Below are 144,179 nucleotides of genomic sequence, written 5' to 3' on the forward strand. Positions count from 1 at the left end.
ATCTTTCGCCTCTCTTTTAACAGCATTCCTGTTTTGAATTGATTACAGAAGAAAACTAGAAAATATGATAAACATTTGGGGCATAGGAAAGTGTCCATTCCAATTTTTTAAAAAAGTATTGGCAAGGAAAATGTTTGTTCTAGTTCATTTGTAAATTTATGCCATCAGATCCACTACTTTGTCAATTTTGTGCGTTGTATGCATTTTTTAATTAGACCATGTGCAACAAATTGTTAACACATCAATAACCTCTAGAAGATATGTGTTTAATTCTGTAACACGCTGAAAATTAAGGCACTTAAACAGTGTAAATTTCTCTATATAGTTTGAGATGGATAACAACAGCTTTAAAAATAAATACTTTTGGTCAGTTGTGATTTTTGCAATGTTGTGTCATGAATAATACACCAAATATCTTCTTTTGTAATAACATAGATTATTCTCGTCTCTATCGCTGTGTGGAGGCTTTTAAAAGTTCCTCATTGCTTGATGTATATTCTTTCAAACTTTAACAGTAATCATTATGCTCTGACCTGGTGCAGAGATAATTGGTACCGTTGATGTTAATATGACGTATTTATTCTTGAGATAATATCACATTTATACAAGCTCACATTTGGAATTTATTTAAGTTTTTATGCAGTCCTTCCTATTCATACATTATTTTCTACAAGCTTTTTATGGCTTATTCGAAAATATACATCACTCCTTTTTAAGACATGTATTAAAAAAACACACTCAAAGTAAGAACTTGTAAAGTGCAAATGCGTCTTAACTGAAAAATAGAAAACAATGTATGCATTCATAGGTTTATGTTTTTGAGAATTACAATGTTGAACATAAATGTTACATGTATCATATATTTATGAATTTTAAATCTATTGTTTGTTTGTTTTTTTTTTGTTTTTTTTTTCAGATTTAAAGATATTACGTTTACTGAAATTGTTACTTTTGGTCCTGATTTTATTGGCAATTATTGTGGCGATAACGGGTATGTTTAAAACAATATCTCATTGTGCACGTTTTTTTTTTTTTTTTTAAATGATGAATTAACATGCAAAATGTCAAGCCTTATTTTTCTTCGTTTCAAACTATAAACATGTATGTTTTAAAACAAACTGGATTCTTTGACAAGGGTATTTTATTTGTGTAAATGATTTTGTTTTTTATAAAACCGAGTTTAAGTCTTAAAATGAAAAACAAATAGTGTGAATTAAACGTCATTTAGACAGAAACCCATGAAAGCCCAAAAGTCATTAGTAAACAATATACATGTATTGGAACATTAAATGGATATCGAGGATTATATGATGTACCAGTGGCAGCTTTCAGTTGTTATGGATACCTTATAAAAATGTTTATTATAATTTACATTGTTTCCTTTATTTTCAGCACTTATAGTCATTTTATATCATCTCTGTGAAGATAAACAAGGTACATTTTATCAAATAGTTTTGTATATTTATGTCAAATGCTCCTTTTTTTTATGTAAATACGCCCGGGATGTCTTCTAACTGTACATTGTGTGTCCAGTTTATTCTTATACGCCATCCAAACTGACACATTCACGAAGGAAACATTTTTAAAATATTCAATCATACCAGAGATTTTCCAATGATTTACAAACGATATGATAATAAAGATGTATGAATCATTCGAAAAGTAAGAATTTTCTATGTAAAATTCCTATATTTGTAAGTCTAAACATTGTCATGATGAAATATTCTATACGAATTTAAAAGTAGATGCATTTTTTACATCAATATTGATCCACAATTTTAAAAGAATGATTACGCTTGTTAAATCTGTAATCAAAGAACTATTTTCCTGTAGTCTTTAACTGATAGTCAAGTTGACTCAGTGAAAATCCTACCACATCTCCTTATATTTACATTATTCTTGCAACTTAAAGGAGTATTAACTGTCAAATTCAAGTTCACCGATTTGACTCAAATTCTCATATTTGATTTATAATATATTAAACGTATATCCAAATTACAAAAAGTCTAAAATAAACAATTAACAATGCATGGACTTGATAATATTCATCAACATTTCGTGTGTATTTTTGTCTAGGCGTCATATAAACATAAATATAAATATAAATAGATAGCGACCACGTGCAATTGGATTTTTCTAGGTCTATTTGATTTCATATTGTAGGTTAAAAAGTATGTTTATTATCGTTTTTACCTGTATAAGAATGATTTTTTGTGGATCGAATCAGTCAACCAAACGGTTCATCCTTGTTTCACATTCAATGTTGACATTCTTTTCCTTTTAATAGCTGAATACATGCGTAACCCGTCTCCAACTAAGGAGTTAAATTGAAGGTCACATGAATACGGATTCAATGAGGTCGAATTATTCACTTACAAGTATGTAAGCGATGTTTCTTAGCTTATTTTGACAAAATTGAACAATTGGCTGCTAAAAGCGATTTATTATTTTACTATTTCAGTTTCATTAATGATTGAACAAAAAAATATATCATATTTTAACTTTTTTTTATATAAAAGTAAACAAAAATCAAGGCATAAATCAAAAAAAACCCAAACTGAGTCGTTACAGGACAGACAGTATCGTTTTCCTTAGAGAGAAATAATCGAAAGGAAAACAACAGTAAAATAAACTGCAGAGAAAACTAAATATACGATTTACAAAACATGGACTGCTCCGGTAGTGTCAACAGTTTCATTATAAAATAAAGAGATGTGGTATGATTGCCAATGAGACAACTATCAATTAGAGTTCAAATGAGGTTGATGAAAGCAATTATAGGTCACCGTATAGCCTGGCATCCTGGCAAAACCTCATCTTTGCGTCAGGACTGTCGAGCAGTGGGCCAAGATCCCAGGCTTGTCACTGTACGACCTTTACAAATAAGCAATGAGAAAAACTCATTTGCAATTCAGCTTCCTTAGTGACAATAGTCGTTTATTCTTTAAGAAAAGGTTGTTAACAGCATATTTAAGCAATTGCAACATATGGAAGTTTAACCTCAATTTATATAGCATGGTAATATGTTTCTGTTTTATAGAAAAAACCACGAACGACAAGACGGATACAAGTAATTGTGAAATCGTTGTGACAAAAGGTATACAACAGTGTAGTGAATACCTAAAACAATCTAAAATACTTATTATAAAGGGACGAAGAGGAACAGGCAAATCTAAAATTGCTCGTTATGTAGCCTCTCGGAATGAAGACCACAAATTGGTCATAATGACAAGGAATGATAGCAAAGATACTACTTCGCGTATGTATGGATGCCTTCAGAATACAAATGATAATACTATAGTAATTTTTGACGAACTGTTTGATGCATTTGCTAGTGCTGAAGATATAAATCAAGCTTTGATGATTACAGAAAAAATTCTAAAATTATCTAGAGTCAAGTCTATTTTAACTGTCGACGAAAACGATATGATGCTTGCTGATACTTTTCGCAGACGAAACGATGATGTAAAAATGCAAATGGTTGACCTTGATTATGAGTTTCCAATGTCAAAGGACGAAAAGCGTGCGTTAATTGATCGACATCTGAAAAACTATCTTACCAGACAAACTAAACACGAAAATTCATATATGATGGAAAGGGAGATGCAGGTATCAGAAATAGAGGTCGAAAATATCATCAACACAGACACATTTTTTGGTTTTCCGTATATGTGTGCTAGTTTTTTTGGAAATTCTGACAATTTCAAACTTGGCTCTAAGTATTTCCGACAGCCGCATAAGTCGTTACTAGATGAAATTGAACAACTTCGTGTAGGTGGTTCTGGTAAAAAAGACGAATATTATCGGGACCAGTATTGTGTTCTCGTATATATTCTACTGAACAAAGAAGGTGTTATAAATGTTAATGCAGTTAATATGGAACTTTACCAGAAAATAAGAAAACGGTTGTTCAAATTTAATTTTAGTTTTACCGAACTTGGTAAGCATTTCAATTTTCGAGACAAGATTACAAAACGATATTTTTGTCAGTACGGAGAAGGGTTGTATACAATTCGACCAAGCGTATACCAAGCTGTGCTATTATCATATGCAAAGATCGGCGTTGAAGATGTTCTTGAGAATTGTAAACTTAAATATTTGGTTGACATTATAAAACCTCCAAATTTTAAACTGCTACCAAACAAGGTCGCACTTGAGTGCAGTCATGGTATGGTGAAAACGTTTAACAGAGCGCTTGGGTTAAGAATTTCAAAAGCAGTATTGTTAGGTAAAAAAGAATCCGATATGATATGTCATTACTTACTGAAATATCCATATAACCCTTTGTTAGATCTTTGTCTTGACAATCTGAAACAAGAATGTACCGATTTTCTTACGAGTGAACGAGTTGACCTCATGTTAAGGCTGTTTCACTCTATCAATATAAAAAAGACACCTTCTTACATTTTGGCGACAAAGCCAACATCATTCGTTGCTGCATGGTCATTGTTAACATTACAAAAATTTGAAGAAGTGAAATCATTAAAAGATTTCACTGAATCGTGTGTTCCAAAAGATAAACCAGAATACTTACGGGATATGTTACGATCTATTGTTGATGAGTTTGGAAACAATCTGTTAACATACTGTGTTCTTTGGTGGAATGACGAATCCGGTCCTTTGCTATCTTTTCTATCAGAAAGGTTTGTAAGGGATGTGAAGTATTGGAGGTCTAACAGTGAAGGATTGTTCACAGAAAATGAAGATAAGACGTCAGCATTACATTTTGCTGTTTATTTTGGAAGACTAAAGGCTATCCAGACTTTTATGAAGTTAAAACTACTGACTGCTAAAGACGTTCTATTTCTTCAGAAAGCTGAAAACAAAATTTTTTTAAATAAACTTGATGTATTAACTGAATTAGGAAACCAAGGCGAATCCCGTCTTTATTCACAAAACATGAGGTATAGTCTTGATATATGCAGCAGAGTCGATTATGGATCAAGATCAGATTATACAGAAATGAAACAACAATTGAAAGAGATAAAAGCTACAGTGCAATCTGAACTTGGTTCATAAATTCACAAGACGGATTAATATATACCAAGAGTAAATCCGTTTTTGCCAAAAGATAATTCATTTTTGATTTACGAACGTTTTAGTATGATAAAAAAAACTGTATAATGTCCAATGTCAACATAAAGCTTATTTTTTAATAAAACAGCAAATCACTGTCATGTTAAACATACATATCAGTTTCAATAGTTCCATCATGTTCATGTACCGAACGGTCTAATATAAAGTAAATGACATTAAATAGATGGTTGGTTAAGTAATGTATGGGTCTGAAACTCTCCGGACACAATCTGTAGTTATCAGTGTTGTGAATACTATTTTTATATATGATTCGGACATTGGCATTTTGTGATACAAACATACAATAACATCAAACTGTAAAAATCTCTTTTTCCAAATTTCCCATCGCTTGGACCAATATGTTCCCACGTACAGTTTTATCATCTATTACAATATAAACTATGGATATGTGGTATGATTGTCAATATATGTCCCCGTACTGACTCACACAATGAGCAAAATGTCAAACAATTCTGACGAGAACATCAACGGCTTGATAAATGACAAACAATAAACAAAAAAAACAAATATAACAATCAGCAGCCAACGGCAAACACTGAAACAGAGGCTCATGACTAGGGACAGGCACATATTGTTTCATTGTCAAAACATACATAGATGATGTCAATGGACAGCATTTACAGGTTTGATCACATTTCCACATTTCCAGTCAGCATATCTAGCTTATTTACAAATTTTCAATAACAGAAGAAGACTTTTTATGATGATTAGCAGCAAATACATTTGCAATCTGATTTTTAGAGGATCATTGAATTTAATTAAAACACTTCTGTTGATAAGGTTGTGTCGAAGTGTAGTGTTAAGAGTAGAAAAGTCATAAATGTCAACCAAATTGAAATGAAAATTTTTAAATATAAAAATTAGAAGATGTGGTATGATTGCCAATTAGACAACTCTCCAAAAGAGACCAAATGACACAGAAGTTAACAACTATAGGTCACCGTACGGCCTTCAACATTGAGTAAAACCCATATCGCATAGTCAGCTATAAAAGGCCCCGAAATGACAAATGTAAAACAATTCAAACAAGAAAACTAACAGCCAGATTTATGTACAAAGTAATGAACGAAAAACAAATATGATACACAGCATCAAACGACAACCACTGAATTACAGGCTCCTGACTTGGGACAGATGCAAAGACCCTATGAGTGAATCAATATTAATACCAAAATATGCCATCTTCAATGACCTGACAACAGTATAGTAACTATATCCCTTCTGAATAAGTCTGTTTAACGGTTTGGTTAGCTTTTGAGGTGAGTGCCGACATGTTTGTGCTTTGTAAAGAATATTACCATAAAAGATTGGATGTGAAATACCTGAACGTATAAGATGTCTGCATATTGATTTATATTTACAGATCGATACAAAGCAGAAATACATCTAACAAAAAAAACAGAGTGGACGTGGCAGACTACTTATACATACCCATAACAAAAAGACACTTAACTACAAATCTGAGAGAACTCGCAGTTACTGACAGCTAGTTCAAAGCCGAAAACAACTTATAAAAAAACTCGTATGACGTCCATTTTCACTGAACAAGTACACATTTTTATTAAGGGGCCAGCTGAAGCCCGCCCCGGGTGCAGGATTTTCTCGCTGAGTTGAAGACCAATTGGTGGCCTTCGGCTGTTATCTGCTCTTTGGTCGGATTGTTGTCGCTTTGACATATTCCCCATTTCCATTCTCAATTTTATCATTCATCTTAGACTAAAATATCACTCAGTACACACCCAACATCCAATGGATGTCAAAGTCTACTAAACCAAAATAAAGATTGAAAGGACAACGCCTAGTGTCGTTAGCTTTATGAATAATATAGCTGCAAAATGATGGCTGTGAAATAGCATTTGTTTTATTAAATTCATGTTAGTGAAATCCTCATTCTTGTACAACAAGACTCTATATTCATAATGAAATTTAGAGACGGTTTTTACAAAATTACGATATATTGTTTTTGCTTTCATTGGGAGACCCACATTCCAATGGAAAAAAAAAAACACAATATATCGTAATTTTGTAAAAACCGTTATGCTTCGGCCTCGGTCATTGCTTATTGCATATAATTTCACATAAGGTGATAGAAGATGTTGTCTTCCACTTTCAGTAAGACTCCGAATTGAAGGCCTGAGTGTGACTTTGAGATGAAAAAATAGCAAAAACAAATCGATGATCTCTTGCTGTGTGTTGAGGTAAGTGACTTGAATCAATGCACCATATCTCTTGAGTAAAATTTAACAATTGGGTGATGTTAATCGAACACGTCATAGCGTTAAGATCTGTTTAATAGACTTGGAAATCTTAATTGTTTCTTGGTATATTATTTATCTAGCATAGCCAAAGATCAAGAATAACAAGACAAGAAATTATTTATAAAAATGAAAACGTAAAATGAACTACAACCTGATAAATTTTAATTATGAAGTTTGGCATTCAAATGGACAGAGTTATACCATTTTGTTTAAAAACTAATCTCTTTTTATAACCATTGATAACTGTTTTCATTTGTGTCCGAGATAACAACATCGACATTTCTTTGAACAATACATATCAAATTGTATGTTTATCAAACTATTCAGTATTCATATATATATTATTTTTTTTGTCGTTCTAGCATTACAGATCGTTACACTTAAAATTGATCGCAATTTCACACGCATTTATGGCTGTGTTTACAATTAACAAACATAGCCTTTATATTCAAAATTTCACTATAATTGCTAAAATTTGTACGAATGTAGATCATGATGAGATGCTGTTGTCACTTTAACGTGATTAATCTTTATGTTAAAGTGTTGAGGTCCTGCTTATATGATTTCCTATTATTACCATATGGCAAAATTTGGGGTAATTTGCTAATTTGCATAGCGGCCATTTTGCCTTATCATGACGGCAGCCCTTACAATAGGATTATATAAGCCCTTTTAATAAAAATGCCAATATGCAAATATCTATGTCGAATGAACAATTTGTTCGCATATAGGTGAATTGTACATGTTTTTAGGCTTCTGTCCGTGTACAAATGGACATTGTCTACTCTCAAATCTTTCGGCCTTTTTAGTTTAAAAATCGGAAGCGTAACCATTGTGTAATTGCTATTTAAGATCAAATAAAATGACGTAAAATCGTAAAATAGCAAGATTCAAAACAGAAATACACATGCAAGAAGATATTGTTCATGATTTGTTCGCATATAGGGAAACACCTTGTAGGTTGAATTTTAAAGTTAAATAACTTTTAACTTACCTGCTTTCTTAAGTTTTCGGCCAAATTCTTTTAAAAACATGATGATTTCAACCTTCCCATTTCGTAAAAAGTCAAATTTTAAGCATTTTCCCTTAGAATTACACAGCATTTTTGTAAATATCCGCCAAAGGAAGTTTTTAAAGATACATTAGTTTTAGATACATGACGGAAAAGGACTGGATTATCCGCAAATCTATAATAAATTAAATTTTCAATCTTAAGCTAAGGGAAGTAATTTCATCAAAAGGGACAAAGTCACGTGGTGCAAATGATTTAAATAAAGTACCTTTGATTTTGCCATATGCGGCATCACATTATTACAACACAATACAAACACTGAATTGTTGCCTAACTAACACAGAATGAATATAAAGTTTTGGTATTCAAATGAATTGCAATACTACATCAAAAAGAAAATTGCAAAGAACTTGTTTTTATTGTTATTTTCAAACAGAAAAGGGTGTAAGAATCGAAACAGTTATCTGGTTGAGTAATAAAATATCTCCAGTAGTCGACACAATATTTCAAAAGAACAAACAAATGTTAATGCGTCGCATGCCCATTGTGAAAACTGTATTTCTTTTAATTGATATTCAAATTGAGATGCTGGAAATCCGACAGTGTATACATAATTTAAAAGAAATTTCCAACAGAGCCAAAAGTTATAGCCCACATCACTAATCAGCTGTTCATTTTGTTAGTTCCATTGTAATCGTCTGGTTGCTCTCTGCTAGTTTATTAGACCTTGTATAGCATACTATACTATAACGGTTTGCTCATGGTTGAAGGCCGTACTGTGTCCCATAGCTGTTTACATCCTCGTTCTTTGGTGTCTGATGAATAGTTGTCTCGTTGGTATAATCATACCACCTCTCCTTATTTTTATATTCATGATTACTTTTTTTTCCAAATCAGATATAAAAAAAAATATGGCTATGTTAGATTTAACAAAGACATTTGACTCAGTGCAATAAACCAAAGTCTTCATTATTCTTAAACGTATCAGCATATACGCTAAAACAAATCTATTGCTTGCTTTATTTCTTTAAAAATACTATGTGAATAGTCAAACTACAAGAGTATGTCAACGATGTGTATCGTGTTCCACAAGCTTTAACTATATTCCTTAGTCACATCTACACTTTAGGAATAATACTATTTTACTAAAACTAAGGTTGAACTCCTTGCGAACCATTTTTTATCTTGGGTGTTCTTTTTAAGCCTTTTTATGCCCTTTTTGGTATCTATCGTACCAGTCCCGATGAAGCTTTTTATATAAGCATGTACCATGCGCAACGAAATCAATATTGCACGTTTTTTGTTCTATCACCATTCAAGTAAGTCCCGAGGCTACCATCTGCCCATTATGTAGTGCTTCGAAACTTTGACGGTGAAAATAATACATTTGTCTGGTAAATTTCCAGTTTATGAATAAAGCTATGCCAAATAAACTTACGTTGCAACTCTCTCATGGAAAGCTGACCTTAGATTTAGACAGTGTTGGCTCTCTGTTATGGACATTTTGATTTTAATATTCTCTGACGTTTTATATTTTTGTCTTGTCAAAACTCGCCCGCAAGTGCACTGATGATTATTATTACAGAAAACCGTGTCGTGTGGACGGTAATCGGTATCATGCATGTTTTGTTTTATTTCCGCTGGGTCGATACCAATGCTAGTGATCGGCTAGTCCCCCATGTTACTATCCAACAAGTAGCCACTGCTTCGGTACTGACACTTTTTCAATAACAGCAAGAATCGACTGGAGGCAGATTTACGAATTCCTGTATGCATGACGCGAATTTCAAGTACAACTTTCGTCAGGTATACTCAAGACAAAATAAAGGACAGCTAACAATATAAAATGTGTGTCGATCATGAAATCATAAAGGTCCTTAACAGATCAGCTACAACCATGTCTTAAGTCTTTTTTACGTGCTGTAACTTTAATTTTTTGTTTAAATACAATTACACAATTTATGAACTGAAAATGTACAAACTAAATGAATCAATAAAACCATGTTAGTACCAAGACATTTACTTTTTGGTGGACGTTATCTCTGAGATGAATGCCAGCAGCGGTATCGACCAAGTGGTAATCAATAAATCTAGCAGTTCATGCTGATTTCTGTTTGCAAGACACGTCTTTCCGGAATGACTGTAATCAAGAAGGATCGAGACCAAAATTTTACGTTTAACATATAAGTTTTGAGGATCATGTTGTCAAGTGTATATTGGCATTGCTACTTTAGAACACCGCCTAGCCTTTGTATAATTCGCAATGTTCGAAATGACTGGTATGATAACCAGATATGCCTCCCTTTTTATATATGCTCCGGGTTATTAAATGACAAAAGTGGCATTACCAGGAGGAATGACCAATAAAGTGTACACTTAATCTTATACAGCTATGAGCGAACCGATAATACTATACCGTAAGTGCATTTGGGGGCACTATATCGTCAAGTGTCATTTTAACTGTACAAAATAGAGCCTTTAAATATTTTCCATTCGTTAAAAATTTACTTCAAATGCAGCTGCTCGAGGTGATATGGGAAGGACATCCTGTCATACATAACAACGAATACATTTCTTCAATGTAGACTTCTTCGCTCAGAACAAAATAGAATATCTTATTAAATATTTAAATGAACATCTAGGATAAAAAAGGTTAGGGTTTTGGGGTTGAGAAAATTGTAAATATCTTAAACATTGGATTGATTGATTGATTGTTGTTTGCTTAACGTCCAGTGGAAAATATTCCATGCATGTTCAAGATGATTAAGAGATATTGAATACGACACGTCGTTTCAAACAAATCAGTTGGCCTATGAGACTGGCAGGTACTTTAGGCCTCCAATCCCGGCAGAAGCAAGATTTTTGTAGTCAGAATTACTGACGATGATTACGAAGCTTTTTAAACATCTCCTTCAACCATAGTCAAGAAATTTTGATATGTTTACATATATATATGGATTTAAAACTTTTGACCAGCAAAAAAGAATGTTTAGCAGTTTTAACTTTGATAATCAATGTATAATGTTTTATATTGTTAATGTCGCATAAATCAGAATTTTATGGCTGGATGTGTAAACATTACAAATTTTGTAGATGTTTTATGACGATCAGTATGAATTTATTTCAAAATATCTGTTTAATCAATTTATGAGCTTGGGTTATGTGTATTTCAGCTTAGTCTTGCTCAAAATTATGACACTTCCTTTGATTTGAGTTCCTTGGTGCATTCGTGATTATAGTGTTTGTTTTTCTTGTATCAGGGTAAACATTGGATATGGTCAGCTAAAATTCATTATGCTAATTTTTACGAAAATAGCCCAGTTTGCTTAATCAACTTTATTACATTTATTAGAAAACAGTCGCATGAACAGATTCATTTATAAATACAACATCAAATATAAAAAAGTGGTCAGAGTAGTCCTTCAAACTTGTCTATGTTGCCTTCATAAGTGGTCTGAGTTGTTTTTAAAACCCGTCCGGGTTGCCTTCGTATTGGTCCGAGATGTCATATATCCCAGGGTATCAATCTGATAAATATAGAACATTTATTAAATCACTTGTCAATGATTGCTTCCTATAGACAAGTCAAAATATCCAACGTATAATGTGTTTAAAATTCTGATGACATACTAGTATTCGTACAAAATATCGCAAACAATGAATTGAATTTCAGTACCACGAAAGGTTACTATGTATTTTTTATATGATATATATTACATACTTGTGACTATAATAACATGACAATTTTACTTTTATAATTTAAGAAATAACATGTTTTTAATCTTTTTTTACTGTCTCTGTTGCTTACTATGTGTTTAAAAGTATAAAAATAAATTATAGTATAGCATTCAATAACTGTCAATTTTTCACCTTACAAAACTATACTATACTGGTCTAATTTACATTAATAATTTATGCGTAAAACAATTTGAAAAGAACTAGGAAAAAACTTTTGGCACAGGATGTCAGGATGTCAAAATAAAACAAAATCCATTGTTTTTAAGTGTTTCCTGCTTGATAAATATCCTGTTATTCATCATTGATGATAGTTGTTTTCCAAAATTAAACCATTATTATTGGAAATTCATATTCCTCGTATGAACCACTTGACACCAATTATGATGCACCTTTACATGTAGCATTGCATTTTGTCGAAATTCCGTCAAACAATGTTTTGACTTGTTTAACTTACTGTCAATCAAAGCTGTTATTTTATGCATGGTTATATTAGTAATCAATGCAGATGTTCGGAAATAATTGGTTAAAATTAAACTAAGGCTACTGAACACTTAGGCAAATTTGACCGAAAAACTCCAAAGGAAAATGTACTAGTATCAAGAAATAAAGCAAGCTTACTTTGTGACTTAAGTCTCGATTTTGTTAGTTATTTTTTGTGTGTAGTTTCGATCTGATAAGACAAGCTTTTTTTATTTATTTTTATAGTTTGTTCTTATGTTGTGCTGTTACGCACACGTTAAGGGGAGATGTTTAAACCCGCCACATTAGATTTAAGCCTGTCCAAAGTCAATAGCTGACAATTTAGTGGTTGTTGTTGATTGCTGTCTGTAATATTTGTTTTTCGTTTATTGTTTTGTCAGAAATCAGACCGTTGAATTTTTTCGTTTGAATAGTATCACATTTTGTCATGTCGGTGCCTTTTATAGCTGACTATACGGTATGGGTTTTGCTCATTGTTGAAGGTCGTGAGGCGAGGAAAAGATGCTTAAATCCAGATCATGTGGTCTCTTTTGGATACTTGTCCTATTGGGTAATCAAACCACGTCTTCTTATCTTATCCTAAATGTCGAAGTCGCCAACGGAATGTAGTATCGTTATGTCCCGATTAAGATAAACAAATAGTCAAAAATTATGTTTTAACTCTAATTTTATTTTATATTTATGTTGTCAGTATAAGAAGGCATGGATTATTAACATACTTGAAGTTTTTTTACATTTCCCCTATTCTCATTGTGTTATTAGTATAGAATAACACACTTTGATAGAAATAAAATATGGAGATATTGAGAAAAAGCCAGTGGGTCATCAACCTAACACAATAAGTTAACCAACATATATTATTTATTGACTGTTTGCGATTTTGAAAATATAGAATCTAGCAGAAACAAAACTCCGCTCGTTGGACTTCCGGGACTTCTATTTCATGTAAGTCAACACTGTAACATATGACCGTTTGGGATGTTTAGTCCTATTTTAAATCATCCTAAAAGATATAGAAAAGGCCGGTTGATTATTTAACATGAAACAAAAAGCTTAAGATAAAGTTTTAAACAAAAAAATTGTACTCAACATTATGATGTACATTGTACTATTCTTCGGATATCAACAGTACAATGTTTTAGTTGAATATATGTATACCTTTTCTGTCTTATGAAACGCTTACAAAACCATTTCCAAAAGTTTGAAATTGTTCATCATAAATGTTAGTGTAAACAATATATTATTGTGGAAATCTTAACATCTATACTACTAAAATAACGAGGTCCAATTTGTTAGCCTGCATGACGTAAAAACGACAAATCAAAGAATTCAACTTTATATATAACTATTATAGGACAATGGAGTTGAATAAAAATTACACCATTCCAGGCCCTTTTGTTTTCCACATAATTAATATTACGGTAACAAATAATAAACAAGTTCCGGGTCGAGTCCGATACCGATACTAATAATATATGAATGTATGTATGTATGTATGTTCTGTATCTTCCTCCTTTATTGGGAGTACCACCATGGGTTATGGTGTTAAGGAGGACATTTAACACACTGTATCGGTACAGATTTAATGTGTGCATTTGCCTACCCAGTTTCCAAGTCTGCCCGTGACGGGTCTTACTACCTGTCATATGTAGTTTCCGGTTGTAGTAAGAAAACCAGGACGGGTTCAAACAGAAAGATTTCGAAAGCGAAGAAACTGTGCAACTTATAATCAGCATGACTTTATCATAAAACAAAACGAATATTAAAAATCCAGGCTAAAAATAAGCGTAGGTACTTTAATTCAGTAACGGACCCGCGGGTGTGTTCTAGTATATATTGATATACTTACTTATATATGTTAGCGGCAATAAGTGAAAATAGGCATTAAGCTTAAATCCTGGGCAAAAAGCTAACGCCTAGGCATTTGGTTATTCCCTGAAATTTGCAGGCATTAAGCTTATTTTCCGAAATCTGATGATGATTATTCAACCTATTGCCACACATCATTTCAGGCAATAAGTTAACTTTGTGATTTTTGTTTATCTTCCAAATACATGTACATTCGGTGAAATATTCTGATGAATAATTATTTTTTTGAATTATATGCTAAAAATTAATATAAACTGATATAAAAGATCTTAAAATTTTAGTATTTTTTCGTATTCTAAAACAGAACTTATTCGTATTTCTTTGTGGTTTTGCTCTTCAATGATCGAGCCGGTTTGGGCTGGTCAATAATTATAGATAACCGAAGATATGAAATTTTGCCAGTCATATAATCTTTCCTTAGATACCCATCTTGTCTTTTCACTTCTTAATCTGGATTTTTAGCATTAAAGCAAGAACAAATTTCTCGAATCTTTGCGGAATATAAATTTTAATCAGGGAAAACAAAGATCATATACCCAAAGCAAAAGTACAATGGTCATTTGGCAAATATCAAACTTTCAAAATCAGAAAATAAGGCAGCTATAGACTATTAAAATTTAAAATGGTATGACATTTTTTACCATTGGAGGTTTGAAAGACTGGTAACTAAAGTATAAGAGAATGATGAGGGAAATTTCAAAGTTAATGTTTTTCTAGAGGACCTGTATGGTATATTGGGAAAAAAACAAATAAAGAAATATGTCAAAGCGGCCTATTGTTATTTTAGACCGCAGAATTAAACAACATAATATAAATGGCTTTGCAAACATTTTCCATGATTCCATTGTACTATTTCTTCCAGTTTGTGAAAATTGTAACATGACAAAATGTGCATAGGGAAGGGAGTAGCAGTAAAACCCGTTTTATCCAAAGAGTTTTACAGAAGAGGACAAGTTGATTTAATCGTTTTCCAATCAAAGTAACTATGGCATGGTATTGGTTGCAAAAATTTGATATTTTTCATTTAAGTGCAATATTTTTTATTTAATTGGTATATTTCTTCATTTAAATGCAATATTTTTTTATTTAAATGGTATATTTTTTCATTTAAATGCAATATTTATTTTTTTTCAAATGGTATAATTTGTCATTCAAATGCAATATTTGTTATTCAATTGGTATATTTGTCGTTTTAACTTTAATTTGCAATGTTTAGTAGTTTTTATTATTTATATGCAATAATTGCATTATGGGAAATTGTTTGACGTCACAAGGTCAAATTTGCAACAACGTTTGTGATTGGTCGATTCTGGATTTTATATGTTATCTTGATAAGTAAATTTTGTACGTTTTTTTTTAATTCATCGTATTACTACAAGATATAAAATTCATGACTCAATATTTGGAGAATGAAAATACAAAGTTTGTTATTCTAATCAAAACAAACTTATAATAGAAGAAAAAAAAGACAAAGAAAGACAGACAAAAAATGACATGGCAAACAAAAGAGACGAAAAGAAAAACAACGGACCACAAAAAACATCACAGACCACTACATATCTGAGCAACACGAACCTAAACTAAAACTGGCGAAACATGTGCTCTGGAAGGATAAGCAGTTCAAAACGGACGTTGTACGTACGGTTTTGGGATTTTCCCAAGTCAAATAGTGACACCAGTGGTGTAACTTCAGTTTAAATCCGTTGTAGAGTCATAACCCGTTATAATGAAGCACAAACTTGCAGATTGGTAAATCTTCCTCGCTATATCTATACATAAGACATAACCAAAATAAAACATCGGAACATGTTAAGTCTCCTACTCTATATGTTAACAATTTGAAATAAAACCATTTTCTTATGACAAAGACATTGAATACCACAAAAGATAATACAGAAAACTAAAGCAAAACTAAAACGTCTCCCCTCAAATAAAATCTACGCGTGAACTAAGGTTCTCTGGAAGGTTAGGAATATCCTGTTCCACTAGTGGAACGCTCAATGTTGCTCATGTTATGCAAAATTCAGTAACCAACAGAGAGAAATATTCATCACCACCTCGGCAAGCAGCTAAGAATGAAGCATTATGGTGTTCTATATTGCTAGTTTTTTTTTCTTTAAAGAAAAGGAATATATACATAGTGATTCCTATGTCCAAATTTAAATTCAGAATTAAGTCCCCTTCTCTTTCATTTGTTTTTCTTTCTCTTTTTTTGTAAAGCAACTAATGATTTTTATATTGACCTAGTGCCATCCTAAAACTTTTTAAATGAATCCTAAACAAAATTTCGGGTTCTTTTATGCTTTAACACAAATTTTCATGCTCATGCTTTTATTTGCAAATTTCTAAAGAACTGCGATTGCTTCTGATGGATGAAAAGGGCTCTTCTTCCCATGAATATTTCTCTCTGTTGGTTACTGAATTTTGCATAACATGAGCAACATTGCGGGTTCCACTAGTGGAACAGGATATTCCTAACCTTCCAGAGAACCTTAGTTCACGCCTAGATTTTATTTGAGGGGAGACGTTTTTGTTTTGCTTTAGTTTTCTGTATTATCTTTTGTGGTATTCAATGTCTTTGTCATAAGAAAATGGTTTTATTTCAAATTGTTAACATATAGAGTAGGAGACTTAACATGTTCCGATGTTTTATTTTGGTTATGTCTTATGTATAGATATAGCGAGGAAGATTTACCAATCTGACAGTTTATGCTTCATTATAACGGGTTATGACTCTACAATGGATTTAAACTGAAGTTACACCACTGGTGTCACTAATTGACTTGGGCAAATCCCAAAACCGTACGTACAACGTCCGTTTTGAACTGCTTATCCTTCCAGAGCACATGTTTCCACAGTTTTAGTTTAGGTTCGTGTTGCTCAGTTATGTAGTGGTCTGTGATGTTTTTTGTGGTCCGTTGTTTTTCTTTTCGTCTCTTTTGTTTGCCATGCCATTTTTTGTCCGTCTTTTTTTTGTCTTTTTTTCTTCTATTATAAGTTTGTTTTGATTAGAATAACAAACTTTGTTTTTTCATTCTCCAAATATTGAGTCATGAATTTTATATGTTGTAGTAATACGATGAACTGTAAAAAAAAACGTACAAGAGTTACTTATCAAGATAACATATAAAATCCAGAATCGACCAATCACAAACGTTGTTGCAAATTTGACCTTGTGACGTCAAACAATTTCCCATAATGCAATTATTGCATATAAATAAAAAACTACTAAACATTGCAAATTAAAGTTAAAATGACAAATATACCAATTGAATAAAAAATATTGCATTAAAATGACAAGTTATACCAATTGAGTAAAAAATATTGCATTTGAATGACAAATTATACCATTTGAATAAAAAAATATTGCATTTAAATGAAAAAATATAAAATTTAAATAAAAAATATTGCATTTAAATGAAGAAATATACCAATTAAATAAAAAAATATTGCATTTAAACGAAGAAATATACCAATTAAATAAAAAATATTGCATTTAAATGAAAAATATCAAATTTTTGCAACCAATACCATGCCATAGGAAACTATATTTTCTTATGGTGTACAAATTATATTGCTAGAGCTCTTACGTCAAAAGGTGCATCAAAGGTGGCTTCTAGTTTAGTTTATGTTTTCACAATACTTGGTGTGCCACATTAACAGCCAATTGACAAAGGTCGTAAATTTACAGCTAAGGTTATATCTGAATTTATGCTACTTTGGCCAGAACTAGTTATTGTTCACGTGAAGACAATACATCTCCAATCACAGGGTAGTATTGAATGGTCAAACGGAAATATTCATGACATGCTTACTGCATGGATGGGGAACAACGAATTAACAGTGGTCAATTTGAATCAAATTCGTCCATATATACAAAAGAATTCTGCTCTACACAAAGGTATTGGACGATTACCAGGTATAAATGCCAGAAAAAAAATTAAAACTGTGAAATAGTCTGTGCCATAGCTCTGCACCAATTGGTAACAAACAAATTCCAATACAATTTTCTATCAATATAAAAATATTGAGGTGTACTATGATTGCCATCTATTCAACAAGTTTACATATATTTTAAGAGGTTTATTCAATGAGTTTTAACATCAATATTTTACTTATGATTTAATTTCATGTAATTCAAACTGCAATTCTTTATTATGTATAAAATTTACTTTAACTTTGAATAAATTTCTTTTTATTTACTCCCATTTTCATTTAAGCCATTAACATTAATGCCTGGACAGTGTGTTGAATTTTCAGGATTTAAGTTTAAATCCTAGGATTTAAGAGTAATGCCAATGATTTGTATAGTAAGAAGGATTGGAATCTCGTGGTTTATCGTTTTCTCTTAAGCGGCGAGACTTCGCTACTCGCCACTACTACTTGTCACTTACGATATCGGAACAATTACTCGGTAATTTTTTGTACACATGTATCGAGTTATTTTCTTATTTTTGTTACGTTATAGACATTGTTGTGATGGTAAAGGACTTTAATCATTCTTAAATGTAATTATTATTGATTACCACTCAAGTTTCTTTTGATGACAAAGCGTAATTAAAGTGTTTTCTTTTGATGAAAAAGCGTAATTCAATGTGTAAGAACAATGTGTTTATATGTTAACTTCTGTAAATTTTTAATTTCAGTAAATTGCCAAAACAATGAAAAAAATATCTCATTCGTGTAAATGATGACATTATTGCTATATACAAATTTGCTTCTTCCGAAACTATCAATTTCGGGAAATAGGTGCAAAACCATTTTTGTGGCAAGCTCAACTAATCTTACCACAACAAGTGATTGTGAGCTGCTATTTCGGCAATTACATAGTTTGAGAACTGACCACACATTTCAAGAAGAATTACTACATTGTGTATTATATACATGTCAGTGGCGGATCCATAATCAGTGGCGGATCCATAAATTTCATAAAGGAGGGGGGGGGGGGGGAGGGACAATGACTGCCTAAGAAGGGGCCCCTGGAAAACCCTCTAACGTCAGAGTACCCAAATTGCACCTATTCAGCAAAAATAGCAGCAGAAATCTTACAAGTTTTCTTTGAGACTAAACAATTTGTATTTTTATGATTTGACATTATACACGTCTTTCAACATAGGTAGATATTTTTGAATATACACAAAACGTTCACAGTATATATCAACAGATGTCGAGATGATGTATTCACTGCAAAAAGTAAAATTTACGGAACGTCGCCATGCGACGTCCACAGAAAGTCATCTTTTAAAAATGAGCAAATAAAATATGTTACAAGCATCCATTCCTTAAAAAATGAATAGTAAACATGGACTTATGTCAAATTGTTCTAAATATTTGAAAAAAATAAAACAAAACATCTGCTATTCGATTTTTAAGGATGTGAATTTAAGCATGGATGCAATTTGGGTACTCCTCATTATAGAATCATGGATCGTTCAGAGGTCAGTTCAATCCAATTTTTCTATGACTCAAGATGGATTCAAAATTGAATTGGTGTAACTATATAGTAAATAAGGATACATCTACAAAATAAACACAGAATGGAAACTTTTGTCTCGTTCATAAATAAACGAAGGTGAAAAAAATGTCAAAATAGGTGCAATTTGGATACCCTCACGTTAAACCCGTCTCTGCATGTAGCCGGTTTCATTATATGGGCATTGAAGAAACGTTACTCAGTGTGTTATAAATTATCTACTGCCAGCAAATTTTTAGAATTGTACTAATAACATTACATTGGTAAATGCATATGGGGAATGGTTTAACAAACAGGACAGAAGGGGTCTTCGAAAACCAACTGATACATTTTTCTTTCTTGTCATCGAACTTGAAACTATTGTGCATAAATTAATCGGGCAACCTTATAGTGTCAGCTCTCTGTCATAACAGCCTCTCAAATAGTCAATCATGAATTATTTATGGTTACGTATTATACAGACATTAACTTGAAAAGAGCGACTTGTGATACCGTGTCATATATCACAGAAGATTTTGTTCATCTTTTTCTGACTGTACGTTGGTACGCTTTCATATGATGTAAGTTACAGCAGCAAAGCTTCATCTGGTTTAAGTCAAGTCAAGTATTAAAAGAAAAGTCTTGACTTTTATGTGTGTAACTTTCATGTATGCTAGGTTTATCAATAATGTCTTGGTAAACATAACATAAATGTTTATTGTCTAACTGTTTAACAGTATATACTTTTTGTACATTTTTGGCTTGTATATACATATACATATGGACTTTATAGCACACATTACATGTAAAACACTATGACTTTTGTCTATCATGATATGAAATAAAGATAGACTGTATAATTGCTTACATCCACTTCAAATGAACTTTGGTGGACAGTTGTCTCATTAGCAATCATACCACATCTCCTTACTCTTATATGTCTTAACTTTAAATTTGGTCTAAAAACTGATTTTCGCACATGTTTTATGTACGGGCTGTTGGTTTCATGCGAGAAATTTTATCGACTTGCTTATGATGCTGTATGGGTTTTGATAATTATGTATGATGACATACATGTAGACTACTAGTTGCTTAAATCTTCATTTGATATTGGGTGGATAGTTGTCTCATTTGCGATCATACCTCATGTCTCCTTATTTTGCTACATGTACTCATAGAGTTGAAATTCGAGCTATCTTATGTGGGTTCGTAATTAAATTTTCTATCGCGGAACAAGGACTTTTGCTCGGGCTTCCGAAAAGAGGGCTCCGGGGTATGCGTACAAAAGATAAACAATGTTACAGTATACAAAACGCAACATAGAAGTTGAAATAAAGCTAGATGTGGTGTGATTGACAATGAGACAACTATCCACCAGAGTTTAAATGCAGTGGATGTAAGAAATCATATATAGGCAACCGTACAGCCTTCAACACACCGTATAGTCAGCCACAAAAGGCCACCATGCACCATGTGAAAAAATTCAAACGAAAAAACAAACGGTCTTATTTATAGATAAACAATCTACAAAAAAAAATGACACAAAAATTGAACTTCATGCTCCTGACTTGGGGCGGGTACATAAAGAAAGTGCACGTGGCGGAGTTTAACATGTATGTGAGCGCTAAATCCTAACCTTACATCGGACTGTTACAGTTGTGTAACAGCACAACATGAGAAAAAAATGTAAACTAGACAAAGTGATGCCCCCGCACTCAACTTAAACCATTGTGGTGACGTCAGCCTATTCATTAATCGTGGATTCTTTTTCTAGAATCAACGCTTCCTAAATCTGCCGCTGAAATTGACTCACCAAATTATATTCAATTGTTTCCTTTGTGTGCCTAATTTCATTAATTTGAATTGGCTAATTAACTGATTTCTGTTCACTAATGGAATTAATTTAAAAACTTACCTTTAATTTTTGTAATTTTTATATGCCTTCACTGGGAGTCGAACCCTTCCTTGAAATCTGTTATGTGTGACTGACATCAACACATCGACGAAACCTCTCGGCTACCAATGGGTTACACTATTGATGTCTATTTTATATATTTAAATGAACATCTGATATACATCGGTTCATCGGACACACAGGGCTTGTTCCTTTATATAGACACAATAGGCAGTCGTATAGTATGAGTTGGTAGCCGCGAGGTTGGTTAAAATCAATGAGTTAAAGATAGGGATTTGTCGGTTAGGTTCGAATCCCTGTATTCTCTCTGTTGTTCCAATTCTTATTTTATTCTGGTTTTTTTTTTCTAATTTTGCATGTTATAGTGGATATTTTTGTAATAATAGCGAGTTTTACCTTTTTTTTTTAATTATTATTGGCTATTTCACATGTTTGAAACAAAAATGATTACATTATATTTGTCAATTTTTGTTTTATAAATATAGTATGATTTCATCTGTTTTACTACATAATTTTACAAAGGTTTGTTCGCAAATTCCTATGCGAGAAAATCGTGATGTGCCTAGAGTGCTAGAAAAATTTCGATAACATACTTATTATATATACTTTATATATGCTTTTTGGTCGGGTTGTTGTCTCTTTGACACGTTCCCCATTTCCATTTTCAATTTTATTAGAAATAATTTCGAATATGTCTTATTTTGTATAAACAGAAAATATTCATATGCCTGGTAATATAAAGATTTTTAAAGGTAGAAGTGTTATATGTGTATTTTGTTAACCAATTAATTGTGATCTGAGATTTATCATTGCATCGTTGGACACGATGACATGGTTATTTAAACTCACTTACAATACCTTCTAATTAAGAAAAGGCTTTAATTTTGAAAAGAAATTAACACAATAGTTTAAGTTATAGATACAATGGATAAGCGTAGATTCATGAAAAACAAACCATTCGCCCTCCGGGCTCATGGTTTCTTTTTCAAGAATCCACGCTTATCCATTGTATCTATATAACTCATTTAACCGCTTATACCCCAAAAATGACAAAAAAAGTTCAATTATCTCCCAAAAAGAGCAAAAGATAATGAAAATAAAAACCCTGACCACATGCACACCTTCAATATATGTACAAACAGACAGTAAAGATAAAACTTCCTAGGATTCAAACTGTAGGAGGAGTTATGCGGAATAACTATATACCCATAATGGGACGGACGGACGGACGGACGGACAGGGGTAAAACAATATGCCCCCCAACTTTCAGTTGCGGTGGCATACAAAACAGTTTCATTTGGCTGATTCAATAGATCGGTATGACTGGGTAATATAAATCCATCGGAGTGATCTCGGATGCTCCAGAAAGGCACCCGTCGTGTTATTCGAGAAAGTACAAACCCAGTGATTTGGTTTTATTTGGTAGTTTACATTCAAGGAAAAGATGACGGTATTATGGTTACGACCACTGGAACATGTCCGTCGTCACATGTGAAACAGATATTCCAAAAAGTTTATTTTTCAATTAGTGCGAGGAAGATCAGGGAATTCAATTGATTACAAATAAAAGATTGATATTCGTATAAGTTCAAATGATCATTTACGCTAAAAAAAAAATTCGGAGAATTCTTATTTTATAGTATTGATGCTTTGTCGCTTAGTCCGAGGCCCTTCTCCCCTCGTTTCCCTGTAACTTTAGTGGGAGTTGATTTGAAGTGTTTCATTTGTTAACAATAAAGTTCAAGTCTTTTGATTTGTGTCGAGCCTGCGACATCAATGTAGCGGCAGTGAGACACAACAAACCTATATTTCGTCGTCGATAGTGGCGTCAGCGTCTCCATCTTCATTTTTTTATTTCTATTAAGTTTAACCTTTCATTATACATGTTACTAAACATGTATGCCATCATAATTTTGTACTTTTAGAATATCATACTGTATTTGTTTACCACGACTATTGTATCTGTATTTATATTGTATGTTTCTCTGTAAACTTGTATTTAGTTTTTAGAGAATAAAGTATCTATGTATCTATCTATAGATCGTTAGGTTTCTAGTTTTTTACATTTTTCATTTCGGGACCTTTTATAGCTTACTATAGGGGATTGGCCTTGCTCATTGTTGAAAACCATACAGTTTTGTTTTAGTTAAATAAAACCGAATTAAACTGTTTTGACATGATAAATTTGTAAACCTCAATGAAGTGTTTTGAAACTTGTATAGGAGTTATTCCTTAATTTCAAGAAAAAGCATCGACAGAAAAACATTTTTTTTTTACCGATAAATGTACAGCCGATCAACATGACGCTTTTACACTTACAGCAGCAATATCAGGCGAGACACATGGTTCCGTGGAATATTTTACAAATTTATTACAAAAATACTGCTTCCGTTGGAGAACTTAGGATAAAAACAACAGGACCAAGTGGTTTGGGGATATCCCAGTTATGTCCGAAATGCTGTAATACTTTTTTTCTTATAATTGTCTGCCGTTCCCCTTTTTCATACCAAATAACTCTGAACAACCACTCGAACTTTAATTTGAACTTTAACTCAATGGATAGCGATACCCATCCAAAGCACATTCAACAAACGATATATTGAAATCTGTTTAAAAATAGAACATATTTTTTTCCGAATTGGTCACGTGGTTTTACCTCATCAAGTAATGGGATAACCACATCAAAGAATGACAGGACCACATCAAATAATGAAACAAACACACCATGTTGTGTAAAATCGTCAAATTTTGAAACATCATAACGTAATCTTAAAACCATATAAAGAATAGGCAAATCATCATTACAAAATAACAAAACCACATCATGTAATGAAACAACTACATAACGTTAAGTCACATTCACATCAAGTAATGTTAAAACCACATTGACTAATGACACAACCACATTAAATAATGGTGAAACCACATCGAGTAATGTCAAAACCATATTGAGTAATGACAAAACTATATCAAGTCAATACGAAACCATATCGTGTAGTATCGAAATATCATTAAGTAATGACTATTCCATATTGAGTTATATCAAAACATCATTACGTAATGTCAAAACCATATTAAGTAAAGACAATATTTCATCAAGTAATAATAAAACAACATAAAGTAATATCAGAGTTCCACATAAGACAGCTGTGGCGTTCCATAGTCAACTGCTGTTGGCACACAACTGCTTAGACTGTTTTTGGGCTTTCTTTGTGATTGGACTTTTCTTCTTAGCATTCACCAGTTTAGGCATTTTGGAGAATACTGGAAAAAATTGTGTAATAAAGTTACATATGGCAATAATAAGATAATATCATCATGATCATATATGGCTTTAAAAATTCCAATATCAAATCTGTATCAACAATAGAGACAGCAATATAACCTCAAAAGCTCTGCTCAAACAATTATATTTAAAAGATTTATGTAAGTTTTCTATGGGTTTATGATTACATATGTAAGCTTATGCTAATTCAGGAATTTTAGCAATGTTTCTATTATTGTTAAAATTTTCTACAGGATAAGATGTCGCAAACATAAAAATACACATTTTAATTTAATGGTGCATGCATATGCTTATCAAAAAATTACAAAACTATGTATACATACATATATACATATCATTATAGGCAATGCAGGACATAAATGAATTATCATGTCAGACATGTCAGAACATGCGTGTCTAATCAAACGACACTTAAAAAAAAGCACAGAAAAATTGATATTTTCATATCTTCACGAGTAATGAAATCAAACAAAACAAAAAACAAACTAAGGTATATAGTTACTAGCAGTTGGGCTGAGAGGAGAGAAGAGAGAGCTCATGTAATGCATTAGTCCAAATAATTATGACGTCTTGCAAGGCTATTTTAATTTTTTGCTTTGACGCCTTCTGTTGTTGTTGTGCTGGTAAATTCCTCCGTTGACTTCGGAGCACCCTGTCGTAAACAGGTATAAGGTTACCAATTGAAAAGATTGGTGGTGGTGTTCGGAAAAAAAAAGAAAAAAAAAAAAAAAAAAAAAAAAAAAACTAAATATATCACTAAAAGTTCCTTTGTCTAAACTATTGTCTCACACGATATAAAGTTCACAGATTGTTATTATAATTTATTAAGGTTCACTGCCTTAAGATTGTGCAATTCATAAATTAAATTTCTGCTGATTTCTTCAATGTCTCTGATAATGTCACTTTGTATTTCTATATAACCCATTCTGGTTAACATTGAGCAGTCCAGAATACAGTGCATGAGAAGCTCTTCGTCGTTAAATATTTCTTCTGCTGTGTCAGTGCTGATTTTCCTAGCCAAAAGCTGCTTTAGTAGAGCTAAATGCTTTGAACGTGATGACTCTAGTACTCTGCATTTAAGGATGAAATGGCATCTGTCCTCAGTGTGTGTTTTACAAAGAAGGCAGGTTTCAGACACTGCATGTTGATTGAATCTTTTGCGATCAGCTTGGAGAGTATAGGTACCTGTGAGAAGGCGAGCTTTGATTGTGGCTTTTGAGATGTCCCTGATGTTGTTCTGAGTTGTTTTCCAGATATTGTGTGGATGTTTGGTAGCCAGTTCTTGTAGGTTCAGATATTTTAATGATTTTTTCTGTTCAATCTCATCTCTCCAGGACTCTTCCCAGTATTTGTTGATAGCTGAATCGATTTGCTTCTTCCATAGGGTTTTACTTGGTGGATTGTTCATAATTTCGAATGCTGTTGGAAGGCTATATTTCTGTAGGATGATCCTTATATGTGTAAACCAGCTGTTACTTGTTTCATCCTTCATTGCTAACTGACGTCTGGCAATCTCATGTTCTATAAACTCTGGGTGTGAAGCAATGTTGAAAAAGGTGGTCAAGGAGTTTCGCTCTATATGGACTGTAATTGGAGTTGTCCCTAGTAAAGCATACACTGCAACGTTAGCGCATCTGTCAGGGAGCCCTTGGATCTGTTTCAGTAGTTTCCGCTCGTAGATTTCCAAAGCGTTGAGTTCTTTCTGCTGTAATTTTACTACTTCAAGTCCATATGTTATTCTGGGCCTGCTAAATGTTGTAAATATTTTATTCGTTACTACAGGATTGATACCATTTTTCCCGTGTAAGCCAGCTCCTAGTAAGGAATACATTGTACGTCGTCCTTTCTCTATTCTGCTTTCGATATCATTTTTCTTGTTGGCATTTCTCACTATCCCAATATGAGTTGTTTCCTGGACTTCTGCTATTGTTTCGTTTCCAATTTTCCATTCCTGTGGCTCCCTTCCTCTTTTGGTGTTAAAGAGCACTGCATCGCTTTTGGAGGAGTTTATTGTGACTTTGTCTATTTTGGTTGAGTCGTTCACTATATTCAGTTCACACTGTAGATCTATAGGGTTGAAAGCAATCAGAGCAATGTCATCAGCTACTGTAGGTGCCCCAATAAATGTTGTTCCAATTTTTGCCCCAGCATCATGTAGTTGTAAGGTTTGAAGAAGTTGATTGTTGTATCTTTTATACAGGGATGGTGAAAGTTTTGCTCCCTGTCTAATGCCTTGTCTGGACTGGAATATTTTGCTCAGGTTGCCTTTCCATTTGACCTTGGTATTAGCTTCTGTTTGTAGCAGCTTAATGAGTAACCATCTTGTATCCTTAATTCCAGAGTGGAATACTTTTCTGAGGAGTATTTGGTGGTCGAGTTTATCGAATGCCTTTTCTGCGTCAAGGGTTACCACTCCAGCAGAGATGTTTTGGTCACAGGCTTCATTAATACCTTCTGTTACTACCAGCCCAGCATTAACAGGTGAAGTCTCTTCTGTAAACCCCCGCTGTAATCTACTTTGTGTGGCTTTGAGTTCATCATTTGTGTCATCTTGGAGAACAGTTTCAAGTATCTTACTCAGTACTGGAGTAACTGCAATACCTCTGTAGTTACCAGGCAGTTTAGAGTCTTTGTACTTCTTTAATACTGGAGTTAACAAGCCTGTCTGTAGATTTTCTGGGATATAGCAGTATGTGATGATGTTCAAGATGATAGATGTTATATATGTGATCGCGGTTTCACCCCCATACTTTAGATGTTCTGCAGCTAAGCAAAGGTGGTCTGGAGCTTTTCCGTTGGACAGTTTCTGTACGGCTTTTCTGATCACATTATCATTTACTTTTAGGATAAGTTGTTTGGATTGTTGGCCTTTGATAAGTTCCTCAATGAGTAGGCAATCAATATTTATCAAATGTTGTACATCTTTGTCATATTCATCGTTGTCCATGGGTGTTGCCAAAGTTTCAAAGTGTTTTTTCAAGCCATTTAGAATTGTGTCATCATCATCCAGTATTTCGTCATCTACAATGATTACGTCTGTTTCTCCATGTCTTGTTGTTCTTTGTTCTTTGATGAGTTTGTAAAAAGGTTTTTGATTGAATTCTTGAGATTCCATAATGTTATTGTATTTGGTTTCTCTTATTCTGGATTGTGCTTGTCGCTGGAGTTGTCTAAATTTCTTTTTCTTACTTTTCATATCTTGATATAGTTGGTTGTTGGGGTTTCTTTGTGAACCAGTTGTTTTCCACTTGTGGTATGCAATTTTTGCCGCCTTTGAAGCTTCCTCTATTTCGTAGTTCCATGCCCCACCACCTTTTGTTCTTGTGACATTCTGTTTTTGAGCATTGTATTTTGGAATGGATGCAGTTCCTGCTTCATGTAGAACATTTGTCAGGTGCATTACATCTAGTGCAAAGTCAAATTTACAATGTACAGGTGCCTTGTTCGTTTCAAACAGCTCTTCAATTGTTTGGTTGTATACTTGCTTGTCACATTTATCCCTTTTTGGCTTTTTGAATGTTATTTGGTTGGGTATGGTTTTGGGTGTTTTTGCCAACTTCTCTACTTTGATTTTACCCATGATTAGGCTGTGGTCAGATGTGTTAAGAGGTTGTAGTCCCATATTTTGTATATCTCCAATTGACTCTGCTGTTTGATTTCTTGGTGTAATGAAGTAATCAATTGTTGCAGGAAGGCCTCAAAGCAAAAAATAAAAATAAGGCGTCAAAGCAAAAAATAAAAATAGCCTTGAAAGACGTCATAACTATTTGGACTAGTAATGCATGTGATATGAACATGTGTAGTCCATATAATTATGACGTCTTGAAAGGCTATTATACTTTTTTGCTTTGACGCCTAGCTGTAAGGCGTCAAATAAAAAAAGTATAATAGCCTTTCAAGACGTCATAATTATTTGGACTAGTGATATGTGGTATAAACAGATAGAGAAGATGGAAGTTACTCAGTACATAAAGGGAGTCAATGATTTATATATTGAAGGAAGGCAAAAACAGCAGTACCTATATATCATTAAAGAATGATGAGCTGTGTTGAGGTAGTGATGTCAGTAAAAATTAAATTCACTTGTACTTTCACAAATTAACTTATTCTCTATTGAGTAAGGAATAGGTTCAGGCTCACCTGATAAACATTGGGCTGAACGTTTGAACAGAGAACGTATTTACCAACCATGCACTGTCTCTTTCCACGTCGGCAAAGGCAAATCTAGGTTTTTTTTTCTATGGCACATGCCTTGGTAAAATTGATGTAAAACTATTTCAAAACACATGGTTTAACGATTTTTTTAACAGGAAGGAAGTATCAGGTTATTATGACAACTGGATCCCCTCCCAATTTATGCCTGGTAAGTTACGATTCATCTGAGGACCACATTGATTTTTAAAGCCAGAAAAGTATCACAATTCCCTTATTTATCGTTTTGAGCTTTCTTCAAGTAATTTGATTACCAATGTTTTACGTTTTGTAAACATGTGTGAACATTATCCTCGGCCAATTATAGAATTTTAATGATTTTTCCTAAGCCACCCCCATTTTTGTTACGACGCGCCCCTGTTTGTGGTAAACAACTCAAGGAAACGGAAAAATAACGAAAACTAATGCATGTAACATTACGAATTTTACTCACGATCTGAAGCAATCCTATATCTATCAGAAAATATAACTTTTATCACTCATCTCCGTTTTTTGAGGGAGGAGTATGAAATAGAAAATTATTTTTGGACCGCCCATTAGGCGGGATAGGTTGAGGTCATTTGGGTTAAAATGTAAATTCATTCTATGAACCGTGTATTCGTACTGCAATCGAAAAAGTTGATAAATTGCACCAGAACCATTTTAAACTTCTTATTTCATGCATAACATTTGATAAATATGGACTGTAATACTTACATAACGGTTATCTAGATGTTTAGGCGATGCAAAATCCGCCATTAATTAAGGCACGCTGAGCTTCTTCGAAATGCATCATGGGTAATCACACTAAAATCTCGCGCTGCATAAGACATTATAATACAATCTATGCAAAAGTCCACGAGATTTCAATCCTGCTTACTATACAAATCCTTGGTAATGCCTAACATTATTTAGGCAATAGACTTACTGCCTAGGCGTTAGCTTATTGCCTAGGATTTAAGCTAAATGCCTGATTTCACTTATTGCCGCTAACATATATATATATTTACATACAGTTTGATGAAGAGTTGGAATTATGTGAATTATCACTTTTACAAATTCCTCATTATATATGATATAATATTAATAAATGATCCATGGCCTTTTATTAAACCAAGAAACACTTGTTGATGAAATACATACTACAATTTATTTATACATATGTAACTAAATGCATGTATATGCAAGGTTTTGTGTAATTCACACAAATTTAAGAATATAATCTTGAATAATAAGAAAGTTACGAGTATTTTCAATGTCTGATATCAAAGGATTACGAATATTGGGCTGACATGACAAGTTAGTCACTATGCACTCTGGTGTGAACAATGCAATAAAAAGTATTCAGATTTTTCAATCTAGCTACATTTACAGGAATGATCAGTATCTTTATTTTCTAAACAGATGTTCATTTAGACCAAGTGCTCTTAGATTCGATTCTTGTATGCAAAATTTGTCCCAGTCTACTTCCACTGTAAAAATATCCGGGACTACATGAGTTTTCTTCAAAAAAATTTCTTTAATATATATAGAAAGATGAATTTCTTATATGACTCGGGAATCTCGTTCCAAAGACGAGCAGTAGCAGGTAGAAAACTGTTATGATAACTATTCGTTCGTGCGTGCAGGTATATGTCGTAAGTGTGCCATATTGATGGGATATGCCTTTGGCAAGAACTAAATTTGAAAGTAAGGCTAGATAATTATTTTTAACCCATTGATGGAATAATACAAGCTTGTGATTGTGTCGCCTTTCATTGAGAGATTCTCTACTGGTATTATTCAAAATAATTTGTAGGTTTGTTACCTTATTAGCCCCGACCACGATATGTACTGCCTCACCCTAATGTTAAATATATGTAATTTTAAAATCATCCTTTGAATTCAAAAGATCAATTATTATCAGCTGAAGATTATTAAGTAATGTAGTCTTTGAAAATATTACTAACCCAAACTTGTCCATACATATTGTTTTCGGTTTCTGGTTCTTGCAACTCAAGCTTGTCATCAATAGTGCTCAAACGTGCACTTTCACTTCGATCTAAATTTGTCAAACTTTTACTGTAATCTGCGTGAGAATATTCATTGTCAAAACAAATATCCAAATTTGGAACTGAGGAAGAAAAATCAAGATGATGATAAACATTGCTGTATGCAAGGCTATCTCGTCTAGGATTTCTTGCTTTCATGTTGTTTATGATGTTCATCTGGCGAACTGGTTGTATTTCCCTTACCATCTGAGATTCACGAATTACACAATACATATCATCATCTTCCTCAACATTTATATTTTCCTGTGATGCATGTATTCCAGTAGATACCCTGTTAACTTCTGTGCGATTAATTGGCATATTAACTGTAAATAAATCAGGAGAAAATAGATTTCCTTTCAATAAACGATAATGAAAGAATTTGTGTTGGTGTGTAATCCATCTCATTCAATCATGTTTGTGTATATATATATAGGCTAAAATTATTGACACTGACGAAGGCTATTTGTTAAGCCAAAATATTTGTCAACACGATTTTATAACACCAGCTTCGTATATTACCATCTAATATTAGTACCGTTGTGCAAATCTTAAAACTTATTATATATATAATAAGTAGGTCTAAAAGGGTACAACATCACCCCAAAAAAACTAAAATCATGAACAAATGTTAAATATTTCGGATAACTAATATCCTTCATCAGTAAGATGTCAAATGATTCTTATCTTGACATGTGGTAGTCGAACTGAAATAATAATCTTGATCGTTATACAAATTATCACGAATCAATACGCTGGTAAATTTTTTCAATATTGATGTTTGGGAATTATACAAATTATCACGAATCAATACGCTGGTAAATTTTTTCAATATTGATGTTTGGGAGGAGGAATAAATTCCTTAAAACTGTAAGAGTCCTGTACTGAAGCCTGAGTTACAGGAAACAATTGATGGTAGGGACTCATTCTATGTTTTTTCATTAATGCCCTCTGGGGAAACTGTCCGTAACTTTCTTATCCAAAAATTTTCCCGAGTAAGTCTGTCGGCCCTTGACCAACTCTCGTTGTGGTCTATGATAGTGATGGTAAGGTTTTTGAGATGAGCTTGAGCGTGCCCAGGTGATCTCAAATGACGACTTACAGGGAGGTCGGGCTATATGTGTGTGTGTGTGTGTGTTTGTGTTATTCTATTAATATTATAATCATTATTATTATATCTCCAGCATCTATTCCAGTAGATACCCTGTTAACGTCTGTGCGATTAATATGCATATTAACTGTAAATAAATCAGGAGAAAATAGATTTCCTTTCAATAAACAATAATGAAAGAATTTGTGTTAGTTTTTGTAATCATCTCATTCAATCATGTGTGTGTAAATATATATATATAAACAAGTCTAAATTGAAAGCAACGTTCGAACCTATGATTGCGTTGGATAAAAACCGCAATTTTTATACGTGTGCATGCAAAACTAATAATTTAATACCAAACAGAAAACAACAAACTTGCGGAAAAGATGGTATACCGCAAACATGAGGTGCAAAAATTAGTACACCATATCCGGATTTCGACAATTAATGTCTCTTTAGTGATGTTAGGAATCGAAACGGTATTTTGAAGGCCATATAATTTACCTCAATTTAGGATAGACTCTTACATTTTGAAGAGTCGAAATAGGATGAACGGATCATATAAACAAAACCGCAATTTTTATACGTGTGCATGCAAAACAAATTTCTTGGTAGAGGGGTCTAAATACAGCACAAACAACATTTTCCAAAATACCAAAAGAGTGAAAAAGTATATTTTAACAAAACGCATTTGACTAACAGGTCGAACAACGGATGTTCTTAAACCCTGCTGACTGCCATTGGCGATTGCCAAATAAACGGATCACCAGATGTAACAAAATGGATCTTAACTATTAATTTAATACCAAACAGAAAACAAAAAACTTGCGGAAAAGATGGTGTACCACAAACAAAAGGTGCAAAAATTAGTACACCATATCCGGATTTCGACAATTAATGTCTCTTCAGTGATGTTAGGAATCGAAACCGTATTTGGAAGGCCATATAATTTACCTCAATTTAGGATAGACTCTTGAATTTTGAAGAGTCAAAATAGGATGAACGGATCATATAAACCCGAAGGCAAATATAATACAAGCCCAAACGAAAAAATATAAACAAGTCTAAATTGAAAACAACGTTGAACTTCAAACCTATGATTGCGTTGGATAAAAACCACAATTTCTATACGTGTGCATGCAAAACAAATTTCGTGGTAGAAGGGTCTAAATACAGCACAAACAACATTTTCCAAAAGACCAAAAGAGTGAAAAAGTATATTCTAACAAAACGCATTTGACTAGCAGGTCGAACAACGGATGTTCTTAAACCCTGCTGACTGCCATTGGCAATTGCCAAATAAACGGATCACCAGATGTAACAAAATGGATCTTAACTATTAATTTAACACCAAACAGAAAACAATAAACTTGCGGAAAAGATGGTATACCGCAAACAAAAGTTAGTACACCATATCCGGATTTCGACAATTAATGTCTCTTCAGTGATGTTAGGAATCGAAACCGTATTTGGAAGGCCATATAATTTACCTCAATTTAGGATAGACTCTTGAATTTTGAAGAGTCGAAATAGGATGAACGGATCATATAAACCCGAAGGCAAATATATAATACATATGTATGTGTTTGTGTTATTCTATTCATATTATAATCATTATTATTATTACTTTTGCAGATTTTCTTCCAAATACAACAGGTAGGGCAAAGAAAACGATTTCGACATATCATTTTCAATTGAAAAGTGTTGGCAATTACTGTTCAAAGCTGTTGTTACATTTTCTGCATCGATACCAGCTGTTGCATTTGCTTAAATTAAAGAATGCCGCCAGTGGACATATAGTAGCGGTCTAAACTCGAAAGCTGGACTTTATCGGTTCGATCCCTGACAGGCCAAACTAGAGATTCATTATCGTTCAGAACAGAATTCAAAGACGACTAAAATAATATATTGATTATTCAACTCACGGGCTATAAATTCCCCGTCTTTTAAGGAACATTCGTCCAGCCATGAATCTCACAGCTATGTAGGGGAAAATAGAAGAACTGATGTTTGACGTAGTTTTCATATATAACATCCAAATTCGGGACAAGAACATCTAGACCTTTTCAGCTTCGTACTTTATTTGTTTCTTTTAACTTTTTAAGTCGATTCGAGCGTCGATGATGAGTCTTTTATTGATGAAACACGCATTTTGCGTACAACATTTTAATCCTGGTATCTATGATGAGTTTATTATGCTAATGTGACACAAATATAAACCTAAATGTTATCTTAAACCGACGTGCCGATTAGTTCAAAAGATGACAGTTCGGACGAAATTATGGTCATTTAGGACAGTTTTCCTTATTTGATTCCTACTCTTAATTACTAACTACTTAATTATCGCAGCACGTACCAGTTCTTTTTTTTTTGGCCGCAAAGGGAATCGAACCCACGACCCCGCCATCTTGCTACCACAAGATAATCAATGCAGTTAAAAGAAATGGGTCCTTATTATGATGTTAGAGATATAACATTTGTATCTATTCTTCGATTCTTTTAATGACCATTATTGTTTGCAGAATTTTTTTTCCAATTTTATTTCAAATTAAATTATGATATTGATATTACTTGGCTAATATAACATATGGAAGTACTTGAAAAATATACAAAATAAGAATTAGTTGGATTCTCAACATAGACAATTAGAGGATGTGGAAGATGTCTTCTTGAAACAACGAAACAGTACTTTAGTCTATAAAACATTGCCAGTAAGAAAGTTTTGAATTTCAGTTAAGAGGTATGACAAATTCCTCCATTACATGTCACAGTTTTTCATACAGGATGGATCAAAATTGGAAAGGTGTGGAAACCTAGTGAAATTTGAATGATAAAAAGTCTAATAAAGATATGTAAAAGAATCTTCAACAATTTTGCATATATCCATTTTATAGAAATTTGACTGCTATACAATGGTAATGAAGACAATTCTGATACTGTTGTAAATTTTATATGTATTTTATTTTGCTTACGTAATAGCATATCCAAAATTATAATGAACGAATCTGTATCTGAAAGACAGTACTGTACATAATTTGATCTGATTGGTTTTGGATTTGTAATCAAAATTGCATTCTTTAACCATCTTTACGCAATTCCTGTTTGGTAACATTTTCAGAAATACAACATAATGTGTGAGAACCTAGAAGTATACACATGGAACCATATGTTATACTATGAGTTTTACCGTATCTTGAACGAACTAATAAAAATGGTCTTCGCGTGAATTAAAAATAAAGAACTGGTCCCAACATCTCTTTTTATGTGTTTCTTATAGATATATACTTTTCAATTTGAAATACTCCTAAGAATCTTTTTTTTTTATATCAAGTATCACAGAGAAAAAACAAAGGACAAAAACTAGGATCAAAATCCAAAAATGAATATCATAAAATTATTATTATTTTTTTAATAAAATGATGATATCTGAGATATCAGCAATAAAGAAAGAAATCCAAACTTGTATGTAAACTTAAATTTCATTGTGAACAAAAAAGTTAAAAAGTTAACAAATTATTAAGTTCAATTTCGTGATGTTGCAATTATAAATTATTATGCAGATATGATGAACCTTTAAGATTAATTGACTGTTGTTTGATTAACGTCCATTGGTGATTATTTCATGCATGTTTAGGACGAGAACAAATTAACAATTATTAAATACAATAGGTATGTTCGGCAAGGTAGGTGCTGACCGGGATTAAGGGCGGGACATATTGACTCCTAAAAGATTAGGGTATTTTGGATAGGGTTAGAAATGTTTGCCTTGCAACAGGCCACCTACGGACCCCCCAGAGAGTTGAACAATGGTTCTTTAACGTACAGAGAGCGTAGCATTTTCTCTACACGAGACATCTGATCATATAGCCGAATTTTGAGTACTTTACAAATTTGCATAGCGGCAATATTTACTTAATATGGACCACATGTATTTCAATTGCATTATATATGCTAGAAAAATAAAAATTTAAATATACCAATCTTTACGTCTCATCAACAATCTTTCCTCATATCATAGTCGAATTTACATGTGACACTTATTTGCCTTCTGCTCATGTACGATTGAGCATTGTCGATTTGGAAAATTTGGCATTTTTTGTTTTATAATTTAAAGCGTAACCGTAGTATAATTGCTATATAAAGTAACCAAAATTCGTGAAAAAAGGCATAAAAAATTATACAAAATACAGTTACAAGATGAGACTGTGATTTACTTGCATATAATTACATTACATGTATGTTTCATTAGAATTTGTGATTGCGATTGGCTGAAAATAATCGCGAGACACTCCAATGTCATATTTTATTAAAGGAATGGCTGTAATATTTTTTCAGTCTATGAAGAAATAACATAAAAAATGTGATGCATACTGAATCACCACAGTCATTCCTTATAATTTAATTCTAAATTCCATTTTTAAGGAGTAAATCATGAAAAAACGTTGATGACGTCACGGTCACATGACAAAACTGTGTCTATGAGCTGATAGACAAAAAAACTTTCAGCTAATCAGAAGACGTGTTACACCCAAAATTAAATTATTTCCGTATAAAATACAACAGCTATGATTGCACGTGTTATTCGTGTCTGTGAAAAGAATGCATAGAAAAAATAAACGAAAAGCTTGATATAACTGTTAATTTCACGATTGTAGCATTTAAATGTAATTATAAGAATTGAATGATTCTTTGTATACTTTTAAATTTGCTTCGGGCAAGGCTTTTACACCCCATCTTAAATAAGTAAACACCTTGGAGGTTGAATTTTCAATGTATAAACCTTTTATCTCATTTGTTATCTAGACTTTTAGGCCAAAGTCCTTTAAAATCATGATGATTTTATGTTTCCATTTGCATAAACATTATAATTTTAAGGATTTACCACAGAATTACACAGAATTTTGTAAAATCCGTCAAAGGATGTGTTGATGCAGGTAAATCAAAATAAGCGCATCGGACGCATACAATTTATAGTCTAAGAGTGTTATTTTCATTTTTATACCACTGGGTCCTAGTCCCCGAGGGTATCATCAGCTCCGTGGTCTGTGCTCCGGTACTGACATGATTCATAACATACCCATTCTTAAATTGTTCATTTATAAATTTGTAAATTATTACGAAACTAAGATTCCAAACCCTCAGGCAAAGTTGACCTTAGATGGATTTGACTACTATTTGTAGGTACACCAGACTCAAGCTGACAGCCACTTTCAGCAGTCAATCAAAATAGCAGCCACTTTTTCCCAGCAGTAAAATTTTTGTGATATGTCTAAAAACCAAAAAACTGTATAAGACTCAAACGTTCCAAAAATCTCGAAATCTTAGTTAAATATAATAGCATCTCCTTAGACAGCGGAATTCGACATCTTTACGTCTTGTCGTGATTCTCAAAAGATGACAATCCGTTTTATATCCCAATGATGCCAGTAGCCACTTTTTTCGGAGTACACAATTTGTTAAAATAAAAAAAATTACAATTCAAAATCGTTTTTTAATTCCGTATGATTAGAAAGTACAGAAACAATGTAGGAATAGAAAATTAAAAAAAAATAAGTACAACTACCATTGTTAAAAATTGACTCAAGTAAGTTGTGATAAATTGTGTTATATAAATATATTTCCATTATACTGAATAAGAAAGATGCAATGTACGACAGAAAAACTAGATATATGCTTTCCATACACTCGGCATCCTCAAACATGCAGTATTTCAGTTCAAACCATTTTTAATGTCTATTTCTCTATACATGACATAAAAGCATTTCGAAATACATGTTATGTAAATCTGTATTTAAATGTGAACAAGTATTTTCTATGAAAATCCTACGTGGACTAGATTGTACGGCATGCGACATTACCAATTTATCAATTTAGAATTGAAATTTTCCTTGTCATACATGTCATATGTGCCAGTGGAGTACAGACGGGCCCGGATCAGAGGAAAATATGTAAGTAGAGAATAGCTTCGGTCAACACCTTTAAAATGTGGAAGGTCTGGTTCAGAACTTTGCCATAAGGACTTGCCGAGGAGTACCGAATGTGTGGTTGATAGGGAAAATACGTTAAGGGGCAACTCGGCAAGTCCTTACGGCAAAGTTCTGCGAAACTAATGACGACATGATGGCTTATTTTTTACGCCACAGGAGTTTTCCTGTGCTATTTTTCTTATCGAAGGGTAAATATTCTTTACTATTTCAACTTATTCTTCGTTATTTTATGTGCTTTTGTTCTTTTCCTATCAATGTGACATTACAACAAAAGTAGTTTATACAAGCTTCCCCATTATTTTTTTTATTTTTCAAGAGAAAAAAGATTGTTGTTCAAAAAGCCGATCAAATGTGCCAAAAAATTATCCTCTTGATAAGGTAATTTACCTGTAGATTTTCATTTACTAAATGAAAATCTACAAAACTTTGTATTTACTATGATCAATTTTGTGAAAACAGATGACGAGGTAACGAAATACCTTAAATGAGATTGAGAAAGGGATGGAGTAAGGAAATGAAACCATGATTTACTGTAATATTTGGCGTCAAACACAAAAAAAACCTGCATATATTTAGATTATTTAGATAGAGTTTGATGTTGGATTATTGTATGATGACTGTTGAGGTTGTGAAAGTGTAGCTGCAGTTACCGTACTTCCTATCAACTTGTAGATTTTACGCCAGTACAACCCTCTCTTATCTGCGCTGGTGGTGAATTGCTCCATATTACCCCTGATTCGATCCCTGGTTAATGCAGTGGCCATTTGAAAGAACAATTTTCCTTTAATGTTGCATGTTTTTCAGACTACTTTGTGCTTTTTAGACGGGAGAATAATAAAGCACAGGGTATTGAGAACAACAAACAACTCAAGTACAGTCTTTTATTAGTTCAACATATTTTGTAGTTTGACACATGTTTTATATTAGGTTCTGTTCCTTAATCACAATCACAAAGTTTTCACACAACGTTCGTGTCATTTCCATCACTGGTTCTTATTAGTATTTGAAATGTCGTCTACGTCATTTCATTAAACAGTGCTACTTCTATTAGAGTGGTAAACGAAGACACCATTTTTATATTTTTTTTTAAATTCTACTTTGTAAAAACCACATTGATTGCAATAACCTATTATATAAGTAGACGTTATCAAATGCTAATATTTCGTTTGTCATTGCAGTGGGATATCCAGTAAACGAAAAGAAAAGAAAATTCACTCTTCTTATGATAGAGTCGAGAAAGACAACGATACTGATCAAAAGTTTTTTCTAAATAATAATTGTACATTTTAAAGAAATCATTTGCTAAACTGTGTTATTAGAATAATACATGCAAATACACGATGTTTCATGTTCAGTATTTATCGAGATAAATGCATTAGAAGCTTGTGAAACTGAAATTTAAAAAATGCCAATCTTTGCTGCATATTGATAGAAAAAATTGGAAAAAATCATGTTCATACAAAATCTAAAGATCTTTCGGGTCGCCATTTTTTGGAGTGTTCCACAAAGTCCTTATTATGTTACAATTTCCCAAAATATACTTATTTTTCACATTCCAATTTTCGAGCCGCCGGTCTGCTCCTGCCTTGGGTACACAAAAGGCCAACCTAATGCTTGGAAAATGTAATAGTACCGTTTTCCCTATACTGTGACATAAAGATATAAAGAATTCTTATGACACCATTCATGCAATACTGAGTTATTGTGAAAACCTTGGCTATAATAAATACTTGTATGTTCCCATTACTTAAAGAAACATGGATCATTTAATGTCCCCACCCCTACATGCTGGTTTACCTCTTTCTCTACTTCTTTCAGAAAAGGCTTCATAAACAACCTGTATCCAATCATATCTTATCTTATTTAAAAAATATATTAAACAGTTCCATTTAAACAGATAAAAATAACACTTCCACTCAATTTGTATTCATTTCATCCAAAATTTACAACATTAGCACAAACTCAAGAATTTTCATACCAATCTCCATTCCATGCTTTAGTGTATGCCATATTGTGATTCAAAATTTCAGAGCTTGTGATGAAATCCATTATTCTGTCTTGAGATGACGAAAACAAAGATATTATACACTTTAAACATTAGATATGCAAAATACCCAGCTGTAAAGTTGCCTTTGTTGCCTGTATTAATCTATGAAAAAGCTGAATTATGTCCCTTGGGAGTATTAATTTCCAACAAAAGTCCTTTCAAACAGTAGAAAATGAAAAATTAAATATGCCTGATATAATAAAAGATAGAAACTACAAAATGAAGCACTATTGAAATATTTGCTCTATGAATTGCCAAGAATATGACCAATTCTTTACACAGGAGAGTATAAATTCTATCTAAATTTAGCCTCAAGTGGGCCTCTTTTTTTCTTAAATGGACATTTTTAACACTGAAAATGCTTCTAGTATGACCAAATATTGCCTTACTCCATAAACAGTACAAACTTAACCAGACAATTTCCCATTTTAATAGATTATGTCTACAGAAATACCCAAGTGATACATTTAGGGAAATACACAGCAAAAAAGGCAAATATTTCAGTTAAAAATATTTGTCGTGACTTGAATTCTGGTGTTTCCAATTGAATTAATCATTGCGAAAGGTGAAAACAAATACAAAAGAACTATAGTTTGGTGCATTTTATACAATATAGTTAATATTGAAATTCTAGAATTAAGTTTTATATCAGTACCCATCAATTTGACTTTTTATGATGACTCAGCACTTTTCTCAACACAGTATTATCTCAGTGAACAAATTTTATTCTTTGTGATAAAAATCAAATGTACTAATCAAAAGCTTCAAAATAGTATACTTTAAATGAAGTCTGATTGATTTTGATTTCCCTTGCTATCTTCAGTATACTATGACATAAAGATATAAAGAATTCTTATGACACCATTCATGCAATACTGAGTTATTGTGAAAACCTTGGCTATAATAAATACTTGTATGTTCCCATTACTTAAAGAAACATGGATCATTTAATGTCCCCACCCCTACATGCTGGTTTACCTCTTTCTCTACTTCTTTCAGAAAAGGCTTCATAAACAACCTGTATCCAATCATATCTTATCTTATTTAATAATATATATTAAACAGTTCCATTTAAACAGATAAAAATAACAGTTCCACTCAATTTGTATTCATTTCATCCAAAATTTACAACATTAGCACAAACTCAAGATTTTTCATACCAATCTCCATTCCATGCTTTAGTGTATGCCATATTGTGATTCAAAATTTCAGAGCTTGTTATGAAATCCATTATTCTGTCTTGAGATGATGAAAACAAAGATATTATACACTTTAAACATTAGATTTGCATTTTATACAATATAGTTAATATTGAAATTCTAGAATAAAGTTTTATACCAGTACCCATCAATTTGACTTATTATGATGACTCAGCACTTTTCTCAACACAGTATCATCTCAGTGAACAAATTTTATTCTTTGTGATAAAAATCAAATGTACTTATCAAAAGCTTCAAATAGTATACTTTAAATGAAGTCTGATTGATTTTGATTTCCCTTGCTATCTTCAGTATACTGTGACATAAAGATATAAAGAATTCTTATGACACCATTCATGCGATACTGAGTTATTGTGAAAACCTTGACTATAATAAATACTTGTATGTACCATTACTTAAAGAAACATGGATCATTTAATGTCCCCACCCCTACATGCTGGTTTACCTCTTTCTCTACTTCTTTCAGAAAAAGCTTCATAAACAACCTGTATCCAATCATATCTTATCTTATTTAAAAAATATATTAAACAGTTCCATTTAAACAGATAAAAATAACAGTTCCACTCAATTTGTATTCATTTAATCCAAAATTTACAACACCAGCACAAACTCAAGATTTTTCATACCAATCTCCATTCCATGCTTTAGTGTATGCCATATTGTGATTCAAAATTTCAGAGCTTGTTATGAAATCCATTATTCTGTCTTGAGATGATGAAAACAAAGATATTATACACTTTAAACATTAGATATGCAAAATACTCAGCTGTAAAGTTGCCTTTGTTGCCTGTATTAATCTATGAAAAAGCTGAATTATGTCCCTTGGGAGTATTAATTTCCAACAAAAGTCCTTTCAAACAGTAGAAAATGAAAAATTAAATATGCCTGATATAATAAAAGATAGAAACTACAAAATGAAGCACTATTGAAATATTTGCTCTATGAATTGCCAAGAATATGACCAATTCTTTACACAGGAGAGTATAAATTCTATCTAAATTTAGCCTCAAGTGGGCCTCTTTTTTTCTTAAATGGACATTTTTAACACTGAAAATGCTTCTAGTATGAGCAAATATTGCCTTACTCCATAAACAGTACAAACTTAACCAGACAATTTCCCATTTTAATAGATTATGTCTACAGAAATACCCAAGTGATACATTTAGGGAAATACACAGCAAAAAAGGCAAATATTTCAGTTAAAAATATTTGTCGTGACTTGAATTCTGGTGTTTCCAATTGAATTAATCATTGCGAAAGGTGAAAACAAATACAAAAGAACTATAGTTTGGTGCATTTTATACAATATAGTTAATATTGAAATTCTAGAATAAAGTTTTATATCAGTACCCATCAATTTGACTTATTATGATGACTCAGCACTTTTCTCAACACATTATTATCTCAGTGAACAAATTTTATTCTTTTTGATTAAAATCAAATGTACTAATCAAAATCTTCAAAATAGTATACTTTAAATGAAGTCTGATTGATTTTGATTTCCCTTGCTATCTACAGTATACTGTGACATAAAGATATAAAGAATTCTTATGACACCATTCATGCAATACTGAGTTATTGTGAAAACCTTGGCTATAATAAATACTTGTATGTTCCCATTACTTAAAGAAACATGGATCATTTAATGTCCCCACCCCTACATGCTGGTTTACCTCTTTCTCTACTTCTTTCAGAAAAAGCTTCATAAACAACCTGTATCCAATCATATCTTATCTTATTTAAAAAATATATTAAACAGTTCCATTTAAACAGATAAAAATAACAGTTCCACTCAATTTGTATTCATTTCATCCAAAATTTACAACACAAGCACAAACTCAAGATTTTTCATACCAATCTCCATTCCATGCTTTAGTGTATGCCATATTGTGATTCAAAATTTCAGAGCTTGTTATGAAATCCATTATTCTGTCTTTAGATGATGAAAACAAAGATATTATACACTTTAAACATTAGATATGCAAAATACTCAGCTGTAAAGTTGCCTTTGTTGCCTGTATCAATCTATGAAAAAGCTGAATTATGTCCCTTGGGAGTATTAATTTCAAACAAAAGTCCTTTCAAACAGTAGAAAATGAAAAATTAAATATGCCTGATATAATAAAAGATAGAAACTACAAAATGAAGCACTATTGAAATATTTGCTCTATGAATTGCCAATAATATGACAAATTCTTTACACAGGAGAGTATAAATTCTATCTAAATTTAGCCTCAAGTGGGCCTCTTTTTTTCTTAAATGGACATTTTTAACACTGAAAATGCTTCTAGTATGACCAAATATTGCCTTACTCCATAAACAGTACAAACTTAACCAGACAATTTCCCATTTTAATAGATTATGTCTACAGAAATACCCAAGGGATACATTTAGGGAAATACACAGCAAAAAAGGCAAATATTTCAGTTAAAAATATTTGTCGTGACTTGAATTCTGGTGTTTCCAATTGAATTAATCATTGCGAAAGGTGAAAACAAATACAAAAGAACTATAGTTTGGTGCATTTTATACAATATAGTTAATATTGAAATTCTAGAATAAAATTTTATATCAGTACCCATCAATTTGACTTATTATGATGACTCAGCACTTTTCTCAACACAGTATTATCTCAGTGAACAAATTTTATTCTTTGTGATTAAAATCAAATGTACTAATCAAAAGCTTCAAAATAGTATACTTTAAATGAAGTCTGATTGATTTTGATTTCCCTTGCTATTTTCAGTATACTGTGACATAAAGATATAAAGAATTCTTATGACACCATTCATGCAATACTGAGTTATTGTGAAAACCTTGGCTATAATAAATACTTGTATGTTTCCATTACTTAAAGAAACATGGATCATTTAATGTCCCCACCCCTACATGCTGGTTTACCTCTTTCTCTACTTCTTTCAGAAAAAGCTTCATAAACAACCTGTATCCAATCATATCTTATCTTATTTAAAAAATATATTAAACAGTTCCATTTAAACAGATAAAAATAACAGTTCCACTCAATTTGTATTCATTTCATCCAAAATTTACAACATAAGCACAAACTCAAGATTTTTCATACCAATCTCCATTCCATGCTTTAGTGTATGCCATATTGTGATTCAAAATTTCAGAGCTTGTTATGAAATCCATTATTCTGTCTTGAGATGATGAAAACAAAGATATTATACACTTTAAACATTAGATATGCAAAATACTCAGCTGTAAAGTTGCCTTTGTTGCCTGTATTAATCTATGAAAAAGCTGAATTATGTCCCTTGGGAGTAATAATTTCCAACAAAAGTCCTTTCAAACAGTAGAAAATGAAAAATTAAATATGCCTGATATAATAAAAGATAGAAACTACAAAATGAAGCACTATTCAAATATTTGCTCTATGAATTGCCAAGAATATGACCAATTCTTTACACAGGAGAGTATAAATTCTATCTAAATTTAGCCTCAAGTGGGCCTCTTTTTTTTCTTAAATGGACATTTTTAACACTGAAAATGCTTCTAGTATGACCAAATATTGCCTCACTCCATAAACAGTACAAACTTAACCAGACAATTTCCCATTTTAATACATTATGTCTACAGAAATACCCAAGTGATACATTTAGGGAAATACACAGCAAAAAAGGCAAATATTTCAGTTAAAAATATTTGTCGTGACTTGAATTCTGGTGTTTCCAATTGAATTAATCATTGCGAAAGGTGAAAACAAATACAAAAGAACTATAGTTTGGTGCATTTTATACAATATAGTTAATATTGAAATTCTAGAATAAAGTTTTATATCAGAACCCATCAATTTGACTTATTATGATGACTCAGCACTTTTCTCAACACAGTATTATCTCAGTGAACAAATTTTATTCTTTGTGATAAAAATCAAATGTACTAATCAAAAGCTTCAAAATAGTATACTTTAAATGAAGTCTGATTGATTTTGATTTCCCTTGCTATCTTCAGTATACTGTGACATAAAGATATAAAGAATTCTTATGACACCATTCATGCAATACTGAGTTATTGTGAAAACCTTGGCTATAATAAATACTTGTATGTTCCCATTACTTAAAGAAACATGGATCATTTAATGTCCCCACCCCTACATGCTGGTTTACCTCTTTCTCTACTTCTTTCAGAAAAGGCTTCATAAACAACCTGTATCCAATCATATCTTATCTTATTTAAAAAATATATTAAACAGTTCCATTTAAACAGATAAAAATAACAGTTCCACTCAATTTGTTTTCATTTCATCCAAAATTTACAACATAAGCACAAACTCAAGATTTTTCATACCAATCTCCATTCCATGCTTTAGTGTATGCCATATTGTGATTCAAAATTTCAGAGCTTGTTATGAAATCCATTATTCTGTCTTGAGATGATGAAAACAAAGATATTATACACTTTAAACATTAGATATGCAAAATACTCAGCTGTAAAGTTGCCTTTGTTGCCTGTATTAATCTATGAAAAAGCTGAATTATGTCCCTTGGGAGTATTAATTTCCAACAAAAGTCCTTTCAAACAGTAGAAAATGAAAAATTAAATATGCCTGATATAATAAAAGATAGAAACTACAAAATGAAGCACTATTGAAATATTTGCTGTATGAATTGCCAAGAATATGACCAATTCAATACACAAGAGAGTATAAATTCTATCTAAATTTAGCCTCAAGTGGGCCTCTTTTTTTCTTAAATGGACATTTTTAACACTGAAAATGCTTCTAGTATGACCAAATATTGCCTCACTCCATAAACAGTACAAACTTAACCAGACAATTTCCTATTTTAATAGATTATGTCTACAGAAATACCCAAGTGATACATTTAGGGAAATACACAGCAAAAAAGGCAAATATTTCAGTTAAAAATATTTGTCGTGACTTGAATTCTGGTGTTTCCAATTGAATTAATCATTGCGAAAGGTGAAAACAAATACAAAAGAACTATAGTTTGGTGCATTTTATACAATATAGTTAATATTGAAATTCTAGAATAAAGTTTTATATCAGTACCCATCAATTTGACTTATTATGATGACTCAGCACTTTTCTCAACACAGTATTATCTCAGTGAACAAATTTTATTCTTTGTGATAAAAATCAAATTTACTAATCAAAAGCTTCAAAATAGTATACTTTAAATGAAGTCTGATTGATTTTGATTTCCCTTGCTATCTTCAGTATACTGTGACATAAAGATATAAAGAATTCTTATGACACCATTCATGCAATACTGAGTTATTGTGAAAACCTTGGCTATAATAAATACTTGTATGTTCCCATTACTTAAAGAAACATGGATTATTTAATGTCCCCACCCCTACATGCTGGTTTACCTCTTTCTCTATTTCTTTCAGAAAAGGCTTCATAAACAACCTGTATCCAATCATATCTTATCTTATTTAAAAAATATATTAAACAGTTCCATTTAAACAGATAAAAATAACAGTTCCACTCAATTTGTATTCATTTCATCCAAAATTTACAACATAAGCACAAACTCAAGATTTTTCATACCAATCTCCATTCCATGCTTTAGTGTATGCCATATTGTGATTCAAAATTTCAGAGCTTGTTATGAAATCCTTTATTCTGTCTTGAGATGATGAAAACAAAGATATTATACACTTTAAACATTAGATATGCAAAATACTCAGCTGTAAAGTTGCCTTTGTTGCCTGTATTAATCTATGAAAAAGCTGAATTATGTTCCTTGGGAGTATTAATTTCCAACAAAAGTCCTTTCAAACAGTAGAAAATGAAAAATTAAATATGCCTGATATAATAAAAGATAGAAACTACAAAATGAAGCACTATTGAAATATTTGCTCTATGAATTGCCAAGAATATGACCAATTCTTTACACAGGAGAGTATAAATTCTATCTAAATTTAGCCTCAAGTGGGCCTCTTTTTTTCTTAAATGGACATTTTTAACACTGAAAATGCTTCTAGTATGACCAAATATTGCCTTACTCCATAAACAGTACAAACTTAATCAGACAATTTCCCATTTTAATAGATTATGTCTACAGAAATACCCAAGTGATACATTTAGGGAAATACACAGCAAAAAAGGCAAATATTTCAGTTAAAAATATTTGTCGTGACTTGAATTCTGGTGTTTCCAATTGAATTAATCATTGCGAAAGGTGAAAACAAATACAAAAGAACTATAGTTTGGTGCATTTTATACAATATAGTTAATATTGAAATTCTAGAATAAAGTTTTATATCAGTACCCATCAATTTGACTTATTATGATGACTCAGCACTTTTCTCAACACAGTATTATCTCAGTGAACAAATTTTATTCTTTGTGATAAAAATCAAATGTACTAATCAAAATCTTCAAAATAGTATACTTTAAATGAAGTCTGATTGATTTTGATTTCCCTTGCTATCTTCAGTATACTGTGACATAAAGATATAAAGAATTCTTATGACACCATTCATGCAATACTGAGTTATTGTGAAAACCTTGGCTATAATAAATACTTGTATGTTCCCATTACTTAAAGAAACATGGATCATTTAATGTCCCTACCCTACATGCTAGTTTACCTCTTTCTCTACTTCTTTCAGAAAAGGCTTCATAAACAACCTGTATCCAATCATATCTTATCTTATTTAAAAAATATATTAAACAGTTCCATTCAAACAGATCAAAATAACAGTTCCACTCAATTTGTATTCATTTCATCCAAAATTTACAACATAAGCACAAACTCAAGATTTTTCATACCAATCTCCATTCCATGCTTTAGTGTATGCCATATTGTGATTCAAAATTTCAGAGCTTGTTATGAAATCCATTATTCTGTCTTGAGATGATGAAAACAAAGATATTATACACTTTAAACATTAGATATGCAAAATAGTCAGCTGTAAAGTTGCCTTTGTTGCCTGTATTAATCTATGAAAAAGCTGAATTATGTTCCTTGGGAGTATTAATTTCCAACAAAAGTCCTTTCAAACAGTAGAAAATGAAAAATTAAATATGCCTGATATAATAAAAGATAGAAACTACAAAATGAAGCACTATTGAAATATTTGCTGTATGAATTGCCAAGAATATGACCAATTCTTTACACAGGAGAGTATAAATTCTATCTAAATTTAGCCTCAAGTGGGCCTCTTTTTTTCTTAAATGGACATTTTTAACACTGAAAATGCTTCTAGTATGACCAAATATTGCCTTACTCCATAAACAGTACAAACTTAACCAGACAATTTCCCATTTTAATAAATTATGTCTACAGAAATACCCAAGTGATACATTTAGGGAAATACACAGCAAAAGAGGCAAATATTTCAGTTAAAAATATTTGTCGTGACTTGAATTCTGGTGTTTCCAATTGAATTAATCATTGCGAAAGGTGAAAACAAATACAAAAGAACTATAGTTTGGTGCATTTTATACAATATAGTTAATATTGAAATTCTAGAATTAAGTTTTATATCAGTACCCATCAACTTGACTTATTATGCTGACTCAGCACTTTTCTCAACACAGTATTATCTCAGTGAACAAATTTTATTCTTTGTGATAAAAATCAAATTTACTAATCAAAATCTTCAAAATAGTATACTTTAAATGAAGTCTGATTGATTTTGATTTCCCTTGCTATCTTCAGTATACTGTGACATAAAGATATAAAGAATTCTTATGACACCATTCATGCAATACTGAGTTATTGTGAAAACCTTGGCTATAATAAATACTTGTATGTTCCCATTACTTAAAGAAACATGGATCATTTAATGTCCCCACCCCTACATGCTAGTTTACCTCTTTCTCTACTTCTTTCAGAAAAGGCTTCATAAACAACCTGTATCCAATCATATCTTATCTTATTTAAAAAATATATTAAACAGTTCCATTTAAACAGATAAAAATAACAGTTCCACTCAATTTGTATTCATTTCATCCAAAATTTACAACATAAGCACAAACTCAAGATTTTTCATACCAATCTCCATTTCATGCGTTAGTGTATGCCATATTGTGATTCAAAATTTCAGAGCTTGTTATGAAATCCATTATTCTGTCTTGAGATGATGAAAACAAAGATATTATACACTTTAAACATTAGATATGCAAAATACTCAGCTGTTAAGTTGCCTTTGTTGCCTGTATTAATCTATGAAAAAGCTGAATTATGTCCCTTGGGAGTATTAATTTCCAACAAAAGTCCTTTCAAACAGTAGAAAATGAAAAATTAAATATGCCTGATATAATAAAAGATAGAAACTACAAAATGAAGCACTATTGAAATATTTGCTGTATGAATTGCCAAGAATATGACCAATTCTTTACACAGGAGAGTATAAATTCTATCTTAATTTAGCCTCAAGTGGGCCTCTTTTTTTCTTAAATGGACATTTTTAACACTGAAAATGCTTCTAGTATGAGCAAATATTGCCTTACTCCATAAACAGTACAAACTTAACCAGACAATTTCCCATTTTAATAGATTATGTCTACAGAAATACCCAAGTGATACATTTAGGGAAATACACAGCAAAAAAGGCAAATATTTCAGTTAAAAATATTTGTCGTGACTTGAATTCTGGTGTTTCCAATTGAATTAATCATAGCGAAAGGTGAAAACAAATACAAAAGAACTATAGTTTGGTGCATTTTATACAATATAGTTAATATTGAAATTCTAGAATAAAGTTTTATATCAGTACCCATCAATTTGACTTATTATGATGACTCAGCACTTTTCTCAACACAGTATTATCTCAGTGAACAAATTTTATTCTTTGTGATAAAAATCAAATGTACTAATCAAAATCTTCAAAATAGTATACTTTAAATGAAGTCTGATTGATTTTGATTTCCCTTGCTATCTTCAGTATACTGTGACATAAAGATATAAAGAATTCTTATGACACCATTCATGCAATACTGAGTTATTGTGAAAACCTTGGCTATAATAAATACTTGTATGTTCCCATTACTTAAAGAAACATGGATCATTTAATGTCCCCACCCCTACATGCTGGTTTACCTCTTTCTCTACTTCTTTCAGAAAAGGCTTCATAAACAACCTGTATCCAATCATATCTTATCTTATTTAAAAAATATATTAAACAGTTCCATTTAAACAGATAAAAATAACAGTTCCACTCAATTTGTATTCATTTCATCCAAAATTTACAACACAAGCACAAACTCAAGATTTTTCATACCAATCTCCATTCCATGCTTTAGTGTATGCCATATTGTGATTCAAAATTTCAGAGCTTGTTATGAAATCCATTATTCTGTCTTGAGATGATGAAAACAAAGATATTATACACTTTAAACATTAGATATGCAAAATACTCAGCTGTAAAGTTGCCTTTGTTGCCTGTATTAATCTATGAAAAAGCTGAATTATGTTCCTTGGGAGTATTAATTTCCAACAAAAGTCCTTTCAAACAGTAGAAAATGAAAAATTAAATATGCCTGATATAATAAAAGATAGAAACTACAAAATGAAGCACTATTGAAATATTTGCTGTATGAATTGCCAAGAATATGACCAATTCTTTACTCAGGAGAGTATAAATTCTATCTAAATTTAGCCTCAAGTGGGCCTCTTTTTTTCTTAAATGGACATTTTTAACACTGAAAATGCTTCTAGTATGACCAAATGTTGCCTTACTCCATAAACAGTACAAACTTAACCAGACAATTTCCCATTTTAATAAATTATGTCTACAGAAATACCCAAGTGATACATTTAGGGAAATACACAGCAAAAGAGGCAAATATTTCAGTTAAAAATATTTGTCGTGACTTGAATTCTGGTGTTTCCAATTGAATTAATCATTGCGAAAGGTGAAAACAAATACAAAAGAACTATAGTTTGGTGCATTTTATACAATATAGTTAATATTGAAATTCTAGAATAAAGTTTTATATCAGTACCCATCAACTTGACTTATTATGCTGACTCAGCACTTTTCTCAACACAGTATTATCTCAGTGAACAAATTTTATTCTTTGTGATAAAAATCAAATTTACTAATCAAAATCTTCAAAATAGTATACTTTAAATGAAGTCTGATTGATTTTGATTTCCCTTGCTATCTTCAGTATACTGTGACATAAAGATATAAAGAATTCTTATGACACCATTCATGCAATACTGAGTTATTGTGAAAACCTTGGCTATAATAAATACTTGTATGTTCCCATTACTTAAAGAAACATGGATCATTTAATGTCCCCACCCCTACATGCTAGTTTACCTCTTTCTCTACTTCTTTCAGAAAAGGCTTCATAAACAACCTGTATCCAATCATATCTTATCTTATTTAAAAAATATATTAAACAGTTCCATTTAAACAGATAAAAATAACAGTTCCACTCAATTTGTATTCATTTCATCCAAAATTTACAACATAAGCACAAACTCAAGATTTTTCATACCAATCTCCATTTCATGCTTTAGTGTATGCCATATTGTGATTCAAAATTTCAGAGCTTGTTATGAAATCCATTATTCTGTCTTGAGATGATGAAAACAAAGATATTATACACTTTAAACATTAGATATGCAAAATACTCAGCTGTAAAGTTGCCTTTGTTGCCTGTATTAATCTATGAAAAACTGAATTATGTCCCTTGGGAGTATTAATTTCCAACAAAAGTCCTTTCAAACAGTAGAAAATGAAAAATTAAATATGCCTGATATAATAAAAGATAGAAACTACAAAATGAAGCACTATTGAAATATTTGCTGTATGAATTGCCAAGAATATGACCAATTCTTTACACAGGAGAGTATAAATTCTATCTTAATTTAGCCTCAAGTGGGCCTCTTTTTTTCTTAAATGGACATTTTTAACACTGAAAATGCTTCTAGTATGAGCAAATATTGCCTTACTCCATAAACAGTACAAACTTAACCAGACAATTTCCCATTTTAATAGATTATGTCTACAGAAATACCCAAGTGATACATTTAGGGAAATACACAGCAAAAAAGGCAAATATTTCAGTTAAAAATATTTGTCGTGACTTGAATTCTGGTGTTTCCAATTGAATTAATCATAGCGAAAGGTGAAAACAAATACAAAAGAACTATAGTTTGGTGCATTTTATACAATATAGTTAATATTGAAATTCTAGAATAAAGTTTTATATCAGTACCCATCAATTTGACTTATTATGATGACTCAGCACTTTTCTCAACACAGTATTATCTCAGTGAACAAATTTTATTCTTTGTGATAAAAATCAAATGTACTAATCAAAATCTTCAAAATAGTATACTTTAAATGAAGTCTGATTGATTTTGATTTCCCTTGCTATCTTCAGTATACTGTGACATAAAGATATAAAGAATTCTTATGACACCATTCATGCAATACTGAGTTATTGTGAAAACCTTGGCTATAATAAATACTTGTATGTTCCCATTACTTAAAGAAACATGGATCATTTAATGTCCCCACCCCTACATGCTGGTTTACCTCTTTCTCTACTTCTTTCAGAAAAGGCTTCATAAACAACCTGTATCCAATCATATCTTATCTTATTTAAAAAATATATTAAACAGTTCCATTTAAACAGATAAAAATAACAGTTCCACTCAATTTGTATTCATTTCATCCAAAATTTACAACACAAGCACAAACTCAAGATTTTTCATACCAATCTCCATTCCATGCTTTAGTGTATGCCATATTGTGATTCAAAATTTCAGAGCTTGTTATGAAATCCATTATTCTGTCTTGAGATGATGAAAACAAAGATATTATACACTTTAAACATTAGATATGCAAAATACTCAGCTGTAAAGTTGCCTTTGTTGCCTGTATTAATCTATGAAAAAGCTGAATTATGTTCCTTGGGAGTATTAATTTCCAACAAAAGTCCTTTCAAACAGTAGAAAATGAAAAATTAAATATGCCTGATATAATAAAAGATAGAAACTACAAAATGAAGCACTATTGAAATATTTGCTGTATGAATTGCCAAGAATATGACCAATTCTTTACACAGGAGAGTATAAATTCTATCTAAATTTAGCCTCAAGTGGGCCTCTTTTTTTCTTAAATGGACATTTTTAACACTGAAAATGCTTCTAGTATGACCAAATATTGCCTTACTCCATAAACAGTACAAACTTAACCAGACAATTTCCCATTTTAATAGATTATGTCTACAGAAATACCCAAGTGATACATTTAGGGAAATACACAGCAAAAAAGGCAAATATTTCAGTTAAAAATATTTGTCGTGACTTGAATTCTGGTGTTTCCAATTGAATTAATCATTGCGAAAGGTGAAAACAAATACAAAAGAACTATAGTTTGGTGCATTTTATACAATATAGTTAATATTGAAATTCTAGAATAAAGTTTTATATCAGTACCCATCAACTTGACTTATTATGCTGACTCAGCACTTTTCTCAACACAGTATTATCTCAGTGAACAAATTTTATTCTTTGTGATAAAAATCAAATGTACTAATCAAAAGCTTCAAAATAGTATACTTTAAATGAAGTCTGATTGATTTTGATTGCCCTTGCTATCTTCAGTATAGGGAAAACGGTACTATCTATTCTGCCATAGGCGACAATACTAACATTTTCTAAATTTACCACTTTTTATAATAAAAACCCGGATAAAACAGTTATGTGTGGTATTAGTACTTTATTATTCTGTTTAAAAAATCGAAGCCAAATAGTATCATGACCAACTTCCAACGGAGCTTGTTAATGTTATCCATGCCCACCGTCATTTTACACCAAAGTTATGAAATTTTTGAAGTCTTTTCGAATAATTCTCTAGAAAATATTTCAATAAGTTTCAAAATTTATATTGTAAATATAAACACTGCAGTTATTCATAGATAAATAAAAAAATATATTGTACCCTAACATCCAATCACAGCGCTCCTAAGTTGACTTCCTTCACCTGCCTTGGGTACACAAAAGGCCAACCTAATGCTTGGAAAATGTAATAGTACCGTTTTCCCTTTAAGTCCGACCATTTTTTTTCCTTTTGAGAACATTGTGAATCGGTAATATTTGAAATTATCTGTTCGTGTCTGGACCAACTTGATTCATTTCTGTTCGTTGTGGTTCTTTAATTTTTGGGTATGTGTTGGTTTGAGTCATATCTTTACTGATAGTTGGTGTACGTGAGATCAGAAGTATTTCCATAAATCTAATTCGAATGAAAGTAAGCGCATTCGGAAATAATTCCTGTTCTAACTTTTTCCCCAAATTGAGGATAAAAAAAACACTAGCATACTAGCATCAGAGCACACGCATTGTAGCTATATTAACTATTTTTCTGTAAGCTGGAGAAGAGACACACTAAAACATGTCTTAGGTACGGAAAACCAATGGGAGATAACTCCAAATTACCCTAAATAATTGTTCCCGGATGTGCGTAAAAATAAAATCTTCAGGTGACCTCCGATTACGGCCTCTTATTTACTTGTTAAGTCTCTGAAGGTTCCGATTGCTTTTGATAGATATTATATAAATATTCATGATTCTGTATATTATCATTTTCCGGAATACGATGAAATATTTGAGGTACAAACAAGGGTTGAAAGTTACATTCGTTCCAAAACAAATACAAGGGAACGTTATACAGCCATAAAATGTACTTTTTTATTAAGTTTGATATATTTATTATATAATTAGGTCCAATAACTAAATCTAGATAGCTGTATTCATATCAAAATTAATTTTCATAAATAACCCTCCTTTTTGTGTATACGGAGTTATTTCCCTTGCATGGACAACTTCCTGTTTACTTTTGATTGAAAATCAGCGTGATAGTTGAAGATTTTTGCATTATAAAGTTAGTTTATTGCGATTTAAAAATAGTTTAACCACTTGCCATGCATTGCACACGAGATAGTAAGGATACTGAATAATGTGGTTTAACAACAATCAATATATGTATTTTCAACTAAAACATACATTACATAGGAATACTCCTTGCAGTAGCGGCAGTTTACTTCGTCTGCTATTCACACTCACAGCTAACGTTTTAATAATAAAAACGACATGGCAATTTATTCCCTTGTCGTCAATTCTCCCCTGTTTTCCATCCCATATTGATACAAGAAGATTCCTCTACCCCCCCCCCCCCTCCTCTACCCCCCTCTCTACCCCCACCCCCCCCCCCTCTTATATGACTGCCACTTTCCAAGTTGAAAGTTATAGTATAACTTATATCAATATAACTTTCAAAATAATATCGTTTACTGTTCAATACAGTCTGAAAAATGGGGTCATATTAATTCAAATAGTATTAATATGACCCTATTTTTCAGACTGTATTTAACAGTAAACTCTGACGATATAATTTTTTGTATACATATTTTTGTGTGTGTGATCACATTAACTGAATTGTTAAAATTTTCCCCACATATATGTTCTAAATACAATAGTTTAATTAAATACTACACACATTTAATTTGCTGATACTAAATCATGGCATTCTAAGAAATTTCAAGCGTTGGCATCTAGTGTATTTGTATTTCAGATATCTTCATGGAATTTCCAAAAAGAAGTCTCAAGAAAATGAAACATAAGAGCATTTTACAGTATTTATCCAATCGAGAAGTTGGAAATGTAAGTAAGAATAGAAGATATGATCTAAAACTTGCTTTGAACATGTGTACTGAACTTGCTTTGTATGACTATAATGACTTCTTTCAGAAGCAACTAATTTACCACTTAAACAAAATAATTGACTGCACAAATGCAAGAGCCATTTTTATCATAAATTTCTTAGAAGAACTTATTTGTGATGTCATCGAGCCATGTCACCCAGACAAAATAGATATAGTCTTTATATATTTCTGCATGAGATCAGAATTTGTCAAATATGGAAAACTGAAAAAAATGAAGTGCATAGTAGCAGAACAAATTGCTAGTGATTTATTAAAAAACTTGAAGAAATGGTTTGATGGTATATTCTAAGCCTTAAACTAAAACAAATATTTATAGACTCAATTACAAAATGCCTCAGATAACAGACTTCAAAAATTTGATTCCACTCTTGGATAAACATAGCCTGTCAGACTTTGATATTGTTTTAAACAGACAAATGGCATTAGATATATTTGATTATGTCAAATCAAAAAGTATCAATCAAGACAAAATGTGTAAGTGGTTTACAGAAATAACAAAAAACAATATAGAGAAAAAAAACTTTGGTTACACGGTTGCACAGACTGAAAAAAGAAGTAAGTCGAAAAAGAGGCCTAGAGAAGGCTACTTTATTAACAAATATTTTTAATACATGTAATATGTGTGCAAGTGACTCCAAATTACAAAATCTCAAGTCTACAGAAGATGCTACTTATAAAAGAATAGCAGAAGATTTAGCTAACGAATTACAAATAAATCAGTAAAAGAAGTCAAGTGAAGTAAATCAGTTGAAAAGAAAATTAGAAAAAACTGTTGATCTTCAAGAAAGGAAAATAAAGAAAGTTAAAATGAAAAACAAAACTTCAAGTGAAAATCTTAAATCTAAAGTACAACAGCAAAATAGTAAAATTAAAAAGTTAAGATATAGTTGTAAGAATTTAAAAACTCAAAACAGAAGACTATCATCCTGTGTAGTAAAACACAAATCATGTGCTAAAGAATTAAAGAAGAATTTAACAGACATAGAAAATATCAATAAGAGCAAAACAGATGAAATTAAAAAATTAAAAAGTGAACTGAATAAAATTCAGAGTTTGTATAAGGATGCATTAAAACAGTCGAATGAACATGCAGATCTTGTAAGTAACCTTAAAACAAACCTAAATGACTCTATGCAAACAAGGGATTACCTTCATTCTTTAATTCAAGACGATAAAGAAATAGATATTTTGGATGACAAGTTACGTGCATATACACCAGAATTTAGACAAGCCGTCATGAATATATCTGGTAAGAATGTAGCAACGGAACACATAGTATCCGTTATCAATGAAAGTTTGAAATTAGCTGGTAAAACTTTGATGCAAATTCCGGCACGAAGAACCATTGATAATATTGTAACAGAAAAGGTTGTGGTAAGTAATATTCAGGTTGGACAGTGTTTGCAAAAAACAACATTATATTCTGATGAAACACGGAAGTTTGGAAAGACATATAACAGCTACTTTGTAAGTGATGATCATAAAAATATATACATGTTAGGTTTGAGGGAAATGCACAATAAAGCATCCTCCACAACTTTAGATACTTTTAAGGAGATTTTAACAGATATATCTGAATTGTGTAATTGTAGTTTAGAAAACAATGAGATATCACATGGATATAATATATTATGTAACATTCGAGACTTCATGTCAGACAGGGCAAAAACAAATATAGCCTTTACAGAATTATTAATTGATTACCGTAAACAAATTATGCCAGAAGTTGTTGATGGGTGGGATGATCTGACAGATGTACAAAAAAATGCCTGTTCTACTGTAAATAATTTCTTTTGTGGATTACACCTACTTGTTAACTTTGCAGAGTGCACAACACCTGCACTAAAAGAATTTGAAGTCCTACATAAAGAGGACAATGTTGTGAATGACCTTGAAAATGAGTTCGGTGTAGATGAAAGAGATGACATTTTTTTATCAAAATTTGATGGTGATGTTATAACTTTTTTACGATTCTGTGCAAAAAGTTTTGCCAGAGGAGTTGACGAGAAATGTGGTTGTTTCGCTTATTTCAATTCATATTGTCTTGAGAAGAATGAAAAAAATAACTTCATTTCTTTCAGAGGAAACAGATTTAACATTATTTTTCTTATGGGTGAAATTGCTTTTTACCATCGAAATCATGTAGTAGATTTTTTGCAAAATGTGCATGGTGCAAATAATTTCCTGCAAAAATCCACGCTTTCTCTGTGTAGATCAAATCTTGTATTAGCTGAGTGTAAAGTGCTGGGGTTAATATCCAAAATTATAACTGCACCATTGTGGCGCCTCATTGAAATAACTGATAGACATGTTTTAGAAATGAATGCTTATTATGAAATGCTTCTAGACTTCTTTGATGAAAATAGCAAAGATGCCAATTCCTTCATAAATTGTGAAGTATTTCCATTCGATGAGGATTTAACTCATAAAGACAAGTACTTTGATTGCTTAAAAATGCCAGATGATCAGATAGACACCCTTGCTGTGCAGGTAGCACAGACTTTGTTTGCTTCCTTTTATAAACTACTTAAAGTAGCGATGAAGGATCAACTGCCAGGAGGTCTATTTTATGAAGCATCACCAGAGTTAACTGCTGAAACTTTATCAGTTATACCACACAACAAGCTACCAGAAAGAGCATTTGGGATGCTTGATTTCATGGTCAGATTTAGACCTAATGCTTCAATATTAACAAATGAATCGTTTATAACATTTTCATTCAACAAAACACACGAATGGTTGGATAGTTTACCCAAAGAAGAGAGAGATAAATTGCTGACAGATGCAAGGAAACAAGGTAGAGTATTAAGAGGAAAATTTAAATTGAGGTGTTCGGAAATAAAAAAGAAAAGATTAGAATCATTAAAGAAGAAACAAGAAGCAGTGAGGAAAAAGAAAGAAAACAGCTTCAAGAAGAAGGAAAAACAAACGTCAGAAGTTATTTTCTATGGATTATGGCAAAGTTCAAGTGTAGCAGATGACATACTAAGGTCAATAACCAAAACAAGTGAGAAACGGAAGGCATTGATCGCGCAGTTAAGGTTCCGACAAAATGTGTTGAAGCAATATGTTAAAGATAAGAAAATATTTAATGCATCTGTAAAAGGAAAGGCGCTAAGTATAGAAGCTCTAACAGAAAATGTTAAAAAGCTCATTGAAGAGGCTGCTAGTAAAGATGTTAGTGAAAATATTCAACAAAGGTCATCTAGGATGCCAATTCTTGTTGGGAAAAAAGTAAGACATATTTTCAACGAAGGAACATTCACTGCCAAAGTAATTTCAACAGTACCCGGATTTCCAGACTACTATAACTTAATATACGATAATGAATTAGACAGTGAAGGGAAGGTAACGGACACTACGGCTATCTACACATACAGACTATTGGAGGATTATCGAGCCAAAAAACTTGAGATAATACCGGAGGTGGTAGGTCTAAAACCATGTTCGAAGTTCTGTTCAAGATTCGTTCTGCATGGAGTTGCACAGGAAGTGCAATTTTCTAATATGATTTCAGCATGATCATGTATAGGAATACATGAACTAATCCATGACACTTGTTTACACCAAAACTTTACTTTGAGTACATGTGCACCCATCAAGTTTTACCTTGGAGCTTCCCACATTCTGTATTGATCAGTATTGAAGTAATTTCATGGCCAGAAAAAAAAAACACTAGTGAACACCATGCAATTTAATATATATCCTGAAATAAAATTATATCTGGGAAGCTGCAAGTCATACTAACAACTAATGCTTGATACAGTGAAACCTGTATAAACCAAACCCTGAATAAACCAGAAACCATGTTCTGAAGTCCCTTCATCTCAGATTCAATGCATTTTGAACTTCAGTCATGAATGAGTTTGGTTTAGACAGATTTCACTGTATAAATATTGTAACTAATATACAGATATTAATTTACTTTACTTTTATACATACAAGTCTTTATAGTGATCTGACAAAATTATTTTGTTTGAAATTTCTCAAATAAAAATAATGTAATATTTATATTTATTGTTTTTCAGTGCAACAGGTATTTTAGACCTATAGTATAATTGTTGGAAGGTTGTTGTTTATTTTTATTTATAAGCATTCACTATATAAGAATAAGAATATTTCATTAAATAGAAAGTTAATGAAAAGGAACATTCTAAACTATCATGAGTGAATGACTATATAAAGACAGATGACATATTTCGAAACTTGTCTGGTGTCTCATAGTACACACACATATATACATTTGTATATAAAGAGTAATTTTCATATTTATATTTTGTTTCTTTACATTTAAATGTTTATATAGCTTTGTTTTTCATTTTCAGTATACCAATTGATGTTCTGAAGACAGGAATTTGGTGCAATATATAAAGGTATCGTCATAATTAATGTTATGTGACTTTGGTCGATAGAATTTCATGGGAGTGGTTGACATTTTCATGCTTTATGCTTCTATTTTGACCAAAAAACTGAACATGGAGGATTGAAATTGACTAACAAGATGTAAAAGAAGCAACATAAACAAAACTATAACCCAAATGATTAGAAATACACATTTTATTATTTTTCAAAGAGAGGAAACAGTTTTTCTAGATTAGTGAAAAATTACCATTTTGAAAATTTGCTATTTCTTCGTTGTTATTATGTGTATTGATAAAAGTGAAACTGTTTTGAAAATGTCTTCACAATGCCTTTAAAATGAGGTAAAGTTTTCTTGGATCAGTTGAATTTAAAAAAATCACTTTCCGTACCTACATGTCTCCTTATGTAGTTTTATAGATTGCTGATTTTCTTCATCTGTTAATTTTTATAACTGGTCCGACTCTCCAATATTCGAACAGTGGTTGATATATGTTATTCGATATATGAAGATGAGGATATGTGGTTTGAGACAAATTTCCACCAAAGACCAAAGAACGTGGGGTTAAGAAACTTAAGGTCATCGTTCGGCCTTCAACAATAAGATAAACACATACCGTATATAAAGCTATAAAAGGTACCGGTATGATAAAGTGTGAAACAATTCAAATAAAAAACATTGGCCTGATTTATGCTAATATAACAATCGGAAAATAAATAAGGTAGACAGTAAACAGCAAAAACCACTGAATTACAGACTTCCGACTTAGCACAAGCACATAAAGGGAATAGCGAGGTTAAACATGGTTGTGAACGCTCAACCATTCCATTTCATGAGATAGTCAGGGGCGGATCCAGGATTTTGGAAAGGGGGGTGAAGTTTTTTAAGCGAGCGGAGCGAGGCGAAAAAATTTGTGGACCTTTTTTGGCTAAAAAACATAAAATAAGTGTAAAATGCACTTTTTTAACGGTTCCTGACGTGGGGCATGTATATTTTATAGTTAAAGTGTAAGGGTTGGATATTTTTGATTCTCCCCATTAATTGTCTATTTTTAAATGATTGGATGGATCCAAAGCTAAGTACTAATATATTTGATGTGGGACTTGTCAGTAAAAAATGGACATGGAAAATTCTCGTTTGTTGTATGTGTAGTTAGCATATCCTCGCAGATTTCTTGTTGTAAACAAGATATACGCCGGGCTATTCAATGAAATTTACGATACGACCAACACGAGTTAAGAAAGACAAACAAGCAATTTTTATCCAAATGTGTGGTTGAAATGTTTCACCCAACAAGGGAAGTGAGGGATTCCAAATCAACCAAAGGCTACGAATGAGTCTGAAATGACAACGAATTTATGAATGACGGTCGACAAATGGAGACATAAAACCCACACCCAGCAGGCAGGTTGCAGTCGGGCCTTCAAAAAAGTATTCAATATATCAGTTCGGCGAAACAGACATTCCGGTCAGATATGGGATTTACATGCAAATCCCCGGCCCCAAAAAAATTACGCCCGTTTTTTATTCATCATGTTCATTTAATGCTAAATAATTCTGTTGGAAATTTTTGTTTCTAGTAGCAAAAAAGTGGACAAGATTATTGTTTTCAATCCAGATACGGCCAGAACTTTTATTTAAGGCAAAACTCAGGGTCAGAATTCTTTTTCTAAAATATCTCAGACTGCCCCCTCAAATCAAATGGTCCGTACCTTAGACTTTAAATCTATCTAGTATAAGAGCTCACTGACTGGGGATCATTATTCAGCTGTTATCAATAGGCTGGGGCGTGTGGGGTTAAACATGTTTTCGTAGGTAAATACTATTGCTGTGGAACTATTTTTTCGTGAGAGTGTAATAGAGGGTGTCATGCTTGTCATCCTAAGCCTAGGCAATGTGTTACTGTAATTTGAATTTCAAAATGACTGAGTGACGTTTTTTCGACGCACTGGTCAACTCCACCGTAGCGAATCACATGACTTTGACAAAATCAATAATATATTACAGTAAATACGAGCAAAAAATATCTTTATAAGAAAAGAATTGTCGCATAAAAATTAAATACACGGGACATGGCAAAGTTCACGAAGTCTAGTTTGATTAATCATTTTATAAAAAAAAAAGTGCAAGCAAAAGGGGGGGGGGGGTACGCCTTCTACGCCCCACTCTGGATTCGCCACTGATAGTGGCGTAACAGCACAACATAAGAACAAACTGTTGAAGTCAGTTGAGGAGAGCTAAGACTCTTCAGATCGACACGAGTAATAATAATTAGGGATGTGTTATTGGTGCAACCACTTCCAGTTTGAAATACATTAATTGCAGGTTTCAGGGGCAAAAGGAAAAAGTATTTTTGCTAAGTCAGAATAATGCATGTGAATGTGATTAAATGTATTTTAAGGTAATAGATATAGGAAGATGTGGTATGAGTGCCAATGAGACAACTCTCCATCCAAGTAACAATTTATAAAAGTAAACCATTATTATAGGTCAAGGTACGGCCTTCAACACGGAGCCTTGGCTCACACCGAACAGCAAGCTATAAAGGGCCCCAAAAAAATGTGTAAAACCATTCAAACGGGAAAACCAGCGGTCTAATCTATATAGAAACGTGAAACGTGAAACACGTATGAACTACATAAACAGACGACAACTACTGAACATCCGATTCCTGACTAAGGACAGGTGCAAACATTTGCAGTGGGATTAAATGTTTTAATACATTGAGATCTGCATGCATAGCAATATAATTATCTTACTCAGGATGTTGTTGAAATATTCACCTCTCTCATTATGTTGATCCTATTATTGATAAATAGTTCCAACTGGATGTCAAGCAGCCAATAAACAATCATTACCATATAATCAATAATGATAATGAAAACAACTATATCAAAAGATATTTAATATTTTTCATGGGCATTTTTTTGGAATACATACACATATTTTAATTGTATTCAACACATTTCATTTACCTAACTAACATAATTCCTCTTGCTAAACTGCATCTGATATGCTTCCTTAATATATACACATGTATGAATTTAAATGAAAATTCACGCAGTCAAAGCTTATTTGACGAAAATAATCAAAATTATACTAAACCAAAGCGAACCAAAAAGTTGGGTATGGTACAGACTGTACTACAGGCACAAATACATCAACTTAAATTATATGCATAAGAGCATGTTTATCCTCCTTTTTCTTTGAAGTAACCCAGTTTCAACGTGTACAAATATTCTAAATCGCACAATTTAAAAAAAAATATATACCGCTCGCTCCACTTGTAGAGCACCCGCCTCAACAAAACTCATTTTCAAGAAATAAATACAATCAAAAAAATTTCGCTCGCTCGCCCCATATTTTTTGAAGCTTTTGTCCGAAGAACTAAAAATCAAATTGGTGTGGCCTTATAATTACATTTTTTCGCTATGATCATGGAAACACGATTACAATCAAGTTTTTCTTTTATTTACCTGTGCACTTTATTGTGGAAACGTGTGTCATCATGAATGTTACAATTCATTTTGAAATGAATGTTAATTTCAGAATGACGCGAGCTTGCCGTTAGCCAATCAAAATAACGTATTATAATGAAACATACATCTAATGTAATTACATGTATGTTACTTCGTGTCGGTCAGTTTTTATTGGTAGAGGAAGCCGTAGTGCCCGGAGAGAACTACCGACTTTCGGAATTTTTTTTTGCCACTAGATTTGCCACTAAATTACAATTCAGTAAATTTGGGGCCTCGGTGGCTGAGTGTTCTAGGTAGTTCATCTCATCTACTGTATCAACCCTGAGGTTGAGAGTTCAAACCCCGCACGTGACAGGTGTTTTCGACTCCAATCTCAATGGACTACGATTGTCCGTTTTTCTGACAAAGGTAGGTGGTTCTCTCATTACACTCTGGCTTCTCCCATCGATAAAAATGACCACCACGATATAGCCAAAAGTGCTAAAAGTGGTGTTAAACACCAAAAATCAATCAATTCAGTATTTCTTATTTCAACTTGTGATACGACGTTTGATATTCCCAAAGGTAACAACTTCTTCATTTCACAGAATGATACTCGCCGAAAAGTGTTTATTGGAAGCTGATATTTTACAAATTATCTCATATTGCAGAAAACATTATAATTAATAGTTTTTATCAACTGATAATCAAACATAATACTTTATTGGGTAATAGTTACCAAGTTGACTGCATATATAATCGTGTATTGGCATTTTTGATTGCCGACGACTTCGATAAAAGAAACTAAAAAAAAGTGCTTTGGTTAAGTTTTAGTGTTTAATGTGTAATATGAAAATATCTAAATAATCAGAATATCAAGGCAAATGTAGTTGGACAAGAGAATGTACTGAATAAGAGGACATAAGATTTTACAAAAGTACAAATAAAAACAAAGTGATTTACAGTTTTGTTTGAACCGAAGACTGAACTTGATGCTGTAAGACTGCTTCGGGCAACAGTTCAGTCTTCACGTCAAATACCAGTTGTAAACCGAGAACCCATTCTATATAACTGTTTTGTTATACCACTACCGTATGGCAACTGTTTTTCACTCATAACAAAATGGGTTTTTTTTAATAGTAGAGGCTCAAATCTAACAAAAATGTATCTGTTTTAAAAATCGATATTCAAAACAAATTACCATAACATATGAATTTAATATAAAGGTACAAATGAACGACTTATAAAATTTTTAAAGTTGTGACCACTTGCGCTATTTTTTAACCCTCCATGGAAATTGTCTCCCATATCTTTTCAGTCAATAAATTGCAAATTTGGGAAAGCTCCTTTATTTATATTTTAGCATTCTATTAACCTTTATATACAAACTTTTGTATGATATAGTGTTTGACTTACCCATTAAGTGACTTACCCCTTAAGTTTCTTGCATGTAATGAAGGATTGAGGCAGTGTGTTAACTTTGCCCTGTAAAATATTAAAAAGTTTCCCGCATAATATCTTTAATAAGGAAACAATTATGCTTGATGTAGCAAAATTGCAAGTAGGCATGACTAATTAGACACGCCCACCATTAGTAAAAACACTAATAGTACCAATTTTACCAAACTTTTTGTGCATTTCAACAATAAGGGGCCCTTCAGTGATGCTCGATGTCAAAATATTTGAAAATCAAAATATAATACAAGCGTTGAAGAGCTGATACAATCGAAAACGACCAATTTGATCTTTGTATGAGTGCGATACCTTTCTTAATTCAAAATTGTTCATTAAGTTTTATAATCACAAGAACACACCCGCGAAATCGCGGGCATTTAGAGCGTGGTTGAAAGTATGTAAACTGCAAGTTGTAAGATGAATTTTTGTGAAAGATTTTATAACTGGAGAATTTCAGGAAAGGTATCAAAAGTCATAGGTACTTGGTGGCAGGACAATTTTTATTTTTGTCCTCCCCTTTTTTTTTCCAAAGTCTGTTAGTTTTTGTTTTCTGTTTTTCTGTATACTATGAACATACATATACTATAAATAAATTGTATTTGCTATTTACTATCAATATACTATATAGAGACTCTCTAAATCATAGTTTATACAGAAATACGCGAAAATAATTGTCCTGTCCCCAAGTCCACTACTTATGAAAATTATGTGTAATTTTAAAACAGTCTTAAACGGAAGTCTTGTCTATGACTTAAAAGTCTGTCCGATGACGGAAACAATATCCGGACGCCTTTAGTTTCGTTTTCCTCCCAAAATAACCCAAACTGAATAATCATAAGCGAGGATGACAAATGCGACTATTCATGGTACTTATAGGACACAGAGGCATGATGATTAATTTATTGTGGAAGGAAGAGAAGCGACACACAAAATGAGGTCTTGTCATTTAAAAGTATAGATAAAGAACAACTTTCAATGAAACAATACTCGTATTTCCTGGCTGTTAAATACTCTAGGGGACCACCAGTCCACCAGCAGAAATATCGACCTAGTGGAAGTAATTACACTGACGATACCAATTTTACTGCGCAAGATGCGTATTGCTTTATATGCCTATTCATTCAAATGATATGTAAATTTTATATTGCATGATTTTTCCCAGTGTAAGTTCATAAAGTTATATAGTGTTGTCATGCCGGCTTAACTGACCTTGTTTACATGTTTAAATAAAGAATTAATGAAAATTATTGCGGATCTTATATTATATAGTTCTTGGCTGTGCTATTTAATCAGTATATAGACTCGGAGAACATAATTTATTCCAGTTTTGAATACAATTATTTGGTAGATTATAATTATCATCGGTGGAAATTATATCTTTGGACAATATCTCAAAATGTGGAATATATCATCGGTAGGATATATTAATTACTTGTAAAATAAATTGTGTGGACAGCCTGATTGTTGACTATACTATAACAGTTGGATTTATCAAACAGTCAACTATAAATTATCCACCTTGATTTTCATTCGGAATTGGACGATATCAGTGAACCATAAACTGTGTCTAGAACTTTCACTGTGTAACACAAGGATGATACTGTAATAGCATGCAATGGTTTCCTATAAATACTTCTTTATAAACATATCTGATAAGAAAAAAACAATATTTCAACAAAAAAAAGCATTTCAAAGTTACCGGGTCGAAAATTATGCAAATGAATCTTAAATGAACAAGACTAGTCCTGATTACATTAAAAGAGAGGCGAAAGATACCAAAGGATATTCAAACTCATAATTAGAAAACAAACTGACAATGCCAATGCAAAACAAAGAAAACGACGAAACGACAAACATAAAACACAACATAGAAAACCAAAAAACTGAGCGACACCAACCCCACCAAAAACCAGGGTGATCTCAGGTGCTCCGGAATGGTAGTCAGATCCTGCTCCACATGTGGTACCGTTGTGATGCTCGTGTAAGTACTAACCCGGTGATAAGTCTAATTCGGTAGGTCACATTCGAGGAAAAGAGGACGGGTTTGTTGTTACAACAATTGGAACATATCTTTCGTCATCTGTGAAACAAATATTCCATAACGGTCAACCAACTCGTGATGGCGTTCGTAAAATTTTCGAAGGGATGATTTCAAAATCCCCACTTGGAACACTTGGCTCAATTGCTTACTTGTAAGCAGCAACCCTCTATCAAAGAAGTCATGATAGGAATTGCAAGCTCTGGAATATCGTATCGACTGGGAGATATATACTCAATATTCAGGTGATGCTGGAAACTAACATCATAGGGCATACATGTAATCTCAAATATGTCAAAGAGGTTGAATAGATAATAAAATGACAAACCACATACATCTGTATTAGATAATTTTCAAACCTGAACCATGCATAAAATTAAGAAGTATACACTGCAGCTATGAGAAATAACCTCAGAAACAAACAATCCCTAACACTACTGTTGAATTATATGAATCATACCCAACAAAGAAGAGGCCACTTTTTATTGTATCCACATAGCATAAAAGACAAACTCCTGTTAATGAATTGGAAACTGTCACCATGTTATGTTAAGTGTGTTAACTTTGCCCTGTAAAATATTAAAAAGTTTCCCGCATAATATCTTTAATAAGGAAACAATTATGCTTGATGTAGCAAAATTGCAAGTAGGCATGACTAATTAGACACGCCCACCATTAGTAAAAACACTAATAGTACCAATTTTACCAAACTGTTTGTGCATTTCAACAATAAGGGGCCCTTCAGTGATGCTCGATGTCAAAATATTTGAAAATCAAAATATAATACAAGCGTTGAAGAGCTGATACAATCGAAAACGACCAATTTGATCTTTGTATGAGTGCGATACCTTTCTTAATTCAAAATTGTTCATTAAGTTTTATAATCACAAGAACACACCCGCGAAATCGCGGGCATTTAGAGCGTGGTTGAAAGTATGTAAACTGCAAGTTGTAAGATGAATTTTTGTGAAAGATTTTATAACTGGAGAATTTCAGGAAAGGTATCAAAAGTCATAGGTACTTGGTGGCAGGACAATTTTTATTTTTGTCCTCCCCTTTTTTTTTCCAAAGTCTGTTAGTTTTTGTTTTCTGTTTTTCTGTATACTATGAACATACATATACTATAAATAAATTGTATTTGCTATTTACTATCAATATACTATATAGAGACTCTCTAAATCATAGTTTATACAGAAATACGCGAAAATAATTGTCCTGTCCCCAAGTCCACTACTTATGAAAATTATGTGTAATTTTAAAACAGTCTTAAACGGAAGTCTTGTCTATGACTTAAAAGTCTGTCCGATGACGGAAACAATATCCGGACGCCTTTAGTTTCGTTTTCCTCCCAAAATAACCCAAACTGAATAATCATAAGCGAGGATGACAAATGCGACTATTCATGGTACTTATAGGACACAGAGGCATGATGATTAATTTATTGTGGAAGGAAGAGAAGCGACACACAAAATGAGGTCTTGTCATTTAAAAGTATAGATAAAGAACAACTTTCAATGAAACAATACTCGTATTTCCTGGCTGTTAAATGCTCTAGGGGACCACCAGTCCACCAGCAGAAATATCGACCTAGTGGAAGTAATTACACTGACGATACCAATTTTACTGCGCAAGATGCGTATTGCTTTATATGCCTATTCATTCAAATGATATGTAAATTTTATATTGCATGATTTTTCCCAGTGTAAGTTCATAAAGTTATATAGTGTTGTCATGCCGGCTTAACTGACCTTGTTTACATGTTTAAATAAAGAATTAATGAAAATTATTGCGGATCTTATATTATATAGTTCTTGGCTGTGCTATTTAATCAGTATATAGACTCGGAGAACATAATTTATTCCAGTTTTGAATACAATTATTTGGTAGATTATAATTATCATCGGTGGAAATTATATCTTTGGACAATATCTCAAAATGTGGAATATATCATCGGTAGGATATATTAATTACTTGTAAAATAAATTGTGTGGACAGCCTGATTGTTGACTATACTATAACAGTTGGATTTATCAAACAGTCAACTATAAATTATCCACCTTGATTTTCATTCGGAATTGGACGATATCAGTGAACCATAAACTGGGTCTAGAACTTTCACTGTGTAACACAAGGATGATACTGTAATAGCATGCAATGGTTTCCTATAAATACTTCTTTATAAACATATCTGATAAGAAAAAAACAATATTTCAACAAAAAAAAAGCATTTCAAAGTTACCGGGTCGAAAATTATGCAAATGAATCTTAAATGAACAAGGCTAGTCCTGATTACATTAAAAGAGAGGCGAAAGATACCAAAGGATATTCAAACTCATAATTAGAAAACAAACTGACAATGCCAATGCAAAACAAAGAAAACGACGAAACGACAAACATAAAACACAACATAGAAAACCAAAAAACTGAGCGACACCAACCCCACCAAAAACCAGGGTGATCTCAGGTGCTCCGGAATGGTAGTCAGATCCTGCTCCACATGTGGTACCGTTGTGATGCTCGTGTAAGTACTAACCCGGTGATAAGTCTAATTCGGTAGGTCACATTCGAGGAAAAGAGGACGGGTTTGTTGTTACAACAATTGGAACATATCCTTCGTCATCTGTGAAACAAATATTCCATAACGGTCAACCAACTCGTAATGGCGTTCGTAAAATTTTCGAAGGGATGATTTCAAAATCCCCACTTGGAACACTTGGCTCAATTGCTTACTTGTAAGCAGCAACCCTCTATCAAAGAAGTCATGATAGGAATTGCAAGCTCTGGAATATCGTATCGACTGGGAGATATATACTCAATATTCAGGTGATGCTGGAAACTAACATCATAGGGCATACATGTAATCTCAAATATGTCAAAGAGGTTGAATAGATAATAAAATGACAAACCACATACATCTGTATTAGATAATTTTCAAACCTGAACCATGCATAAAATTAAGAAGTATACACTGCAGCTATGAGAAATAACCTCAGAAACAAACAATCCCTAACACTACTGTTGAATTATATGAATCATACCCAACAAAGAAGAGGCCACTTTTTATTGTATCCACATAGCATAAAAGACAAACTCCTGTTAATGAATTGGAAACTGTCACCATGTTATGTTAAGATCATACTTATTGGTTTCCGTCAGTCTAAATTCTGTAGCTTTATCTTCAAAGGTATTGATGGCTAATAGTTGGTGGTTTATTTAAGGGCTTACGATACCGTTACAAGGAAGGTTATAACGTCGCTAACGTAAAATATTATTTTTGCGAAGTCAAAATGTGACATATCGGGAAAAGATGGAAGTTCCAACTGATTTTAATCATTAGCTTGAAAACGAATTCAGGAACCCATGTTTTATTTTAAATGACACTGGGCTTAGCTATGTTGGAAGATTATTTGTACCATTTTTTTATTGAAAAAAATCACTAATAAATTTTCATTAAATTACATAAATATTGCAAAAATATAGTTTTTTTCTTTTCTTAAATCATGAAAATAATAATATATATGTATTATTTCCAAAGATTTGTTTCACTTTCAAATGTATTTTTTTTTTACAAAAAAACCGCTTGTGTTTATCTTCTAAACAAAAAAGGATTTCCAAAGGAAATACAAATATAAGAAAAATGAAGTTTCAGTGAATATTTAAAATTATGACCCCATTCATCTCCAGAAAGTAGGACATGAAGGTATATATTTTTGTATATTCTATAACACGTTTGGATTGATCAGATATAAAATAGCTGGTATGCAAATTTTCTTAACAGATTCATCTCGGTATCAAAACCGTATCGAATGCCCTTAATACACAACTCGAATTAAGATGTTAAATCTATCTGATGTCTCGTGTAGGGAGAGTGCCTTGCAACAATCTCTGAGGGGTCCATAGGTAGCCTGTTGCAAGAAAAATGTTTGATTTTATCAAATATATCGTCGCTTCCAGTAGCAGATCAAATTCCAGAACCTAGTTATTGGTTGTTTTCGTCCTGAATGTTCATGAAATTGCCAATGTACGTTAATATAAAAATAAGGAGATGTGGTATGATTGTAAATGAGACAACTATCTACCAAAATTCAAATGAAGTGGTTATAAGCAATCATAGGCAACCATACGGCCTTCAACAATGAGAAAAACCAAAACCGTATAGTCGGCTATAAAAGGCCCCGACATGAAAAATATGAAACAATTCAATTGAGAAAACTAACGGCCTAATATTACGAAATTTTTCGAATTTACGAAAATCAAATATGACAGACATGAACCAACGACCACTGAACTACAGGCTCCTTACTTGGGACAGGCACATAAATAATGTGACGGGGTTAAACATGTTTGTGAGCGCTCAATCCTCCCTCCCCTAGCCTTTGACAGTGGTGTTACAGCACAACATAAGAACAAACTAAACATATCAGTTGAAAACGGCTTAACTCATCAGATCGATACAAAGCAGAAAAACACCTAACAGACCGGACGTGGCAGGGTACTTATATATCCCTAACAACAACAATAAGGACACTAAGTACAGATCTGAGAGTACTCGCAGTTACTGACAGCTATTTCAAAGCCAATTACAACTAATTAAAAAATCATATATCTAAGACTAACAGCTAGTTCAAATCATGTATCAAGGATTATCAGCTAGTTCAAAGCCAATAACAACTTATAAAAGCAATCATGTATTAAAGACTTACATTTCAATCAGTTCACATCCAACAACTAATAGATTTAGTGTTAAGACGTCATTAACAGTCAGAGAAAAACATGACCTTGTGCAATGCCAAAATATGTTTCGCGGATTGTAGTACCGTGAAAGTTCATATGTGTATAACAATAATATTTAGTATGGTTTTAATTTACTGATCACATAATCAATATACCAATAAAAACGGGCATAGCGAACGAGGTGGGTAATATAAACACCGTTAACCCGTGCTTTAGTAAAGGAACATCACCATAAAAAAAGGAAAATTAACAATAAGAGAAAGAAAAATTGTCCCTTTTGTCGTAAATTTTTTGGAGAGTTTCTCGTGTAAAACTGAAATATCTAAATGTAGGAATAGACAGTTATTGCTGTTAATATTTGATTTATTTAAAGAAAGTTCCTTCGGGCAAATTTCAGCAGTATATTTCGAAAATTCTTAATTATTTAACGAAAAAATATCATCAAGATAATGGTAAGCGTTGTTGAATTTGTCAATTTAATGGAATTAAGACGGATCTTTACTGAGTTTGGCCATAAACTGTAACTCATAACAGTACAGGAACAAGATTGTGTGGAAGTTTAGTCTAAATAGTGGAAAAGTCAAAACTGTCAACCGAATCAAAAGGACAATCAATAGCAGGTAATTTATCAAAAAGCATCCAAATTGAAAGATTTTTTTTCATTTAAAAAAAAAAATTAATTCCACTATTTGAAGCAACTATATATTTTATGGTTTAATGTTGAATTATTTAAGCGTAATGTCAATATTTCTTGTTTTGCTCACACATTGTTGTCAATATAATGGAATTCTATGCGACTGTCATACAGGTAAGAGGTTTAGCTAGCCATAAAACTAGGTTTAATCCAAACATTTTCTACATAAGGAAATGCCTGTACCAAGTCAGGAATATGACAGTTGTTTTCCATTCCTTTGATGTGTTTGAGCTTTTGATTTTGCCATTTGATAAAGGACTTTCCGTTTTTAAATTTTTCTTGGAGTTCGTTATTTTTGCTATTTTACTTTTTTCTAAATCAATACCTCAATTTTGATACTGACAAAACCATTATCACCAGTCCCGTTGAAAGGAAAATGTACAACCAGATACTCCATTTAGAATACGTGTCACCATGGTTTTTGCTTCTGGAAGTTGTTATTCCTGAAGTTCACACAAATATTGAATTAGTTCATCTGATCGGACATTGCAAACACAGATATATAGCTATTACCAGAAAAGAACGTTCATAAATCGACTTGCAAACTAACAACAGCTTCAAGAATATTACGCAAATTATTAAAGAAATTGCGGTCGTAGGTAGACAGACTTCCCGGTGTCCTTTTGTTCATTTCTGGTTAAAAGCATCTCTGAGTTTTCTTCATCAAAATTAGTTCCCACTGATGTCTGCGCGATGTTATTGCAGAACATGTTTTTACTTTTAACTGTGTGTTGTATGCTTTTGATATAAGGTGTGTGGAACGATGCTGTTATGAGATAGTAACATACGAACACGATGCAATAGAATCGTATAAATATTTCGGATCAACAAATGGCATTCTTCAGTGTCAATGTTATAAGCAAATGTTATACAAAAGGTGTTTATGTTTTAAAATTACTTCACTAGACGTACAGGTAAATTTTGAACTATTGATTTAATCTGAAATCCAGGGGCCGGTTTCACGAAGCTATCCTAAGACCTGTCATATGATATATCTTAGGACATGTCTTATGATCCTCTTATGACTATCTTAGGACATATCTCAGACCTCGCCTCGAAGCTGTCTTAGGGTGATCTTAGCAAAGATATCCTAAACCTGTCGCAAGTTCTTTAAATTTTCAAATATTAACATGGATTTATGGAAAAATTCATGTAAATGTAGTATGTTTTTCCCATCAATTACTGAACGTAGTTTAGATAATTTGCAAAAATAATATAAAAAATAAGTGTAATTTATATAAATAATCTATTAATAATACACCAATATACATATGAAACTTTAAATACAAAATTGAGAGAAAAAGAATAAAATGATTACATTGTTTTTGTACAAGTGAGTTGAATTCAATTTGTCACTGTATCGGTTATAATAAGGTTAAAGGATAAAATCGTGCATTCTTGATATCAATACATCGAATGTTCATTGTTGACAAATCATGATAATCCGTCACCCTACAAAGATTTAGTTATGCATGAGCAGGAAAAGGAGAATAGATTTTAAGATAATAATTAGATAATTTGCAAAATTAATATAAAAAATGAGTGTAATTTATATAAATAAACTTATGACTATCCTAAGACCATTATAAGACACCTCTTGTGTAGTCCTAACTTTATGACCAACTTTAAGAGATGTCCTTATTTAGGACCACTTTGTGAAACCCACTTAGGACTAAGATATGTCGTAAGACCATCCTAAGATATGTCTTAGTCCTAAAACAGCTTTGTGAAACTGGCCCCTGCACCTCATATAACAAAACAAATAAACTGGATACTATGTATAGGTTAGACAATACTTGGTCATGTTTTATGAAGATTTAAAGCCCAAAGCGTAGCCGAGGGTTTTAAATGTTTAAAAACATGACCAAGTATTGTCTGACCAATTTAGAACATATTCACACTTTCGAGTGACCTTACAAAATTATCCTTTCCCATTGTAATATTCAAACCTTAATAAGAATTCACTTTTTCTAATGAAGTGTTAACTAGGTTAATAAAAGGAATGTATAACATAGGTAATGATCATTTCAATGAATATAATGAAATAGCACTGACATAGTTTTGTGAGGACAAAAAGGATAAATTGTTCAAACATCACTATATTTAATATATACCACAACAAGTGATAAGTGTTTAGTATGACGATAAACTTTCACTTTTGTTCTCGTACTAGGAACAACAAAATTATTTATTTTGTAAAAATTATTTCCGTACTCCATGTATACCTTACAACAAAATTATTTTTATTTACCTGTGTACGTTATTCTATTTGACGGCATTTTGTCCAAGGTTGTGGTTGTCTTTCTGATATTGTTTTACATCTAACTCCCTTGTTTTATTAATTTTGTATTTACATTGTGTCATAGATCAAATTTATTCGTTCAGTGTATGTTCACTTGTATTTGTTAATATGTCTTTTGATTGAGTTCAGCCATTTCAATTGATTTTTTATAGTGTGTCTTTCTATGTTGTGATGTTTCACTATTGTTTCAGGTAGGGTGAAGGTTGGTGCCTATTAAAACGTTTAAACCCGCTGCATTTGTTTGCACCTGTCCTAAGTCAGGAATCTGATGTTCAGTGGTTGTCGTTTGTTGATGTGGTTCATAAGTGTTTCTCATTTCTCGTTTTTTATATAGATTAGACCGTTGGTTTTCCTGTTTGAATGGTTTTACACCAGTCATTTTGGGGCCCTTTATAGCTTGCTGTTCAGTGTGAGCTAAGGCTCCGTGTTGAAGGCCGTACTTTGACCTATAATGGTTTATTTTTACAAATTGTGACTTGGATGGAGAGTTGTCTCATTGGCACTCATACCACATCTTCTTACATCTATTGAGTTATGCTTCAGGTAAAATTTCATACTTATATACTTAAAATGTTTTGATTTTAAAAAAGCACACAATGTTATATAAATCAGCTTTTTGAAATTTGTATATTTGTTGATAATTATAAAACTCACTTTATAAACTTTTGAATTACGACCATTCAACATCAGATGCTTACTTTTTATTGATGAATGTACATGTATTGTGTTTTTTTTTTCGAAAAAAAATCCTTTGCTTTATATATCAGCAGTCTGACATTGTTTTCTTGAAAGAAAAAAAAAAATATTGACTCGAATGTCTGGTATAAAAATTGAGAAATGATTATTTAACCTACATCTTTGCCCCCATTTCATTTTTTGTTTGTTATATATATGTACCATGATAAATATTTGCAAAATTCAAAATGTTTTTTATAATTCTTTTCTCTCTCATCTTTAATCAGTAAGCTATTTTCTCAAGGAAAATGCCTCAAGGGATTGTACACTTCGTTAGTGTAGTTATTGAGAGTTCACTTTCATAATTAATCTACAATGACAAGTCATTCATGTATAGTATTTTATAGTGCATGGAAAATTAGAAGGGAGAACACTGATTTTTCATTGGACGAGAAGGGTTGAGTATGTTCTAAGTGGACGTGGGTGCGCACTTATGTATCCCAAAAAGTTAGTTTCAATATATATATATAAAATACAAGATAAACACCTCTACCAATGAAAACTGGTAGTTTTTACTGTTGATGGCGTTTTAGATGTTGGACATTTTCTCCTTTTATCCGGAATCTTTCTTGAACCTGTTGCTGGGCATCATTCCAGTGAATGTTTTGTTCTATTACTAAGACTTCATTCGTTTAAAGTGGTCAAGTTTTTGTCCAGAATGTATGAAGTGATGGCTAACTTTGAAAAGTGGCCTCTTAGTGATATCAATTATATGGCCATTGAGGCGATTGTGAAATGGTTGCTTTGAATCACCAACATACTGGAGTCCACAAACCAAACATTTTAGAATGTAATTAACATTTGAACTTTGGAAGGTCACAGTGCAAATTATTATTATTTCAGACAGTCGGACTACAAACCAATTCCCCCAAAGATGAATGAGTTGTGTCTTAACTATCAAATTATTCAAAATTATCATAATATGACTAACATTTTTTCTTTCTTTTATATTTGTACAATAGTAGAAAAATACATTACCTGCACGCATTTTGTTATCAGTGCTATTATATACTGTTACAGTTTTGCTACGGATTGTGCTGATTTCAAACATTACTGTTGTTTCTACAAGATATTCACAAAAAATGAAAGTTACTATAATGGAAAAAAAATAGTATATGTGTAACAAGTTGAACACTGAATCATAAAAGTGTTTATTTAATTAGGTTCGAAGAACAAATAACATACTTTTAAAGGGCAAATATGCCTAAAGAACTAAACTTGACATAACTTAGACATTTTTTTGATATCTTTTTTAATAAAAAAAAATTACTTTATACCAAGTCATGTAAAACATTTCAAGACCACCATCAAAACTTTTTTTTTTATTATTTCTTAACTTCCAATGTACACCATAATATACACAAACATAATAGCAATATATAAAATATAATATATAAATCTACTGATATTATCTAATCAATACATCTTTCTGAGGAAGCATTTTTTTCTCTAAATATATGTATATAATATAGAGAGTAAGACAGTCTAAACCCAGAGAGAGAGAGAGAGAGAGAGAGAGAGAGAGAGAGAGAGAGAGAGAGAGAGAGAGAGAGAGAGAGAGAGGTGGTGAGTTTACAATACAAATTCATCTGAACATTGAATTATAATTCAGTAGAGTAAATCCTGCATTTTCATTTATAGCAGTAAAAATATATATATACATACTTAACTAAGTAGTTTATCAGAAATATTCCATTCTGTGAAACTGATTTTCACTTCTGTATTTCATAACAATATTTTTATCAATTGCATACAAATTTTTCATCTTCTCTTTTATTTATGTGTTATATCTAATTGATAATTTGTTATATCAAATTATCAAGTTGTTATTTCAAATTATTAATTTGTTATATCAAATTGGAAAAAGTAAATTAGCATGGCTTTAAAAGGCTTCCGTACTTTACATATCTTTAGATCCTGTTGAACTTTTAACAAGTCTTTTGATAGCGGATGGAATTAAAGGTAGTTCTAATTTGTGATTTTTTCACCAAAAATAATTTTGATGCTTGATGTACAGCTGATATAATACTATTATATCTCATGAAATTCACATTTATCTAATATATTTCTTCTAATTTTTGAAGAGAGAAAAAGTCCCATCTTCATTTATAATATCTTTACAAATCGTATACCATTTTGAAACCGATCTTTATGAAAACTAGGTTTATTTTCTATCTTTATGTTATTGTTAAGCCAAATTGGACAAGCAAGAAAGCATTCCCAACTGTCATATTCATCTTTTTCTCTGAGAAGTTACCATTCTTTCAGAACATCTTTCCAAAATTTATTTTTGATATTTTGTTGTTATCTTTGTGTATATACATACACTCCCACAACCATACAAATTTTCAATTTCTACATGTACATTTGACAAAAAAAAACATTCTGCTATTTGTTGTCTGTTTTAAATAATCGTCTTATCCATGTACACTTCAGTGCTAAAATAAATGCTCTAAGATTTATCATTTTGAGTCAACCATCTTCAATATCATTTTGTAAAACATCTCTCTTTATTCTATTGACTGGTGAACTCCATATAAAATTGTACATTAGTTCAATAACTTTTTTTAAAATATCATCACTTGGATTTGGTAAGGATGTAAACAAATAATTTAAAATAGGCAATATCAATGACTTCACGACAGTAATTCTACCAATAACAGTAAGATTTAGTTTTGACCACTGTTTAATTACACATTTTATTTGTACAATTTTTTCATCATAATTAATTTTTACAATTCTATCAAGATTAGCATCAAAGCTTAAACCTAATAACTTAAAATATGTTTCTCCCCATCAAAGGTTTCTATTTTGACATAAAATCTCATTACTATACTTTTTATTTCCTATCCAAATAACCTGTGTTTTAGAAAAAAATATATATTTAAACCAGATATATTTCCAAACCAATCTAATTCATTTAATGCTTCATTCAAAGATTCTTCTTTACCATCTTAAATAAGAGATGTGTCATCATCAAACTGTGAAAGTTTGTGCTCAACTTGAGTTACTGAAATGACCCTTATTTTATCATTATTTCGTATTTTTAGTGCTAATATCTCAGCACACAGAATGAAAATATAAGGAGACAAGGTATCACCTTGTCTACCACCTCGTTCTTTAGAAAAAAAATTCTGATAGATGTCCTCCCTAATTAACAGCTGATTTAATATTGCTATAAAAAAAACTTTAATCCAATTAATTATTGATTCTTCAAAATGAAACAACTTCAGTACATTGGTGAGAAACTCCCAAGAAATTGAATCAAATGGCTTTTCAAAATCTATGAGCAATAAAGGGCCTGGAATATCTTCTTCCTCAGTAAATTGCATAATATCATAAATTAAACGAAGATTTTCTCCAATGTATCTTCCACTTATAAACCCAGTTTGTTCGAAATCTATCAGTTTATCTAAAACTGTTTTAAAGCGGTTACCTATTACTCCAGAGCCTATTTTATATACTGTATTTAATAATGATATACGTCGCCAATTTTTTCTAGGCCTATTTTCTTTAAGCAGGCATGTAATGATTGCTTGTTTTTGCGTGACAGATAGTTTAACTGTTCACCAATCTCAGTACTGTAGTTCAAGAAGTTTATAACAACAATTTTCGAATCTTTCCAAAAAAAAAAAATAAAAAAAACTCTGAAAAAACCATCAGATCCTGGCGTTTTATTATTTTTCATATTTTTAAATAATAAACCAGCTTCTTCAATAGTTATTTTACCTTCAAGATTATTTTTCTCATCATCAGTTAATTTTTTAAAGTTAATATCTTTCAATCCTTCTTCGAGTTTACTTAATTTTTCTCCCTTTGACTGATCTTTATTTTTATATAAATTTTCATATTTTTTTTTTCATTTCTTTCAAAATATCCTTTTGATTTGAAATTACATCTCTATTTCCTTTTCCTCTACTTTTGGTATTATCTAACTTGTACATTTTTTTTATTCTAGCCCACAAAAATAGCTAATAGATTTTCTCCTTCCCCAGCAAACACACAACATTTTAAAAACTTTTTTTAAATGTCATATGGACGTCTCTCACAAAATATTTCAATAAGATATCATTTAAACATAAAAAAAAATGTTTATTTTATTGTTTTTGAAATGTTTTATTTCTAACATTTAAGTAAAATGTTTTTACAACATTAACAAAATATTATTTGCTAATATCTTTTATTCATGTTCTCAAACATTGTTCTAAAATATCACGTAGATATTTTATAATATAAAAAAATAATATTTTCTTCAATTGGTATTTTATATTTTAACAACATTTAAAGTAAATATTTTCCAAATATCCAAAAAACATTCTGCAAAAAAATGTTTTACAGAAAATATAGTTTTGCTATTTGCATAAAATGTTTTATAAAGTAAAATTAAAATGTTTTACATAAAACATCTGAAAAATATCAGCTAAATGTTTTCTATAAAATATTCTGACATACACATTACTTAATAGTCTTACTGATATTTTATTCAACATTTTACGGATATAAAAATAACATTTTATTTAAACTTTATTCAAAACCCCACAAACAACATTGTGTGGAATTAGCTCGTTTTTTTCAGGATAAGATATAGTACTACATTTCATCAATGTCATGACAAGCAAGATACTATGATTGAAATCCTTAAAGTGATATCTTGAAAATCCTTGAAGTCAGATTTTATTCCTTCTTATATTAAAATTCAAAAGAGTCAACATTAAATTAAGCAATAATGTATTAATAAACAATCACCTTTCTTTAATGTTTGTTCATTTCGTTCGTGTATATTTTAGAAATTAAGAAATGAAAACTGTAACTGTACTAAGTTCAATTTTCGTATCGTTTATATATGCCTTACGGAAAACCGACCTTTTCCGGAATCGACTTTTGTTTTATCACCGGAAATGATTTTGAAATTTGAATTTCAAAACGAAGACAGGATATCAACAAAGAGAGCCAAAAAAATTGTTTGTTACGCGATATATACTCACTTGGTAAGAATGATTAATCTGTTAAGATGAAACTTGTGCATTCATTGTGTGTGTTCAATCATAATCGGAACCAAATTACATCTGTTTCTGGAGGTGCGGATCAAGGTTTTGAAAAAAGGGGGGCCCCTGCCCAAGGCAAGCAAACGTTTGGAGTGATACTTGTAAATAGTCTATACATTTATCTTATTAGTAGCTCCATAAGGGGGTCGGGGCCCCTAAATCCGCCACTGTTCAAGCATCTACGTACACCAATTATGAATTTGTTCATTGACATTGATATAAAAAAAATTATAAGGATATGTGGATTGTGTGTTTGATTGCCAATACACCTTATCCCTATTTATCCGCCATTACTGGCCATGGACATCACAAAAGTTCCCGTAAAATGTTGACGTCATATAAGAAAATATTTGACACCACAATTGAAAGTAATACACCTTATTGCTATTTGTCCGCCATTACTGGACATCACACAACTGTCACAAGTTCCCTTAAAATTTTGACGTCATCATAAAAAATATCTGATGCCACAATGGAAAAGTGATTGTTGTTTGACGTCAAAAGTTCAAGCAGGATAGATTCTCGGGTCAAGCGGGAATAGCGTTAAGGTGTATTATTGTATGACGTATGCTGACGTAAAAAGTTCAAGCGGGACAGATTTCCAAATACTGAAATAGCGATAAGGTGTATGAGACAGCTATCCACCAGAATTTAAATGACTTGGATAAAAGAAATTATAGGTCACTGTACGGCTTTCAAAACTGAGAAAACCAATGCCATATAGTCCACTTTGAAGCCTTGACAAACAAATGTTAAATTTTTCTCAACACAATTGAAACAAAACAACTAACTTACATTAAATACACATTATGAAAAAGAAATTTGACATACTTAAACCCACAACAACTATTGCAAGAAGCATGACTCAATACCTTGTTTCCGAGGCACACAAACAAGTTACAATCACACTAATATACATGATATAAGCACCATTTGAATATGGAGATTTTTTTTTTCTAGTAAAATCAGTGTATGTATGTATTTGCAAAACAGTAAATTAAATTTCCCTTAACAGCTTAATGAACATTACAAAGACTATGTAAGACTTCAGTACAAGCAAGATAATATAAACTGTTGCTTAAAATTATATTTATTGCTTCATACACACAATGTACATACAATGTATCTTTTATTTTTTAACAGGAGCTAAAAGAAAAGCCACAAAGGACAAGTTCAATATGCAGGTTTACAATTTGGAAGTGGCGCAGGTTCTTTGGAATGTTTACAACCTTTCAGGAGAATTTTTTTTTGAAGTAAGATATTCACACAGAATTACTGTTATTCCATATTTAATTCAAATATTTAGCATAAACAATGCATTACATTCAAGATTAAGGGCATACAATGCAGAAAAGATATCTGGATATTTGAATAAATTATTTTTTTTGTGACAAAATAGAAACAAGTTGTTTATTTAAATCAATCTTTTAGTCCAACAGTGTGCTTTCATAAACAACATATTTGCTTTCCTTTGAAGTATTTCAAATACATATAAACAACTCATTTAATGACATCTGTGTGTTTCTCGGAAGTTAAGTTATATTATTATCATCATTGCGAAAACAATGTGTAACACTTCGATAAGTTATTATGTGCCTATAGTATACTACTAGTACTGTATCATATGCCCTTAGATCATACAAATGACAAGTTATAAACTATGTCACTCTAACACTTAAAAAGGACAATAAGATGTTTAATGACATTATGTAGCAGGGCTTTTAAAGGCCCCTATAGCTACATGATACAATGCATTTAATGAAAACTAAAAAAAACAAGAAAAACAACAGCCTGATTTATACAAAACAATAAAAGAAAAAAATATGATAGACAACAATCAACGAGTATAATGAAATAAGACTCTTGACTGGACACATATCTCAAATTTTTTTAGTTGTTTTTTTTTTTAAAACTAAATGAAGTTCAGCGTGGCATATTGCTCTCTCTAAACACGGTCAGCCATTTATCGTCCCCTTCCGACAGACTATCATCGTTATTATTTCAAAACTTTAAAGGGGAGGGGATGTATATCCTTCAGGCAACGTGGATCGTTCTATAATAAAGGAATGTGCAAGAAGTTTATATATGAATGTAAGATTATTTTTTTTTTTCAGAAGCATGGCACAGCAAGAAAAAAGATATAAGACACTACAAGACATTCCAAGTGATTTTGAATAAGACAATTGATTGACTTTTTCAATGTATTCTTAAATAAATCAAATAGTTGATGTAAAATGGTGTTTTGTTCTCATCTCTTCAGCCAATTATCAATGATTATTGACTTAAGATGTAACCCTATTAGAAGTGTATCGTTTTAGTTTAGAAAGAGAAGTTGTATTGAAAAATCTGAATTTGGGACACAAGTTTTAGTCAATGTAACTTGAACTTAAAAATGTGTATAATGTTTGCATAATGTCCAATGGCATATATGTCATGCATGTTCAGGTTGACATATGCATGATGTGTATATGATAGGTAATAAAAGTTGAGAGTGAAAAACTAAACAATATACCATTGTGGTTGGAATGTGGGCTTTCTTGCACTGTCTGTCGTCTGTCCACCTTTATTTGTCGGATTTTGTCCAATAAATATTTTCATCACTGTTTTTCCCAAAACTGCTGATAAAGATGAGTTCATATTTAATGAGCTGCTTGATAGTGATGAACTGTGATGTGTGAACATTTTTGTATCTGGCACCTGTTTCCTGTTTGCTTAAACATTGTATTTCAAAATGTTGAATGTTCTCAAACTTTTCATTACTTTAATTAGTAATGCTGATGAACAGAATGACTTCATATTTGGTAAGTGGCTTGACCATGATGAGTTGTGTCTGCCATTTTGGATGTGTCAAAATTTGTAGATACTTCTTGTTTTTAGAGACTTTGAATTGTGAATTTCATATGCTTAGCAAAACAACTGATTTATTCTTGTTTGTATATAGAATTAATCACTGTGTATAAATTAATTTAACTAATGATTTGTTATTTAAAAAAGCAGGAAACTCAATAAAAAGTACAGAAATTTTTATATTGATATGATCTAGATATCAACCAAAAACATCTTCTTAAAACATTTTGAAAACATTTTTTAGGCACAGTCTCACTTGCAAGAAAACATCCAAAAAACATTTTTATAACATTATTTGATGTTCATGATGTTTTTCAAACGTTCAGAAAATATTTCTAGAAAATATTTTTTAAAAGATTATCAAAATGTTTTATACGCCATTGTTTTTCACATTATCATGATATTTCTTTACAACATTTTAATTATATTATGCAAATATTTTAGAAAATATATTAGAAAACGTTTTAGCGATATATATTCTACCATACATTAAATGTTTTTCTCACGTTTTTTTGTGATATTTTCATGACATTAGACACAACATTTTAAAAACATTTTAAAGATGTTTTTGTGTTTGCTGGGTCTACCCATTGTATTCTTGATCGAATTATTTTCCATTTAATTTTTTTCATTTCTATTATTTTCTAATTTATATTTTTTGTTTTCCAAAATCTAAATTGTGCCTTCGTCTACTCTTTCTTCCAAAAACGAGGATTTCATTTCTTAGATCTTTCTCTTGTTTTTCTTTTCTTTGTCTTATAACTTGAATAAGAAATAATTTTGCCTCTAATTTTCCATCAACAATGTCTCATGAAATAAGGTACTGTTCAGATTCAAATGGAGATCTTCATTATTTATGTCTTCAATTCTATCTAGATCATAAACAAGTGTTACATATTGTTTTTTTAACATCTACTATTTTTTTCTTTAACAATCTTTATATATTCTGGATCATACAATAATGAATTATTAAATTTTCACAATCCTCTACCTCGCTCAAATGGATTAAATTCTAGATTTAATGTAACCATAGAATGATCAGAGCGATAGCTAGGCTCAATAGTACAATTGTTCAAACAGCAAAATAAATTTTCAGACAAAAGAAAAAAATCTAACCTTGCTTGTTTTAAAGGGGTTCTTTTTCTCCATGTGAAACGTTTCAAATCTGGGTAAAGTTCTCGGAAAATGCCAATGAGACACCTTTCCTCAATAACTTTTTCCCGAGCATTTGGGTTATTAACATGTAAATAGTTAAAATAATCTATATCTTGGGGAGGGGGGGATAGAAGGATTTTGAAAATAAACAACTCAGCCTTGATAATAACAAACATGAATGGTTTGTTCGGTTGTAGTTTGAAAATAAATAACCTGACCTACAATGTATTGCAAATAAATAACTCGGCAGGTCTTTTAAACCATTTTATAAATGCATGTTTTAAAGTATGAGATGCCACCAGATTCTACCAATATTCGTCTTTTTTCATATTTTTTTTCGGGAAAAACTTAAGAAATCTTTTAATAATATATATACTACACCATATATAAATATCAATGTTTTTGAAATGTCTGAAAATGTGTTTCATTTCACTTGAGGTATATTGTCTCATAAACGTTTACCTCACTTTTAATACCTTTTCCCATTTTAACCTATATTGTTTTTGTACGTATGTAATATATGCAGTTTTGAATTCAAAAGATTCACTTCCAGAAGATGATGAATAATTGGGATTAAATGGTGCATAATGACTTGACTATGTTATTTATTATATAAATATAATTGTGAAAATAAATAAGCAGTCCGTTCTTTTACCAAAAATGAAAAATCTTGCTTCAACAGTGCAGAAAATAAATAATCTGTCCTTATAGTCCACAAAAATAAAGGACCCATCCAAACCAAATCCTCCTGCCCCCCCTTTTCTTTAAGGACCTTAAACTCAAAACTATTATTAATCATAACTGCTACACCTCTTGAATTTGAACTATATGATGAAAAAAAACTCTCATATCCCAAAATAGCTCTTATATTATTTTCATTTTCACATAAGAAATGAGTATCTTGTAAACAGTAGATATTGTAATTCTTTGATCTCAAATAATTAAAAACATCTCTTCTTTTAACACTATTTCCCAAACCTTGGCAATTAACTGTTAACACATTTAGGGCACACATGATATGACATAACTAAATACACTATCACATAACATGAACGTAAAGAAATGTAATAGTTATATCTGATTATTCTTATTATAATGTTCTCCATATGTATAAAAAATACTGAATAAATACATATCACTATCAATCCTATCAATCAGAAGCATATAAAACAATATTAGGCAGGATAACTCACCATAGGCTTGACCAAAATGAAGTGTAATGCAATGATTTTGCAGAAATGTAATAATTAATAAATAGAATAAAAGACTGGAAAAAAAAGAAAAATGAAGAGATAAAAACAAAAATTTAGCATCAAAGGGCAAACATTTTTGATTAATTAGTGTCAAAAACTGTTTTTTGCAGTATGGAATAATTTTTTTTATTTTCAATTTTTTATTTCCTTTATATGATTTATCAATTATGACATAGTAAACTATTTCACAAAGTGGAGACAATTTTAATAGTCTTAAGATTTGTCCCATGAAAAAAAGAAGAACATGTCACTTTTAAGTGAGACTATTAAAAGACATCAAAAGTCATTTAGATATAATGTATATAGTAACAATGAAGGTCAAGTAATAATATAACCCCTTATTTCCTTTGTCTCAATCTAAGAAAAATGTCCTCAAATATATTGAACATGAACTGAAGACCATCAGATGTCTTCCCATATACACCACAGTTGAAGTGTAACATAAAATATTGTCCCTCATAAAATATTGTCCGACGGACAAAATTTCATATAAAATATTGTCCGCGGACTCAATTTCATAATGAAATACTGTCCAGGACAATATTTCATAATGAAATACCTACCAGGACAATATTTCATAATGAAATACCTACCAGGACAATATTTCATAATTAAATACTGTCCAGGACAATATTTCATTATGAAATAGTGTCCTTGTACATGAAATTTTGTCACCTCTTTCTTGACAATATTTCACTATGAAATTCTGTCCATGACAATATTTCACTATGAAATTCTGTTTATTATGACATTGTTTCATTGTGAAATTCTGTCCATGACAATATTTCACTGTGAAATACTGTCCATGAATATATTTCTTAATCGAATTATTGCAAAGTTAGAAATGGTACACAAGCATGCAGCATGCACCTTTTTAAATTTATAACTGAAATTATTTTGTGGAGTAAGTATTTTATATTCCACACTTATATTTATTGTAATACAAGCTATTTTCAAATTTGCATAGATATTTTATAAATGGTTAATTATTGATTAAAGAATTGTCTAACGATGTTCCATTGTACTACATTAAATTGTATAAATATAAGTAATTTACTGACAATCACTTATTTGTGTCCAAATCTAATGTACTAATAGTATTCGTAAATACTAGATTGACGAATCCTTTTGCAAAGGCGTTTTGGAGGTACAGGAGTACAATGTAACTGGAATATTATATTGTGTTTATTAGTTATTATCAGTCAAATAAAATATCATTATCCAACATAATATATGTTGATAACCTCCCTTTCATGACACAACATTTCATGACAATCTGTCTATGAAATATTGTCTCAAAATACACAAAATATAACCTCCCTATAACAGGACAAAATTTCATAGTATTCATCTGCGAAATATTGTCTATATACAGACAAAATTTCACAATGAAAATTTGTCCTTCTCTGTACATTTTTTCATAGATGAGGACAATATTTCATGATACATAGTCCTGAAATATTGTCTTGGCGGACAATATTTCATAGGACAATATTTTGCTTTACAGAAGTACTATACATCGTTGAACCATTCAGTCTTTTCATCAGTTCAATGTTTGTTTTGGAAATGTCATCATAAAATTATACATTATTCTGTAAAAGAGGGGCGAAAGATACCAGAGGGACATTCAAACTCATAAATCAAAATAAACTGACAACGCCATGGCTAAAAAAGAAAAAGACAAACAAACAAACAAGATTTTTTTCTTTTCACGCATCACTCTTCGTTTAACGGCGCTACTAAATAATCTCACAATGAGAGGCTTTGGTTTTAATTTGTCAGACGGAATTTTATGGATGGCGACAACATCTCTTTCCTTGGGTTCTCCATTCAAGTCCCTTTTTACTTTACTAATGAAGTCTGCACGCAGATCGTGTCGCTCCTTTCATGGAAAGTTTAGCACTCTTAAGTTGTTTTTGCGAGAATATTGTTCATTGTAGTTACTGCTGGTAATCGCATCTCTTGTCAGTCTTTCAATTTGGTGTAACTCTTTCTTTGTTGCAGATAGGGTTGTCATAGCTACCTCAGCTTTCTGCCTCGAGTTCTCATTTTTAATTGGTAATGCATCAATTTTCTCTTGAATTTACTCTATAACTTCTGTTACTTTTTCTTCAATTTTTGTCTCTAATGATGAAGTAAATTCTTTAAATAAATTCTTAGCAATGGAAGTTACAATGATTTCCAAATCACTTGACTTTACAAGGTCTTTTGTTGCATTTTCAAGGTCTATGTATATGTAAGAGAATGATAATCCCTTTCTTCATGATTAAGTACGAGCGTAAGCGAGTACTTGTCATGAAGTCAGGGATTGTCATTCTCTTACAAACTTAGAATATCGTAAAGTGCTCAGGGCTCAAATGATCTCTTGATTGGTTGTATTCAAGAATTAGTTTCATTGTCAGTGTAATGTTTATAATTGATGCATGACTTCATTTTTCAGCGTTTCATTTATGGGTTAGTTTTAGTGACTTAAGGACTTTCAAATAATTTGGGAAATATTTAAAAAAAAATGCGTTATAGACATTAGGTGACACAACAGTACAAAGAAAAGGTAGGAATTGTTACCGTATATGTTTCCTGATTGTGAGTATATCAATGTAGATCATGTAATATTTTAGTGAGGAATTATCCTTTTTTTTAATTTAGAGTTTAAATTAATAAATACATTTGAGTTACAACTAATTTTATTTCACAGCCAATATTTTGGTCCAGCTTTTTAAATCAAATACTATTTTATTATGTCAGGGAAATGTTCTAATAAAATGCCTATAAAAGTTTTAAATATATTCAAAACTTAAATCCAATTCCTGTTTTTTTTTATTTAATCCATGGATTTGTATAGTAATACAAATCCTTGTTTTATCTAAATATTGGAAATAACTATTCTTCCCAACCGCTGGTCCAGTAATCAGAGTTTTGGAAAGATAAAGATTTAGATTATTTTTCATTTTAAAAACTTTTTTTTCTTTTTTTGCATTGCTTTGATATTGTTTAATTTTTTGAGTAATTATAAGTTATTAATATTTTCATAATAACATAAAAGGTACAAATTTTACTGCACTAGTAAACTTCAACTTATTTTGATTTTTTGCTTGTTTCACAATTCAACTTTTAGTCATTTTTAATCACTGTGATAAATCCTTTCAATATGATAAATGTGCTTCGGGGAAGTAGAAAATTATTTATAGAAACTCTTTGTTTTACCTGAAGCAGAAGAAAAACTCAAATGTTTGAACAATTTATCCTTTTGTCCTCACAAACTATGTCAGTGCTATTTCATTCCATCCATTGAAATGATCATTACCTATGTTATACATTCACTTCATTATAAAAAGTGACTGTAATTGTTTTAATTTCATTTTGTTTATTTCATAACATCATATTTAGTTCTGTTTTGTGTGTGTTTATTTAGTTACATTTGCATGTTTTCATTTTACTATTTCATTTATGTTGAATTTACTTTACTTTTGTTTTGTTTATTAAATTTATATTTAAATTTAGTTTTGTATAACATTGGCCACTTGACAATCCAAAGAACTTAATTCTTTACAATGGTGGCAGCGGTGGGATTGTCACTGTGCCAATTGTTATATTAGGAACATTGTCAAACATACAAGAGGGAACATTTTTGTTGAACATTTTATTTGAATTTTGTGATTATTATTTTTGTTATCATTTACATTTACTTTGATTTATTATTATTTGTATTGTGCAGCATGACAAGTGGATTACCCGCTTGGGTTGCAGATTTACTAGAGAAGGGAGAGAAGGTGGAGACATGTTTGGAACTGTTAAGAAACATGCAGGCTACAGAGAGGGAAGAGCGAGCGGCAGAGAGAGAGATGAGAAAGGTAGAGATGGAAAGAGAGGTACGATTAAAAGAGTTAGAGTTTAGGGACAAAGAGCTGACACAGGGGGTAGTGCAACCCCAGGGCAAGTCAAATTTGAAGTCAAAACTTCCCAAGTTTAAGGAAGGTGACGACCCGGATGTTTTTTTAAGGTCATTTGAGAAGTTAGTGGGTTTACATAAAATACCCAAGCCAGAGTGGGCCCTCAGATTAGTCCCTTTACTTTGTGGGAAAGCTTTAGAGGCATTTTCTAGATTGTCAGAAGAGGACAGTAGAGATTATGATAAAATTAAAACTGCTATCTTATCTAGATATGAGCTTACTGCCGAGGCATACAGAGAAACGTTCAGAAGTGCTGGTCAATTTTCTGATGAGTCATTTAAGGAATTTGCAGTAAGACTGGTAGGGTTTCTTAGGCATTGGATAGAGCGTGAAGCGATAGGCACTGATTTTGATAAATTTGTTGATTTAGTTACTAGAGAACAGTTGATGGTAAATTGTAGTAAAGAGCTGAAACTTTGGATCAAGGAACAAAAACCAAAAACGGTCGACGAATTGGTAGATAAAGCAGAGGCGTTTCAACAAGCTCACAAGAGTGAACAGGTAAGTTCCAAACAACATTCAGATTATACAGAGCAGTCTAAACATCAAGGTAAGAATTCCCAAAAGAAACCAAACACAGAGACTAGGACTTGTTTTATTTGTAAAAAAATAGGCCATATAGCAACAAATTGTCCTGCAAGGACAAACCGATCAACAGGGGAAACGTTTAAGACAGGTAAGTTTGGTTTGTGCATACAGGCTCAGCAGGACCATAAAGTGGATGATTATATTAGTGGCGTGACTTTTAAATTGCCTGGAGTTTCATGCAATGGCAACAAGGTACAGGTACATGGACTTGATATAGTTGAAGGTGAGATTAACAGTGACAAAGTTTCAGTTTTGAGAGATACAGGTTGTTCTACTGTGTTTGTTCATAGCAGGTTTACTAATGCAGATTTCTTAACAGGTCAGACTAGAGATATTTGCTTAGCAGACGGTACGGTGAAGCAGTGTCAAGAGGTGTACATTAATGTTTCTACTCCTTATATTTCAGGGGATATTATTGCATTGATTTTAGATACACCGTTCGCAGATCTTATAGTTGGAAACTATGTGAACACATCAGTACCACATAGTATGGATGAAGTACATGTGACACGAGGTGAAGATATTTTTGTTTCAGATGATGCTGTCCCTTGTCATGCAATTGAGACTAGATCTCAAAGGAAGAAGCAAGATGTAGAAGATAGGATGATAGACAGGACAGCAGTTCAGCGTAGTTGCGATACACCTATATCTCATTCTATAGATTTTTCAGAGATTACTAGTGAATTTAAGATTTGTGACAGGAAGCAGCTTATAGAGTTACAGAAGACAGATGAGGCCTTGAATAAGGTACGATCATATGTAGGTGAAGACCATCAAAATCATGAATCGTATTTTATGTATTATTCAGATTTACTTTATAGAGTGTATACGAAGCCAAGCGGAGAAGTTATCCATCAGATTGTATTACCACGACAGCTGAGAGAGACTGTTCTTTCATTGGGACACGACATACCATTAGCAGGTCATCTGGGGAACAAGAAGACAAGAGACAGAATCATGCAACACTTTTTCTGGCCAGGTATTTTTAATGATATTGCAGAGTACTGCAGGTCTTGTCCTGATTGTCAGATAGGTACATCTAAAGGTAGAGTACCAAGAGCTCCATTGATAAGCATACCACCTATTGATGAGCCATTCCAGCGCATTGCTCTTGATTTTATTGGCCCTTTACCTATGACTGATAGCAAGAACCGTTATGCTTTAGTTTGCGTTGATTACGCCACTAAATATCCAGAGGCGATTCCTTTGAAAGACCAGGAAGCTGGTACAGTTGCAAATGCTCTTATAAGTTTATTTTCTAGGGTTGGCATACCAAAGGAGCTGTTAACAGACCAAGGCAGTAACTTTATGTCAGAACTGATGGTTGAGGTATGTAGACTATTACAAAATTCAGGTGCTACTTTCGTCCGTATGATGGACAAAGTCCTTGCAGGATACGAAGATTTCGCTGATTCGTTCATTGACGATATTGGTATATTTAGCGATACTTGGGAGTATCATATTGAACATTTGAGAGCAGTATTTGATTCGTTGAGACAGGCAAGGCTCGTTGCCAAACCGAGCAAGTGTCCATTCGGCTATGGTGAGCTAGAATTTTTAGGTCATATTGCAGGAAGTGGCAATATCAAACCTGTCCAGGACAAGGTTTCTGCTATACGGAAGTTTCCAGAACCTGCAACTAAGAAACAGGTTAGATCATTTCTCGGACTGATAGGTTTTTACCAAAAATTTATACCGCAGTTTGCAGACATATCCGTCCCGTTAACTGACCTAACAAAGAAAAATGCACCAACTAAAGTTAAGTGGTCAGATACAACACAAAAATCTTTTGATAAACTTAAAGATTGTATTTGTAGTGACTCTGTTTTACGGAGTTCAGATTTTTCTAAAAAGTTTATTTTGCAGACTGATGCGTCAAGGAAGGGTCTAGGTGCTGTATGAGAACAGGAGTTTGACGACGGAAGGCGTCCAATCATGTTTATCAGCAAGAAACTTTCTAGAGCTGAGTGTAACTATGCAGTGGTAGAAAAAGAGTGTTTTGCCATAGTTTGGGCGGTAAAGATGTTAAGGAATTATCTTGAGGGTAAAGAGTTTACTATTTGTACTGATCATGCTCCTTTACAGTGGTTACAGAGGATGAAAACCAGTAACCAACGGTTACTCCGTTGGAGTTTAATACTTCAGGAATTTAATTTTACTATTTGTTACATTGCAGGCAGGACGAACATTGTTTCAGATGTATTATCTAGATGTGATGATATTTAGATGACCCCTGAATGTTACTAGAATGCTACTAAAGTTTCACGTTTTTTTTATTTTATATATGTTGATAGGTACATATATTGTCATATATACCTGATATAGTTTATTTCAGATTTGTTTTGGAGTTTGTTAGTCTGGTTGGACTAAAATGTGCTTTAGTCTTCAGGAAAGGGACGTTTGTAACAAACTCCATTTATTTATTTATATATATCTATTTCACTTAGGACTATATTTTATGTTAGGGCTTATTTTCGTTAACACCGGACTATATAGTCAAGCAGACCTTTCATGTGTATCATGTGATTAGGCACCTATTGAAATTTCACAGGTGAGTTTGAAATCAGTCGACACATGGCCATTGAATAAAGCACACGCTTGTGCGGAGTCTAGAGTTGGTAAAAGTAGCAGTTGGGTATTATAATTGTAAGTTTAGGACATGGATATCCCAAGGCTTATTATTACAACACTCGGGTAAGACATTTTTACTTATTTATATCGTTCATTGAGGTCTATTTTGCCGTCGAGATGATATTTCTTACTCGCGGTCCAGAATATCGGAATAATTTCTGTATCATGCAAATGTATAGATAAAGTAAGTAATTTTTGGGTTCAATATTTATTTTGCAGGGGTTTTTAGGCCCGGTTTTGGTGTGCGTACAGCACGTAGTAAATACCGTCGACTGGTCGGTGATATATGGTGTCGGAGATACAAAGGGTATTATTAGTAATATGGTTACAACTCGATGTTTGCTGATATCAATTACAACGCCTGGAGTCGGTGAAAATATCCGTTATAAATATACAAAGAAGTCCGTTTAAATATATGTTAAACGAATCGAGCAGTCCGTGCAGTATTATGCAGTTTCAAGTCGTCATTGCTCATTGAAGTTATCATTGCAGTAAAAGTATAAAATCTAGTGTTCTTTTCATCAATTTAGAATCAACCAAAAATGTGTGAAAATAGTTATTTTCTGTCCGTTTTAAATTAAAAGAAATTCAAGGGGAACAACCCAAAGTTATTCTACAGTACGTGCAACGTTCAACCTTTACCGGGAAGTGTGCAGAGTGGATGGAGGTGTGCGGACTGTAATTGTTTAATTTCATTTTGTTTATTTCATAACATCATAAATAGTTCTGTTTTGTGTGTGTTTATTTAGTTACATTTGCATGTATTCATTTCACTATTTCATTTATGTTGAATTTACTTTACTTTTGTTTTGTTTATTAAATATAATTTAAACTTAGTTTTGTATAACATTGGCCACTTGACAATCCAAAGAACTTAATTCTTTACAACACCATATCCGGATTTCGACAATTAATGTCTCTTCGGTGATGTTAGGAATCGAAACGGTATTTGGAAGGCCATATAATTTACCTCAATTTTAGATAGACTCTTGAATTTTGAAGAGTCGAAACAGGATGAACGGATCATATAAACCCGAAGGAAAATATAATACAAGCCCAAACGAAAAATTATAAACAAGTCTAAATTGAAAACAACGTTCAAACCTATGATTGCGTTGGATAAAAACCGCAATTTTTATACGTGTGCATGCAAAACAAATTTCTTGGTAGAGGGGTCTAAATACAGCACAAACAACATCAGTTGTTCGACCTGTTAGTCAAATGCGTTTTGTAAAAATATACTTTTTCACTTTTTTGGTTTTTTGGAAAATGTTGTTTGTGCTGTATATACTTATATACCTGAAATTTCTTGATTTTAAAAAGCACACGATGTGATATAAATCAGCTTTTTAAAATTTGTATATTTTTTGATAATTATAAAACTCACTCTATAAATATTTGAATTACGACCATTCAACATCAGATGCTTACTTTTTATTGATGAATGTACATGTATTGTGTTTTTTCCTCAGGGGATTGTATACTTCGTTAGTGTAGTTATTAAGAGTTCACTTTCATAACTAATCTACAATGAAAAGTCATTCATGTATAGCATTTTATAGTGCATGGAAAGCCATGTACTATGAAAATTAGAAGGGAAAAAACTGATTTTTAATTGGACGAGAAGGGTTGAGTATCTTCTTACAGTCAGATCAACACTTGTATTTGATTCATTTGACACTTCAGAGTGAGTTCTTTTTGGTTGTTTATTAGGTTTTTCTGTTTTTCTTTATCAACTTTATCTACTCTGGCAGCTAATAAAGTCTCAACATTGTTTCCACTTTTTCCACTTTTTCCACTTTTGTTCACAGATCGGTTACTTGTAAGAAGTTAAATCACAAAAATACTGAACTCCGAGGAAAATTCAAAACGGAAAGTCCCTAATCAAATGGCAAAATCAAAAGCACAAACACATCAAACGAATGGACAATTCGAATAAGACTATTGCCTCCAGGCATGTTGTAATAAATCCTTGGTGATCAAGTTGATATAATCAATAAATAGGTGAACACATAAATCAAAACTTGGGATAAGTGATTTAGGCCCAAAATGTAAAGTTGTGTTCGACACAATTTATATTGAAAAAAGAGAGAAGCTACCAAGGAACAATTACAAATCATACGTTTTTTTACAAACAAGAACACACAAGGATTGAAACTTATACGTCGTTTCACTATACATCACCAGAATTATTTTCCTTCTTAAAATCAGACCTTTCAGCGCACGAAACTCTGAGAAAAAAGTGACAATCAAAGTAATTGAAATCACCGATGGACAGATGAGAAGAGTTATGCGCATAATTGCAAATCATATTCTGAAGCATGGGGATAAAAATAACCTTTGTTTGACTTTAAAAAAAGTTAAATTACAAAAATTCCGAACTCCAATGAAAATTCAAAACAGAACGGTCCTTATCAAATGACAAAATCAAAAGCTCAAACACATTAAACGAATGGAAAACAACGACTTGGTACAGATATTTCTTTATGTAGTAAGCATTGTGATAACTATTGCATTAACTTTAGATATACTAGTCAACAAAAGTAACGATACACAAGTTTGAAGTCTTTATAATAAAATATAATAAATAGGAAAAACTGGTAAATTATCCAATAAAAAACATTCATTTGCAAAGCAAATGCATATGATTGAAAGAATCTGACCAAATTGGAAAGTGAGAAAATACCGTGTTATTGACCTTAGGGGTCAAATTTATTTTGCGGAAAATGATGACAAAGGTCGGCACTTAATTTCGAAGATGAGAATTAAGTATTCAAATATCTGCAAAGGCATTCAAAATTTTAAGCAGACCATGTTTAAGTTTACAGTTTTGAATTCTAATATCGATTTTTGAATTTTTGGGTGCAAATACGATTTTTGAAATAACAAAAATTGCAAAAAAAAAATAAATGCGCGTATTTGCCTTAAATCAATGGTTTTGATAAGAAAATAACACTCTGTGAATATTGGACCAATTGGGCAATTATTTACCTTGGTACAGTGTATTCAATTTCATAATATATGGAAAATACATTGCCTTATATCGTTTCTTTTGTTGACTAGTATATATAATAATTTGTTTTTTGGTTTATTGAACAAGCATGTCTCCCTACATTAACTTGTAAATTGTTGCTCCTGGGAGTATTTCTATATTCAAACATAGGTATAATTTTTTGTTTAACCCATCCTCTAATTTGGATCGTTTATTGATTTTTGGATATTATATGACACTGAAGATGAATCATGCTTATGGTTTTTATGGTTATTTTCATTTTTATTATCTTACTATAAAGTTTTAATTCTATTTCCCAAAGATGGAGAATTTGTCAATATTGATGCAGATCTTTTCAATATTTCAATTTTAGAAGGTCCATTGATTTTCTACACCTTTTTTTATTACAATTTAAAATTTAATGATTTTGACATGGATTGGATGGAAAGAATGATCTTTATAGAAAGGTGTAATAAATTTATTACTGAGTTTGACTTAATAATTTCCTGGGAGGAATTTCATTCCCTTTTTCAACAACAAACTGATGACGTGAAGTAACTAACTTTCATATAAATTCGTGTTCATCCTTCATTAGGAAAACCAAATATTTCCATATTCAAAAATACATGTACAAAACCTTATTCTGTTAAATAGCAATTTAGTGGGGATAAAACAAATACATTTGATTCATCAACAGAAAATGTCCTAAGACAGCTTTGTGAAACTGGCCCCCGGTTAGAGTTATACAATTTTGTTTAATGATTCCACAAATAACTGATAATTCATCTGATAATTGTAGCTTAAATCAATATACATCATTGACTTATTTATGATGATTATCACACGGGTTTTACAAAAAAATAGACCCTACTTTTATTTTCTAATTCATATTTAATTTTTGTCTTTTCTTTGAAAACAAGAGTGCACACGCTGAAATGTCTCGCCTGTCTAACTTATCGTTGAATTTAGGTTGAAAGTCTGTAACATGAAGGTATTACAACAAGTATCACATAAACTTAACATTATCAATGTTATATTATAATGAGGTCATGGTCAGATGAAGCATGCCAGACAGACATGTACAACTTACAATCATTCCATACACCAAATATAGTTGACCTGTTGCTTATAGTATCTGATAAACTGACAAAATTATGAAAACTTATCATTGACCAATGAACCATGAAAATAAGGTCAAGGTCAGATAATACCTGTTAGACAGACATGTACACCTTACAATTGTCCCATACACCAAACAAAGCCGACCTATTGCTATTAGTATTTGGAAAACCAACCAAAACACAAAAACCTAGCATTGACCATTGAACCATGAAAATGAGGTCAAGGTCAGATTATACCGACAAGAACGACATGTACACCTTACATTCATTCCATACACCAAATATAGTTGACCTGTTGCTTATAGAACTTGAAAAACAGACCAAAACACAAAACCTTAACATTACCCAATGAACCATGAAAATTAGGTCAAGGTCAGACGAAACCTGCCACAATGACATGTACCCCTACAATCATTCCATACATCACACATAGTTGAACTACTGCTTATAGTATCTGAGAAACGGACCTTATCATGTAACTTTAATCTTGATCACTGATCCATGAAATGGGGTCGAGGTCAGGTGAACACTGTCTGACGGACATTTAGGCGTTGCAAGGAACCCATATACCAAATATAGTTATTCTACTACTCATAATCAGTGAGAAATTCACATGACAAAACAACTATTTTTTTTTCAAGCAGTCGCTGAACCATGAAAATGAGGTCAAGGACAAAGGACAAAGGTATCTGCATACAAGGTATGAAGCATCCAGGTCTTCTACCTTCGGAAATATAAAACTTTACACAAATAGTTGACGCCGCCGCCGCCGGATAGTAATACCTATGTACCGCATACTGCGACTTTCGTCGCAGGCGAGACAAAAAAAACAGTTTTTAAATCAATATTTAATCATTCATCTTTGATTCATGATTTATAGAATAATTTTATGAAGTATAAATCAAAGATAAGTATAGGTATATTATTGAGGTCGAGAATTGTGTATGAAAGTTGTGTTTTGAGCTGTATAATTAAGTGTATATTCCAAATTTGTAACAGAAGAGATAATAATTGTGGTCAATTATGATAGGCATTCAAGTGGAAGTGATTTTTTTCACACTTTTGGGTGAATTTGTTTGTAAATGATGACAATTGATAATCATACTAGTATTGTATCAGTACTTATCGGAATAACAGTATTTGAAAAAAAGTGTGTCAATTCCTTGTGATACCAATACACAGCTTGTGCTAAATTTTGTTCAATTACTTACACAAGCATATGCACATGATAATGATAATAGTTATACTTTCATACTTTTAATAAACTGCTTAACTATGATATCTTACCTTTTCAATTTAATTCATAAATAGCAATATTTTATAACTTTAATTAACAAAGAAACTAGATATGCAAGTGTATACCTAAAATTCAGAAGCTGTTTGACCTTTTTTTAAATTCAAACGCAAACTACATGTCAAAAGTTGGTGGTAAAAAGAAGCGAAATATAACAAATGAATATTTAAAATCAAAAAACGGAAAACGACCAATAGACAAACATGAGTACACAAAACACAACAAATAAAACTAAAGTCTGAGCAACACGAACCCCGCCAAAAACCGGGGGGATCTCAGGTGCTCCGGAAGGGTAAGCAAATATTCTCTGAAGTATCAAAATTTCTCAGATTTAATATTCAATCCTATTCATACATATACCCATGAGATCGAATTATTGTCTTGTAAGCCAATAATGTGACAGCATTTCTTGAAGCTTATTTTGACACAATCAAAACAATTTGACTGTTGAAAGCGAACTGTTATATATTATTGTTTTTTTTGTTCTTGTTATAACGTGACAAGCCTTTACCCAGCTTATCACCTGTTTTCGTGATAATGAATATTACCACTTTTAGTAACCATGTAGGTCAACAACACTAAACAACAACAATTATTATTCCCAATGTGTTCAACTTACTTGCCCTCATCTTCGTTTTTCATTGGTCGTGAAATTTTAAGTATTTCGTGATACAAATAGTAACATTGAAGTATCAAAGATTTTCAATTTTGTATTTCGTTAATTTAGCAGATGAAACACCACTGCATATCAAGTCTTGAAATTTTAATCCAATGTAATAACTATTATAAATTAAAAAACAATGAAACTTATATACTAGTTATCCAAGGTATTCTCATGATGAGCTTAGCGGATATGTTTTTAAATGGTGGACTGAAGTTTAAAAATTTCCAGCAGTTTTGTAACAATAGAAGCAATTTTGTATATCAGGCAGGCAGAGGTTTATTCCTCCAGAACTGACACCTATAACATAGAATTGAAGCTCATAAGAGAGATATAGATATTGTGCTTTAGACTTAAAAAAAAAGAAATTCAATTCGTGAACCTGAAAAGCTATAAATATATAAAAAAAAAAAAAAAAAACATAGAAAGGAAAAAAAAACCAGGGATACAGGGAAAACATATACCCATAAAGTTTGAAAGCCAAGCAATCTAATCACATAAATAAAGTAGGCCCTACTGAACTATAATGCCTGTTTAATAAAGGATAATACAACCTTCTCCTTTTTAAGGTTCATGAACAGAGAGGATATTTAATATTTTTCTCAATTTCTTGCAGTGAATTTAAACCTGACAATCGCTTGTCTATAAGATTACCTATAAGTTTAGAATTTTTGATGATATTAAAAAAAATAAGTTTCATTCTCCAATGTATTACAGAAAAAGCACAGTCGATTTTCTCTAGAAAGTTTTAATGTCTTCCTTTAGTGAATAAAATGTTAACTAACTAAAAAGTATATTACCTTTTTCAACATTTTTACAATTCTTTGAGGATCTTGTTTCTCTAAATTGATTACATTTATATACATACATCTTACACATTATAAATTTTCGGCAGTGGCTATTCTTCAGGCTATCCGAAAAATAGCAAAAAATTACTATTCTTCCGGCCATCCGGAAGAATAGCTTTTCTCTACTATTATGCTATTGTTCAGCCCGTACATACAATACATAATGAATTTCATGTTTTTGGTTAAATGGTTATTGTAACATCCAGTGGAGAATGAAGTGGAAACAAAATTCATCCCGTGCAAACACTGAGAATTGGAACAATTAATTGTTTGCATGTTCTCCGTTCGGACGTTACTGACTCGGACTCGGTGGAAAACAGTAATAATGAAAGCAAAACAAAACAGAATTACCATAGGAATAAACCTCTCACGTACCGAATTCAATTTATTGTTCTATGCTGGCTGTTCATTGGAACACGCCGATTCTCGGTAAATATATACAGCTTGTCAAGAAAGACTAAAATAAGAATTTCAACAACAACGGTTGATAATATGCAGCAAAGACACTTGAATTAAAGTCACTTGGCAAAACATTGTAGAAAAGAGGTTCTATCACTAAAACAAATCAAAATGCACTGAATGAATTTACTTTACAGTTAATTAACAACATATTCAGACTACTTTCTTGCTTATATTGGGATTAGGGCCACAAATGCCTCTCCTCTTTTTCTGTTCTACTTATGAATTTCCTGCAAGGTAAGGAGTCGGGCCAGTGAATTATGGCTGCAATGTACATCTATGGTTCCTAAAAGATCATGAATTTATCATTTCCTTGAAGTTTGGTTCCAATGACCTTCAAAGTCGTCAATTGATTTTGCGCAATTTTTTATTTAAAATGTTCGATTATTTTTTAATACATATAGAAACTAAGGGAAAAGGGTAGGCATATGTGAACTGCTCCCATTGTAAGATTGTGTTTATAATAGAAAAAATACTATACTATTTTTTGTTGAGAAAATAAATAAGACAGACGAAATAAAAAGGGGGTTTATAGCCCAAGCCTGGTATACTATTCCCAGCCCAGACATATCAGTGGATGTTCATAGGTCTCCGTTGTAGTAGAACTGACAAATCATGCAGCCAATAGATATAAGAAGATGTGGTATGAGGGGCAATGAGACAACTCTCCATCCAAGTCAAAATTTATAAAAGTAAACTATTATAGGTCACAGTACGGTCTTCAACACGGAGCCTTGGCTCACACCGAACAGTAAGCTATAAAGGGCCCCCAAAATTACTATTGTAAAACCATTCAAACGGGAAAACAAACGGTTTAATCTATATATAAAACGAGAAACACTTATGAACCACATCAACAAACGACAACTACTGAACATCAGATTCCTGACTTAGGACAGGTGCAAACAAATGCAGCGGGTTTAAACGTTTTAATGGTACCAAACCTTCACCCTTTTTCTGAAACAATAGTGTAACATCACAACATAGAAAGACACACTATAAAATATCAACTGAAATAGCTTAACTCAATCAAAGGACAAATTAACACCACTGAACATACACTGAACAAATAAATTTGACCTATGATACAATGTAAATACAAAATAAATAAACTAAGGGAAGAATAATAAAAGTAACATGTTATATCGGTATGAAATGTTGAACAATTAAAGAAAAACAATCTGCTCGAACAAAAATATCAGCCGTTTGCAATAACTTTAAACACAGGTAAATGAAAATAATTCTGTTGTTAGGTATACGTATACAGTTCCAATAGAGAAAGGAAATATTTTTACAAAATAAATAATTTTGATGTTCATAGTACGAAGTGAAAATTTATAGTAATACCAAACACTTATAAAAGCTGGTATATAGACCAGATATAACCCTGAATAACATTGAATAACAAAAAAGCAATACAATTAGTATCAACAGGTCAAATAAACAAGAAAGTACGATTTGAGAGTACTCGCAGTTACTGACAGCTAGTTAAAAGCCAAAACAATTAATAATAATAAATCATGCATCAGAGACTAAAATCAACTAAAACACATCCCAGGGATTTAGTATTTTAACGTCATGGACAGTCAAAGAAGACATGACTAGTGCAATGCCAAAAATAAATGTATCGACAGACAGTAAGTATATTTGATTTAGTCGTTTTCCTGTGACTTGCTTTATGCGTTTTGCCTCCATTGATACAGGTAAAAGTAATGGGAGTAAATCAGCAATTTTAGTTTGATTTCACGCTTTATTCCACTTAGTTTACGTGTACACGCTATTGTTCTGTACTCTGTCCTCTAGATAGTTGTTTTTGAAGCAATCACATTCTCTCTAATTTTCATATGGACATCTTTAAATATAACACACGATCTCCAATTCTCAAAACGTCCATTGCATACGCGCGTTTGCAATCCGATACCTCATCCGGGACACTTTCCGCGCCACATGACACTGCTGCTGATATTGAAAATTTGCAAACGGATGGCCGGAAAAATAGAAAATTTTACCTATTCGTCCGACTAGCCGGAACAATAGACACTCCGTAAATTTTATTAAAGCAGAAAAAAATCCCAATAATGATTATATGCAATTATGTTTATAAATTGCTATAAATCCAATTCTTTTTGTGTTTTCATAACCAATAAATCGTACAGGTCGGTCAAAGCGGCAATTGGTATACTCATGATTTTTATACTTTTTTTATAGCTATTATCTAATTTTAAATCGAAATGTGCAAGTACATGCTTAAATAATACAAAACGATAAATAACATTTAACTGCCCTTATACCAACGCATAAACTTTAAACAAACTAAAACTCTTCATAGAAATTAAAGATCCCTGTTACAACCATGGGACGACAACTTGATTTACCTAGTTAGAAAGCGGAGAGAAAGATTTTTTTGCGTGTGAAATATTAATGTTTGCCTACTGCTAGAACAGGTTATTTATTTTACGCTGCAAAATTATTTTCATTTACACAAACAACTATTTCCGGACTCGTTCTCCTTGTGTAAGACACAAAGTTATTTCCATCTAGTCCACCTCGGGTATTTCACATTTGTTTCAGTTAGAAGGCGACCATTTGATATTCGGGGGTGGGGGATGAGGTGAAAATGAATAATATGACTTGGTCTTGACTGAAAATGAATAACTGTGCCAAAGATAGTATAAAAATGAATAGCCTGTGCCATAACATGCAGGATGATATATATTATGATAGTTGTGTACAAGAATGAAAATACATTTTTATGAAATAAATAAGCCGTCTTAGCACTAGTTGAAAAAATCCTCCTGGCCCCCAGAAAATCAAATGGTCGTCCCCTTTTTTTACATTTAAATATAATACATTATATAAATTATTTCATTTCAGGTATTTTATTACGTACCGCAGATATTTCGAGTTTATTATTTTTTTCGCGAAATGTCGGGATGACGGATTTGTTTTCTATGTGGGGATTTATCAAATTTTTTCTTTTTTTTCTTTGGTTCAATTTCGAATACTAAGTCTAATATACATACAGTATATTGAATAGACGTATTGGAAATTTAAAAAAAAAAAGTATATTGTCATTGTTCAAAAATAGGCGTACTCTGCAAAAACGTAAATGAACATATATGTGCAAAAATCTGTAAAACTGTTACATCATTTGAACGAATTTGTATTGTTATAACAATAAAGTATCAGAAAGGTTAAAGCTACATTTTGTAAGTGTTGCAACTTTTGCCATTCATACAAAAGCCATTCGGTATTCGTCACACCCGCACAATGCTTTATTGACTACCCTTTTTGATACTTCATTCTCTTTTCATCTTTTCAACTTTAACCACTGTTACAAATCCACATTCAAATCGATACGAACTTACAGCTATCTTCTTGTATAGTACCAGTCACAGATTTTTCAAACCAGTTGGGATTAAAAACGATGAAACGAAGAAACGATCTTTCCTTTGCAATCAAAGGTCTCGATGCCATAAATTTAGGCAATATTCTTCATCATAAATCAGTGCAATCAAAAATACCTTCATACTTTAACAGTCAGTCTGTATCTATCATATCTTATACCCTTTCCAAACCTTTAGAGGCTTATTTTGTTTTATCATAAACACGTGTTGCAGGATCTCAATATTGACGGAGTCAAGTTAACTACCTGATTGCACCTGTGTTAGTTTCCCCATGTATAGATAATGCGGCTGGTCACGTTATCACTGGTGACCTGAACATTTTCAGCAACACTCGAAATACTATGAGACTAAATTCATATATTGGAAAAACATCTATAAAATACAAATGGATTCAGTTGAGGATTATGCAAGGCATTGGGATAAACGCAAAAGAGAAGACGTTGATACTCTTTGGCTAATGCTGAAAGGTCGTTTATACTATTAAGAATTAAAACACCTAAATGGTTCTACGAACCCTCATACTACATCTAACTTCAGAGACTCAAACGTTGCTTAACACCTGTCTCACCTTCATCACAAATATGTTGTTGTTCCAGAACAAAATCGTTTTTGTGTATATGTCATATTACATAAATTGCTCTATAACGGAATTTAGTATTGGCAATTCACTTGGAAACTCAAAATATACATCCAAGACACTTACCAAAGAGGAAATCCTGAACACTCTGTCTGTGTTCATTTGAATTTCAGCCAAAGATGAAGAACTTGATCTTCCTTCACTTTATTGATTACCAAAATTACTTAAGTGTCGTTTTAAACAACGTTAGATTGCTTGGTTTGCATAGTGACCAACGAAACATCATTCCAAACCATTGACATCAAGTTTACCACCAAAACCACCTTTCAAGATAAGCCTCAGTTTCGTTAAAAATTAACTTTTTGGTGCAAGCAATCATTTTGATATTGCTGTAGTTTTCAATGTTTTTCAAATGTTTTTCAGTTTAGCTTTAGGGGAAAAGGCTATAATAACAATTTTACCATGACACATTAGGGATTGCTGGCCTGTAATTTTTAATTTTGCTTCATGTACATAAATCCTCTATATATTAATCTTCTATAACTTACCTTCTTTCTTTACAGTAGTTAGCTTGGTTACGCATCCTGATACATGATGACATCTGAAAAAAATCATTTGATTTTCATTAATTCTTTCTGCCGTCTATTTAAATAAGTTAATTGTTGACGCAAAAGTTAACCATTGTGTTCCCATTATTTGATATGTCCTTATTACTGTAGGTAAATAAACTCATCATAGATACCAGGATTGAAATTTTTATATTTGCGTCAGACGCGCGTTTCGTCTACAGAAGACTCATCAGTGACGCCCGAATAAAAAAATGTTAAAAAGGCCAAATAAAGTACGAAGTTGAAGAGCATTGAGGACCAAAAATTCCTAAAAGTTTTGCCAAATACAGCTAAGGTAATCTATTCATGAGAAAGAAAAGCCTAAGTATTTCATAAATTCAATGTTTTGTTAACAGTTAATTTATAATTATGAACATATCAGTGATAACTCAAGTCAACACAGAAATGCTGACTACTGGGCTGGTGATACCCTCGGGGAATTAAAACTCCACCAGCAGTGGCATCGATCAGATGAGGTCAAGTTATTCTTTTACTTATGACGCAATAACCTTTTTTTTCTGAAAGTAGTTTGTAATAATATTTTCATTGTAAATCAAAATGATTGCAATATTTGTACACAGTGTAGTCATAACGAACAAAATATCTGACAAAAACTCATCTTGTGTTGGGAGTGAATTGTTTTGAAATAACAACCCTTCTCATCTTACATAAACTCTAAAAGTAGCATTATCCTTTCCCTGTGACTTTTGACCAAACTTAAAATGGGTTGCTTCACGTATGTGGTTATGTAGATTATGTGTACTACACTTTTTTTCCTCGGAATGTCCGGTAGAATTAACACTCCGCATATGATCGATTTCTTACCCAAGTTTTGCTGAAAGGTTTTAACACGACTTGATTTAAATTTTGATTTTTTCTTCTATACCTTTTGAGAAGCATTTGGATTAGTGTATACAACAGACCTGTCAGACGACTAGCTAACATACACAAGAAATCAAATGTCGTCCAGATGTGGAGCGAAAAATTCCTGTCTCGAAATTTAAATAGATTCATTGTCAATCAGTTAAATAATACACTCTTCATTTCCATTTTAATTTTTCAAATCTAACATGTACTTTTTATTTATCGACAACCCTCTCAAACAAAAGCTTCATTCGCACTCAATCCTCCAATTCCAACAACGTACTTTTGCCTTCGCTAAGATCTGATTTTTGCGAAAAGGTTGGTATAGGCTTCTTTTGCCTTCGATATATTCGGAGAATCTTTTTAAAATATGCGGTTTATGAGAGCCATATGTATAAATTTAACTCCCGACACTATATGCAAAACTTATGAAAGAACGCAGTCGAGTCGACAATTTTGCGCCGATTTAAACACGAATCTTACAATCTTGGCTTTCAAATATTCCACTTTAAGCGTAACAGATGAAGATAAATAAAAAAAGCGCCCCGTACGCATGAAATTTATAAAGTGTTTTCATTTTTAACAGCACTGAGTCGATGACGCAGCCAATGGACTTTGGCTTCCCGATTGCATCACCAGCCCAGTTGTCAGTATTTCGGTACTGACGTGATTTAGGGACTGTGCAATATTTATCTGAGGGTGGGGCCAGTGAAAATATGTACGAGGCACATACTTTTTTCATGCAAATAATAAGCGGGGCGATACATTTTTTTAAACAGACATTTGGCGGGGCGCATACTTTTAAAAAATTATTGGTGCGTGCATAAAAGATATAACTAAATCAGAGTAAAAAAGATAAGGGATCGTTCAAAATTTATCTAATTGTTCTAAATTTATCAGATTTTCTAATTACAAACAGTTTATTTCTAAAACTAAAAAAGCAATGAATAAATAAAGTGAAAATGTTGCAAGTTGTCTGACCAGTATATAGTTGAAATTCAAGGTTGTTTTAAAACAGTTGTAGAAATTATTGATGTTGACTATCGGCATTTATTTCCATCTGAAAAACTCATATAAATTTGACTTATTCATTAAAAATATAAAATTTGGCAACATTAAGACCAATTGACATACAATCTTTCAATGTTATCTGTAAGAACAAAGTATAATGGAGAAGGATCTCAAGTTTTATGAAAATCCAAACTGATTTGAAAAAGTAAAAAAACTTTTAAAAAAGTAAAATAACAAAAATACCGAACTCCAAGGAAAATTCGAAACGCAAAATCCCTTATCAAATGGCAAAATCAAAAGCTCAAACACATCAAACGAATGGAAAACAACTGTCATATTCCTGACTTGGTACAGGCATTTCCTTATGTAGAAAATGGTGGATTAAACCTGGTTTTATAGCTAGCTAAACCTTTAAAATTGACTATCTGAATTACATTTGAAATTAAAAAAAAAAAATTCATGAAAATTAACTGGAATTTGTAAAAAGAGTAGATATTGGAGATAGCTATGAAGTGTAATCAAAATCCCATATCATTTGAAAAAGAAATTGTGATTTTCAAAGATAACTGTCTGATCAATTTAAAGTTATGTCCCTTTTAGAGTTAAGTTTATTTTCAAATTAGCGAGGATTAAGTTTATATACATTTTAAACTGAAATGATAACAATGCAAGATAGTTTTTTTTCCCAAGGGTTTGTTGCTTTTTACATGGTTTAATTCTAATTTCATCTTTAAAAACAACTGAGGTAGAATCTATGTTTTGCTCCCCTGCACTTATTCACCACGCAGAAGGAAAACAAAGATGCATGATGTGGTGCTATATTCTGGTTGATACATCAAAAAGCCTTTGTTGTGAGTTAATGTAGTTTCTCTATACCAATTTCTACTAGTAAATGGCTATAATAAGTCTCTTGAATTTCAGTGTTCTTTGGGGGGTTTTTTAGGGGGGAGGGGAATGGCTGCATATATGAGTGTTATTGATGTGAATAGGTGTTTTATTTTGACACTTGGTGAACACATTGTGTAAAATAAGGTTATAAAACAAGACAGTTATTTTAACTAGAGTTATTTTCTTTTGTTTGATATTTAGACATAATATTTCAAAGTTATTTTGTTAGTTTATTAAAATTTGGCCTGCAGGATGTTTTGGTTTTTTTTTTTGGGGGGGGGGGGTGGAGTCTAGAAACACAGCCACTATTTTCTGTGCAGCACGAGGGCTTTAACTACCTGTTTCTTCAGTGGTCAGAACAATGAATTTACATAACTATATTCTATAATTTTATTACTGAGAAGGAAAACAGAATTAAAGATTCCCATTGACGAACTTTAAGAAGTTATTTCAAGTCTGATTTATCTTGTTCAATCCAAAATTCTTAATTAAAACCAGAGTAAATTTAGCTTTTACATCCCATATTAATTGACTAATTCAGTCAAAAACATTTTGAAAATAATCACACAGATCAATATAAGTATCATGTATCAGGAAAGATGAAGCAACAAAGTGCATAAAAAAAAATCTTTTAGTGTACCTGGACAAACGAGAGGTACTAAAGACCCTGTGTCGCTCACCTAGGTCTATGAGCATCTTCAACAATAGACTCTCTCGAACATTGTGGACTAGAATAGAATTCATGACAAAAATCTTTTTTTGTTGGTCTTGTATTGCTAATATTTTTTTTTCTGTTTACAGTTTAATCTTTAATTTTCTTTAGTTTTTGCCCAAAACACAAAATACGGTAAAAAAATATCAATTCATAAAGGCATCCACTCCTGTAAAGAGTAAACCAACAATTTCGGCAAAATTTTACTTATTTGTAGATCTTGTATTGCTATTTTTGCTATCAAAAGTGTCTATCTATCTTTTATAGTTTTCAAGATAGTAGACAAAAACGTAAAATGTTGGTAAAAATCGTCATTAAAGAGCAAGTTCTCCTACAAGGAGTCGACTAATGATTTCTGTTTTTTCAGATATTAGACAAAAACGCAACAAAAAAAAATCACTATCAAAGGTCAATAACTCAAATAAGAGGTCGTCAAACAATTTCAAGATTGGAACGTATTTTTAGATTTTGTCTTGCTGATCACTTTTGCTTATTTAAGTTTCTATCTATCTATAATAGTTTTTCAGGTATAAGGCAAAACATAAAAAGAGGTAAAAATCGTCATTTAAGGGCAATCACTCCCATAAGAAGTTGTCTGACAGTTTGGGAGTAAATAGACAATATGTAAATCTCATCACTCTGAACATTTTTGCCTCAAACAAATTTTTTCCATTCATAGTAGTTTTCAACATTATAGAGCAAACTTGCATTTTACCCCTATGTTCTATTTTTAGCCATGTCGGCCATGTTGGTTGGCAGGCGGGGTCATCGGACACATTTTTTAAAACTAGATCCCCTAATGCTGATTGTTGCCAACTTTGGTTAAATTTGGCCCAGAAGTTTCAGAGGAGAAGATTTTTGTAAAAGTTAAATACGGACGAAGACGACGGACGACGGACGACGGACGCCAAGTGACGATAAAAGCTCACTTGGCCATTCAGGCCAGGTGTGTTAATACAAAGAATAGATATGGTTACTTAATTTCAAATGTTGTGGAATTACATGTACACAAATAAATATAAGTTTCATTGCAAATGAGTATGGACTGGCCGATCCCCCTAATAAATAAACGGTCCCTATATTGTTACTATTATTTGATGACCAGTAATGGTTAAAAGAGTTAAAACCTTTTTCTGAATACAATCAGAATAATTTATACATTTATTTTATTTGGTTTATGCACTTATGTTAAGAACAACATATCATATTAAGTTTTAATATGTATATATTAGTTTCCTGATTATTTAATAACAAAGCAAGACCAATTATCATATTAAGTTTGATATTTATTAGTTTTCTGATTATTTATAAGCGGGGCAAGAACTTTTTTCAATAAATTGAAGCGGGGCAAGAACTTTTTTCAATAAATTGAAGCGGGACAAGAAATTTTTTTATAATACATATTGGCGGGGCAAAAATAAAAAAAAAATAATTGCAGTACCCCGGCCCCACCCTCAGATAAAAATGTCACAGTCTCTTATTTCAAACCTTTCAAAAATTGTCCGTTTGTAAGATTATAAATTAAAAAGAAACTAAGGTTTCAACTCCCTCAGGAAAAGTTGACCATATATGGATTTGGCTATTATTTCTAGTTTTTTTTTATGGTCATATAGCTCTTCAACAGTGTCAGTTCTTATAAATTCTTGGTGTTCCTGATGAAGGTACATCCAGAAAAGCGCTTCGGACGCAATACATTTATACATTGTTCGTTTTTCTCATTTTTTTTATCTAGTTTTGTACTTTCCTTAAAGGCAATTTCACTGAGATATATGTGAATGCAAGCACTCATATAAATTCGGTTTATTGATCGAGTGACAGGACATAATCAATTTATATAAACGTAAAATTAAGAAAGCTGGCAAAAATGTTTTGCTTTATTGTTTTTGAAAATGTTTTTCATTAGTTCAGGTTTCATGTGAATACAAAATCAAATCAATCAGAAGTCGTTCATTTTAAGTATAAATAACAATCAACCCAATTAGACAAATATGTTGTCGATTTAAAGAACACCATTGAAGCAAAATTTTGATGACTGTTAATGATTTTAGAGTAGAACTATATAAATCCTCATCTGATTGAGATTGCTTCTTTTGAACAATCAGCATAATATTGTTAACAGCCATCTTTTATTGTTGAAAAATTGCTGTTAGAATCTTAGAAAGACGAATACTGGGATATTTTTTTGGCGAAATTTTGTTATCCGAAGTAAAGAGGGAGGTTTTCTCGTCCTCTTAATGTTGAAATTGAAGAAAAAAAAATCATTAACAGGCAACAGTGTCTCGTGGATATTGAGCAAAATCTAAAATAAATGCATTAAGTTGAAATCATAGTGAAAAAATGCATCACTCAGCGATTAACAATTGCCTCAGCTTAAAAGATCCGATGGTTCACTAAGCATGTTTTCTTAAGATATTTTATTTGAAATGTAAAAACTATCAGGTAGACTTTATCTCAACGACGTCATTAAACCAAGTAAACACATAGGCGTTTGAAGAAAATGGGGTAGATTAAGAAAAGTGTAAGCGCACTTAGATATAATCGGGATAACGGCAACATTTTGAGTTTTTGTTTTCTGTGTAATACATCAAAATAAAAGGAAAATAAGAATAAATTACAGCAAGGAAGAAAATGAAAATATAGGATCTAAAACGAAGTAAACAAAGTTAAAGGGGCATTAGCTGTCAAATTCATGTTCATCGATTTGACTCAAATTCTCATATTTTATTTATAACATACTTAAACGTATATCCAAATTACAAAAAGTATAATATTAACAATTAACAAAACACGGACTCGATAATATTGTCACGTACCGGGGGTACGCAACTGCTTTACTCTGGGTTTCGTACCAGAGTCGTTTCTCTGGATACAGTCATGGCTCAAGAATTGGTAGCGTTATTTTATCAACTGAATATTCGGGTTCTCTTGATATTGATGCTGGGCGTCAAGATTAAGTAGGCTTTGGGTATTAGACGATAAATGCCAAGGATGATAATGATAATGACGTCCCGGTTTGGTATAATGCTTTATTTAATATCTTGATATACTTTTGCTCAGCCAGTGCTTTCTAAAAGCAACGGATTATTAACTATATACTGAGCCAGTGCTTTACTTGAAGCCACTGCTTTATATCTACTTGATTTGGGCCAGTGCTTTACTTGTGGTAACTGCTTAATATTTACTTTATCTGGGCCAGTGCGTGTGTTGGACTGTTTGGTCTGAGTCACTACTTTGCTCGTATTCAATGCTTCACCGTCTGGAAATGCTTTTCTCTGAAGCCACTGCTTCTTCAGCAGCTATAATTAATTAATCACTTGGTTTCCTTATTTAGGAACACTGCTTATATATCTTATTCAGAACTATACTTTAATCTCACCTTTATTCTGTCTCATGTTAATAATCCAACTGATCGGCTTGAATTCTAAACCCAGAACAACGTGAACTGGGAAAACCTTGGTATATATAGTAAATTGTAGACTCGTCCATACAATAGACTATTCCAGAAACGACTTTATCACTTAAACGTTTTACAACACCTAAGCATATATGATATATCAAAGCACTATTGTGACGGTTATATACTTTGTAACAACTGATCATGATCGTGGGAATTCCGGATTTATAGGTCAATCCCTGATCCAAAAAACAATTACTAATCACCCAATAAAATGTAAACAAATCGAAAGTGAAAGTAAAACAATGTGTAAATAAATGAAGGGAATGAATGATATTTCTTTCTGTTGGACTTTACAAATGGATTATAAAATAAGCAAGAACCAGGTAAGTTTGCAAATTCATCACATTACCCACGCCTCCAAGAAATGCGTCCCGGCATTTACCAAAATCAATTGAGCACATCTACATCGAGTGGACATTTTTCAGTCCCAAACTCTATCCGGGTATTGCCTCGAGCCATGTCATTCAAAACCACAATTCTCAATAGCATTAAACAACTGTTACTTCTTTAGTAACTATTCACTAAAACAACTGTTACACATTCAGTAACTAACCACTAGAACAACTCGTAGATGTATAATCTACCCGACATGACTAGATTCCCACGCAACTGTTTACTATTACTTAACATGGGCATCAACTTTATAAGTTAACTTTATCCTAAGAACCCTTAAATCGTTTTCCATCTGTATTTCAAATATGCATGCTGACAGATTTTTGAACAAGTAATTTTGACCATGAAAACCAACAAGCCAAATAGTACATTTGAAAACCACCGAAAATATCACAACGCCAAAACCTGGTATGAAATAATTTTGCCTAACAACCGGCCACTTATGGACTAATCAAAGAGCTTGTTGAGAGGGATCTTTTACGTGCACAAAGCGTGGTACTCCCTGAACACGGGACATCGGATTTAACGTCCCCATCCGACGGACATCATTATTATATATTCAAAGAAACAAGGCATTATATATAAACAATAAAACACAAAAGTTTTCATAATTCTTGGAAATCTTTCTCCTTTAACAAGTAACTAAATATCTGTATTGTCTGTTCCTCGCGAACATTCACTTGTATATAAATCACACTATAAAGCTATCGAAATACGTATCCCGTCGGACTGATCACTGAATAGTTCTGTCAAGCCTACCTGGCTATGATATTTGCATGCTTATTACATCAAATGTCACTTCATCTTTTCCATATTTCAGTTTCCTCTACATCTTTACCGTTTTCCTTGTATCTTCTCACCACTCTTCTCTGAACCAGCATCAACCCAGAGGTGGCCACTGGCCTGACAACCTGTGCTGGTAAATGGGTTGGGATGGTTCCGGTCGTAGTTGTTGTAACAGTTCCTACGTCCATATGCGAAGACGAGAACAACAACGGTGATTGGTTTGACATGGAACTTTCATCCGAATCAGTATCAACCACTCTCGGTATTAGAAACGAGCTTGACACAGAAGGTACTATAGTTGCAGTTGTGGTTGGCAACCTAGGTCTTGGAGGCTATGAACTCCTTAAGGTATATAGTAGCCTCTTCCTTGAAGAATTGGCCACCGGTAGAGGAGACGTGCTCTTCCTGACTACTCTGCCTTTGATAAGTGAGCCTGTAGCCATCACTGATGTGCTTGTTGTGCTGGTCTGGGATTTCGAAGGTTCTCCAGTACATCAGATAGGGTGCCTGGATTCTGTTTCTCCCATTCAATATCGGTATCATCAATGGCTGACAAGGCTGCTGCATGTCTCCTCCTCTGATGCCTCGTAAAGTCACTCTTCCTGCTAGTTGCATACGGACACAGATCACATAAGTACTCTTCCTCTGACGACCTTTTCTTTACACATGCTAGAACATGATCCTCTAATTCCTTCTCTGTGTTGAACCGTACTTGGCAAACTTGGCACCTCCATCTTGCCCGTGGTGTCTTCTTTGTGTAAGCCATCTGTAATTTAAGAGAAATCATTGTAAATATATACATGTATATACAAAATTATATGTTATGTACAGTTATACTCATTCATTCATTTTTTTTTTTTTTTTATTTATTCATTTTTTTTTATATATACATATATTTTTTTAATCTTGAACATAATCATTTAACCAAGTGGGAGGCTTCCTTTCCCGTCTTAATCTTGGTAAATTAATGTGTTCGTCTTGTTCAATGGTCTCATATCTATTCTCAAAATCAAATTCAATTGAGGCACTTTCGCCAACAAGTTGGGCTTGATCGTTCATTTCGGATACCTGATTGACGGCTCGAGCCCTTGTAAACGCTCACCTAGTAATTTCACCTAACAAACGTTGGTCCTTGCATTGCCTCATGCGATCAACATAAATTACTTGTGGTCGGCCCTTTCTGCCACAATTTACTAGGTAGGTTACATCTGAGTATTGTTTTAACACTTTAAAGGGACCCTAAACTTGTAAACTTAGGGGATTGGCCAAGCTTACGTACAGGAAAGAAAACAAACACTTTATCATTTTTATTAAATGTATTCCAACTTAAATGTTTGTCATGATATTGCTTCTGCCGAAGCATTTCTCTGTTAACATGATTCTGTACAAACTGGTGGGCGTCTTAAATTCTTTCCTGTAACTCCCATACCCATTTGTTATCCGGAATAGACATCACTTCCCTTGGGAGTTCGTACATAATATCTACAGGAGTAGCTACTTCTCTTCCCATCATCATACGGTTCGGAGTGCTGCCGGTTGTTTCGTGTACAGCTGTTCTGTAAGCCATCATCACATAAGGTAGAAGCTGATCCCAGTTTATGTGATGCTCGTCGACGTACGCACTTAGCAGTTTTGCTAGAGTACTGTTGAACCTCTCAACCATACCATCGGATTGTGGGTGATATGGTGTTGGGTTTTGCTGATTTGTAGGAGGTTACACATTTCAGAGAAAAGCTCACTCTCAAACTGCCTTCCTTGATCTGAATGAATCAGTGTAGGTACACCAAATCTGCAAATAATTTCTGTTACTATGATATTTGCAACTGTCGATGCTTTCATGTTCTCCATGGGAAAACGTTCTGTCCATTTTGTATAGTAATCAGCTATCATCAGTATGTATTTATTGTCGTTGGCGGTTTTTGGCAACTCGCCCAAAATGTCGATGGCTATCCTTTCCATAGGGAAGCCTGACCTTTGAATCTGCATTGGCGCTCTCTTTCGTTTTTGTGGGCCTTTCCTTCTTACACAGGTCTCACATCCTGTTATGTAGGCCACCACATCACGACGCATTCCAGGCCAATAAAACCTGTCTTTTAATCTTCCTAATGTTTTTCTTATCCCAAGATGTCCCGAAGTCTTATTGTCATGGCATTGCTGTTAAACGGCGCGCCTTTCTTTCATGGGTACGATGACGCGTAGTTTGGCTCCCGTGCTTTGCTCTTTGCACAATAAACCGTTATCAACTTTCAATGTTTCGTATTGCGACCATAAACTCTTAACTGCATAATTACATTCCCCAATTTCTTTGAAAAGCGGTTTCTTGCCATTTAATACTTAAGTCTTTACCAAGGATATGTTTGCATCTTCTTGTTGTAGCACCAACAGCGTCTTATTTTCATCACTCCCATCATTTATACAGATAACTGCTTCATTCGCCTCTATAGGTGGTGCTTGTGTAACAACATTAACACGTACTAGTTTCTTCTCCCAGTCTTTGTCAAAGCCACATTGTTTACATGGCATTCTGCTAAGTGCATCAGCATTTCTGTGTTGATTTCCAGGTCGGTGCTTAATTTTCATGTTATACGAACTAAGGACTTCCAGCCACCTCGCAAGCTGTCCTTCTGCGTTCTTAAAATTCATTATCCACTGCAGAGAGCTATGGTCAGTTCTGACAACAAACGTTCTTCCATACAGAAAATGCCTAAAATGCTTAACAAAATGTACTACGGCGAGTAACTCTTTTCGAGTTACGCAATATTTACGCTCGGTCTTCGAAAGTGTACGGCTACGATAAGCAATAACCGTTTCTTTTCAGTCTATTTCCTGGGACAGGACTGCTCCTATTGCAGACTGACTTGCGTCCGTATCGAGTATAAAAGGTCTCGAAAAATCTGGATGTGACAGTATTGGCGCCTCGAGGAGCTTGGATTTCAATGTCTGAAACGCATTTTGACACTCCTCTGTCCACAGGTATTCGCGACCCTTTTCTGTTAATTTGAGCAGACATTTTGCAATGCCTGCAAAATTTTCAATGTATCTTCTATAATATCCGCACAGGCCGAGAAAAGAGCGCAACTCGCTTACATCTTTCGGTTCTGACCATTGTTTGATAACCTCCACCTTTTGTGGATCCGTTGCCACACCATCCTCACTTATTACATGTCCAAGGAAGGACACTGATTTTGCGAACAACGAACACTTTTTGGGTTTAAACTTTAACCCGGCGTCAATCAATCTATCAAAAACTTGTCGCAAATTAGTTAACATCTCTTCAAAATTTCGGCCGACTACAATTATGTCATCCAAATACACCAAGCAAATGTTCCACTGTAGTCCAGCCATAACTCTTTCTATTAACCGCTCAAATGTTCCAGGAGCACAGGCGAGCCCAAACGGCATTTTACGAAATTGGAAAAGTCCACGCCGTGTCGCGAACGCAGTTTTAGGGCGGTCTCTCTCTTCTACCTCTACCTGCCAATAACCTAAGGTCTAAAATTGAGAACCACTTGTTGCCAGCTAGCTGCTCCAATGAATCGTCTATTCAAGGTAACGGATACGCGTCTTTTACCGTAAGGTCATTGAGTTGACGATAATCGACACAGAAGCGAGTCGACCCGTCCTTCTTTTTAACAAGTACAATCCCTGATGACCATGGCCCTTCAGAAAGCTCGATCACGCCTCGTTCTAACATATTGTCAATATGTTTGTCAATTTCGTCGCGCATGGCTACCGGTGTCCGCCGAGGTGGTTGTTTGACAGGATAATTTGTTCCGGTGTTGATGCGATAGCGTACAATACTATTACATCCGAGATCGTTATCGGACAGCGCAAAAAGCGACTTGTATTGCTGCAAACAGTTAGTAACTTGATGTCTCTGCTTCTCAGTCAAATGGGAACTTGCTTCATTGACCAGCTTCTGCAGTTCATTGTCCAGTTCTGGTTTTTGTGTTCTTTGCTGGGGTTTCCAGTCATGGTGATGACATCTTCTACTGGACTTATTTCTCCAACAATGGTTCCGGCTCGTATAGTTGTAACATTGTTTGAAAAATTTAGCAATCTAATTGGCACATGTTCTCGCGCTTCAACCAGGGTCTTTGCCAGTAAAGCGTTGTCCCTTTTTACAAACTTCTCGCATGGCTCAATAATGCCCATCTGCAGTTTACTGGTTAACGTATCATAGTCATTAATCCTACCACGTGAAAAAGCCTCTGTTCCTGGTGGTATACTGATATCCTCTGCGGCTGAAATTCTGTAACAGCCTATTTTGCCAGAAAACGCCGTAGGATATGTGTTACTTTAACATTGAAGGGTTTCCTGTTGTAAATTTATTTTGCAATTATTCTTTTTCATAAAATCTAAACCCAGTATCCCGTCAATAGATATGTCGGCAACCAAAGCTTCAACTATAAACTTGTCTTGTCCAATCTCTATACAGAACATTCCCTAACCAGCTATGCTCAGCTCTGTTCCATTTGCCGAAATAATGACTTGGGTAATTGGTTCAAGATCCGGTCGTTCCTTCTTGTGTATTCTGTAAAACAAAGCGTGCGAAACTAAAGTTACCGTGGCACCAGTGTCTATTAAAAACTTGGTAGGCTGATTATGAACTGCGACGTCAATGTACGCACCAGCTTCCATGTTTGAAGCATCTGCTCCCACGTTAATTTTTCTTCTTTCCATCCGCCTGTGTCGACTGTTGTAGTGTAAAGGCCGCACTGCTCCGTTTCCCCTACCATTGTTTCCATTGTAAGGCTTTTTAGGAGCTCTACATTCATTTCTAAAATGTCCAAATCTTCCACAGTTGTAGCACTGTATCTTGTCTTTCCATCCAGGTATATGGGTATCGGAGTCTTTCCTTGTCATATCGCTTTTAAAATTATCAAGGTCTTTTTGGAGGGATTCAATTTTTGTTGAAAAGTCTTCCATCATTTTTGCCATTTTATCGTAAGACTCATTTGGTTCAGTGTATGTGGCGCGCAAATGACCTCTGCCAGTGTCGTATTTTCTTTCAGCCTTATAAAAAGCTTCTTATTCTACGGCAAGACATATTGTTTGATTGAGGTTTTCCGGCCTAGAATGTTTTATCCTTATTCTCATCTCTGAATCCACAAGAGAATCTAAAAATTGTTCCCTTGCTAAAGTTTCTTTAACCTCGCTTGGTGCGTTTGGATAAGCCTTGTTTACCAATCTTCTTATGGTCTGACCAAGATCTTGCAAACTTTCACTTGCTTTTTGTCTTCTTTCTTTTAATTGTACTCGGTACAACTCAGTCTGGTTTTGAGGCGAAAATCTTTCTTGCAATGCTTTTATCAATGTAGTATAATCCATTCTTTTCTCAGTAGGTAGATCACTAAACACTTCCTGTGCTTGTCCTCTTAAAGCTGTTGCAAGGTACAGACCCTTCTCTTGGTCATCCCAGTTGTTGATCACCGCACAGGCATCAAAATGAGACTTAAAATCGCTCCATTCACTCGTTCCGTCATAGCTGGCAAGCTTAATTTCGCGCCGTGTCTTCCCGTGGCTAGGTTTGTCAGCGGGATTAGTGTTGCGGACTTGCTTGTTTTGGCGTAATTCTTCCCTCAGTATCGGTGATACATCTGGCATCGGCATTGCTTCGGTTTCTGCTTCTTTCTTTGTGGTTTGAGTCTCATGCGTTGTTTGTTCTTTTGGCCGCGCTCCTTTGTCGTCCGTCTTTATAGTGGTAAATGGCCCATATAAACACGGCACTTCGGGTGTTGGAATATTCCGATCTGTACCGATACTGGCACGCTGCGTATTGTGCATGAAATCACCGTGACGCGTTTGAATTATACCAGAGTCACTTAAATCTTTTACTGGGATTTTTGGGGTAGAATGTAAATTTGCACTTGGTCCCTGGCTCATTAAAGTCTGCATTCTATCGCTTAATTCTTCTAACAAACTTATTTGTTGTCCTAACTCATTATACTTGTCCATATTTAATATTTTATTTAAAATATAACCAGAGCCTTGCTGTATCCCACTGCTGCCACCAAAAACTATGTCACGTACCGGGAGTACGCAACTGCTTTACTCTGGGTTTCGTACCAGAGTCGTTTTTCTGGATACAGTCATGGCTCAAGAATTGGTAGCGTTATTTTATCAACTGAATATTCGGGTTCTCTTTATATTGATGCTGGGCGTCAAGATTAAGTAGGCTTTGGGTATTAGACGATAAATGCCAAGGATGATAATGATAATGACGTCCCGGTTTGGTATAATGCTTTATTTAATATCTTGATATACTTTTGCTTAGTCAGTGATTTCTAAAAGCAACGGATTATTAACTATATACTGAGCCAGTGCTTTACTTGTAGCCACTGCTTTATATCTACTTGATTTGGGCCAGTGCTTTACTTGTGGTAACTGCTTAATATTTACTTTATCTGGGCCAGTGCGTGTGTTGGACTGTTTGGTCTGAGTCACTACTTTGCTCGTATTCAATGCTTCACCGTCTGGAAATGCTTTACCTTGTATACAGCCAATGCTTCTATCTGAAGCCACTGCTTCTTCAGCAGCTATAATTAATTAATAACTTGGTTTCTTATTCAGGAACACTGCTTATAATTCTTATTCAGAACTATACTTTAATCTCACCTTTATTCTGTCTCTTGTTAATAATCCAACTGCTCGGCTTGAATTCTAAACCCAGAACAACGTGAACTGTGAAAACCTTGGTATATATAGTAAATTGTAGACTCGTCCATACAATAGACTATTCCAGAAACGACTTTATCACTTAAACGTTTTACAACACCTAAGCATATATGATATAACAAAGAACTATTGTGACGGTTATATACTTTGTAACAACTGATCATGATCGTGGGAATTCCGGATTTATAGGCCAATTCCTGACCCAAAAACAATTACTAATCACCCAGTAAAATGTAAACAAATCGAAAGTGAAAGTAAAACAATGTGTAAATAAATGAAGGGAATGAATGATATTTCTTTCTGTTGGACTTTACAAATGGATTATAAAATAAGCAAGAACCAGGTAAGTTTGCAAATTCATCACAATATGTATCAGCATTTCGTTTTTTTGTTGTTGTCTAGAAAATCATATTTACCATTCAGATGACATCCGAAGACTGCCAACGGCTATATAAACATAAACATAAATATCAATAGATAGCGACCACGTGCAATTTGATTTTTCTAGGTCTGTTTGATTTCATATTGTAGATTCAAAGATATGTTTATCATCGTTTTTACCTGTATAAGAATTATTTTTTTTGTGGATCGATTCAGTCAACCTGATATGAATACGGATTCAATGAGGTCAAATTATTCACTTGCAAGTGAATAAGTCGACAGCGATGTTTCTTAGCTTAGTTTGACAAAAAAAACTGATAGTTTGGGGACAATCATTTGATATTTTCAGTGGGGATGGGTAGGAGCATAATCTAACATTGTAACTTCACTTGCAATGATGGTTTTGAAGAAATTTGCGTTCGATATTTATGAAGGATTCTTAATTTGTAAATCTGTCTCAAAGCTGATCGATTGAGCGTAGGTATCAAGTCTGAGGACAGCACTCGTCAGTCTATGAGGAACCCGGAAGTTTCCGAATGACAGAGTTATCTCCCATTTCGTCGATGTTATTGAAAAACGACACGTTTGCCAGTTACGTTGCTTTCGCCGGGAAATTTGAATATTTTGACCTGAATGAAACGATAGCCAAGATAGGGTGTCGTTGATCGGAAAACTAATGCATGTTTCTGATAGAAGAATCATTTAGGAAGAAGATGCGTGTCTTTGTAAGGTATAAAGTCACATAGAAATATTTTTAATTATTTTTTATTTAAAGAAGGGTAGGCTATTCAAAACGGCGACTTAGATCCCCGTAGGATTTTTTTGTATATGGATATGGATGGTAAACTGCACATTGCTAGAAAACAAAGAAATATTGACGCCAACGTTAAAGATATAATTCAAATAGACAGGAAATACGAAAAATGATTTGAAAAACATTGATTAACAAAATTTTAATCTGCTAATCGAGTCCCTGTGAACTATACATGATATAAAATTTGGGACTTTCAAAACACATATGTTTGTAAATTTTCTTTTGAATATTTGTAAATAAACCTCATTTTATTTTACTGTTGGTTTCTGATGCCTTATTTAGTCGTAACAGAAATTCATACTGAGCTGAGAAATGTTGTTTAACTGTTGATGTTTTTGGCATTTTTGTCAGCGGAAACAACGAACAAATCGGTGTTTAACATAGAAGCGTTCAAAAATGCGCCGGCTCGGGGGAAGTTTGAGGTACTCAAAGATGACTATAGCCCTTTCCAAAATCTTATCTCCGGAATCATTTATTTCACTATTAAAATATAATTTGAAGCAGGTTATTTCTCTTGTCGGGAAGTAGAATTACTTAGTGGCAATGAAGCTCAATGAAGAGTCAACGATTAACGGTTTTTAATCCCTTTAGATTTAAAGATAATATTCAGATTTGATATAAAAAAGATAATTAAGGTCTTTTGCATTTCAATATTCTCATAATTCAACTCAATTGTAAAGCCGGCAATATTTGTGAATTAAAGTAACACATTGTTTTCTATTTACTTCTCAATGTTGCTCCCCACTGAAGCAAATCACTATATATTCCCCAACAAGGGGTATAATTCGTAACTAATTTAAAAATCAGATTCGGGCTTTCGGAAGTGTGAATTCTAGAAAGTTCCTTTGCAATTAGGGTAACATTTTACTTTTGCGGTTAAGAATCTAATGCTAAAATTTTAAATGCGAAACAGCATTTGTGTGTCAAAATCAACTTTGACATTTTTAAAGAATTTCGGCACTGATTATTAAATCAAAAGACCTAGAGATTCACTTAAAATGAGAGAATTAATTTGAATTTGAAAACAAAAAGAAAAAAAATCATGAACAAATCCAAATAGGACAAGAATGAAAATTAACAGAATTTCAGAATTTAACATTAAAGCAATTAGAAAGAGAGTGTAAAGAAAAAGAAAGAGAACAAGATCAAAAGTTGAAATTCCAAAAAAAAAAAAAAAAAGGAAAACGAAAACGAATTGAAATTTAAAGAAATGTAATTAAAAATGAAACAAATTGAATTAGAAAATGTTTTACCTTAGACTAAGACAACATACAAAATGATTTTCAATATTAGCAAATGTATGTGAACGTTTTTCTGCCGTTAACATCACAAGAGGCAGACAAATATGTTGTGCAATTTGAGAAACTTGCTAACAGTTTAAAGTCGCTCAAGAACTTTACTTTAAGATAATGGCATGTTCGCAAAGCCAGAAAAAAAAATAGAACTCTGGCACTAGAAGACAATTTAAATTACAAAGTAGTTTTAAACGCTTCTTAATTAGTATAAGAAGCCTACGGGCTAAAATTTAGAGACTAAAAATCATATTCCAAAACTAAGTTTGAATTTACAAAAAATTTACAAAAAAAATTTAAAAAAAAAATTCCGATACAAGTTGTAGCAGCAGTAATAAAAATAATCAATAAAACATATGACAATTTAAGACAATTTATTTTGATTGGCGAGTTTAAAAACTGCAATCATATTTATTTTGAAACCAATCTAGATGAACATAAAATAAAAAAATTTGAGATCCAACTACAAAAATATTGAACTCCAAGAAAAATTCAAAACGGAAAGCTCTTAATCAAATGGCAAGATCAAAAACTCAAACACATCAAAACGAATCCTTCGCCCGTTAAAATTTTAAGAGAAACTGGTACTTCTCCGTCTTTGTTGCTAGATGGCTTTTTGCCATTGACTGCGGGGTTTTCCATTGATAAAATTGTTTTGAATCAGTGTGTGGAATTGGGTTTTGTTCAATATGACAATAAAATGATGTCAGAATATATATATACAGTCCGCCACGAGTCAAGCACCACCTATTTTTATTGCATCGAAATTTTTTTCCTTTAAAAAAATCAGTTAATCCTCGAAAAAGAGAAAATATTCATGTAGCAATTTTGCTAACATATACCATAAACAAACCGTAGACTTAAGTTTGTTCACGTATGCAGGTTCTATGCATTTGAAATTTGCGTTCATAGAAATAGTGAAAATTACACAAATCAGAAACGGAATTTAAGTTTCACTGTGATTTTATATTTTTACAACAATTAATCACCCAATATCATTAAAAGTCTCTACAAATAATCTTTGGTATGTTCGGCAAATTTAATGTCAATATTTGAGTCAATAGGATGTGTAAAGCCCTCTCTTCCGGTACAGTTCCATAACACGGAGTCTCATACTCTGTACAAGCCTTCTGAACTTTAGTTGAGCAAATTTATTCCATTCAGCAACAATTGCGCTTCTTAAATCGCTAAGATTTTGCAAAGGTGGATCTCTGCGATTGAGATTTCTGCCAATGGCATCCCAGACATGTTCGATAGGGTTCATGTCTGGAGACATGGAAGGCTAAAAGATAGTGTCAATGGCTTCTTGCTCTTTGTACTCTTTGTACTCGGTTACAATCCTTGCCCTGTGTGGTCTAGCATTGTCGTACATGCACAAGAATCTTGATGCAAGTAGAGGATTATCAAAATGAGGGACTACAATGTTTGTAAGCACCAAATCCCTGTATGTCTGTCCGTTCATGTTACCCTGCCGAATATGCATACCCACCTTACAACAGTATGAGAAGAAACCCCATACTGTAACACCACCAGCAACGTATGCAGTCGTTGGGCCCATGTTGTTTTGGTCATTAGCAGTTTTATTTCCACGACAAACTCGTATTCTGTCGTCTATTGGTCGTAACAGAAACTGACTCTCATTTGACCAATGAACATTTTGCCAGCTTCTCATGTTCCAGCGTCGAAGGTCATTAGCCCTTTGAAAACTGATTATACGGTGCCTGGCTGTTAGGGCAGGTCTCTTGACAACACGACGTGCTCTTGGGTAGCCTCTATGAAGTCGACGGATCAATGTTCGAACACTAACATGACCACCTTGACGCCAGTGGTGTCTAAGTTGTGGGACAGGAGTAAATGGGTTGGCTTTAGCACAACCAATAAGGAGTCTGTCATCACGATCGGTAGTTAAACGGGGTCTTCCGGACCTTGGTCTATCATTTACAGTTCCTATTCAACATGACGTTTTAAAAATCTGACAATGACGGTGTGTTTAACATTGAAATGGTTACCTATGCAACTAGTGTTCCTACCAGTATTTGACATGTCAATTGCTTGTCAAGGTTCAGTCACATATAACTTACCCCTTGCCATATTTCACAGTGACTTGGTGAAAGTCAAATTTCACCTGTACGCGGACAGTAGGAAGATGATTTAAAGGCATCAAAACAGTGTATTCGAAAAAGTGCAGATGACCTTTAATAAAAAATTGCTTGGCGTGTTTATCGGAGTTTTTTTTTTTTTTTTTTGTCGTAATGAATTTTCTTAGTGTATGTTATAGGCAATTCATAACACCAAACATAAATATTTTTTTCGGAATAGTTAAAAAAATATTACAAGTTATATTTAGGTGGTGCTTAACTTTTGGCGGACTGTATATATCAGGATAAGTAGGAGTTAGGCGTGTTCTATTAGTAGATGATACTACTTTACTGCTTGGAAAAGATTTAAGTGAGAATAGAGTAGTAGTCTATCCATTTGTGTGTAAAAGTCAAGCACAGAATATAATTTTGATGATTAAAAGACTATATTACATACATATATTTTTCCTTCGTGTACCATACTCATACTATAACAAAAGGGTAAAATGAAAATACACCTCAAACTACTTAAAATTGGATTTATCTATTCGACACATTTATAAATGCTGTGATTGATGAAAAGTGTGCTAAATGAAAAAAAGAAGAGTTATCTCTAGAAAAACTAAAATTACGATAGCAGTTGTTTATCGATGTTCAAATCTCATAAATCAATTAAGAAGACAATTATTGATATATCGGGAAGTGAAATTAAGGAACTGTGCAAGATTTTTTATTTTGTTTGTCTTTGGGAGTTTTTTGTATAAATTCTGCTTCATATGAGTACAAATTGAAACCAGTATTAATTAACAAACAAGTCGACGAGACTGAGGTCGAACAATTAGCTGTGTGCTCTTATAAAAAATCCGCTATCTCTATGAGAAAATCGAGACCCCTGACGTCCATGTATTCTTCGAATGGAGAATGCTACATGTTTTTTTACACTGTTCAATATATGATCCCTTTAAGAATGAAAATGAATGCAGGTATTTAAGTGTTAAAATAAAGTTACTGTGGATTCATTAATATTCGTTGGATACCAATTTTCGTGGATTTCGTGGGTACAGTGGAACCACGAATTTAAATGTTCAACGAATTATAACTGTTCTAAAGGAATGATTGCAGACTTTGCAAAAACAACAAAATCATATATCCACGAAAATGCTAGTTTGCCTCAATCCACGAAAATAAATGAATCCACAGTATATAAAAACACAATTGAAAAGTGAATCAATTAAATATCAGAAATATCGTTGCTATGGTAGCAACGATGTTTACTCAAGGTCAAGGAACAGTAAATGGGCTATGTCACAGATTTTGGTAAAATTTTGCATACAACTTTGGCTCGTTGAACTATAACTGAAAATCGAAAAAAAATAATGCATTTATCTCTTTTATTTTCTGAAATATTGATGATTGAATTCTGTCAAAATAGGTGAACAATTGTATAGAAAGCACATAGAATATACAAAAAAGTTCTTAAATTTGTCTTAAAATCACCAAATCTCCAATTTCTAGTATATAGGTTTTTTTTTAAATCATATGTTGTTGAGATATAAATTTCCGTTTTAATGATATAAAATAATGATAGGGTCACCGACTTTGTTTTGTCGGTGTATTGACCAAAAAAGTCAAAAATCGACATATAACGCGATGACGTTACGCTTATTTCGATGTTTTGTGGTATTTTCTTCTCCTAGAACACCACTTGAATGTGTATAGCGTAGAAACGAAGTCGGCGACCCTATTGCTTTTTACATCAATAAAACGGAAATTTATGTATCAACACCATATGATTTTTTAAGAAAAATGTATGTACTAGAAATTGGAGATTTGATGATTTTAAAACAAATTAAAGAACGATTTTCGCCGATTTCAAACGCTTTCTATACAAATGTCCACCTGTTTTGAGGGAATTCAATAGGTAATATTAAAGAAAATAAAAGAGATAAATTCAGTATAGTATAACAAACCAATTTGAAAGTTCACCAAATCTGTATGATTGCCAATGAGACAACTCTCCACAAGAGACAAAATGAGACAGAAATTAACAACTATAGGTTACCGTACGGCGTTCAAAAATGAGCAAAGCCCATACCGCATAGTCAGCTATAAAAGGCCCCAAAATGACAAATGTAAAATAATTCAAATGAGAAAACTAACCGCCTAATTTATGTACAAAATAATGAACGAAAAGCAAATATGTTACACAGCAACAAACGACAACCACTGAATTACAGGCTCCTGACTTGGGACAGGCACATACAGAATGTGGCGGGATTAAACTTGTTTGAAGGCGCCAACCCTCCCCTAACCTGGGACAGTGGTGTAACATTACAACATAAGAACAAACTATAAAAATCAGTTGAAAAAGTTGGATACAAATAGAAATACATTTAACAAAAACACAGAGTGGACGTAGACGGGTACTTATGCATAGCCCATTTACCGTAACTTGACCTTAACCACTGTTAATATTTGTCATATAAATAAAAATACATTCAATCACAAACATACTTGCACAAATAAAATATTGATATAATGTAGTTATTTCTATATTTCTCCTTTACTTTGACCATAAATTACCAAATCAATAGCTGTGCACTTTTTATATAATTTATAAGATATTAACAAGGTAACAAAAGCTATGATTGACAACAGTATATTTGATGTTCTTAATATTATCAACTGTTCATTTTCAACCATTCAATTTATTAATAAATTAAAATTGTTCTCTTTATGAAACACGTCACATATTTTTCACCAAATTAGACAGATCCGGTGCCCTCCTCGTCCCCTTTATCAAGGACCACCATTACATAACAGAAAAACAAAGGATATGGGGTATCCATCCATGACACATGCATACTCTTTTTGGCTAATCAGACCGTCGATTGCAAAATAAATTATCGATTTTCGATCACGATTATTTTTACTGGACAACAATCTGTATTATAACACAATCACGGGTAGTAACGTCGTCGTATCGATGAGCGTTTATTACAGTGTCATAGTTTGGATACGTTAGACATGATTGTGTTAAGTGTTTTAATGACAAACAATGACACAATATAAACATTCTGATTTTTTTTTAACATAAATTCAAGCTGGTAAGTATCTTTGTTTATGGTTTATATGTTAGTACATTAAAATGTGTATCATATAGTTATAATTTGACACAGAATAATGCTTGCGCATGTCAAAATTTAAAAGTTGTTATTCGTTTCTTATGAATAAAGAAAAGTGATTTGTTTACTGTCTGTTACATCACATATTTCGCTATGATATAAACCTGCCGTCAATTATTCCGAAAAAAAGCTACATTTGCACACAATTTAAGATTACTGAAATTTCGGTGTCATGGTTTGGTTCAGTAGTGTCATGGTTTAGTTCATGTTCGAAATGGTTCGGTTCTGTGATTCCTGTTGTGTATGATGAAAGAGTAACGACCGAAATAAACAGATAGTATGTACAACTATTGAAATACTGTTAAAAAATATTTTCGCTGATACTTTTTTTTTGCGTTTAACCCATTCTATCCTATTTTGAGGCAATATATTGTCGTCATTTCCTTATGTTGTTGTTTTGTTCCCATAAGAGTAGATCTGAGTTTCAAATATTAACGTTGATCTTCTACTCACGAAAATACATCGCTCTAGAATATAAGTCTACAGTAAGTTTAAGATATGCTCATTATAGTTATCATATTTAAAGAACACGCATGCATAAAGAGATCAAAAGCGTAATATTTAAATGCATTTCAATAGCCATTTTCTTTAAAGTAGTTTTAATCGGAATTCAAAGGACCAAAAAAAGCACATAGTAATACATAACAAGTAGATGCGGTATGATTTCCAATGAGACAACTATCCACCCGAGACCAAATGACGTAACTGTTAGGTCGCCGTACGGCCTTCAACAATTAACAAAACCCATACCGCTAAGCAAGCAATTAAAGGCTCCGACAAAATAAAAAGTAAAGCCAATAACAACTAATAAAAAAAATCATGAATCCAAGACAATTTTTTTTCTTACGGGTTAAGTGATACTACACAATACACTTATACAACATGACAAAAACAATCATTTTTATTCGTTCGTAAAATTGACATTATGGACCTATTTCTAATTCGAAATTGTGATCTTTCATATATTTAAATTCGGTACTTTGAAAGTAATTTTTATATCAATTTCACTTATAGTTGATGAAAAAAATAAGTTTAAACTGTTGTCCATGTCATTCTCTGTACCTTTGATTGTACTGGTTTTTATAGAATAGAGTATTGTATTGTATTGTTAACATTTTGTTCTGTGGGGGGGTTGAACACTGTACGGTGCCCTCTCGATATCGTTTGGTTAGTTTTGTAGTTGGGTTACTGTATCATAGGCGTATCCGCCCTTTCCACCTTCTCTTTTTATTCATCCTAGACATAATCTGGTTCAAATAAAAACAACAGATGTATAGTTTGCCTGATAAAATGTAAAACAAACATTACTTTTTTACTAGCTGCTTTGTTTTGCAACTCTAAGTAGACGTCTTTAATCATTTGACTAGTGACGCCTCTCACGATAATTATCCCCAGCAGAGTCCATCACGGACATATGGAGAAAAGAGTCTAGGTGAAACAGAATTAACGCTTTTTGTTTTTGTAATTTGTTATATCGAATGCCAGTTAAAAAGAGCAATAACATGAGTAAAAGAGGGACGAAAGATACCAGAGGGACAGTCAAACTCATAGATCGAAAACAAACTTACAACGCCATGGCCAAAAATAAAAAGACAAACAGACAAATAATAGTACAGATGACACAACATAGAAAACTAAAGACTAAGCAACACGAACCCCACCAAAAACTGGGGGTGATCGCAGGTGCTCCGGAAGTGTGAGCAGATCCTGCTCCACATGTGGCACCCGTCGTGTTGCTTATGTTATTACAAATCCGGTAAATAGTCTAATTCGGTAGGTCACATTCGTGAAAAGGGAAGGGTAGTGTAGTTACGACATAAGGAACATATCAGATATCATCTGTGAAACGCTTATTCCATAACGGTCAACCAACTCGTGATGGCGTCCGTAAAATTTACGAAGGGATGATTTCAACTTCACCATTTGGAACTCTTAGTTTAATAGCTTCCTTGTGAGCAGCAATCCTCTATCAAGGAAATCATGATAGGAAATACAAGCCCGAGTAATGTTGCTATATAAATTATATCTTAGGAACACACAAAAAATAAAAATGTATAAATGTACGGTTTGCCGATTACCCCCATCAAATTTGGTTAAAAAGGCTTTTTTTCTTCTTATTCAATTGGTAAATATTGTAACTTCGTTTTTTTCACAAGCGCCTTCAAACAAACTATCAATATTGAGGTGAAACAAGTATGTAATAATTTGGATCATATTTGACCAAAACCATGACGATATTCTAGACACTTAACTGAACCATAACAATTGCTTAACCAAGCCATACAAAATTCGATATTTTGGTTATCCTGCGTTAATTTCTTAAAAACAACAATTTCAATTTAGATCGTTTGACTTAGAATATAGATTCAAACATGTAATTTGCTTTTTATTTGTTCATTTGAAAAGAACAGAGCCAATCATTCTGGGAAGTAGCCTGACTAATCCATGACCAACTTAACCATACTATGACAAAATAACTGTACTAAACGCTCCTCGATATGACGACCTTACTACCCGTGAAAATGGAGGTATCGTGTTATCAATAATGATATTGACATTGAGGGGTTTTAAACAATGTCTAAATTGCAATATTCTCTTTCTCCTATGTACACAAATCTGCAGATAGACGTGAAATTGAACTAAGATAGTGAATTTATTGTTCTACATTTTTACTGTTTTAATTTACCAGAATTTCAAAGTAAATTAAAAACCAATTGTTCAGAGAACAATTGAAGGTCTTTCCACCCGATACAATATATTTTGATATTAAAAATAATAAAACTCGGTTAGAAATGTAATTTTCAGTGCCAAATGATAGCTTATTGTACGTTGAATTTATAAATACATGGTTTCTACACATTTTTGTTTGAAATAAGGAAGATGAGTTGTTACTTCCGGTTTGAAAAATGTCAAATTCGTTCTCATCTGATAGTTTACTTGACACTGATTCCAAAAATATATGGTTCTATGTACTTTTACATTAAATGAGTACAAAAAATTGCTATTTCCGGTTTACAAAAGGTCATTTCCAGTTGATTTCTTCAAGGTCATATGACTTGCAACTTAATGCACAAAGTCCCATAAGTTTATTATGTATAAATCAGAAGTTAAAGCGAAGGTCAAAATCTAGAACGTCAAATCAAACTTTGACCTTGACCCCAATTTCAAGGTCATGAAACAAGGGTCTCAAATCAAAAGACTCTAGGCCTCTACTATATATTGTTAATGAGTTATATTACCATACTACTAATATTAGATATAAAAGGGGCGTAAACTCCCATTAAATGTCTACGTTCCCTTTCAACTAAAATTTATGTGTTACGACATGTCGCAACTAACAATTCTGTAAAAATATTTTGTCGATATCTTACAAGATTTCTGAAAATAAGTGATAGCCAAAATCAAAATTTAGAACATGACCTTGACCTTTGATTTTGATCTCAATTACAAGGTCATAAGTCAGTAATCTCAAATCGAAAGATCCCAGGTCATTCACTTGTATGGTTTAGGTGTTATGCTGATTTCAAATACATAAGGGGAGAAAACTCCTATAAGGGTTGACCAAAACACTTCGACTTAAACGGGTTGAAGTTGCGCCCTATCGTAAACAATTACATGGCAAACACATCATATCATTACCCTTTACGGTTTCTTTTGAATAAAGATAACAAGCAAATTTTTAAATTTAGATCATGATCTTGACCTTTGACCTTGACCTTAATTTCCTCCAAATGGACCAAGGATTTCATATCAAAAGAGTTTAGGCCTCTGTGACTTATAATGTATGAATTTATCCATCATATCACCTATGTTAAATTTTCAAAGGGAAATAACTCCCATAAGATGTCATCCAATCACATCAGTTAAATTAAACCAAACCATTCTTAAGAGCAGACAAACAATTTGGTGAAAACAGTTTGTTAAAATCTTTTACGGTTTCAGAGATATAAAGATAACAAGAAAAAGGGGACGCGGGGAGATAACTCCTATAAGAATAAGTGTTCAGTTACATGGGGTGAGTTTTGAAATCCCCATTACTGTACAACATCATTGGTCGATATGTTGTAAAACAAAAAAGCATCTCAGACGGCAGAAGAAAAAAAAATAATCAGAAGAAAAACAAAAGGTCTTTCCACGAAAAGTGGAAAGACCTAAATATATTTACCAATTTAGAATATGCAAGTGTATCAATACTCTCACAAACTTCAGATTTTCTATGCAGAACTAACTTTTGTGTTTGTCGTAAAAATGTTTATTACTATATTTCATAATATGCACATTAAATGGTAGTCGGATGGATGATTAATGTCCAGTGGCAAATATTTCATTCTTCTGCGTTGCCATGTAAAGGAGTAAGCATTATAGGACTCCACAAAGACGTCATTGAAAGTACAGGAAAACAATAAGAAGTTGTTAAGCAGATCCACAAGGTGCTGGCTGTAAATATGGAGTCATAAGTAGTATTGGAGAAATATGTGAACAAAACTTTTCAGTTCATTCAAAATATTGAAAAATTCAAACTATTAAAAAATTCAAACAATCGGCAAACAGTTAAGTATTGACAGATCCGGAATGGGCTCTCGCTTTACAACTAATCACTGTCAAATTGCTGACAAAATATGGAGTCATTTTGTTTAGCTGTTTCTGAGAAAAGAGTGACGAACGGACGCACAGATGGACAATCAATGTGATTGCTCTATAGACCCACTTATAAGGGAAAGAAAATCATCTTGTACACTTTACAAGAAAAACATCTTATGATATCTTAAGTCCAAAGTCTGTATCATCCATTTTGGTCTAAAATAAAAATCGGTAGGAAAATTGCCACTCAGTATCACAATAAGTAACTAAAAGTATATATTATAAACATGAATGGCTTTGGACTAGCTTTAATTAGTTGCGAGTACTCTCAGATGTGTACTTTGTTCCTTTAGTGTTTTTGTTAGTTATTTTTGTGCTTTGTGTCGATCTGATGAGCCATTTTCAACTGATTTTAAAGTGGTTTGTTCTTATTTTGTGCTGTTACACCCCCGTATAAGGTACGGGGAGGGTTGGGCGCTCTCGTAAACATGTTTAACCATGCCTCATTCTGTTTGTCCATGTCCCAAGATAATAAATAATTGAATAAAATAAGCACGGGAAAATTATGTGGCGAAGTCAATGGTTGATTAAATAATTTTATTATGTAATTACAAAGTCAAGAAAGATTCTAAAGTTCAAATGTTAGATTGTTCACAAACTGTCTCTAAAGTTGAATTGTTCGAGTGTTCATATCGTCACACGGACACCTGATCGTATAGTGGTATAACTGTTCGGTCCTGACTGAGTAATTCGGATGGTTAGTGAATTAATTCCAGCCTACCCACAAGGGGGGAGACCTTGGCGGAATCTCCTGTCGGATTCTATCTGTACGAATCTATCTGTAATCGAATTGTGTCTTGAAGTCCATTGAGAGATCTTATATAGTCTAGTGGTCCATACAAACGGTCCATAGATGTAGGCCGGTTACGTAGTAGTCTGGTTGTGGAGTAATACTAGTCTGTGGTTAATTGTCAAACTATGCAATTAACCCCTGACGGATACATGTTATTTCACAGTAGACATGGTCATTTATTGGCTGCAGGGTATATGTCTATAATATTCGTACAGATTGTTATTAAGTGTCTAAAGGTTACATGTAATCGTCTCGGATTTGCTGTATTTAGTTACTTCCTGATGATTAACGTATGGAACACAATTGTGTTACATAATGCCTTCCATCCAAAATAGAACGAAAGTTCAATAAAATACGGTATTTTTCTTCCTGTAGGTTATTCTAATAGTTTATTGTAAGGTTTCCGGTAACCATCACCACATATCTAAAGTTTATAAAGTTCGGCAAATCCAACATCTGGATACATAGAGTTCATATGGTTCATAAAGTTCAATATTTGGATATATATTGTGCATACTTTTTCCCGTCACCATTATAGCATATTGTTCATCAACTGCTGGAAAGGGCACACATCTTTGTACACGTGTTGGTCATCACCATCTCCATTACGAAGTAGTTGACACATCTAGCTGGTTGGTTCATCTTTCTTAAGAGGCTGTTAACATCGGCCTTCGGTTAAGTTTCGTCCTTGATCAATGGCGCAGAGGAAGACATCTCTCTGGAATCAGTAACATCTGTCCCAACCAATCACGTAGACACCATTTTGTACCCATTGTTCGTGGCATTAGAACCAAAACTCACACTTTTCTCTTTGGCCAACCAAGATATATTCTGAACAAATTAACAGTAAAAAATATGGCTATTCAAATGAAGATCGCACCTAACCCACTGATAAACTTATCCCAATTCGGAAAAACTAAAACTTGTTTACTTCTTTTTTATTTATCAATCGTTTGTTCAGTCGCCTTTAGTTCACTGGGTTATCCAAGCCTAGCAAAATTTAATAAAACAATTTCTAGGTAAAATCAATACGTTCTCTTAGATATCGAATTATCTGGTTAAAACAAAAAAAACAAAAGAGGGAAAAAAAAACTGTCGTATACAACTTCTACAATTTTGAGAATCCTACATATTAAAAACAAAGATAAGTTTATTTACACAAGACATAAGAAACTTATTTACAAATTTACAATCAAATAAGTTCAATTTGATCATTTTATATAACCCCTACACCTACATGATACCTATAAAAAAAACTACTAAAATTTATATGTGTTACTTTGTTACCAATTGTAATACTTTTAGGTCTTTAACTTTAGTTTCTCATTAATTAATTTTAATGCTAAATATAGTCCACAAATTACTTCAGGCTCATCACTCTTAAAAATATTTAAGATTACATTGATAAAATGTTAAATACTTCTTGCGCAATTTGTTACTGACTCTATATTTCCTATTTGACAACAACACCTTGTTACGAAAAAAAAATGCCTTTCTCCTTAATCTATTACATTTTTCCAAAACAATTTTATAGTTTCTTCATCATAATCTTTCCTTTCTTTTTTATATATATCATTTTAATTTCCTTTAAAAATCATCAACCTACTGCCTTTCCTTTTTTATACATTTCATTATGACTGAATGTATATATGTTGAGATTTTATTCATTCTATTTTTTTTTAAACTTGACTTACTTCTTAAAAACCAAAACAATTTAAAGTTTGTTCTATGCTTATTAATGAACAAAAACCATTGTTTAAACTCATTTTTTTACTACTAAATTAATTATTTTCTTATTCTTATTTTAATTTCTGATAATTATCCTCATAATTGTTAAAAAAAAATCAATTTTGTTTTAATGCTAGTTTTCCTTTAATATCAATTATATATTTCACTTAGATTTTGTCATTAGTCATGAAGTTCATATGTCTCTCATTTTTTTACAAATATCGATCTACCACAAAAATACTGTAAATCCCTTAGGGCAAAACATATCAACATTTATCTTTATTGTGCTATTTTCTGAAGATACTTCTCTTTATCTATTAACATTTATTTTATGTAAATAAGGCGTAATCTAACACCATAAAACAACTTGCACCATTTAATTACTTAACATCACTTATGTTAATCATCCGAAGAAGGGGTTGGAATCTAAAATTATAGACTATTTGTTTTCTCTAAACAAATGTGCGTAAACACTACCCAACTGCGTAAACCCATAATCATCAATGGCAATAACACGCAAACAATGTACCCTCAATGTACCCTCAACTTCATCTACCAAAGGTTCTAAATCAACCTTCATATGTACCGGTGCTCTACTAATTTTACGTCAGATATATATTTTCTAGAATAATTGAATGTATCTTCAAGAAAACAACCCATAATATATATGATCAAAAACCATAAATACGAAAAAATGCTATAGTATCAGACATTTTACTTTTTTTTATTACATATTTACTCTAAACGAAAAACTAGCTTCTTCAAACTTTAAAAAAAAGTTTTATTTTTAAGAATCATACTTATTATATATAACGTATCCTATCTATTAAATAACTGCATATAAAAATAACTAAAAAAAATATCTTCAATTGTTTTAAGAATATGTGTATTCATAATTCTAAAATTGACGTACAATATCTAAAAATACTAATAAAAAAATTTCGTGCGAACCACAGCTCGTGAACAAACTTCTGATTTTAAGCCTTTTAAATATACGGCCTCACTCCCTTTAAAATTAAAAACTGTACTTAACATGTGTGCCATCCCTTGAAAAGCCATTTCTACTTTTTGCACTGACATAGAAATATCTTGATTGTCCATAAAACTATGCAATTAACCCCTGACGGATACATGTTATTTCACAGTAGACATGGTCATTTATTGGCTGCAGGGTATATGTCTATAATATTCGTACAGATTGTTATTAAGTGTCTAAAGGTTACATGTAATCGTCTCAGATTTGCTGTATTTAGTTACTTCCTGATGATTAACGTATGAAACACAATTGTGTTACAATTACGCTGTAAACAAAAAATCATGCTGGCTGGTACATGAATCTGACGATAATCATTGAAAAATAGCGAGGATTTGATGGCTTTTTTGGCAAGATTTTCATTAAAATTCAGTATGAAAGCAGCATTGCCCTACGAAAATATTTTAACCCAAGATGCATTTTGTTGATATTGCTACACTGACAAAATATTTTATTGGGATTGGGGCAAGACTGCGCTGGTACTTTTTTCGTCCATTTACCAAGTGAAAATTAGATTAAAAAAAATGAGAAAATGCATAATTGTGCAGGTGAAATGACGTCAAAACACTGCATTATGACGTCATATACATCAAAAAAAAATTCTTTACTAAAGGCAAGTTATTTTAATAACTAATTTTATACAAACGACGAAAACCATTAATTTGTTTCTAAATTTACATTATGTTCCCAATCCTTTGGGGAACCCCTGAATAACGATCTTTTGGCCCTATGACCATTGGTAAGTTTCTACACAATGTGTCTTAGTATTACACATTCTTGCTGATCTACAGATCGATAGTTTTGTAAACAAGATTTTTATTTTAGGATTTTATAAATTTTTCCACACTCCATCCCCTTTCAACATCTTAAGCTTTTTATTATGATGTTGTTAGATGTTCATATATATTTTTGTAATTATGTCAGTTTAATTTTTGGGCATCTGCATTTTTAATGCTTATGTTGCATGTGTTACACTTAGCATTTTGATATCATTATTTGGCTTAGTTTAGCACTTCCTAGTCCAGGCTATTGTATTCTGTATTATTTTATTATCGGTTTATGTTTTGCATTCATTATTATCTTGTTGGACAAATGTAAATGTATATTTATGTATTGTTTATTTTTGTATGAGAAACATTTTTACTCCGAATAAGTAAAAATTTCGCAATTCACCTTCTTGTTTCTCTTTTCATTTATGCATTACCCCAATGGCCCAATAGAATGTAAAACACATGAGCTACTCGCAGATTCATTCAAGTGAATTTTAAACCGCTGGTTGTTTGTTTGGGTTGAAGGAGGAAAGCATAAAAGTATATATGTTTAACTGAGAGATTAAGTCTTTCACATAAGAATGTGTAGACTTAGAAAATTTCAGAAAATTGAGGCCAATTTGAGTCAATAGAGCCCCTTCTAATTTCCATGCAACAAGAACTCTAGTCAACAAATTTTGGTCTGAAACTATCATTTTGATCTGAACAGCTCTTAAAAGACTGAACAATAAATTATTAAGTCATTTTTCAGACAATTCGCTTACAGTCAGTTAAGATCTATTCACCTGTACACATCAACATCATTCTGATTTGTGTGGAAAGCTACTGAACAGCACTGAATTGACTGCAAGCTAATTGTCTGAACATTAGTTTTGAATTTATCGCAGTTGATAAGCCTGAAAATTAACTGAAGAACTGAACATGACTGAATAATTTATTGTTCTGGCTTTTAAGGTGATTTTAAGATCAAAATGACTGTTTCAGACTGAAATACATTTACTAGTAGAAGAAGTTTATGAGTAACCGCTAACATCGGCTATCATCAGCCCAATAGTCAGTTCCCAATAACATGTTTATTATTTTAAGCGCTAAGGTTTTTCATCCACCAAGCATAGGTAGCTTTACCCAAATTTGGTGACTTGTTTTGGTTTTAATTCTCTTGAACTTTCGTCATTGATATAGATATCTTCTATATTTTTTATTTATAAAATGTTAAAGTTATTCGAAACACTAAGATTATTTTATCATAAGGTATGAATAGCTTTGGCCAAATTAGCCACAAACTTTTGAATTTTTGTTTTGTTTTCAACTGTTGATTTGGCATTCCGACTGCTATGATTCGAGCTCCACTGTTGAGTATTGTGTAGACGAAACGGGCGACTGGTGTTCTTTATTATAAGCCTTGTGTCTTTAATGATTGTTTATTCAATTACCACTGGGTAGATACCTTTGCTGCTGGGCTGTTAGCCTAAGAAGGTATTGTCAGTACTTCGATACTAGCACGAAAACATGGATTTCGTTTTTTTGAAATTTGCTACAATGAGACTTTTGAAATCATTTGAAATTAATGAATATATCTCTAATTTCTTGTTTGGGTTTGGCTCTATTTTCGGTCCTTTTTTATTATATTAGCTCACGAACATTTGTATTAGGTTTTAAATATACATGTTTTTGTAGCTTCGATCCTTACTGAACAGAGATTTGTTTGTGAAAATAGCGGTGCAGAAGAATAAGTATCGTTTACTGTTAATAAATCGAATACATCATCTCATAATTTTGTGAATTGATATTTCAACAAACAGTCGGTATTCCAATAGTTACTTATTGTGCAACCCCTACTTCCCGACATGTTTTTGTACTCATATGCATCAAAATGCATACAAAACTTTTCAAAGACTAAAGGAAAAAATTCCATCATGCAAAGTTCTACTAATGTAACTTTCAGATATATTGACGATGTCATTCAATAACCCATATTTCAGTGAGTGCTTGCATCTCATATATCACACTGAACTTGAGCGTAGATATAGTACTGAACCAAGAAGGTCTGCTCCATATCTTTTCCTCGATATTTACACAAATTTACGACCTCAAACTAGAATATATGACAAACGTGATGAATTCAACTTCTCATTTCTCAGCAGTAACATACTCTCTGCAACAGCGTATGTCGTTTACATATCTCAATTGATACGTTAAAGTCGTGCATGTACACACTTTACGGACTTGTGAATGATGAAAGCATAACAGGAGACGCTTACCCTGTTGACGCCTCCGTTTTTCAATTAGTTTGTGTTTATTATCTTGAGTTGTATTCTTAATCGATTGATGAAATGAGTACATCGGTAAACTCATGTTGCCTTAATTCATTAACATCCCTGTCTGCATCCAAACACTTCAAACTTGCAGTGTACTATTCTACCAATAAAACAAATGTATTTCGGTCATAATAATTGGCAAACTTTGCTCGTATCTGACCATCGGTTATAAAAAATTGTGCTCTTCCATCTCTACTATACAATATATTCCGACCGTGTGAGACCGTCATATGTAGTCAATGTCGTTAAACACCCCCTTAGTAGTAGTCTTTACAATGTAAATGAAAGTAGTTTTCATCATATAATAGGTCTTTCAAAGTAGTCATGTTGTGCAAATACATTGTACCTTAAGTATTAATCTGGATGTCCCAATGTTTACCAGTAGAAACTGGAATTCTGAATTTTACTGTATAAATCAGATTTTATAGTTCTACTGTATGAAACGGAAATCTAATTTCTACTAGTATAAATTAGAATTTTGATTTTAATAATTCCAATTTGTACTAGGAGAAAAAGATTGACGGAAGATACCAAAGGGATATTCAAACTCATAAGTCGACGACAAACTGACAACATCATGTCAAAAACATAAAACGAACAAAAGACAAAAAACATTTCCTTTTCAACTGATTTTTATAGTTTGTTCTTATGTTGTACTGTTACACCACTGTCCCATGTTAAAGGAGAGTTGCCGCTTGCAAACTAGTTTAACCTCGCCACATTCTGTATGTGCCTGTCCCATGTCAGGAGCCTGTAATTCAGTGGTTTTTGTTTGTTGCTGTATATTGTATTTGTTTTTCATTCATTATTTCATACATAAATCAGGTCGTTAGATTTCACATTTGAATTGTTTTACATTTGTCATTTCGGGGCCTTTACAGATGACATTGCGATATGGGTTTTACTCATTATTGAACGCTGTACAGTGACCTATAGTTGTTAATTTCTGTGTCATTTGGTCTCTTGTGAAGAGTTGTCTCTTCGGCAATCATACCACATCTTCTTATTTTTATAAATAACACAATACAGAAAACCAAAGACTGAGCAACACGAAGCCTACCAAAACCCGGGGTGATCTCAGGTTCACGAATCGTTTTGCTCATATGAGTACAAATTCAGTGATGAATCTAATCCGGTGATATCATATTAGAGGAAAAGAGGACGGTTGCGACAATTGGAACATATAACATCCGTCGTCAGTAGTGTAACATATATTACATAACGGTCAACAAACCTGTTATGACGTCCGTTAAATGTTTAAAGGGATGACTTCAATTCAACACTTGTAACCTTTGGTTCAATGGTTTCCTTGTAAGCAGCATCATGATTAGAAACGCAAGTTCTATAATATTGCATAAACTTGAAGATATATAATCCGTATGCAGGCGCTGCTGGAATGTTGCTTCATAGAAATGGAAAATTTACAATTTGGACGCTGAAATCATTGTTCTGTCGTAAACCTTTGTTCTCCACCGACCATTATTGTGAATTCTACATCTATGTCAGACTTTATCTTTTGTATCTTTTATTTCAAGTACGATGGGATGTTTGCTTTCAATATAACCATCAAACACTTAATTATTTAGCGAGAGGGCATTATATATATACTGGAAAATGAAGGATTATCATAGTTTCTTTTAATTCTTCATAAGAAGTTCGTGTTTAAAGTCTGCCTCATATAAATAAAGGAACGAATTGGCAAGAAGAGGTCCACAGTTAGTTCAAATGGGTTAACTGGTTATTTGTTTAAAAAATGAACAAAATGTGTTGTTAATCAAGAAATCAAGCATCTTGATAATGCCAGTTACAGAGACGTTTTTGTTTGAATCAGAGTGGTTTTTATTTACGAAGTATGATTTATTCCCCCATTCTACCTTGACCATTCTTTTTCATGAAACGAAGCAATACACTAATATGGACGTAACTGCATGGTAAGAACAATTTTCATCCTTTACGACAGACAAACACAAATTCATCGGCCACTTCTTCATAGTCAAGTCATACATACGCCTGGGATGACTCTACTAAAGACGACCAACTGCTAGGATGACTATACTCAGGACGAACAACTGCTTGGATGACTATACTAAGGACAAGCAAATGCTGGGCAGGCATGGGGCGAATTACATTGCAATTTAATGCATTATATTACAATTACTTTGACAAAACCATGCATTAAATTACAATTACAATTACGTGCATTTATCAAAGTAATGCATTATATTACAATTACTTTTGCAAAGTAATGCATTGAATTACACATTACATTTGTAAATTTTATTATCAAGTGAAAAGAATAATCAAACATTTTGAAAAACAACATGATGGTATGATACTAAACCCCTAACGGGAGGGATTGTACTTGATTTTCATATGATGGAGACATAATCTTTCAATCATTTTAATTAAGGTCTTGAGCTGGCATGTCAGTAACTACTAGGGCCCTTTGTTCATTTATATATCATTGTCATTTTGCTTAGTTTCTTTTGTTACCTATTCTGACATCGGACTCGGACTTCTTTTAAACTGAATTTTTACTGTGTGTATTGCATATGTGTTTCTTTATTCTACATTGGCTAAAGGTATAGGGGAGGGTTGAGATCTCACAAAACATGTTTAACCCCGCCGCATTTTTGCGCCTGTCCCAAGTCAGGAGCCTCTGGCCTTTGTTAGTCTTGTATGTTTTTTAATTTTCATTCATTTATATGTTTTGGAATTTAGTAAGACGTCCATTTTCACTGAACTAGTACACAATTTTATTTAGGGGCCAGCTGAGGACCACCTCTGGGTGCGGAATTTTCTCGCTGCGTTGAAGACCCATTGGTGGCCTTCGGCTGTTGTCTGCTCTTTGGTCGGGTTGTTGTCTCTTATATATTCCCCATTTCCATTCTCAATTTTATGGTCACAAAAGATTCTAGCATATGCAGTAACTGTTCCATGTTTTGAATTTAAGTATACATGTAAAAAGTCTATTCAATATGACTATTACATTTTAACATCATAAGGGTTTCAAAGGTTTCATGATGAATAATATTTCTGACTACCCAACTGTTTCACAAAAACTATCAAAGTAGATTGCTCTTCTATCTTTGGTTTTAATGTTTAAAGGTATACATCTCCGTGTTTTCTCAAAAAAGAAATTACAGAGATGAAGTTTAATACTTATTTTAACTTAATGTTAACTTTACTTTATAAATATGCATTTTTTTTTTAATTTCAATCAAAATATTTACTGAGAATTTCTTTCCTGATTATATAATAAACATAGAGCTTAATTTATTACCAAGTGTCAAAATGGTGAAAAGATTGATTGTAAAACAAACAAATTAGTGTTTTATGACAATGTTCAATTATCTGTTATTTAATCATGTGATCTTTTGACAACAATGGAACACTTTTACAGTAATGCTTTTCAAATATCAATCTTTTTATGCAGGAAAATGTATAAAATAAAAAGTAATAATAAAAAAAAACTCTATCTGATACACAGTGTTGTGTTATTCATTTAGAATTGTAATTTGGTCATTCTAGTATTTATACCACTTTTTTTTTCTTTTCAAGTTCTACCTGGGGCAGAATTCCCTCTAGTGATTTTTGTTAAGTGTGAAAAATAAATAAAATAGAAAATCAATATTTAAATGATTATGTTCTTAGTTAATCAAAAAATATTAAATTCTGCTTTAGTTTAATCTCTAACAATCTGTTAAAGATATATAGTATGTGAAAAAAGTAATGCCATGTAATACAAAGTAATGCATGAAATTACACAACTTTTTGCTAAAGTAATGCATCAAATTACAATTACATGTAATGCAAAAATTGCTGCATTACACATTGCATGCAATACTTGGAAAAATGTAATGCATTACCATGCATTACAATTACAAATTTGCATTACCCCATGCCTGCTGCTGGGATGACTATACTAAGGACGAGCAACTGCTGGGATGACTATACTAAGGACGAACAACTGCTGGGATGACTATACTAAGGACGAGCAACTGCTGAGATGACTATACTAAGGACGAACAACTGCTGGGATGACTATACTAAGGACGAACAACTGCTGGGATGACTATACTAGGGCGAGCAACTGCTGGGATGACTATACTAAGGACGAACAACTGCTGGGATGACTATAATAAGGACGAACAACTGCTGGGATGACTATACTAATGACGAACAACTGTTGAATAATTGGGTTATAATTTAGTGGTGTGGTAAAACAAGTAGGTAATCCTGGTCGCACGCATTTGCATGAATGTGACATGCTGAAAGGTGAATTCGAGCACGATCTTGAATTTCAGGAAGACACGAAGAAGGAGAGAAGACATGAAGGAGGAGAGAAGACATGCGTGCTTAAAGTACACAAAGTCTGTTGTTTCTTCTTGGTCGACAGGTTTAACAACCGGTGCCTCATAAACTTCGATAGGGAAGTGAGTAAGTGTAATTTTACAAGGTTAGATATGTGATGAAAATGAAGTTGTTGCATTCTGCAATTGCATGAAAAATGTTTGTATTTTGAATTCTGGTTGATGTCAATGGAAATAACAAATCAAGAAGTATGGACACATAATCGAAATAATCGAAAGGTTATATTTGTAAGAAACAAGCAATGCGTTGTTTAACTACACACGGGAGTTCGTGATGAAGAAAATAATAACCAGAAGGGTCAGTGCTTGATACACAGTCATAGTGACTGATAAATAGATTGTATGAGGGGGGGGGGGGCAATACCTTTTCTGTTAACCTGTTTTGGGCTATTTCAAGGTGTTGTTAAC

The 144,179-nt window shown here is 32.5% G+C and overlaps 1 protein-coding gene and 2 long non-coding RNA genes across 4 annotated transcripts; 2 read left to right on the plus strand and 1 right to left on the minus strand.

The window, feature by feature from the left end:
* Positions 1–11,689: 11,689 nt before the first annotated feature.
* On the minus strand, positions 11,690–77,193 carry LOC127738065 (uncharacterized). Its single transcript, XM_052249146.1, has 5 exons — positions 77,119–77,193; positions 73,429–73,546; positions 65,615–65,667; positions 31,248–31,654; positions 11,690–11,894 (listed from the first exon to the last, which is right to left on the minus strand). The coding sequence occupies exons 1-5, from the start codon at positions 77,189–77,191 to the stop codon at positions 11,811–11,813; spliced, it is 735 nt and encodes a 244-aa protein (XP_052105106.1). The 5' UTR covers positions 77,192–77,193; the 3' UTR covers positions 11,690–11,810.
* On the plus strand, positions 48,956–52,847 carry LOC127738066 (uncharacterized). Of its 2 annotated transcripts, none has more exons than XR_007999930.1 (2): positions 48,956–49,075; positions 52,759–52,847. It is a non-coding gene; the product is annotated as an uncharacterized LOC127738066 (long non-coding RNA). The 2 variants fall into 2 exon arrangements; XR_007999931.1 differs by lacking the exon at positions 52,759–52,847 and adding an exon at positions 50,304–50,392.
* Positions 77,194–80,554: 3,361 nt separating the features above from the next.
* LOC127738068 (uncharacterized) lies at positions 80,555–83,420 on the plus strand. Its single transcript, XR_007999932.1, has 2 exons — positions 80,555–82,438; positions 83,300–83,420. It is a non-coding gene; the product is annotated as an uncharacterized LOC127738068 (long non-coding RNA).
* The last annotated feature ends 60,759 nt before the right edge of the window (positions 83,421–144,179 follow it).

Source organism: Mytilus californianus, unplaced genomic scaffold (genome assembly GCF_021869535.1).
Source record: "Mytilus californianus isolate M0D057914Y unplaced genomic scaffold, xbMytCali1.0.p SCAF_4, whole genome shotgun sequence".
Taxonomy (NCBI): Eukaryota; Metazoa; Mollusca; class Bivalvia; order Mytilida; family Mytilidae; genus Mytilus; species Mytilus californianus.

Bases quoted from the DNA above. Each gene is read 5' to 3' on its own strand.
- LOC127738065 (XM_052249146.1), bottom strand. From the start codon at position 77,191: ATGTTTGAAATCAGCACAATCCGTAGCAAAACTGTAACAGTATATAAT. The intron at 65,668-73,428 runs GTATTGATTTAG...AATATTTTACAG, and splicing joins TTGTCAGTATCAAAATTGAG to GGCAAAGTTAACACACTGCC. The intron at 11,895-31,247 runs GTTAGTAATATT...TATATTTATCAG, and splicing joins ATATGTATGGACAAGTTTGG to ATTGATACCCTGGGATATAT.